The 122,487-nt window shown below is 39.6% G+C and overlaps 2 protein-coding genes and 1 non-coding gene across 5 annotated transcripts; all 3 read left to right on the top strand.

Moving 5' to 3' along the window:
* The first annotated feature begins 9,105 nt into the window (after positions 1 to 9,105).
* LOC138820836 (complement C5a anaphylatoxin-like) lies at positions 9,106 to 21,906 on the top strand. 3 transcript variants are annotated; one of them, XM_070012746.1, is made up of 5 exons: positions 9,106 to 9,229; positions 16,559 to 16,641; positions 18,046 to 18,108; positions 19,653 to 19,876; positions 21,334 to 21,906. In XM_070012746.1, the coding sequence occupies exons 1-4, from the start codon at positions 9,150 to 9,152 to the stop codon at positions 19,853 to 19,855; spliced, it is 429 nt and encodes a 142-aa protein (XP_069868847.1). In that variant the 5' UTR covers positions 9,106 to 9,149; the 3' UTR covers positions 19,856 to 19,876; positions 21,334 to 21,906. The 3 variants fall into 3 exon arrangements, 2 of the variants coding, with proteins under 2 accessions (XP_069868847.1, XP_069868839.1); XM_070012738.1 differs by having other exon boundaries at positions 9,107 to 9,229; positions 19,653 to 19,856; XR_011370001.1 differs by lacking the exon at positions 19,653 to 19,876 and having other exon boundaries at positions 9,110 to 9,229.
* A 6,654-nt stretch (positions 21,907 to 28,560) lies between these two features.
* On the top strand, positions 28,561 to 110,346 carry C5 (complement C5). Its single transcript, XM_070012725.1, has 41 exons — positions 28,561 to 28,660; positions 30,823 to 31,015; positions 33,681 to 33,843; positions 36,520 to 36,590; positions 37,329 to 37,420; positions 40,369 to 40,451; positions 40,778 to 40,868; positions 41,722 to 41,836; positions 44,791 to 44,917; positions 46,133 to 46,248; positions 46,643 to 46,828; positions 47,905 to 48,108; positions 50,302 to 50,511; positions 50,633 to 50,782; positions 53,230 to 53,359; positions 54,687 to 54,749; positions 56,237 to 56,434; positions 58,099 to 58,189; positions 60,250 to 60,323; positions 60,977 to 61,116; positions 62,565 to 62,792; positions 64,559 to 64,619; positions 66,145 to 66,234; positions 67,658 to 67,870; positions 68,386 to 68,461; positions 70,806 to 70,965; positions 73,349 to 73,444; positions 75,091 to 75,262; positions 78,426 to 78,631; positions 81,598 to 81,750; positions 84,417 to 84,479; positions 86,614 to 86,695; positions 88,730 to 88,787; positions 94,209 to 94,311; positions 95,142 to 95,216; positions 95,311 to 95,416; positions 97,252 to 97,335; positions 98,473 to 98,562; positions 107,322 to 107,405; positions 108,541 to 108,679; positions 109,454 to 110,346. Exons 1-41 carry the CDS (start codon positions 28,596 to 28,598, stop codon positions 109,587 to 109,589), a joined length of 5,037 nt encoding a protein of 1,678 aa, XP_069868826.1. The 5' UTR covers positions 28,561 to 28,595; the 3' UTR covers positions 109,590 to 110,346.
* Positions 35,214 to 35,317, top strand: LOC138822402 (U6 spliceosomal RNA). The gene has a single exon (XR_011370436.1). It is a non-coding gene; the product is annotated as a U6 spliceosomal RNA (small nuclear RNA).
* Positions 110,347 to 122,487: the final 12,141 nt, after the last annotated feature.

Here is a 122,487-nt window from a genome sequence, read left to right as displayed (position 1 = left end):
GGTTAGAGTTAGGATACTGAAGATAAAGACAAAAATAAAAGATGATTAGAATTTGGAATATTCAGTTGACAGAACTTAGTGGTGTACTGGATGTGATGTGTTTAAAAGATAGGGTGGTCACCTGTGCTAAATGGAGAGTTCAAGGAAGATGGGGCGTAGAAGTTTCTAAATTTAATGGACTTAGTTTGTTGGTGACATGGACATAAGTAGTTTCAGTAACAGTGGGAATAGAAATTCAGCTTGTGTAGATTTTAGAATGAAAGGAAGATGAATAAGTACAATTAATTTGTGTGAAAAGTTTTGCAGTGACAGAAAGTTAAGGAAATGATGGCATTTCTGGAAGGAAGATATGGAGTCCAGGGAAGGTTTTCTTTCCAGAAGAGACTGGAAGAGACTGACAATGAAGAAGAAAAATATTGCTAGGGGAGCCAAAGAAGAAAGGGAACAAGGAGAAGCTGTTCATTTTTAAAAACTGTATATAGAGCAGGATCCCAGTGACTTACACCTATAATCCTAGCTACTCAGGAGGCTGAGATCTGAGGATCGCAGTTCAAAGCCAGCCCAGGCAGAAAAATCTGAGACACTTAATTTCCTTAATTTCCAATTAACCACTCAAAAACTGGAAGTAGAGCTGTGGCTCAAAGTAGTAGCATGTTAGTCTTGAGCAAAACCAGCTCAAGGATAGCACTGTGGCCTGACAAACCTCAGGACACACATTCTCTCTCTCTCTCTCTCTCTCTCTCTCTCTCTCTCTCTCTCTCTCTCTCTCTCTCTCTCTCTCTCTCTCTCTCTCAGACACACATGCGCATATATAGAATAAAGGAAGGTATGGTGGGTAATATGTGTGACTAGAGCTGAGCAATGGAGGTACTCCTTTTGTAGCCTCTTTTATCAATGTGGAAGTCACAAAGGTAACCATCAGAGGGGAAAATGATTTAAGCTGATTGTGGGGAAAGGGAACCGAGAGAATGATCATCTTGCAAGTTGTTATGTAAACTGCTTTTCTCCCTGCCTCGGGAGAAACAGCAGCCACTACAATATTCTACTTCTTATCAACCTCTCCAGGAGAAAAAAAAAATCATCCTTAAGAATTCCAAGACTCAGCCCTCACCATCTCCCTTGTAAACTTGAAGTCATCCATTGCATTAGCCCACAGGTTCTTTAAGGCTCAACTTTGCTTTACCATATCCAGAATATGGTTGAGCCCTAGCCAGATTCTGGAGGTTAGACAATGAATGAATGATCTTGAACCTCTAGAAAGTATACTATTTCTGTTCTCCCTCACAACCTTTCCCTAGAACAATAAAGCAGATAAGCTTTCAAATATAACTAATTTAAGAATTCATAGCCGGATGCCAGTGGCTCACGCCTGTAATCCTAGCTACTCAGGAGGCTGAGATCTGAGGATCAAGGTTCAAAGCCAGCCCAGGCAGGAAAGTCTGTGAAACTCCTATCGCCAATAAACCACCAGAAAACCGGAAGTGGCACTGTGGCTCAAGTGGTAGAGCGCTAGCCTTGAGCTGAAGAGCTGAGGGACAGTGCTCAGGCCCAGAGTTCAAGCCCCACAACCGACAAAAAAAAAAAGAATTCATAACTGAGAAAAATTATTAGTGACTTAATTGTTCTAATCAGATTGATATTTTTCTCGTGGTTATCTCCTCTTTCTAACCTCTTACCTCATATGGAATTATTGCATGTTACTTAATATTATTCAATAACATTTAAGTGATAATATCTAATTAACATCCACTAATGATTAATAATTATAATTAAACTAATTACTATTAATAATGATCATTGATAATAATTTAAATAATATTTAAATGTTATCCAGTGATATTCAAAATTATATAAAAATTATTATACCCTACTAATTTGTCTCTTGGCATTATACTTGATTTTACCCATACTGAATGAAACTGCCAAGTTAATTATTTTTCTAATACTTTGATCATATGCTCCTTTTAAAATTCTTAAGTGATTCTCAATTGCTTGCTGTGTAGTTTGTTCTTATGGTTCGCATAGTCTTCTCTAATGTAGCCGTCCTTATTTCCAATCCTTACACTCATCTTACTACTCTTCTATCCTTATTTCTCACTATTTCTAAACACCAATATATTCCCAGATCACATTCATTAAAATAAGACTGACAATAGCCATTGAAAATAAGGCTTTATCCTTCCTGTTCTCCAATAATGTTTGGAAAGTCCTGCTCAGCCCGCCTTTGTTCTTCCCTCTCTACTGTTTTCTAGAGTTTACCAGGCCGCAAGCACCTTTCTTGGTTGAATGATTAAATTTACAATGCTGTATGTCCCTTTGGGCATGTGCTATCCCGTTCTCTGAATCATCTCACTTGTGTCTCTTTGATCTGACAGGAACATAGGCAGGTACTTTCCATCTTCGCCCTTTCAATTCTAAGCTGAGAACATCTTAAGCTAGTGGTTCTTCAACTAGGACTCACTTTACCCTGTCACCCCTGCCACAGATATTTCAGTGTCAAAGACATTTTGTTTTTATGACTCAGAAGGTTGTACTGACATCTAGTGGTGACAGCCAGTTTTGTTGCTTTAAAGCATCTTAACCATTATAAGGTAGCCAAAAACAAAAAAATCACCAAATTGTCAATAGAGCTGTGTTTCAGAAAAATTCATACAACCTTATCTGTGCTTCCCCCCTCCTATTTGTGATAAAGTGGGGGAAATAACTCTAAAAGTTTCCGTTTTTACTTACCTTTAAAACTGTCAACTATTTGTGGCCGAACTTAAACAAGTACTGATAATAGTATCAAATTAGACCTTAATGGTTTGTTTGGCTAATCTTTATCACTGTTGTGCACTTTTTTTTCATATGGTTTTATTTACTGAGAAAATACTTTTTTCTATGGTTTCAGTTACTGAGAAAATTGGCCATAAATTAAAATACACACAGTTATAATGATTTTTATTAGACATCATGAGGGTATTTCATCATGACAGTATTTCTATCATTGTTGGTCTGAAACTGTTGGTCTATATTTATGCCAGATTCATCTAATGTACCAGCTGATCCATAGTTGGTTTACTGTTTATTATTTTGATTGCATTATTGATTAGTAATTTTCCTATCGTGGTTCCAGCAATATCCTATTTGATTTGGGTCAGAACTCAAACAGTGATTTAAATATTAGCTGCTGGCCAGGGGTGAAGATGTGCATCAATGTCCCAAAAGTTATTACATCAGAAAGTTCATTTGCTACTCATAAAATTCTATTAGTCAGGCTTTGAAAATATGGGTCAAATCAAATATCAAAATCTAATACTATTCTAGTATCATTTTTTAAAGTGTTATTTGAAATTTACTCGACTATTCTTAGCTAGGCATTGGTCACTCACACCTGTAATCCTAGCTACTCAGGACACTGAGATCAGAGAATTTCAAGTTCAAAGCCAGTCTGGGCAGGCAAGTTCGTGAGACTCTTATCTCCAATTTATTATCGCCAGAAATGGAGCTGTGGCTCAAAGTGGTAGAGCACTAGCCTTGAGTACAAAAGCTCAGGGACAGTGCCCAGGCCCTGAGCTCCACAACTGGCAAAAAAAAAAAAAAAGAATGAAAAGATTTTTTATTCATTATTGCTTGCATTTACCTTGGAAAGCAATTCCAATAATACTTTGCATAGATGTCTCTCCATTTGGTAGATCAAAGATCATAAATAAGTCCTAAAGAGATGGTAGTGTTTTCATGATCTAAACAAGGTCAAATTATCTATCTCAGTTTCCCCTTACATACAGACCAAAATCCAGACTCCTTAGCATGGAATTCAAGGCTGTACAAATCAGCCCTCAGCCTACTTTGTATCTCCATTGGTCCACTTTATCATGCATTCATTAGGCAAAATTTTATTGTGGATCCAAGTATCTGTTAGTGTTGTGATAAGTTCTATGGTACACACATAAATATAGACTACATGTTCTCATGGAATCCATAACCTGGAGGGAAAAACAGACAAGAGAAGAGGTAATATTAAAACCCATCACTACCATCAGGCATACTATACCTAGAGACTTACACAATTGGCTCCATGCTAATTGTGAAGCTTTCTCCCTACTAGGAGCTCAAACACCATCATACTTTGAATGTACAGCTTCTTTTCTACATGTCCTCCCGCATTAGATAATGCTTCATTGATTGGATTCTCTGAACAAAACTTACTGCTTTAGTTCTTCCTCTTCTACTCTGTGATAACTGCAGACATTAGTATCTAAAGTCTTTTCTATTTTTCAGGGGTTAAAAAACACACATCATTGAGTTGATCCACATTTTACATGCATAAAATGAATTAAGGAACCTTTTGTGGAAAAAAATTGGTATAAAATTTTGAAAAAAGTTTTGTGAACATTTTGGAAGCAGTATCTTTCCAAATTTAATATAAAGTTAAAGTGGAACTTCCTAATTCATCTTCCATTATAAACTTGGCTTTTATGTTTTGAGCTTTTGTAAATTTTATTTTCAACTTCATGAAGCTTGCATTCAAGGCTTATTAGCAATATAATTATAGTTCACTGAAGTGGAGTTTAAACATAAGTTTTGCCATCTCTGGAACCTCAACACTCAACCTCTTTCATTTTGTTTGTTTGTTTGTTTATCCAGTCTTAAACTCAGGGCCTGAGCACTGTCCCTGAGCTTTTTTTGCTTATAACTAATCCTCTGCCACTTGAGCCACAGCTACACGTCCAGTGTTTTATGGTGATTACTTAGAGATAATAGAGTCTCCTTGATCCTCAAATCTCAGCCTCCTGAGTAACTAGCACTGCAGGCATGATCCACTGGTGCCTGGCCTATTTATTTATTTTGAAAAGTGTGGGGTTTTATGTTTTTTTCTTTTTGGCCAGTCATGGGGCTTGAACTCAGGGCCTGGGCACTGTCCCTGAGCTTCTTTTGCTCAAGGCTAGCACTCTACTACTTGAGCCACAACACCACTTCCAGCGTTTTCTGTATATACCTTCCCAGCCTGGGTTTTATGTTTTTTTTGTTTTTTTTTTTTGTTGGTCATGGGGCTTGAACTCTGGGCCTGGGCTCTGTCCCTCAGCTCTTCAGCTCAAAGTGAGTACTCTACAACTTGAGCCACAGTGCCACTTCTGGTTTCTGGTGGTTTATTGGAGATTAAGAGTCTCACAGACTTTCCTCCCCGGGCTGGCTTTGAACCACAATCCTCAGATCTCAGCCTCCTGAATAGCTAGGATTATAAGTGTGAGCCACCCTCACCCAGCTATTTTGAAAAGTCTTATTAGCCTAAATTAATGAAACAAAAAGATTTCATTGTGATATGTAGGTATATGCATGTAATACAGCATAATCAAATTCAAATTCTATTACTCTTTCCTTATTATTACTACTTCTCCTTTTGAACAGTTTTAGTGGGGTTTCATTATGCTTTTTTCATACATATGTATAATATATTTTGATCATATTTGCTCCTGTCATTTCTCCTTTCTCTCACCCTTCTGCAGCACCCCCCCCCAAGACCTGCCACCCCCTGAAAGGCTACCTAAGGTGCCAGTGGGGAGAATGGGTTAATAGCAGGTCTGTCTGTCCCAATGTTGCTGCTGGAGCTATTGCAGCAGCTCCACTCTAGGTCCCTACAAACTTGCCTATGAAACTACTTTCAGTGGATGTTTGTAAACAAAATATGTTTTTAAGCTCATAGAAATACATAAACTACACTGAAAACTACTGAGTAAGGAGATATACTTAATTCTAAATTCTAATTCTAAATTCTAAATTTCCCTAACTATCTTATCTCTAAGATTCCTTTTCATGCTGACAGCAAGGGGAAAGCACTTCAGAACTGGAGGCATGGCTCAGGTGGCTCAATGCCAGCCTTGAGCGAAATAAGACAAACAAGAGCACGAGGTCCTTAGTTCAAATCCCTCTACCTGCACAAAGGAAAAAAAAAAGAGGGGGAAGCAACTAAAAAGACTTTGAGTACACTGGCTTCTGCAGTGCTGGTAGCAGGAATCCATATTGCTCCTATTTATGAAAACATAAAGTAGCTATAGTGTAAGATGAATAAGAATATTGTCAAGACCTGAGACTAGAAGCTTGAGCCAAGAGGCAGGTCAAAGGACAGATGTTCTCTTATGCTCAGAATCATCCAGTGTTTATATACCCCTTATGAACCTAACTTGCATGACTCTCAGGCCTCAATTTTGAATGGTGTTTGAGGAAATGGCCTCCATACTCAGGTTCATGAAAATGACACACGGGGTGCTTTTGGGCCACTTTACTTCTCCTGCACTAGCTAGGTAGGAGGTTCCTAAAGTTAGCAATAGAAAATTCTACTATGAAATACTGAAAATGACAATACACAAAAGTGTTTTTGAGTTGTTTTCTAGATTTATAACCCATTAATATTGCCTCCCTACAAGTTGTTTGGTTTTGAAAATCATGCACAATATAATCTTTTTATCATGCATAAAAGAGGTCTATAGTTTGTGTGAATTGAAAATTTGTTTCTGCTCTTTTCACTTTTACTAAATAAATATGAAATAACTAATTATTTTAAAAATGACAGTTGGATAACACAATTTTTTTTTACCCCTCTGGGTGTAATTTCATATTGTGGGAACTTTCAGGATAGTCAGGTAATTCTGCTACTTGGCTGCAGTGAAGAATGAGAATGCTGAGGCTGCAGAACTAAACAGGTCCCAGACCAGAAGGACTCTCTGAACCAGGTTGAGTCATTTGGACTCCACTTTTGAGGGCAGAATCCAGTTAGTATTAACAGGACCATGAAAATTTCTACCAGATCTGAGATTTTTCTTTCTTAGAAATGCAGTATTTGTACAAAGAAAAAAAGAAAGATAAAAAAACAAAGCCTTGCCCAAACTTCACATTTCAAAAATATAAAGAGCAACCTATCCTTTTGGAAAGTCTATCCTTCCTGTTGGAAGATATATTGAACCAATTTTGGCTAAACACAACCAAGAATATATAGACTAAATAGAACTTCAATTCTACTGAGCAACGTTATTCTTTAAACATTTTCTACTAGAGAAATATGCCAATGATTTACAAGTACTAGTTTTGTCTTTAAAATACAAACACTAGCTATGTTGACTGGAGTGTTCTTTCTCTAAGTTTCCCGAAAATGATGGAAAGAGCACTTTGTTTGTTTTAACTTTATCCATCTTTCACAACCCAGCTTAATCATTGTTCAGATTTCCTGTTAAAACAAATGGACTAAGTGGTCAAAGTGGCAGATTTTTTTCCATTTTAGTGACACATGTAACAGACAACATTAGTTAAACTTATGTATAAAATTTTGCTTTGGGATCAAAGCAAAATTAGTAATTAAATTAGTAATTAGGGCCATACTAATTCAAAGCATGGGATGCCAATGTGATTATAAATACCTGTTTATAGAATATATGCTTAAGTCATTTATTTTAAATAGTGAACACATTATATACAAAAGCACATGATTAATAATTTTTAAAAAAAAGGGTTAAAGCCAGGTGCCAGTGGTTCATACCTGTAATCCTAGTTACTCAGGAAATTGAGATTTGAAGACTGCAGTTCAAAGTGAGGTCGGGAAGTCCATGAACTACTCAAAGCACAAAGAGGCTCAGGAAAGATGCCCAGTTCAAACCCCAGGATCAGCAAAGAAAAAGGGTTAAAGAATTTTTTTAATTTAAGTTTTATTGTAAGGGTGATATACATAATCACGGGGTGATATACGTAAGTCAGGTAATGAGTACATTTCTTTTTGAACAGTGTTACTCTCTCCCTCATTTTCTCTCACTTTTTCCCCTCCTGATCCCCCTTCCCTTAATTTTTCCTAATGAATAGAAAACATCATAAAAATAAACCATTGTAAAATATTATTTGTTAGTTTCAAGAGTCAGTTTTATAGGAAGTTTTGTTCATCTTAAGCTCATATTAAAATTATTAAAACCTTCATTGAAAGGTATGAATTCATCAAAAGAAAGCTATTCTATGTGTGAATGAATGCAAAGTTTTCAATGTGTGAGTGGCATACAAATGAATGTAGATATTGGAGGATAGGATTCTCTACTAAATATCGGTTTGATTATGAAGGTGATAATGGCAGCCTCCTTAAGCATGACATTGTCCTTGCCAGTCCCAATCTTTTCTCCAACTAATGTCCAGTTCCTTCTTTATAGTGGGCAGTCTAATGAACTATTCTCTTAATCTCTTTTTATAGATCTAGGTTATCCTTAGACCATTTACAATACCAAGGACATAACTACTTAGATCTTTTTAATAAAAGACCACCTAGAAAACCTAAACTAATGGAGATAAATTCTAAAAACATGTCAGTTTGAAACAAAATCCAGGTGGGCCTTTATCGGTATTATAAAGAAGAGAGATCTATCAGAGGCATTGGTTTGAATCTGAAATTTCCCATGATACTTTTATATTACTAAGGCTTAGTTACTAACTGATTAGCTATATGGAGGTGATTGGATCACAAGGACTTTCTTTTTTTTTTTAGTTGTTTATGCCAATGATGGAGTCATAATTGGGTGGTCTTGGCTGGAGGAAGTAGGTCCCTTGTGCTGGGGCTTTCATGTAAGCATACATTGACATTAGCCTCTGCTTGCCTGTCTCTCTCAGCTTGCTGTTTGCCATGTGATGGGCTACTTTGCTCTTCCAATGCTTTCCACTGTTACATTCTGCCTTACTAATCACAGCTCTAGAAACAACGGAGCCACTGAAAAAGAGCCTAAATAAATCTTTGCTCCTCAGATAATTTGTCACAGCAATGAAAAACTGAACAGCACAACCATGTTCAAAGTTAATCTAACCTCAGAGCAAAAACCATGTTTTCTTCTAGAGAAGAAAAGCTGAAGGCAATGTAACTTCCTGGTTTTGGGGATTGAGCCCCTGTTCATGGAGCCAAATTCTGATTGTACAGTCCTTTTATTTATCTTAATAGAAATAAGTACCTTAAGTATAAATTCTTATAAAATTACCTCCTTATTTATTCCTGGACATGAAAAGAGGTATTAATTCCTCATTTTAATTTTCTTACTTAGAAATTCTTTTATATGACATTAATAATTAACCAGAGAACAAATTTATTCAAAAATTTCAAGCTCAATTTATTTAAAAGGAAAGTAGTTCATGAAGCTTATATCCATAGTTTTATGAGCCCTTCAGCCATGAGTCCTTTGGGAATACTTTGTTTTTTAATCTTCCTGGAGAAAAGTAGAGGACAAGAACAAATGTAAGTGAGCCAAACTATCCTCATTTTACAATGGTCATGAGTGAAATAGTAAATTCAACAGCTTGTGTGAATTTGTAAATAGTTTTCTCCACTTGAAATTGCCAAATGGATAGTTAATTTCTGAAAAATGAAGTCATAGAAGCTTTTTAATTAGATGACTATCTAATAACATGACAGCCCTTATAGGATTGCTATTTATAAAAAAATTATGTGATTATTCAGATTTCTCTCCAGAAAAGGAAGGCAAAAAGAAAACTCAAGATAACAAATACTTTATTACTGACTTGTATTTGGTGATTTGTTTCCTTTGTAGTTTTTGTTGTTGCTGGGTTTGTGTGTGTGTGTGTGTGGACTCTACACAGTTAAACCAGACTTAATTGAGATCAGGTCTAATACTGTGATTTAAAAATTTGTTGTTGTTTTTATTTTTATTTTTATTTTATGTTATTCCATTTTTTGTGCCATATTATTAACACAGTTCTTTTTTATTGTGAAAATACTGTACAGAGGGGTTACAATTATATGGGCAAGATAATGAGTACATTTCTTATCAAGAATTGTAGCCTCTTCCTTTACTTTTATTTTTTAATTGTGAAAATACCGTGCAGAAGGGTTATAATTACATGGGCAAGGTAATGAGTACATTTCTTATCAAGAATTGTTGCCTCCTCCTTTGTTTCCCCTTCCCAACCCTTCTCATCTCCCCCACCCCACGACACCCCCCCCCCCAAAGTTGTAAAGTTCATTTTTCGACATAACGTCTTCTACATTTCATTGTTGCAGTGGGTCAATCTGTATCCCTATTTAAATGATTTGTTTTTTCCCTTCCCCTCCACAAATTATACCAACATCAAATACAGTGAAAACAGGGGTTATACTGTGGGAGAGGGACATACAAAGCAACAAAGAAATCATCTTATAAATATGTTAGAAACAATCGTAAGAAAGAAAAAACATTTGAATACATATCTTGGGGTTCATTTCGCCTAACATCAACTTATCTGACCATTTCTGCTTGTCTCAGACATATACTAGTTACTGCAAATAAGGGAAACCATGGGACCTATGTTTCTTTGGACCTGGCTTACTTCACTTAATATAATTTTTTCCATTTCCTAACAAATGGGGCAATGTCATTCTTTCTGATGGAGGCATAGAATTCCATTGTGTATACATACCACATTTTCTTGATCCATTCATCTATTGAGGAGCATCTGGGTTGGTTCCATATCTTAGCTATGGTAAATAATGCTGCAATAAACATAGTTGTGCTGGTAGCTTTAGTACGGTCTTGTTTGTGATCCTTTGGGTAAGTGCCCAAAATTGGGATTGCTGGGTCATAGGAGAGCTCTATGTGGAGTCTTTTGAGGAACCTCCATACTACTTTCCAAAGTGGTTGAACAACTTTACACTCCTAGCAACAATGCAGTAGGGTTCCTTTCTGTCCACATCCCCTCCAGCATCTGTTGTTAGTTCTTGATTATAGCCATTCTAACTGGGGTGAGGTAGTATCTCAGGTGGTATCTCAGCACCATATAAGCAGAGAAAAAGCTGGAAGTGGCGCTGTGGTTCAAGTGGCAGAGTGCTAGCCTTGAGTTGAAGGGCTGAAGGACAGCGCCCAGGCCCAGAGTTCAGGTCCCATGACAGAAAGAAAGAAAGAAAGAAAGAAAGAAAGAAAGAAAGAAAGAAAGAAAGAAAGAAAGAAAGAAAGAAAGAAAGAAAGAAAGAAAGAAAGAAAGAAAGAAAGAAAGAAAGAAAGAAAGAAAGAAAGGAAGGAAGGAAAGAAGGAAGGAAGGAAGAAAGAAAGAAAGGAAAGAAGGAAGGAAGGAAGGAAGGAAGGAAGGAAGGAAGGAAGGAAGGAAGGAAGGAAAGAAGGAAGGAAGGAAAGAAGGAAGGAAAGAAAGAAAGAAGGAAAGAAAGAAAGAAATTTAAAAAAAGAAAGAAGGAAATCCAGTGCATTTTGTATGATAGAGAATTGGAAGCTATATCACACAGAAAATTATTTCATGTCTATAACTATGATGTTTGCACTGAAAACTAACTTGAGATTATTGAATTGAACCCACTCATTTATACATGAGGTTATGTGCAAATAGGGAAAGTGACTGGCCAAGGATCACATTGACAGAAAGGGACAGAAGTATGATTTTATTCAGAGCTCCTGTTCACCACTTCAATTTTTCCATTTGTCATAACTTATAAATATACATAAATTAAAAATATGTACCAAGACGTTCACAAATTCCCTGCATTGTGAACTATATCGTATAGTGATCTTGTGTCTATAATAGATTTCTGTATCTAATTTGAAATTGTGTCTCATGGCCACAGTCTTTCCATTACTCTAGGTAATTTTTTACATGTTTTAAAAATTATATTTTTCAATTCAACAAATCAGTTTATTAAGTATAATGCATCTTGCTCAGTGTCACCCCTTCTATGGCTTACCTCATCATTCCCAACCCTACCCATACCCTCAAGGTACATGAGATAATTTTTATTTACTTCCCTTTGAAAGACAAGCAGCTGAAGCTCAGAGGGAAGGAGAATTTACTGGCTTTACATCAGTGACAGAGTCAAGGCTAGAGTCCAATTCTTGTCCAGGAATGTTCTGAGTTTTTTCTGTTATACCAAATGGCTCCTAATAAAACATACCTACTCACATAAATCCCTTGGGCGTTAATTTCTATCTAATACATTCGGTACTTATTTCTGGCTGTTTAAAAGGGTGTTTATCTTCCAATTTTAGTTTTCCTACTTGAAGAACTAATTTAAAAAGAACTAATTTAAAAAGAAAGTAGCTTCAGGAAAGTTTTATGTATGCTTGTATAAGCCCTTCAGCCATGTATATTTTGGGACTACTTTGCTTTTTAATTTTCCTGGAGTAAAGTGGGGGACAGGAACAAATGTAAATGAAGTGAGCTATCTTTGTTTTACAATGTGTGTTAGTTGTGATGAGTGAAATAGTAAATTAAACAGACTGCATAAATTTGAAAATATTTTTCTCCATCTGTGCATCCCAAATGGACAGTCTAATCTTTGAATAAGAAAGTCATGCAAGCAGTCTGATTTGATGATTTGCTAACAGCAGGACAGCTTTTAGAGATTATTTCTTACTAACAATTATGTACATTTTTATTCAAGTTCCTCTTCAAATTAACCCAAAGTAAACTCAGAAATAAACTTCATTGGCCTTTATTGTTCTTTTATGTCTGATCTTAATTTTCTTGGTGTTTTTTTATGGACTCTAGGCTATTAAGCTTGAACACTTGAGTCAATTCTAATATTTTGAATTTCAAATCTATTGTAATTACCTCTACATTTATGATTCATTATTTTTAATGTTATTGAAATCACTTGTATTTTAAACTATGCCTTGGAAATAGTGGTCTCCTATCTAGAAATGAGGGGGGGTTGTACTACTAGAGATTATCTAATTGGAAACACTTCATTTTATATTTGACATAAAATTTCCCAGATAGGAAATGTAATTGGCCTAAAGTCACACTGCTAGACAAAGTCAGAAGCCAGACTTTTTTAAGTTCCCCTGTTTTCCACTTCAGTTGTTTTCATTTTGCCATAGCATATACTGTAAACATGAAGTAAATGAACACTTAGGATGTTTATAAGATTGTAGCACTCTCTATCTGCAGTCTGAAATTGTTTTACCTAGCTATAATCCCTCTATAACCTTAGGCAATTTTTGTATTCCCCTTGAAAGACATGCAGATGAACCTCAGAAACTCGAATTAGCTTTATATTAGGGGCAAAACCAGGACTAGAATCTCAAGTCCCATGATTCTTGTCTAGGAATATTCTCAATTCTTTCTATTATATTATGTTGAACCCTAATAAAAAGCTTCTCTTCAATTTCTATGCTAGAGTGAGAGTGTTGGCCATTTAAATCATGACACTTTCTCAGACAGGTGCCGGTGGCTCACACCTGTAATCCTAGCTACTCAGGAGGCTGAGATCTGAGGATCACAGCAGAAAACTCTGGTAAACTGGGGCTGGGAAGGTGGCTCAGAGGTAGAAGGCTTGCCTTGCATGCATGAGGCCCTGGGTTTGATTGCTCAGCATCACAGAAGCAAAAAGAAAAAAGCCGGAAGTGGCGCTGTGGCTCAAGTGATAGAGCACTAGCCTTGAGCTGAAGAGCTGAGGGACAGCACCAAGGCCCAGAGTTCAGGCCCCACGACCAGACCCAAAATAATAATAACAATAATAAAACTCTGGTAAACTCTTGTCTCAAATTAAGCACCAAAAAGGCTGAAAGTGGCAGAGCACTAGCCTTGAGTGCAAGAGTTTAGGGACAGTGCCCAGGCTACGAGTTCAAGCCCCAGAACTGGTTCATGCACGTGCACACACACACACACACACACACACACACACACACACACACACCACACAAAATTATGTTACTTTTTCTCTGTTTGATTGATTTGATCTAAGAAATCATATAGATACATGTATCATATATATACACTGTATATATGATATATATATATATATATAATATTACTACATGGTAGGCATTAAGGATGTAGCAAGGATAGAAAAGATATTCCTAGAATTAGCATTTGTATGGTATGGAAGAAAAAAATAATGAAATATTGAACCAATGAACGAATGAATACACAAGGATGGATAGTCTTTAGTATAGTGAATTAAAAATTAAGGAGAGTAAAGACATAAAGAAATCATGGGTACCAGTAAAATGGGGACAGAAAAGGTTCTCTTAGGGAAGTAACAGTCAAACAGAGCTACAATGAATGAAGAAGGAAGCCATGAAAATATCAGGAAAAACATATTAGGTAAAGTTCAAAGGAACATTCTTGCCTCTCAGCAAGCTCAGGCGCCTGCTCCTCTGCAACTATTAAAATAACAGGACAGGAATGGGAAGGTGGCTCAGTGGTAGAGCGCTTGCCTCGCATGCGTGAGGCCCTGGGTTCGATTCCTCAACACCACATAAGCAGAAAAAGCCAGAAGTGGTACTGTGGCTCAAGTGGTAGAGTGCTAGGCTTGAGCTGAAGAGCTGAGGGACAGTGTCCAGGCCCAGAGTTCAGACCCCACAACAGACCAAAAAATAAAATAAAATTACATGACTATATGAATTCTTCATATCTGGATAGACTCTCCTGCTAAAGTTCATTTATATGTGGACACAGAGCCATATTCCAAAGAGTTCTAAACACTATTTTAAACACTATGTGTCACCACTACCACCATGACAACTCTACAAACCACTCCATAAGCAACACTTCAAAGAATCCTGATATTAAAAAAGGCTTTGATTCCTAAATTTTTCTGGGTGCAAGGTTCTTAATAAGTATGGTTTAGGATAGCTGCTGAAAGTGTCAATTCTGGATACAGGCTCTTCAAGACAGTCTTAGTTCTATAACTTAAAAGGTCTGTGACCTTGGGCAAATTAATTAGCAGTGTCCTCATAACAGGAGCAATAGTGATCTACTCCGCAAGGGTATTTATAGATTTTATTCAATTACTTATATTCAAGGATATAAGAACTTGCTTAATGGAATGTTATTCACGATAAAGGAGAATGGAATTGTCATGTTGTCGTCCATATTGGAATATAGACCTAGAAATACTAATATGACATTATTATAAAAGTGAGACTATTTCAGGGTAAGCAGCTGGTTTGTGAAGTGCAAAGGAGAAGGTAATGGAAGGTGAAAAAATGTAAGTACATTGTATGTATTTAGGAGATGAATTTAATGAACATTATATGCATTTATGTAAATACCACAATACAATTCCTTTGTACAATTAACTGATGCCAATTTAAAAAGAGAAAAAATAGAACAAGGGTTAACAGGACTTGATGTAATATTTAGTGAACATATTCCTTGTATATATATAAATGATAACAGAGTAAGAGATACAACACAGAATGGAGGAATCCGTAATCCTTGCTTTCAAGGAATGAAAAGCAGGATATATAAGACAAGGAGCACCTATAAATAGCAACAACATAAACACAATACTTTTATGATCATTTTTTCTTCAGCCTGGCATCTGTACTATACTGATAGTGTTCTGAGAGTATGGGTTGGAATGGGAGGTGGTTTAAAGTTGTGTGTTCTCTCGGAAAAACTTCATGTCTTATAGTATAGCATTGAACCTTTTATGTTGATAGCAACTTCATCCTATTCTATGGAACTCTCATGACCAGTGCCCTACCATCTCAGTCCCTCTGTACCTATATTCCTTCTGCTTAGAATGTGCTTCATGTCCTCATAGAGCCAGCAGATATGGTCTCTATTTGTACTTATTTGCTTTCCTTCACCAGAATAGATTGTAAACACACTGAGTGCAGGGTCCTAGACTGTGGTGGTCATTGTATCTTAGCATTTCTACATCAGAGAGAAATATTTGTTAAACTAATGATGATGGTAATAGTTATAATAAGCATAATATTGACATTATTGAATATGTGTCTAACTTGCAAGGTCAGTAGTACTTTTCACATTTCACAAATGACATGATGTAACTTGCCTAAGTCAAATCTGCTAGCAGATGAAAAAATGAGAGTTTGAACTGGAATAACTACCAGTTCAAATGAAATCCATGGCTCTTTTGCTTTATTTACCTTTTTCCTTAATACTTCAGTGATTGCTTAGGAAATATTTTGGAACAGAGGTTGTTGGACAGATTATTTTCCTCTTTAAGCAAACTAGACATTGTCTACAACTAGAATTTAATTCTATAAGTTGTGAATGTTATCATGTCAGAACATGTTTCTAAGGACATTATTACGGATTTTTATTCTATTATATTAGCATAATTAAGCTCCAGAATAAGTAAAATTTCAAGTTATCACCAGTTCTTCATTTTTTTTGGTCAGTCCTGGGGCTTGAACTCTGGGCTTGGGCACTGTCCCTGTGCTCTTCAGCTCAAGGTGAGCACTCTATTGCTTGAGCCACAGCACCACTTCCAGTTTTCTAGTGGTTTATTGGAGATAAGAGTCTCATGGACTTTCCTGCTCAGGCTGGCTTTGAATTGCAATCCTCAGATCTCAGCTTCCTGAGTAGATTACAGGTGTGAGCCACTGGTGCCCAGCTAGTTCTTCAAAGCTAAGATAAAGTACCTGGAAAAAGAACTCATTATATGAAAAGGAATGACTAAACTATGATCCTGCTCAATTACTTCTGTTTATTGCTTTACAATCTCTCCCAAATAAAAGTTGTTATCAGCACTATATGTATATCTAATTGTATTTTAACATCTTTTAAACATGAATGCTGCATTACCTCTTGCTGAATTAAAAACATTTTTAAAACACCTGTAATGTAAAATACTTTGTTTCTACAGATACGGTATACAGAAAATTCCAGATCAATATAAAGCGGATTTTCCAGCCATTAGAACCACACAATTTGAAATGAAAGGAACTGGTAATTTCAGACAATTGCAAGTTTATTTATGAAGAGTTTGAGCTTTTGTAGTAATTCATGTCAGTTCATGTACCTATCGTCAATCAATCCCTACTGGTATGGTTGGAAATACTGGCTGGGGCAGGGGTGAGGAGATGCTTTCATTTTCTATTTTGCCTGTATTCTAGTTCTAGTTATTAATATTGAGGAACTGGGCCCTTTTTTTCTGGTCTCATGTTCTTTTCATTTTTTTTTTTCAGGTAAGGGATAGGTTTATTCAGTAGACAAGCTGGGACCAGGCAAGGTTGGCACTCCACGTGGCTGGGAAAGGCCTGGAAATGAGAGAGAGCTGGGAAAGAGAGGAAAGAGAGAGGAAAGAGCTAGAGCAGAGAGAAAGCAGAGAGAGCTAGAAAAGAGCAGCAAGAGAGCAGAGAGAGCAGAAAGAATGGAGAGAGAGCAGAGAGCTAGAAATGAACAGAGAGAGAGCTACAATAGAACAGAGAGAGAGCAGAGCAGAGAGCTAGAAACGAACAGTGTTCTTTTCATTTTGTTTAAGAGTTCTAGTCTCCTGATATGCTTGACTTGCTCAGATCCTTTCTAGAATTCTGGTTTTAGGAGAAACAATCAAGATGAGTTGAGTAGAACCAGAAAGACAAATAAATGATTCACTCAAGCTCTTCTGATCAGTTAACAACATCTTAAAGATATGTTTCCTTCTCCCTCTTCTCCCAATGGGCTATTTCTCAGCAATAGGAAAGAAATTGTATGAACTACATCATTTCTAAGTAACAATAAAAGTGGGACATCACACATCCTTACATGTAGTTATATGTCTTGTCTGGCACTATGAACCCTTCATGAACAGAAATCACATTTATTTATTTTCTTATTTCCTTATCTATATTATGCTGATATTGGGGCCTGAACTTAGGAACTTACATTCTCACTTAGCTTTTTCACTACAGGCTGGCATTCTACCACTTGGGCCACACCTCCACTTCCTAGAGATCTTATCTTAATCACCTTTTCTGTGGTTATAAAATTCTTCATAGTTAGATCTCATTCTGCGGCATTTATAATTACATTTGACATAATATAGCTCAAAGAGCAAATAAGAAAAATAGGTGATCCAGCAAAACTGCTCATTTTAAATCATTAATTTGTTGTAACCAATAAACCGAAAACATTTAAAGTTACCAAACTAAACCTAGATAAACAAACCAAACTCAGCTGCACTATGAGGGGAGAAGTCTTCTTAAGAGATGTAATATATAATAGCTAATTGGAAGCCTAATTAATACTGAAGGGTTGAATGAATGATTTATGAACTTTTAAAATACTTAGTTTCATAGAATGTTTTTATTTTTAGACTTTATATTCCTTTCCTTTTCCCTTAGTCTTTTTCACTTTTTTCTTTTTTAATAGATGACTCTTCTAAACAAATTCTCAGGACAAGAAGAGATCTGCAACAGAGCATAAAACAGCAAGGTAACATAAAACCATCATATAATCTTAAAAACATTAGGAGTACGTCACTAAAAACCTCCAGAAGATGGGGCTGGGAATGTGGCTTAGTGGTAGATGCTTGCCTAGCATGTATGAAACCCTGGGTTCGATTCTCAGTACTACATAAACAGAAAAAGCTGGAAGTGGCGCTGTGGCTCAAGTGGTAGAGTGCTAGCCTTGAGCAAAAGAAGCTCAGGGACAGTGCCCAGACCCTGAATTCAAGCCCCAGAGTAGAGGTCTAGCTCCTCTAAGTGACAAAAATTAATCAAAAAAATCTGTTTTATTCATTTAGCCTAATCTGAGAAAACTGAACCTTCATTACTTCTGTCTCTAAAATATGACATAGTAATTTTATTTGTCCCAAATATATCCTCTCTACAAACATCATGTACAATTAACATCATATTCTTCCATTCTAAATGTATGATTTGATTAACTTTGGGGTATAAAAACCTATTTATATATTTCATACATTTATATTATGTTTACATTTATACTATTTCATACATTTAAAAATATATAGTATTTAAAACTATGATCTAAAATATAAATCTAATGGAAATTTCTAATTTACAGATAATTCACATTTTATAGTAGAAAGAACATCAAACCTAGGGGTGTGTGGCCTAAGTTCAGTCAATAACCATGCTTACAGAAATGTAGGAATTTCCAGTTGTATGAGTTACTGTAAGTTAACCTTCATTCTATGTTGTAATGATCTGAAAAAGGGGGCACTGATTAAGCTGAGCACTTACAGGGTCTGTGCAGTATGCCATATAAAGCGTTTTGAAAATAGGATATTTAGCTTCCAGAAGGAAATTCCTACAGCGCTATCTTCAATTATCGGAAGGTTTCTTGTATATTTAAATGTGTGTGTGTGTGTGTGTGTGTGTGTGTGTGTGTGTGTGTGTGTGTGTGTGTGTGTGTGTGTGAGAGAGAGAGAGAGAGAGAGAGAGAGAGAGAGAGAGAGAGTGTGTGTGTAAGTGCATGTGCACGTGTGCTCGAGCTTGAACTCAGGGTCTGGGCCCTGTCCCTAACTTTTTGTGCTCAAGGCCAGTGCTCGACCACTTAAGCCATTGCTTTACTTCCCAGCTTTTTTTTTTTTTTTTTGGTGTTTAACTAGAGATGAGAGTCTCAAGGATTTTTCTGCCCCTGCTGGCTTCCAATCATGAACCTCAAATCCCAGCCTCCTGAGTGGCTAGGATAGCAGTCTGAGCCAGTTTATTTAATCTATTTTTACTCAAAAAGTTCTGATCCCAAAGTGCTAGTTTGAAAGATTAGGATTTATCTTAGTTGAAGGAAAAGGGTATTAACCGCTAAATGCTAGTTTCAGGAGACCTTTCAAACCACATAGTGTGAACTGGAGTCCTCGGTCATGCTGGAGTAGTTGCAAGGAAAGGCAGGTCAGCTTATGGCTATTGTGGCTAAGAGCTCACTTGGCCATGGAAACCAAGAATGCCTTCAGATTCTTTCTCAGCCTGAGATGTTACGCCTGATCAAGGGTAACTGGTTTGTCACTATTTCAGCTGATAAATACAGACATGCAGTGCTAAAGAAATGCTGTTACGATGGCGCTCGTCGGAATGAGGATGAAACCTGTGCCCAGCGTGCCACCCGGATTACCATAGGGCCACACTGTACTAGAGCTTTCAGTGAATGCTGTACCATCGCAAAAGAGATCCGAGATAAGGATACTTTTAAAAAAAAACACCTCCATTTTGGACAGTAGTGTAAATATTACATTTTCAGGGTATGCAGATTAACTATTACATTTTCTACTAGAATTCTGCCCAATACCATTGATTTTTGTATAACTTAATACTTTTTTAAAAAGGGCATTTTCATGTTTTCATTAAAATTGAATATTGAAAAGTCGAAACTTAGACATGCCCGTAAGGAAAAACGTTATCCTTCTTGGAAATCCATGCAAAAGAGGTGCAGAAGAAAGCAGACTACAGAAACCCAGATTCAAGACCCAGTAAAAGGCTGCAGCCAAGTTACTGTGTAAACTTAAACAATTCTTTTTCTTTTTTCTTTTCTTTACTTTTTTTTTTTTTTAATGAGCTCTTTAGCTCAAGGCTAGCGCTCTACCACTTGAGCCATAGCACCACTTCCACTTTTCTGGTGGTTTATTGGAGATAAGAGTCTCATGGACTTTCCTGCCTGGGCTGGCTTTGAACTGCGATCCTCAGATCTCAGCCCCCCGAGTAGCTAGGATTACATGTGTGAGCTACCAGCGCTGGGCTGTACTTTTTAATCCTTTTGTCTCTTCTTTATATCATCTTTAAGATACAAACAAAGCAGGCACCTCCTGTTTTTACTGCAATTATTTTGTTTAAGTTTATATCTCTAATATTGTCCATCTCAGTGAATACATTACTACAAAAATATTTGCTATGTTAAGTTATCCAAATCATACTAACAGTTATTTTATTATAAAAAAGCTTTGTGTTTAGCTTCCTTTAACACATAACACCATGTTAATGACTAATAAGAAGTATGAAAATGTAACTGTAATGGGATATTGTTAGAGAAAAAGGAATGTTATTCCAGGCATTTGGTGATCTAGACTCTGGTAATAGCTGTGCCTAGGACAAAGAACTTAACCTCTCTGAAAAGCAACTAAAGCAAAACAGAGATGGGAGTGTGGCTAAAGCATGCTAAAGCATCAGGCCCTGAATTCAAATCCTAATACTGACAAGCAGAAAGAGAGAATACTATGAAGTTTAAATGAAATGGTAAAAATTGAAAATGCCAAGAGATCACCTCTGAGTTATTATGGATATACAAAATGAGAGCTGCTTACATTTACTCTAGAGAGCCCTAGATTACTAGATATTTTTGTTGTATTGGTCTATGGATAAAGTGCTTTAAAAAGTTACATTAGGCTGGGGAAGTGGTTTAGTGGTAGAGTGCTTGCCTACGGTTCTTGAAGCCCTGGGTTCAATTCCTCAGCACCACATAAAAAGAAGAGAACAGGAGTGGTGCTGTTGCTCAAGTGTTAGGGTGCTAGCCTTGAGCAAAAGAAACTCAGGGACAGTGCCCAGGACCTGAGTTCAAGCCTAGCAAAAAAAAAAAAAAAATCTCATCCAAAATGCAGGAAAATCTCATTCAAAATGCAGGACTGTAATTTTTTCAATCTCAGTAATTTGAAAGAAATTCTTATTATTTTGAAAAACTTAACAAGGATATCTTATTGTCTTTCAGAGTAAGGATTCACAAAGATGTCAACTTCTTTCCTCTCCTGGAATATACTCAATGTCATTATTAAATGCTTTAATTTTTAAGTAACGCACATATTTTCTATGCTGTTAATTTTACAAAGTATCAGACAACAAAATCAAACTTAAATATGATGGTTATACCTTTTCATTGTATTTTTGAAGCAAATAGACTTGGTTGCATGTGAAGTCATTTATCGCATTTTAAATTTATTACCCTTTTTCACAAATGAGAACAAAGTAGCTAACACTAAGTTCACCAGAACAGCTAAACCACCAATCCTTACTGTACCCAAGAAGCCTGCCCTTCACACTCTCAGAAGTCAAGACCCATCACACACTGACCACTGTGAAGATTCTGAGTGGAGAGTCAGGACCATGTTGGATAGTGCTCACTGCTCTGTGTATGGCCCTGCCCTAGAAATATCTGTAATTACTTACCATACTGGGTCACCACAAGGTGATGGTGCCAAGAAATGAAGGCCCCTAAAATGACATCATGTTATAAATATAATTGTTTCAATCAGAATGCTGGAGATAATAAAGTATTTTTCACTCATGTTGATAAATTCTCATTGATAATTTTTTTTTCTTCCAAATGGCTTGCAATTCAGTCTTTGATTTACTCATTTGGTCTGTTCTCTATACTGGGTAAAAATTACTAGAGTTCTCCCTTTTAATTTTTATTTTGATGAAATTATATTCATCACAATATAATTTTTATCAAGACTTTGTTTTTTTCCATTTAATTTTGTCTTATTAGAAGTGCAGCTGTTAGTTTTGATATTTTTGACTACCTATTATATGACAAGTTTAATTTGAAGGTTTTCTGTACAGATATTAAAATATTCAGGTTTAAGATATGGCAGAGGTGTGTAATTAAGTGGTAGACCACCTCCCGAGTCAGTGCCAGCTCTAGGTTCAAACCCTAGCATTAAAAAAAAAAACACTTAAAAAAGATTGAATACATCATTTTGACTTGAACACGTTTTCTATGTGTCTTTCACATGGTCCTTTTTACTATGTTTGTTTCTCATAGTAACATTTATTATGACTGGAAACAAGATTTGAAGTGTATTTCTTGAACAAAGGGCAAGATGAATACCAAGATGAATAAATATAACTAAATGGCTTGGAATGTCTTTGGCATCAAAATGTCATGGTTAAACTATTCAGCTTCAGTTCAACATTCTGTATGCAATAAGGCAGTGAACTACAGACAGTATCCGGGCAGCTTCCTGTCTAAAACAGAATTAAGAGATCATTTGGGATTCAAAGAACATTTTTATATCTTCAGTAATGTCACATATTATTTAGTAGATGAGTAATGCCAAAGCATGAAGAGAGTCGACACAGGTTAAGAAGGCCTCACTAAGGAAGAAGTACACTGAGATCTTTAAGACAAGAAGCCGGTTGTATGAACATCCAAGAGTGAGAATATTAGGCTAAAAAATTCCAGAAGTTTTACAGGAATAAGCTTGGTGGGTTTGCAAAATGAAGACTTTATTATCAACTTCTGTGTTTCCTACACATGAATTTCATCTTGAAATAACAGAAATAGATCCTGAACAGTAGAGGGAGACATAAATATTCAGAAAAATCATTTTGATGCTGTGTAACCAAAATTTTGATCTATACCCTTTTAAAAAAATGTTGATGACTTCTAATCACAATATGTTAATAATACCTTACAACATTAAATTTTAACAATAGTGCTAATGGTTTACATCTATATTGATTAAATGATTTATGCTCTTTATTTTAAAAAAAGTTTGTTCAAGATCTTACAACTTCATAAAGGTTCAAATCAGAATTTAAACAAAGGCAATTATACTCAAAAGCTATACTTTCAACTATGTGAAGTTTGTTTCTAGGTAATACTTTTAAGCTAGTGTTTAAAAATAAATAGTAGCCAGGTACCAGTGACTGAGGCTGGTAATCCTAGCTACTGAGATCTTGAGGCTTGTGGTTGGAGAATAGCCTAGCAGAAAAGTCCATGAGACTTTATCTCCAAATTAGCAAAAGGACAGTCTAGAAGTGTGGCTCAAGTGGCAGACGGCTAGCCAAACAACAAACCAAGGAAGCATGAGGCCCCAACTTCAAATCCCATTGTCAGCAAAATAAATAAAGATGATATTATTTAGTGGTTTTTAATATCAATTAGTATGGCCCCATGTATCATGCCTGTAATTCTGGTTACTATGGAGGTAGAAGTTGGAAAGATCAGTCATGATTGGGGCTAGTTAGTGAGAACACCCCCCTCCCCTCACTCGACCTCCTCAGCCATCCCAGATATATGTAAGGTAAAATGATCAGGGTTTGAGACCCTACCTGAAAAATAACCATTAGAGACAAGAACTGGATATGTGGCTGGAGTGGTAAAATGCCTTCCTAACAAGTGAGAGGCCCCGAGTTCAAGAAAACTTTAGAAGTACAGAAATTCTTTAAAAGTTCTACTTTTTAATGTTGATTCTAAATTTGCTTCTCTGTTCACAGAGCTGGGCACAACACACTTATAGAAGTAAAGGACTATCTTGATGAATAGCACATGCTATCTCATGGCTTTTCTGGATGCCACTGTGTAGGATTGTTAAAACCATGTTGCATTTTAGAAAAGGACCTGTGACAAGAAAAAGGTGTCACAATTTTTGAATTATTTTCTTGTTGTACAGAGAGGTTACAGTTACATAAGCAAGGTAATGAGTACATTTCTTGTTGAACATTGCTATCCCCTCTCTCATTTTTCTCCCACTTTCCTTCCCCTCCCCTCCCCAAGTTGTAAAGTTCATTTCCAACATGGTGAGTGTCTTATGAGTATCACTGTTGCATTGGTTCACCCTTTGTCCTTTGTCTCACCATTTTTTAAATTCCCCTTCCCTCCCCAAATCAGATAAATGTATATACAAGACACAGTGTCCTAAAATAGGTCAGAAAAGAAATTTACATCATTTTCATATATAGACTGTGGGCCAAATTTCTCCATAAATATATGGTCAACAGAAAATGAGGTGCTTTTTTTTCTTTAATTTGCTTTTATTCTAGGAATAAAAATGAGTGTTATTCTAGAATATCAATAGAATTAGAAATAACCACAGGCCAATGAACACTAAATATAGATAGTATAGTATAAACCTAATGCTGTGAGTATTTATTAATAAAAACTCATAATATATTCAGGTCACTAGAGTTTGGTAGGTGTGATCTTATGACCTAGAAAAAGTAAGAGGAAAAGTAAAAAGAGGTGGGGGTTCCATTATTCCCTTCAAGAATACATCCCCAAATACTTAAAGACCTCCTACAAGGACCAACCCCTGAAATTTCCACACCCTCCCCAGTGGACTATCACTCTGAGAAACAAGCTTTTAACACTTTGAAGAACATTCAAGAGCCAAACTATACCTGTTGGTTTCTATTTTAGCATGATCACTCAAAAAAAATATCCGCCTGGATTTGGGTAAATTGGTAGAGGCAAATAACTGGAATGAAACAAATAAGCCAAGAAACTTGAGAGGCATTGTTTGGTAGGCAATGTCAGTGGTTTGTCAACCATGTGTCCCGGGATCAAAGGGTACGCTTGCAGCCTTCTCAGGGGTTATATGGGAGTGGTGCACTTAGAAGAGAATGGATAAGTAGCAGGGATATCCCACTAAATAGCTAAATAAACTTTATTTTGAGGGGAGAAGGCAGCACAAAGAATTGAACTTGTAGCCTTGCACTTGCTAGGCAAGTGCTCTACTACTTGAGCCACAACCCAAGCCCATTTATTTAGTTTACTTTTCACATAGGGTCTCCTGCTAATTTTACCTGAATGGGACTGTATGGATCTGATGTACCGGGGATTGCAGGCATGAGTCCTCACACTCAGCCTGAAATGTAGTTTAAAATACACTAAAATTTTCTTTCCCTCCTTTTTCCTTTCCCTCTCCCTCTCCCCTGCTCTCTTCCTCTCTCCTTCTTCCACCCAAACCATCTATAAAAGGTATTTACGTTTAAGTTTTCCCAACGTGATATAGTTTGTGCTCCTAATCTTTTTCACACTGATGTTAAGAGAAGGCTCTTTCATGGGGGGGGGGGGTCCGGTCGTGGGGCCTGAACTCTGAGCCTGGGCACTGTCCCTCAGCTCTTCAGCTCAAGGCTAGTGCTCTACCACTTGAGCCACAGCGCCATTTCCGGCTTTTTTCTTTTTGCTTATGTGGTGCTGAGGAATCGAACCCAGGGCCTCATGCATGCAAGGCAAGCACTCTACCACGGAGCCACCTTCCCAGCCCCAAGAGAAGGCTCTTAAATAGACTTGGAGTGAGTGTGCTGGCCTCTGCAGTACTGGTAGTATTCCATGCATAACCCTTACTTTGGTGGATATAATGTACTGATGGTGGAAATAAAGTTCATAAGAATAATGTAAGGCCTGAGACTAGGGACTTGATCCCAAAAGCAGACTGAAGGAGAAATGTTGTGTGGTCCTCAGAATCACCCCAGGGGCTGCCTACCACTTATGGACAAAATAACTTCCATGATTTTTCAAGCTTCAATTTAGAATGATTTAATTCTAAGGAGAGGGCCCTTGTTTGTCTGGTAGCCTGTACACTACTTAGAAGAAGTTCATGAAAATTAAATGGAGCAATTAAGAGCCATATCTTTTCTATGCTGTTCATGCAGGAGGCATCTGAAGTTAAATATATGAAAACAAAAACTTACAAGATATTACTTTTTTGATTTCTAAATTTATGACCCATTACTATTGCTTGCCTCCAAGTTGTTTCCAAATAAAAGTCATATACTAGCTGGGTACCAGTGGCTCATGCTTGTAATCCTAACTACTCAGGAGACAGAGATCTGAGGATCATGATTTGAAGCCAGACTAGGCAGGAAAGTCCATGAGACTCATATCTCCAAGTAACCATCAGAAAACTGGAAGCAGTGCTGTGGCTCAGAGTGGTAGAGCAAAAACATTCAGGGACAGGGACCATGAAAATTTCTGTCAGACCTGAGTGTCTTCTCCTTTAGAAATGCAGCATTTGTATTTAAAAAAATTAAGGGGCTGGGAAGGTGGCTCAGTGGTAGAGCGCTTGCCTTGCATGCATGAGGCCCTGGGTTTGATTCCTCAGCACCACATAAGCAAAAAGAAAAAAGCTGGAAGTGGCACTGTGGCTCAAGTGGTAGAGCGCTAGCCTTGAGCTGAAGAGCTGAGGGACAGTGCGCAGGCCCAGAGTTCAGGCCCCACGACCAGACCCCCCCCCCAAAAAAATAAATAATATAAAAATATAAAAGTAAAAAAAAAATTAAAAGACTTTTCAAAGATGAAGAAAAACACACCTTTGAGTGACATTGGGAAAACAGAATTTTTAAGTTGAGAACCAATAAACTTCAGCTCTTTTGAGGACTTTTGAGATCAATAGTCCTTCAAACATTTCCCAGCAGATAAATAATGTTAATAGTTTGAAAATACCATTCATTAGTATTTACCCTACAAGACAACTGGGTTTTTTTTTTTTTGCTGGTTGTGGGGCCTGAACTCTGGGCCTGGGCACTGTCCCTCAGCTCTTCAGCTCAAGGCTAGTGCTCTAGCCACAGTGCCAGTTCCAGCCTTTTCTGCTTATGTGGTACGGAGGAGTTAAACCCAGAGCCTCATGCATGCAAGGCAAGTGCTCTACCACTGAGCCACCTTCCCAGCCCCTGACAACTGGGCTTTTTTGCACTTGAAATTCAAGTATTACTTAGGTTTCTTGCTCTCTCTAGTTTCTTTTCCCGAAAATGATGGCAAAAGAACTTTGTTTGTTTTAATTTCACCCATCTTTCACAACCCAGCTTAATCATTCTACAGATTTTGTTTTAGAATAAGTAGGCTAGATGGCCAGGCAACACAGTGGCAGACTTTTTCCACTTCAATGTTATATGTAAAAGATACATTTAGTGAAAGTAATATATATCCAATTTTGTTTTGTGTTCCTTACTTCCCTGTAATAAATTCAGGACCTGGTTAACTCAAAGCAAGAAATGCCAATGTGAGGGCTGGGAAGGTAGTTCAGTGGTAGAGTGCTTGCCTTGCATGCATGAGGCCCTGGATTCAATTCTTCAGCACCACATAAGCAGAAAAAGCCAGAAGTGGTGCTGTGGCTCAAGTGGTAAAGTGTTAGCCTTGAGCTGAAGAGCTGAGGGACAGTGCCCAGGCCCAGAGTTCAGGGCCCACAATAACAACAAAAAAAAAAAAAAAGAAAGAAAGAAAGAAATGCCAATGTGACCATAAACATCTGATTTGTACAAACATGGTTTATTAACATTTATTGACATCTAATTTATTACTTTAAAATAGAATATACGTTACATACTAAGGTAGAGAAGAGAACTCATAAAAGAAAGATATAAGGAAAAAGTTGGTGATGAAAGAATAAATTTAATTACAAATCTTTAAGATAAATTTTTATTATTTATAAATTATTATTTTTTATTTATAAATTATTAACAAGACTCCATCATCATGGGAAATTTTGTTCATCTAGTGCTCTTACATTAAAATGATCAAAAATCCTCTCTGAAATGAATGACTTTAAAAACATGCTCCATGTCTGAAACAATGCAAACTTTGAATGGTATTAAATTAATAGATATTGGAAAATATGTTTTTTTTCATGCTCAAAACCATGCTCAAAGAGAACACCTCAGAGCAAATGCCCTTGTCTGGAGAAGAAAGGTCAGAGGCAATTCAACTTTCTGGTTTCTAGGGTTGAGCCATTCTACAGGGAGAAAAACTCTTTAGAATACTTTTATTATTTGTATTAGTAAAATTAAATGTTTTTGAGGGATTAAGAAAATGTCTCAGCAGTATATTGCTGACAAAGTATGTACAGGCCATATGTCCAGGCCTCAGAATGAAGGAAAGAAATAGAGAGTGAAAGAAAAAAAAAGAAAGGAAGGAAGGAAGGGAAGAAAGGAATGAAAGAAGGAAAGGAAGGAGAAGGAGGGAGATGATAGGGGAGGGGAAGGGAAAGGAGAGGAGAGGGGAAAAGGAGAATGAAGAGGGAAAAGGAGAAATAAGTCTCTCAGATGTAAACGCCTATAAAATAATTCCTGTCTTTATTTATGGACACAAAAGTGTGTTTGAGTTCCGATTTTGGTTTTCTTGCTTAGATATCTTTCTGTCATTAATAATTAACCAGAGAACAAATTTATCCAAATTCTTCAAGCTTAAGTTTATTTAAAAGAAAAGTAGCTTCAAGGTTTTCTGCCCATGGTTTTATACCACCTTCCGCCATGGTCCTTTGGGAGATATTTTGTTTATTAATCTTCTTGGAGAAAAGTTGGGGACAGGAACAAACGTAAGTAAAAGCAACCCATCTACATTTTATGACGCATGTTAGTTATAATACGTGAAAAAGTAAACTCAACAGAAATAGCTTTGCCCAAATGAATAGATTCATCTCTAAATAAGAAAGCCATGGAAGCATTTTGATTTGGTGAATGGTGAAAAATGGGACAGCTTCTTTAAAAAATTATTTTATTGTAAAGATGCTGTACAGAGGGGTTACAATTACATGAGTAAGGTAATGAGTACATTTCTTCTTGAGCGCTGTTACCTCCTCCTTTGTTTTTCTCCTACTATCCCTTTCCTCCCCACAGCTTTTATGAAATTGTTATTTGCAAAACTTCACACATTTATTCCAGTTTCTATTCAATAAGTTACAAAGTATATTTAAACTTCGTTGGCATTGATAGCTTATTTGTATTTGCTGCTTCATTTTTCTTGGTGGCTTTCATGAATCTCACCACAGTTCAAATAGCTTTGAAAATCTATTGTCATTATTTCCAAATTTATAAGTTGATTCTTCACAGTTTTTGGTGTTATTGAAATCTTGTGCATTTTAAATTTTATCTTACAAATGATTTCTAAAAATGTTTTAATACTGAAAAGTAACTGGCTATTATCTAATCAAATATTTTCCTTTTTCCCTCCCTTCCCCCTCCCTTTCCCCTCCCTCTTTCCTCCCTTCCTCCTTTCCTTCCTCTCTTTTTTCTTTCTTTATTATTTCTTCCCTACTTCCCTCCTTTACTCCTTTCTTTTCTTTTCTTTCTTTCTTTCTTTCTTTCTTTCTTTCTTTCTTTCTTTCTTTCTTTCTTTCTTTCTTTCTTTCTTTTTTTTTGCCAGTCATGGGCCCTGAACTCTGGGCCTAGGCACTGTCCCTCAGCTCTTCAGCTCAAGGCTAGTGTTCTAGCCTTGAACCACAGCGCCACTTCTGGCTTTTTCTGTTTATGTGGTGCTGAGGAATCGAACCCAGGGCCTCATGCATGCAAGGCAAGCGCTCTACCACTGAGCCTTCCCAGCCCTCCTTTACTCCTTTCTTCCCTCTCTCCCTTCCTTTCTTCCTCCCTCCCTCCCTTCCTTCCTTCTTTCTTTCTTGCCTTCCTTCCTACCTTCCTTTCTTCGTTCTTTCCTTTCTTCTTCCTCTCCCCCTCCCTCCTTCTTCCTTCCTCTCTTCCATTTTAATATGTCTGATTTAGGACAGCTGTTGAAAGTGTTGTTCTACGATGTTTGATTTCACTTCTTTTGTGTTTGTTTCATATTTTAGTAGTTATAAAAAAGGCTTTTGATTCAACACCTCAGTTTATGAGCACAAAGCATCTTAATCAATTCACCCCTTTCATCATTCTCCTCCATCTCTCCCAGCAGATGTCAGACATGATATTGAATGTTACTTTTATTTTCATCACTGGAGAAAGAAAGGGGGAAGAAAAAGAAAGAAGAGGGGCTGGGAAGGTGGTGGCTCCATGGTATAGTGCTTGCCTTGTATGCATGAGGCCCTGGGTTCGATTCCTCAGCACCACATAAGCAGAAAAAAACAGAAGTGGTACTATGGCTCAAGTGGTAGAGTGCTAGCCTTGAGTTGAAGAGCTGAGGGACAGCGCCCAGACCCAGTGTTCAGTCCCCATAACTGACCAAAAAAAAAAAAAAAAAGAAAAAAGAAGAGGATAACAATTCCATTGATCTTTTCAAGTCAACACATTAGGTTATTCTTTGCAGCAGTAATATAAAGCAAATGCTATTCTTACCACTCTAAATGTAAACTCAAATCCAACTTGGCTTTTCAGATCTTAATTGTAAGCTACTTTTTCTTGGAAACAATGCTGAAATTATCAGAGATCACAAAATAAAATTTGTTGTCATATTTTTAGACTGAAGTATGTCTATTTTAAATCAAATCTCAAACTAGAGGAAAAATAGATACTTAAGAAGATAGGCAGGGGCTGGGAAGGTGGCTCAGTGGTAGAGCGCTTGCCTTGCATGCCTGAAGCCCTGGGTTTGATTCCTCAGCACCACATAAGCAAAAAGAAAAAAGCCGGAAGTGGCGCTGTGGCTCAAGTGGTAGAGCGCTAGCCTTGAGCTGAAGAGCTGAGGGACAATGCCCCTCGACCAGACCCCCCCCCAAAAAAAAGAAGATAGGCAATATTAAATTGATAAATATTTTGTTTTTCTATTCTACAGCTATGTCATATCTGTACCCAAAGTTCTGCGAGTTGGTGCATCTGAAAATGTCGTGATTCAAGTCTATGGGTACATGGAGGCATTTGAGGCAGTAATTTCTATAAAAAGTTATCCTGATAAAACATTTACTTATGCTTCAGGCTCTGTTACCTTATCCCCTGAAAATAAATTCCAAAACTCTGCCATCCTAACAGTATGTATTTACCTTTCATTTTCTTTACATTTGTAGGGTATGTCTGTAACTATTTTTGTAAATGTGTGCATATTTCTGTACATATGTACAGAGACTCTAGGGGTTCATTCAGACCTGTGTTTCTCCAAAGTGATTTCTTGATTTAAAAAATTATCAATTGAAATTTCATAGAGAATTTAAGATTAGAATAATTGTTTTTTGTATTCTTTTGAATTTGTTTTATGTCTATTTTTATTTTTAAAATATCTAAATAGCATAAGCATAAATTTATATCTAATTTTAGGTTTGCACATAGTTGAGACAAAGTATAATATATTATAAAAAGTTGTGAACCCTGAGAAATTTCTGTAATTTTTGAATTCTTTTAAGAGGGAGGTATAATGCTGGGTGCTAGTGATTTATGCCTGTAATCCTAGCTACTCAAGAAGCTGAGATTTGAAGATTTCGATAGGAAGTCAGCCCATGCAGGGAAGTGTGAGACTCTTATCTCCAATTAACCATTAAAACTGCTGGAAGTGGAGCTCTGGCTCAAGTGGTAGGTAGAGTGCTAGCTTTGAGCAAAAAAGCCCAGGGACAGCTCCCAGTCCCCAGAGTGAAAGCCTCAGGGTTGGTACCAAAAATAAATAAACAGATAATGAAGTGTATACATTACTTGTGTTTGAGAAACATTGATTTAAATAAATTCTAACCAAAATCCTTCTCTCAATAGGCTTTAAAAAAAATAGTACTGGGCTTTGAGCTCAGGACCACTCACTTGCCAACGGCTCCAGCACTTGAGCCACTCCACCAATACTTTTTCTGTTAGTTAATTTTAAGATTGGCTCTGACTTATGCCTGGGCCATCTTGTACTGTGAGTCTCCTATCTGTGCTTTCTCATATCATTGAGGTGACAGGCCCATGCCATTACGACTAGCCACTGTGTTTCCCCCACACTTCATATAACAAGTACATGCCACCCTATGTCTGAACATTGGTCAAGATGGAGGCCCACAAACCGATTTTTGCCCAGGCTGGCCATGAACTGCTATCTTTCAATCTTGGCCTCCCAAGTAGCTTTTGATAGTAAAAATGTTCTCATCTCTTAACAAATACACTCACCTGGGTTTATTAAATGTTAAAATTCATTTTCCCAAAGTGTTATTTGCAGTAAATAAATCTTACCTAGTTATGTGCAAGGTAATCATGAGTCCCCCTTGTGGACATTGACCTTTAAATTTAGATCAAACAAGCGAAACTGAAACTCAACATTGACTTCCTCATTCTCAGGTTAGCACCAAGTGCTCAGGTAACCAGGTGACCTGTGGCTGCCATATTGGACAGCACAGTCCTAGAACATTTCCATTGACACAGAAAGTTCCAGATGGTTAATTGAAAAAGCCAACAGAGTGGGAAGATCACAAATGTTGATACATGTCTTAAGCATTTAATTTCATTTTATTATAAAGTATTGTCTCAGTTGTTTGATGCTGAGCCACTGTGGTGTATGTATTACAGCTTTAACAACTTGTTGCTGGTCTGAACTTGGTCTTTTGGATACTTGCAAACCAACCTGAGTACAGAAAATCTAAAGATCTTTTCCAAATTTCTCTAATACTAATCACATACTTTGTGACTTGATGATAATGACTCTCACCTTGTGTTTCCTTGAGCTTAAATTTTCATAGTAACCCTTGTTTTGCTTTTATTGCCTATGCTAATGTATGAAATTCACTTGCTACAGAATGTAAATGGGGTTAAATTGCAATTTACATGCACAAGTTTGAGCGTACACCTCTACTCTGGGGGAGCAGAAGGGTGTGATTTAATACAAAATTTAACACCTCCGTCCAGAGGTTGCTTGAATATGGAGAATGGAGAAGGCAGATTAACTGGCTGCCTGAGTGAAGGCAAGGTTTCTTATGAGTTTTTGGCAGTGGTTTAATTAAGCAGATGAAAATATTAGGAAACAAAAAGATTTTCAATTGCTTAAAGCTGAAGTTTATGATTTTAGACACTGAAGGAATTTGGGTGGTCTCTGAACCACTCTTTATTTGTTTGGGTTGGTTGGTGTTCTTTTTAAAATTTTTTTTCTTTTTTCTTTCCTTATTATTATAAAGGTGATATATAGAGGGATTACAGTTACGTAAGCCAGGTATGAGTATATTTCTTTTTGGATAATGTCAGCCTTTCTGGTTTTTTTTCTCCTGTTTTTGATTTTGTTTTTGGTTTTTGAAACAGGATCTCACTGTGTAATTGGCACTATCCTAGAATTTGGAGTACTCTTGTCTCAGCTCCCAGAGTGACTTTTTAAATGCTTTCTCTCTCTCTCTCTCTCTCTCTCTCTCTCTCTCTCTCTCTCACTCACTCACACACACACACACACACACACACACACACACACACACACACACACACACACTTTTGTTCCAATGAGAGCCAGATCCTTCATTTCTTTCCTTACTGTGGGAGACAGATGTCTCATTAATGTTATTGTCAAGGGAGGGCAGAGGAGTCAAGAATTTGTTGGGCAGAGGAGAGAGTCCAGAATTTGTTGAAAACAAAAACAGGATTTGTTGAAAACTTTACCTAGCAGATACTCGCTACGTGTTGGTGTGGTTTTTAGGAAATCAACATGTTTTATAACGTCAGAATTATATTCCTTTTCCACCAACATTCTCTTTACAGATACAACCCAAACAACTGTCTAGAGAACAAATCTCAGATTCACATGTGTACCTGGAAGTGATATCGAAGCATTTTTCAAAATCAAAGAAAATTCCAGTAACCCATGACAATGGGTTTCTCTTCATTCAAACAGACAAACCCGTATACACTCCCCATCAGTCAGGTAGAGTATAAGGTATTTCTTTCTTTGTGGGAAAATCAACACTATATTTATTGTAGGACTTTTTAACAACTGAAATTGACTGTGAACAGATTTCCATCTTGCTTTTAAAACAGATGAAATTCTTTAATAACTTCTATGCTTTCAAATATGAGTTTGATTTCTAAATAAGCTACAAAATCAACTATTACTAATCTATCCTATTAGTTATTTCCAAGGGGAAAAAAAAGAGCTTTTTGAACATATAGTAGGACTTAAGCAAGAAGCAGATAGAATTAAGACTACAGCTTTGCATTTTCTACCCCTAGAATTCCACATAGACTGTTGCCCTCTAGTCCCTTAAAATCTACCCATGGCTGATTTTTTTCCCCACCCACATATATTTCACTGCCAAGAATACAGAAGGCAATCAACACTGTTTGAAAACCAAGTCATGTCTTGTTCTAAAACTTTTATTGATCTTGCTCTGACACATCAGTACTATGAAAACAAGATTAATGTTCTGACCTAATCACAAACTGGATTAGGAACAAGACACGTAGTAGTCATTGAAATAATAATTTTATTTTAGTTTTTGCTTATTTATTATATACTGGGCTATGCAAAGCTACTATCTTTTTTTTTTTTTTTTTTAATAGCTCACAGGGCTTGAACTCGGCGCCTGGGTGCTGTCGCTAGGCTCTTATGTTCAAGGCTAGCATTCTACCACTGTGAGACACAGCACCACTTCCAGTTTTCTGGTAGTTAATTGGAAATAAGAGTCTTACAGACTTTCCTGCCCTGGCTGGCTTTGAATCACAATCCTTAGATCTCAGCCTAGTGATTAGCTATGATTACAGGTATGAACCACCAGGCCCGGCTCTGCTATCTTCTCAGGAGAACACTAGAAGGAGAAAATGTTGTTTCTCATTCATGACTGAACTAAAGTTTAAGGGAATTACTTGTCTGGCTCAAGGTCACCATTGGATATAGAAGACCACAGTGAAACTAAGCTTTGGAACTCCAGGGTTTTACTTTTGCTGTATACAGTCTCTGAAATTATCCACCGGCTCTCAGGCCTGGACTGGGTGTATGTGTAGATAGATGGGAGGGAGGATTTGATTGAGGTGGGTGACAGACACAGGAGGGGAGGGGAAGAGCAGAATGTGGAGATTTACTGAGTGCGTTGTTGTGTTATCTTGTGCTTTCCTGGGGCATCTTGTAGAGCTTTGCATGATGCTGATCCTCTAAAAGGGATTGGGCTTTCTGTGTTCCTTGTTTTATTATTTGTTCTGGCCATGAAATCACTGAGCATCAACAAAACCCTAAAGGAACGACAAAGTCTTTGGAAGGAATTCAATCAATGGGCCATGAATTGAAAACTAAACAGAGTCTTGCTTCAGCAGCACGTGTACTAAAAATTGGAACCATACAGAGAAGATTAGCATGGCACCTGTGCAAGGATGAGAAACAGATTCGTGAAGCGTTCCATCTTGTATCTGCTTGGGGGAGGGCTAGGGCGAGTGAAGAAATAGAGGGACAAAGGCTGAACAAATGCAGTAGTGGTACTCACTAGACACTATGTGGAAAATGAACTATAGACCTTGTGGTAGGAATGGGAGGGAAAAACTGTGCGAGAGCTAGGGAAGGGGTGACACTGTCTAAAAAGAAATTTACTCTTTACCTGACTTGTGTAATTGTAACACTTCTGTACATCACCTTTATAAAAACAATAAACAAATAAGTAAATAAGTAAGTAAGTAAGTAAGTAAGTAAGTAAATAAATAAATAAATAAATAAATAAATAAATAAATAAGGCAACTAAACAGAGCCTTTTGCTGAATGAATAGAAGTCTATTGGCAGAGAGAAATGGAAGGAAATGAACCATTGGCTCCTGCCATAGTCCTTTTAATAATGGGAGAACAATTGTAACATGTGGCTCAATAACTAAAACTATACTATTTGAATTTGCCTTTTGCACTAAATTTAGGAGCCTTATTGGTTTACTTAAGTTTGAGTGTATGTATCATGGCTACATCAGGGTCCCAGTTTCATTACAATCTTCGGCCCTAATATACAACAGTATTCTTATGCTCTCCTAGAAACACCTGGTTCCCTTTTTTGCTACCACAGAAGTCTTGATAATTAAGGGACTAATTTTTAACTGATTTCATACTGTGGGCTGTTCCCAAAATGTTACATGTAATTTTATTTAGTAAAGTGAGCTTCACTTTACATTCACTCAAAAAAGCTGATCTTTAAAAAAAAAAAACTCTGAAGATTCTTTATAAAATGAAAGAATTTTATGTCTTAACTATCATTTTATTTTAAATATACTTTTTTGTGTATGTATTGCCTGTTGGTTTTTTTTTTTGGGGGGGGGGGGCGGGCGGGGTCTGGTCGTGGGGCCAGAACTCTGGGCCTGGGCACTGTCCCTCAGCTTTTTAGCTCAAGGCTAGCGCTCTACCACTTGTGCCACAGTGCCACTTCCAGCTTTTCTTTTTTTCTGCTTATGTGATGCTGAGGAATCCAACCCAGGGCCTCAAGCATGCAAGGCAAGCGCTCTACCACTGAGCCACCTTCGCAGCCCCCCTATCGGGTTTTTAAAATGAGATTTATCTATGTCATGATTGTTAAAAAGTTTATCAGAATACTACTGTTGAGCAGAGTTTTTAATTCTATCAAATTATTTTTTACAGTTAAGGTTAGAGTTTACTCACTGAATGATGATTTTAAGCCAGCCAAAAGAGAAACTGTTCTAACTTTCATCGTAAGTATTCTTTCATTTATTTAAATGATATTTTAACTCTTTTTTTTTTAAAGACAATAGTTCTCATTTCACAAGTCTGTCCTCACAGCTCACTTGAACCATTCCGTGACCCACAAATGAGTTATTAGCATCTACTCTGGGTATATTACAGATGCATATCTATATAATACACATATATAAATTGATCATGTAAAATTAAGCTCAACATGTTGAAGGATTTTGAACAAAATCATTTAAGTTCTTCCTTAGCTGTTTCTTTTGTTAAAGCAGTGCCATCAAGAATTAATGGAAAGGCTGGGAAAGTGGCTCAGTGGTAGAGTGCTTGCCTCGCATGCCTGAGGCCCTGGGTTTGATTCCTCAGCACCACATAAGCAGAAAAAGCCAGAAGTGGTGTTGTGGCTCAAGTGGTAGAGCTCTTCTTGAGCTGAAGAGCTGAGAGACAGCACCCAGGCCCAGAGTTTAGGCCCCACGACTCACCAAAAGAAAAAAAAAAAGAATTAATGGAACATAAGTAGAAGCTTTTTTATTAGAATATTTAAAAAAGGATGTAGTTCATAGTATTCTTTTTTGTTGGAATATATTAGATGTGTGAAAGAGTTTCAATTATGATATTGATGTCCATGAATATAATATACTTGGACCAAACTCATCCTCCATTATTCTTTCTTATTTCTTCATCTTCTTTTAAAATAATTTTAAGAAGTTTGTTATTCTAGGATGTTTGTGTTTTATTCAAAGGATCCTGAGGGATCAAAAGTTGATGTGGTTGAAGAAAATGATTATACTGGAATTATCTCTTTTCCTGACTTCAAGATTCCTCCCAATCCCAAGTATGTAAAAACACTTGTTAATATAAGTTGTCTGTAAACAGCCTATGTGGAACTTGAATGTTGAAGTAAAATATACAGTCCTGTGGCACCACCTAGCATTGACAAAATATACCACAAGCGTGATATGCCTTTGATTCCTTTAAAAATTTTTTCCTTCTTAAAAAAATTATCTTTAAGTAGTTCTACAAAGGAGTTGCCATTTAACAAAGAGTTTTGTTAATGCAATATGTCTTGATCAATGTCCCCCCTTTCAACATTCTCACCCATCCCTCCCCTACCCACCCCTTCTCTCACTCTTTTTAATTGTGTAGGATATACGTGGAATTCTTCACACATTCCTTCCACACACACCCCCTCCCCGCTTCCCTTCATTTGTTTACTGCTTTCCCCGTCTACTGAGAAATAAGATTCCCTTCACCATCGAACCCCCCTCACCCCCGCCCAGCAAACAACAACAACAAAAAACATCCAAGAGCCCAGCACCACTTGCCTGTACTCCCAGACTCTCAGGAGGCAGAAGCAAGAGGAGCTCAATAGTTCAGAGGCAGCTTGGGCAATATAGGAAGACCCCATATGCTTTGCTCATTATGTCTACAAATAGAAAAATTGGGAAGAGAAAAAATAGTCCTTGGACGTTTTTCTTCTTTTTCATCCAAATCGTCATCTCTTGTTTCTGAAAGGCTCAAATAGTCTAGCTATTTAATATTATTTAAAAAAAACACAGCCCTGGGCTGGGAAAGTGGCTCAGTGGTAGAGCGCTTGCTTTGCATGCCTGATGCCCTGGATTTGATTCCTTAGTACCATATAAGCAAAAAGAAAAAAAAAAAAGCTGGAAGTGGCGCTGTGGCTCAAGTTGTAGAGCGCTAGCCTTGAGCTGAAGAGCTAAGGGACAGAACCCAGGCCCAGAGTTCAGGCCCCATGACTGGACCCAAAACAAACAAACAAACAAAACAAAACAAAAAACAAAAAAAACACAGCCCTGTGGGTTTTGTCTGTATAGACTACCACAGAGGAAGGTATGTCTTATGATCATCTTTTCTGTCCCTAATACAGGATAGCTTGTAGTGAATCCATTGTATTAAAGTTTTCTGAGAATTTTCTATTGAAATTGTGAGTTAAGTCATTTGGATCATTTTTACATTGTATACTTTTGTGGAAATACTCTGTGCTTTATAGAGCAGAACTGAACTTGTTATTTTATTGCTATTATCATTTCTCTCTAGCCCTATTTTGTGCCCCTTGCCCCAGGATTGAGGATTACATATCAGCCATGCGAGTCATTCACGATCAGTGCTTTCCCACCTCAGCACCTTTGCACATGCTGTTTTCTCATAAAGCTAGCTTCTTCTCACCTTTAGGGAAAGGTTGACTTTGCAAAGACACTCACTGGATGCGCTCTCTCTCTCTCTCTCTCTCTCTCTCTCTCTCTCTCTCTCTCTCTCTGCCTTTCTCTCTGTCTCTGTCTCTTTCTCTCTCTTTATATTTTCTTTGTGACATTTATCTAATCTATAATTATTTGTTTGTTTTTATTCCCCTCTTGATTTTAAACTCCTTAAGGGCAAAATCCTTTTTTTCTTCTATTTCTTACTATGTTAGTACTTGAGTACAATACGTATTTGGTAAACATTAGCTGAATTGCTATGATAATGATAGCCATAATATTAATATTTATGGCTATATAACCAATCTACATAATTGTTTCTCAATTTGCAACTTATATTAATTTCCCCACCTTAAAACCTAGTAGAAAAGAGAAAAGTGAGGATTTGAACTCACATGGACAATTAACTCTATGAACACTATAACTCTTGTGTTATTTTCAAGTTGTGGGATGTGTGTGTGTGTATGAGCTTGAACTCAGGGCCTTGTACTTTCACTTGGCTTTTTTGCTCAAGGTTAGTTGTTGCTCTAACACTTGAGCCACAGCTCTACTTCCAGTATTTTCTGGTCAATGGAATAAGAATCTCACAGACTTCTGCCTGGTCTGGTTTCAAACTTTGATCCTCAGATCTCAGCCTCCTGAGTAGCTAGGATTTACAGGTATAAGCTACCATTGCCTGGCTTTGTTCAAGTTTTTTTTATATCTAATGATTACTCTTAGTAGTCAATAAATTTTTTTTTAAATTTTATTTTATTTTATTTGAGAACATACTGTACAGAGGGGCTACAATTACATGGGCAGGATAATGCATACAATCAATAAATATTTTTGAGTAGAAGTTGTTAAATAAACTGGTCTTTACTTCTTTAAATAAGTCGTCCATTGCCTCCAGCCATCTTTTCATTTATATGAGATATGAATGTTATCATTGGACAGGCTTGACTTGCATTGCATGTTTCTAGAGACCATCTTGTACATCTTTTATTATATTGCAGATTTCCATTGTATGTTAACATGGTAACATACAAGATGAAGTAAGATCCAAAGTTAACATCAATCAGTTCAAGTCAAAGCTAATGACTATGTTAAGATAAAATACCTAGAAAGTAACATAATATATGAAGAACATTTTCTTCTTTCCTAAAATGCTCGATTATTTCTATTTGCTTAAAAAATCTCACACAGCTGGGTGCCAGTGACTCACACCTGTAATCCTGGCTACTACGGAGGAGGCTAAGATCTGAGGATCAAGGATCTCAGTTAGAAAGCCAGACTGGGCAGGAAAAGTCCACGAGACTCTTATCTGCAATGAACCACCACAAAGCTGGAAGTGGCACTGTGGCTCAAGTGGTAGAGTGCTAGCTTTGAGCACAAAAATGCTCAAGAATCAGCCCTGAGTTCAAGCCCTAGGACTGGCACAAAACAGAACCCAAAACTCACTCACACAACAGTCACTTAAGCGACATATGTATTCTAACTTCTTTTAAATGGGAATTGATTAGATCTCCTCTAGGTAAACTAAAGATATTTGTTCAGATCTATAACTTTAAATATGTTGCTTCCCTAGATATGGTGTATGGACAATTAAAGCTAAATATAAAGAAGACTTTTCAACCACAGCAGCCACATCCTTTGAAATTAAAGAATATGGTAATTACTCTGACCATTAAAGGCTAACCTAGAATGAGTTAAGAGCTTTTGCAAATCCCTAATCTCTCTGTGATGGAGATGAGGCATCCTCCTGGTAAGGTTGGAAGTAGTGGTTGGAGCCTTGGGGAGGTGGTGGCGGTGGCTGCCTAAATGCCTAAACTCTGGTTCCAGCATGCCCGGGGACATTGGATGATGATGATGATAATGATAATGATGATGATGATGATGATGGTAGTGGTGGTGGTGGTGGTGGTGGTGGTGTGGGGTGGGTGGGGGTGTTGTTTTAAAGTTAATAGGTAATGTGGTCTCTTCCTTTCTATTCGTAGTCTTGCCACATTTTTCTGTTCTGATAGAACCAGAAAGTAATTTCATTGGCTACAAGAACTTTAAGAATTTTGAAATTACTATAAAAGCAGGGTAAGAAGGGTTGTTTTTATTTAACCAATTCCCTACATTGGTGAAGCCTACTCTAAGGATGACCTATGATTTATTAGCCAAGTTTGCTATAACTTTGGGATGCATTGATGGGAGATACCATGCAAATAGCTTATTTGTCATACCTGACTCAGGTATGGTATACACCATCTTGCTCCATCTTCCCCAAAGTCCATACTGTAAGCTGGGAGCTGGTGACTTATACTTGCAGTCCTACCTACTCAGGAATTGGAGAACTGAGAATCATGGTTCAAAGCCAGGCAGGAAAGTCTGTGAAACTCTTATCTCCAATTAGCCAGAAAAAAAAAAAAAAAAGCTAGAAATGAAGCTATAGCTCAACTGTTAGAGCACAAAGCTTGAGTAAAAAAAGCTAAAAGACAGTACCTCAGCCTCAGATCCAGAGTTCAAGTCCCAATGCCAGCACATAGACACAAGAAAATCCATACTCTAGATTCCTTTATAAGGATGAAATACAATAGTGGATGGAGGTATACTGAATGCTTTATGTAATTTCCAAGTGTTACATTTTATCTGCATCTTTTCTTTTTTGGTTGGTTGTGGAGCTTGAACTCTGGACCTGAGCTCTGTCCCTCAGCTCTTCAGCTCAAGGCTAGCACTCTTCCACTTGAGCCACAGCTCCACTTCCAGTTTTCTGAGTGGTTTATTGGAGATAGGAGTCTCATGGGCTTTCCTGCCCGGGCTGGTTTGAACCATGATCCTCAGATCTCAGCCTCCCGAGTAGCTAGGATTATAGGCCTGAGCCACCAGCACCCGGCTATCCAAATCTTATGACTACAATCATGTTATCAAAACAAGTTTTATAATCATTTGGCAGATACTTTTACAATAAAGTGGTCAATGAGGCGGAAGTGTATGTCTTTTTTGGATTAAGAGAAGACATAAATGATGACCAAAAAGAAATGATGCACAAGGCAATGCAGAGTACAATGGTAAGATACTCCGTGGTCATGCAGCTCTAGACAACATGAGCTTGTGACAGTGTTTCAAAACCCTCCAGTTAAGCTCACAGCCTCTATAGGTATGGTGAAGGCTTAAAATCCTCCTTCTGCTTCCCATTGGCCTTGGGACAAAGGTCATTGACCTTGGCATCGCCCTTCCTTGCCTGCTGACCTCATGCCATCCATTCTCTCCTTCCTAATGAACACCCCAGGTTCTCACAGTCACCCTAGTCTCTTGCCTCGGGATCTTTGCTTGTTCCCTCTGTCTCTTCTTTGCCCAGTGCTTTCTCACACTTTAAACACTGAAATCTTTTTTTTTAGGATAGCTCCCCTGCCTTCTTCGAACTGGGTTAGCTACCCTTGCTTGGCATTCTCTCAGGCCTGAGCCTTTCTTTTTTATCGTAATTTAAAACAAACTTTAGTATCTTTAAGTAGTTGTACAAAGGGATTTCATTCGACCTGTCCGATTATGAATACAATACATCTTGATCAGTGTCACCCCTTCCATCACTCCCCCCACCATCTACCCCAGCCCCCCCAACCCCCCAGCCCCTCAAGTTACCTTGTTCCATTTTCATACTGTCATAACTATATTATTAGAATGTGTTTCATATTTTCTTGAAGGCTTCCCAACCAGGGATCATTTTTTTAACCTCCAAATAAATGTTTGACAATATTCAGAGTCAATGGAAGCTCTTGCTGGCCTTTAGTGGGTAGACAGGGAGTTGCTGCCTAGCTCCATGAGCAGAGCAACACAACACACACACACACACACACACACACACACACACACACACTGATCCTGTCCAAAATGTCAGTGAGGCTAAGGGCAAAGATTTCTCTTTGTCATAATGGTTTATTTGCTTATCTATCATGCTTTATGTTCAGTTCCTTGTAGGTTTAAATCATTTCTCTTATATATCCCCAGGTGATGTATTTTTTTTCTTTCCAACAGAAGATATGTTGAAAATATGGGAAAGTTATTTGCTCCCAGTTAAGAGCTAATAGTGTTAGAGTTAGAGCCCTGGTCCCCATTTTTCTTCAATCATTTTCTTTGTATTATAATATAGATGACAGGATTTGGGGCCATTTTTGGCTCACCATTAGATATTGATGTATTTTGCATTGTATTTATTTAGTCTCTGCTTTTTAAAAGATGCCTTATTTAAAATATACTAGTTAAATGTCTTTTTAAACAAGGCACGGAGATTGGAGGCTAAATTGGGGCTTGAGGTAAAGCACAGTGGTTGATCCCATGCTAGTGTGCATGAGTCCCTGCTGGATTTGATCCCCAGGCTCCACAAAAAAACAAAACAAAAGATAGAAATTAAAAACAGATAAATCATTCAAGATGGCTGGTTTCAAGTCCAACAGTTTTAGATTAAAAAAAAAACAAGATTAGCGAGAAAAAGGGTGTATGTTTTTCTCTCACATGTGAGAATTAGATCTAATTAACAAATACATGTATAAACATCCACAGAGTCATACACAAATGTATTAACAAAAATATGGCATACACAGGGGAGAACTCAAATGGTGTAACTCCTCCAAACAGCTAACTTACAGTATAACAAAATGAATACCAGGAAGCTAGAACCTGAGGTGTCAGGAGAGGGGTGAGGTCAAGTGGGGAGAGAGAGACAAATGAAGAGAGGAAGATTGGGAGATTGGAGCCATAATATTTAATGTATGTATGTGAAAATAGAACCAGGTGACTCGAGGAGCTGGGAGAGATGGGGAGAGAATGAAAAAAGGGGTGAGACTGATCAAGAGGCATTGTGCTCATAAACTGGACATGTTGAATTGGAACCCCTTTGTTCACTACTTGAAGATAGTTGTTTTGTAACATTAAAAAATTATTATTATTATTTGTTGTTTATGTGGTATTGATGAATCAAACCCAGGGCCTTGTGTATGCTAGGTAAGCACTTTACCACCAAGCCACATGCCCAGCCCCTAGAGATTTTTTTCTTCATTTTTTAAATGTAAATATATTAAAAAAATAAAACACGTAAGAAATGTCATCTATACATATGAAAAAGTATTTATATACACAGCAAGTAGTGGCAATATTATCCATAAGCAGCAGTTAGTGTTTTTTCCCCTATATTTTGGGTAAACACAATAGTGGTGGTTCATTTATTTTAGGGAAATTATATAAGGTACATGTGTATACTATGAGTAACTTATAGAAGACTGTATAATTAGAAAATTAATTCCAAATAACAGTACCTAAAGATATATTTTTTAAAAAAGAACTGAATACCAAAAGGATTATATGTCCTACATCAAATGGAAAAAGTTCCAGTGAAACAAATGACAAAAACTAATTGAAGGGCTGGGAAGTTGGCTCAGTGGTAGAGCACTTGCCTTGCATGCCTGAAGCCCTGGGTTCAATTCCTCAGCATCACATAAGCAAAAAAAGAAAAAAGCCGGAAGTGGTGCTGTGGCTCAAGTGGTAGAGTGCTAGCCTTGAGCTGAAGAGCTGAGGGACAGTGCTCAGGCCCAGAGTTCAGGCCTCACGACTGGACCCCCCCCCAAAAAAAAAAAAAACTAATTGAAGAAGATACAGAGTATCCTAATTTATTCTAAGCAAAAAGAAAAGAAATCAAGTCATAGCTGAGTATGTTTTTAAATCAGTATTTAAATGTATAAAAGGATGAAGTATAAAATCCAACCCAATCTCAGTTAAGGCAGAAGTAACAAGAGAGCTCTGTAGTGATGGAGGTTGACCCTGAGGTTGAAAAAGGCATCTTTGTAGCTGAAACCAAAAAGACCATGTGGTGCCCCAGGCTCTTCATCTGTAATTCTGTATCAATGGTGATGGTAACCATTGCTCTGACATTTGCCTTCCATTTTAGAGGCTAGTAAAAAGCAGCTTTATTATTTTTTTCCTTATGTAATTCTTCTCTAAATTAATTCTTAAATGTTTCCCTTTTTCAAAGTTGATAAATGGGATTGCTCACGTCACATTCAATTCTGAAATGGCAATTAAAGAACTGTCATATGACGGTTTAGAAGATTTAAACAATAAGTACCTTTATATTGCTGTAACGGTCATAGAATCTACAGGTAAGAGGTGTGTGTGTGTGTGTGTGTGTGTGTGTGTGTGTGTGTGTGTGTGTGTGTGTGTGTGTGTGTGTGTGTGTGTGTGTGTGTGTGTGTGTGTCTGATATTTAGACTGTATTTTAGTGGTACAACTGATCCCTAAATTTCCTTCACCTCTTCTTTCATGGTTAATTTTTACTTTCTATAAGTAATGAAAGGCTGGAATTAGAGCTCTTGAGTCATTAGGCAAGCCATTGGGTCTCTATTATCTGATCTGCAAAACTGGGTTTGCCCATGGATGGGGAACCAGTAGATGCCCAAAGTGGCTCAGCAGGCTGGGTTGCTCGAACATCTAGCATCCAGGAATCATCTGGATACATCAAAATCAAAATGTGATTACACGTGTGAGAGCTTGATGAGATACTGTGCCAAGAAAGTTGTCTCTATTTCCCATGATTCTAATCTCCTTATCTGTGCCACGATAGAGATGAACTAAATGTTCCTAAGCCCCCTTTAGTGGCAACATTCAGAAATTCAATCTCAAATTAGAGGGGATAATGTGTTTCTAAAAAAGAGCCCAATAATAGTATTTCCTTACAAGATAACAGTGAAGGCCAAAGAATCAGTCTGTGCAAAACCCTTAAACTGCCAGTGGCATGTAATCAGTGCCATATGTTAGCCCTTCTTCTGCCCCACCCTCTACCCCTCCTTTCCTTCCTCTTCCTCCCTGCAAGATCCTCCTCCTCCTTCTTCCCCAGGGTCAGTCTACACCTCCCTTTTCATGCTCAATATCTTATCTAATACTTTCTACACCACTCCAGTGGTTTTTAATCCTTATTAATGACTACTCTGAGATGAGCTAGACTATCTAATTTTTTAGGATGTCTTGATTAGTCATTTCATTCATATGTTCAGACTCATACTAACCCCCTAATTTAGCTGGAAGTAATCATGTAACCATGCAAAGATCAATATTTTTCCTGCAAAATAAGTTAAGCCAGGTGATTCCTAAGGCCCTCACTCACCTTCAATTGTGTTCTTCTAAGGTAGCAGACCAGAAAGTTGAGGCAATTATCCAGTACTGAATACCATACATATGTGTGTGTATATATGTGTGTGTGTGTGTGTGTGTGTGTGTGTGTGTGTGTGTGTGAGTGTAAGAATAAGTGCACAGAGACACAGAGAAGATAGAGGCCTTCCACTGCAGGAGATGTCTAAAAATGTTAACCTTTTCCTTAGGTGGATTTTCTGAAGAGGCAGAAATTCCTGGCATCAAATATGTGCTGTCTCCCTACAAACTAAATTTGGTTGCTACACCTCTTTTCTTGAAGCCTGGGATTCCATATTCCATCAAGGTAGATGGGGCTTGAGGGACCTTGCTGAATATGGTGATGAGGAGCAAAAAAAATGTTTCAGAATTGTTATCCATTAAAAGACATGATACAGATGCCGGTGACAGTGGCTCACACCTGTAATCCTAGCTACTCAAGAGACCGACGTCTCAGGACCACAGTTCAAAGCCTGCCCAGGCAGAAAGTCCATGAGACTCTTATCTCCAATTCATCACCAAAAAGCTGGAAGTGGAGCTTTGGCTCCGGTGGTAGTATTAGCCTTGAAGGAAAATAAAGCTCAGAGACAGAACCCAGGCCCTGAGTTCAAGCCCCAGGACCAGCACCTATAAACAAAACTAAACAACAAACAAAAGGCATGATACATGATTGAATGAATTTAAATTGTTTTCACAAACAGGTTCAGGTGAAGGATTCATTGGACCAGCTGGTCGGAGGGGTGCCAGTAATTCTGAACGCACAAATAGTCCATGAAAACCAAGAGATGTCTGACTTGGAATCGAAGCAGAGCATGACAAGTCTCGGTGATGGAGTGGCTTCCTTTGTGCTTAACCTCCCGTCGGCAGTGATGGCGCTGGAGTTTTCTGTGAGTTGAACCTTCCTGCTGTATTTGTTAGGACACTGTGTACTTATGAATGTATGCTTTGGCTACTGTGCAAAGCAGATGTGGTGGATTCCATCCCTGCATCCAGTGGTTAGTTTCATCATTTTCACATCCAAAACAAATGGATACCAGAGACAATCTGTGAATCCATCAAATGGCTTTTGAGGAAAATAAATCTGTCCATTTTTTTTGTTTTTAAATGAACTGTTCTCGCTTACATCAGTAAGAACATATTAGAATGCATTCTGCACTTCAGAAAAAGGTATAGTAAGTAGAGAGTGGAGACAGGAATATCTCCTCCATCCTCCTCCTTTTTTCTCTCTTGTTAGAAACAAATGTGTGTGTGTGTGTGTGTGTGTGTGTGTGTGTGTGTGTGTGTGTGTGTGTGTGTGTGTGTGTGTGCTGGTTGTTAGACTTGAACTCTAGGCCTGGGTGCTGTCCCTCAGCTCTTCAGCTCAAGGCTAGTGCTCTACCACTTGAGGCACAGTGCCACTTCCAGTTTTCTGGTGGTTCATTGGAGATAAGAGTCTCATGGCTTTTCCTGCCCAGACTGGCTTTGAACCAAGCTCCTCAGATCTCAGATCTCAGCCTCCTGCGTAGCTAGGATTTCAGGCATGAGCCACTGGTGCCTGGCTATCAGTCTGGTTTTATAAGCAATCCTTTGTGTTGATTACTTCACAATGAAATGAAGCCAGCCTGCCTCTGTAATATTCATTCGTAACTTCTGTCCCTAGTCCTCAAGAATTAGGTCTACTTCCTTGCCACTTCTTTTCTCCTACCATCAATTCCTGTCATCTCAGAAAGGGAGCAAACATCTTCTCTCTTCACTTCATCAGACTCCTGCACATCACCCTGAACCTCTTCATCATTCTCCATAGTCTCTATAAAGGAACTTGATACCACAGCTGTACAAACACTGGAGCAATGGGGCTTTTAGCCTCCTTTTATATTTGGCATTGTGAATTTTAGAAATGTAGAAAGCCAAGAATTTAAAAAACACATTTTACAGAAAAGCATTTCTCCCAGTTCACATGTGTTTTTGAAATTCTCTTTTTCAGGTCAAAACTGATGCCCCAGACCTCCCCGAAGAAAACCAAGCTAGCAAAGATTACCGAGCAATTTCATATTCATCTCTCAGCCACAGTTATCTTTATATTGATTGGATTGAGAACTATAAACCTTCACTTGTTGGAGAATATCTGAATATCATTGTAACCCCCAAGAGTCCATACATTGACAAAATAACTCACTATAATTACTTGGTAAGTACAATAATTGTAAATATATGTCTACCCACCCCAAACCTGGAACAATTTCCAAGCTCATGACTGTAATCCTAGCTACTCAGGAGGCTGAGATCTGAGGACCATATTTGAATGCAGCCAGGACAAGAAAGTCCATGAGACTCTTATGCCCAGTTAACCACCTAGAAACTGGAAATAGTGCTGTGGCTCAAAGGGATAGAACACTAGCTTTGAGCAAAAATAGCTTAGGGACAGCACTCAGGCCCTAAGTTCGAGCCCCATGACTGACAAAAAATAAAAAGCATTTAGAGTGATTATGTGTGTATTTTAGAGTGGTCTCAAGAAATTATCTAATTTGAGTGTCAGCTTTTCAAAAACCTTTAAGATAGAACATGATTGGCACGACCATTTCACAGATGGGATAATCACGGGACAAAGAGTTTCCAACATCAATATGGTCACTCAGCTCAGAAGAAGATTTTGCTTTGAGCCAGGACCTCTGATTTCTGATGTGTTAACTCCTTCTACTAAATGGAGCCTAATTGGGCTAATTAGGGCCTGATTACATCACCTTAGCTCTTATTTCATGGCCAAGGATTACATGTCTACCCCTACTTCAAGTACATTGGTCTAAAACAGGGAGATGCAAGTCCTGCTGCTGGGAATTGAATCATATCACACCTGCTCCAGTTGCACAGCCAGCAACATTCCCCTTCTATCACTAAACATCACACAGGAGGTGATTCCTTTACGCCTGTTGGCAAAGCCTTGGAAAGAAGGTATAGAAAAGCATCAGAGGCTTCTTGAGAGAGAACCATGCCAAAGGCCATGTCAACAGGCGCTGATGAGATCTTTCCCCAGGCTTCTGAGGCAGGAATTCAAAAACAAATAAGGACCTGAGGCAAATGCGGACTAGTGGGGCCATAGAGAAACTGTTGGTGGACCGCAAGCCAAGTTATGTACACAGTCTGCTCGTTAAGAACAATTTCAGGGACTTTGGAAGGTATTTCATTTTATGCTTTAAACATTTAACTTGGGATTCAATCCATGGTTTTAAAACTTAATCCCAAAATAATATGCACCATACACACACATACATACACACATAATTTTTTAGTTAACAAAACAAAGGAGGTTTTAGGGCCAGTATATGACTTTTTTAAAAATCTAGGCTCAAATTTTAGTTCACTAATTTCCTAGTGATTTGATTTGAACTAAATACAGAATGCTATTTAGTGACTGGATCTGTTTCTTCAATGGGCGTAAATATTCTAATCACATTGGTGTATTTCGAGAATTAAAGGAATTAAAAATATTAAAGTTCACAGCACACAGTGGGAACATATAGACATGTCAAATTTCTGTCTCTCTGTCTCTGTCTGTCTGTCTGTCTGTCTGTCTGTCTGTCTGTCTGTCTGTCTGTCTGTCTCTCTCTCTCTCTCTCTCTCTCTCTCTCTCTCTCTCGGGCTTGAACTCAGGGCCTGGGCATTGTCTCATAGCTCTTTCACTCAAGGCCAGTGCTCTACTACTTAAGCCACACCCCCACTTCTGGCTTTTTGCTGGTTAACTGGAAATAAGGTTCTCTTGGGTTTGCTGGTGGGGTTGGCTTCAAACAGCAATCCTCAGATCTCAGCCTCCTAAGGAAGGTTACAAGTATGAGGCACCAGCACTAGCTATTTTTATTTTCTTTCTTTCTTTCTTTCTTTTATTTCTTTCTTTCTTTCTTTCTTTCTTTCTTTCTTTCTTTCTTTCTTTCTTTCTTTCTTTCTTTCTTTCTTTTTCTTTCTCTTTCTCTTTCTTTCTCCTTCCTTCCTTCCTTCCTTCCTTCCTTCCTTCCTACCTTCCTTCCTCCCTTCTTTCCTTCCTTCCTTCCTTTTCTTTTTAGTTGGTTGTGGGGCTTGAACATGGCCTGGATGCTGTCCCTCAACCTTTTTGTGCTCAAGGCTACTGGTCAACCACTTGAGCTACAGTGCCACTTCTGGTTTTTGAGTGGTTAATTGGAGATAAGAGTTCTCATGAGGACTTTTCTGCTTGAGATGGCTTTGGACTACAATCACTAGATCTTGGCCTCCTGAGTAGGTAAGATTACAGGTGTGAGCCACCAGCGCCTGGCTCTTTTTCTTTAATGTACTTTTTGTTCCACTTCTAAGTCCATCCTCAAGCCCAGGTCTTAGTTTTGTACTTATTGTGGTTTCTGCTGCTTCTTTTCAGATTTTATCCAAGGGCAAAATTGTACATTTTGGCACCAGGGAGAAACTTCCAGATTCTTCTTATCAAAGTATAAACATCCCAGTAACACAGAACATGGTTCCTTCAGCCCGACTCCTGGTCTATTACATCGTTACTGGAGAGCAGAAAGCAGAACTGGTATCTGATTCAGTCTGGTTAAACATCGAAGAAAAGTGTGGCAACCAGCTGCAGGTGAATCTAATACATCACTGCAAAGATGTCATCTACAAGACAAAGGCAGGCAAAGCAGCTGTTTCTACACAGCTGTGTCCCCTACAAATGTCCTCTTCCTTTGTTTCAAATGACCTTTCAGGTTCATCTGTCTCCAGATGCTGATGCTTATTCTCCAGGCCAACATGTGAATCTTAAAATGGAGACAGAGTCAGACTCGTGGGTGGCGTTAACTGCAGTGGACAGTGCTGTGTATAGAGTCCAAGAAAGAGCCAAAAGGCCCATGCAAAGAGTTAAGTAGTATGCTTCTATGCTTGCTCTGGAACAGAGAGAGTGTCAATGCGGTACCTCCGTAAAGGACAGGTTGGTTGTTGGGGAAGAGTTAAGGCAACACTTGGCCTGATTCTCTATGATGTATTCATTGATAAGTATATATAGTTGTATATTCATAATCTTCCCCAAGACGATTCCTTCCTAAAGCACAAGTCAATCCTTGTTTTCTAAATTTAAAACATATGACCAATTCCATCCATTTTTTTGCAAATGATGTAATTTTGTTTTTCTTTATGGCTATGTTATATTCCATTATTTATCTATCTATCATCTATTTATTTATATAACACATAGTTTATCTATCCTTTGGCTGCATTGGTGGTTGAAAACTTCAGTTGATCACACAGTTTGGCTGTTGTGAACAGAGCTGCACTAAAGATGGATTATGCAGATATTTTTATTTTGGATGTAGGCCCAAGAATGGTATAGTGGGATCAAAAAGTCATAGGTCTATTTTCAGTTTTTTGAGGACCCTTCATGCTGATTTTCATAGTGGTTGTACTCATTTACATTCCTACCAACAGTGAAGGAGAGTTATTTTTTCCCTGAAAAGGTTCCAGATTTGTTCTTTCTTTTTTTTCTTCATGGATGTCATTCTGACTGGGGCAAGATAAAATCTTAGTGTAGTTGTTTTTTTTTTTTTTTTGTATTTTGGGATTTTTTATTTTGTTTTGTCATGGGGCTTGAACTCAGGGTCTGCGTGTTGTCCCTGAGCTTCTTCACTAAAGGCTTTGAGCCACAGTGCCACTTTCAGTTTTCTGGTAGTTAATTGGAATTAAGAATCTCAAGGACTTTCTTGCCCTGGATGGCTTTGAACTAAAATTTCAGCTTCCTGAGTAGCTAGGATTACAGACATGAGCTACCAGTGCCCAGCTTAGTGTGGTTTTGATTTGCATTTCCTTTAGGGCTAAGATGTTGAGCATTTTTTCATGTATTTATTAATCTTTTATATTCCTTCTTCTAAGAACTCTGCTCATGTATTAATTTGTTTCTTAATTTTTTGGGCTCTTTGTATATTATGGATATTAATCCTTTATGTGTTGAATAACAGGTCGGCTCTGTGGGGGGTTCCCTAGATTCTATGGGTTGGCTCTTTTGGTTCTAATGATTATTTCTTTCACTGTGCAGAAACTTCTAAGCTTGATGCAGTTCTATTTGTTCATTCTTGCTATAATTTCCTGGGCAATTGAAGTCCTATTTAAGAAATTGGGACCTATGTGTATCTCTTCAGAGTTTTCCCTACATTTTCCTGGAGTGTTTTTTCAGTATCAGGACTTACATTAAGATCTTCAATCCACTTGGAGTTTATTTTTGTGCAGGGAGAAAAATGAAGTCTAATTTCAGTGTCTTGCATATAGATCACCAGTTTTCACAGTGTCATTTGTTGTAGAGTTTGTCATTTCTCCAGTGTATGTTTTTGGCTCCTTTGTCAAAAATTAGATGGCTAAAGTTGTATGGTTTAATTTCTGGGTCTTCTGTTCTGTTCTATTGGTCTCCATGTCTGTTTTGGTGTATGATCTTTTTTAAAAAAAACTTTAGTCACTTCAAAATTAGTTTTACTTTTTTCTTTTGGTCATTTGTGGGGCTTGCACTCAGAGCTTAAGCACTGTCCCTGAGCTTTTTTGCTCAAGGCTAGCACTCTACCACTTTTAGCCACCATGTCACTTCTGGTTTTCTGGTAGTTAATTGTAGATAAGTAAGAGTCTCACAGACTTTGCTGCGTAGGCTGGCTTTGAACTGATATTCTCAAATCTTAGCCTTCTGTGTAGCTAGGATTACAGGCATGAGCCACCAGCATTGGAAAAATTTTTTGTTAATTCTTTTCTTCATGCTTTCACCCATTTATTTCTTTATATATTTAAATTGTAAGCATCGTATTGACTACAGCATGTACTGCGTGTACAAAATACCAACCATGGCCTGATCTCTAAGAATCTCTTCCTGAAATGAAAGCTATTTGATTCTTGGTTGAATTTTGAATAAGTGAGTATATAAATACAAAGGGACAACCTAAAGAAATGAAGTTGAAGCTGGGCACTGGTGGCTCACACCCGTAATCCTAGCTACTCAGGGGACTGAGATCTGAGGATCACAGTTCAAAGCCACCCTGGGAAGGAAACTCCATGAAACTTCCAGAAAACTGGAAGTGGCGCTGTGGCTCAAGTGGTAGAGCGCTAGCCTTGAGCTGAAGAGCTGAGGGACAGAGCTCAGGCCCAGAGTTCCAGCCCCACAATCAACAACAACAACAACAAATGAAGTTGAGCAATCTGGCCTCTGTGCATTTGACAGAGGAGCGAGTGTGCTATATATTTCTCAGATTTCGTGATAGTCATGTCATGGTGCTTTGGTTCCTCAGAGAAATGTTTTAATTCCTGGATAGGATCCACATGTTCCTTTTCTGGACAGGTATTTCAAGCTTTGGAGAAGAGTGACCTAGGCTGTGGGGCAGGCGGTGGCCGTGACAATGCGGATGTATTCTACTTAGCTGGGCTCACCTTTCTCACCAATGCCAACACGGACAGCTCCCAAGAACACGGTAAAACATGCTGTGTTTCTATGATTGGCATTTAAGCCACTTGCCTTCCAGCCTTCATGCTTGTTGTTCTTCCAGAATATTCTCTATGTTGACCTCAGAATACCATGGTAATGTGTTTCTTTTGGAGAAAGCACAGATTCGTGCAGAACCCGAGTCCTCCGTGGTCTCCTGAGAATTTTCAAATCAGTCCTCACTCTGGCCTTCCTAACTTTATGTTTCATTGATACAGACTCAAGGTTGGCTCCCAAGGATGGGACGATGCTATTTTATGGCTTTTGGCCTTAACTCTTAGGGGCTGCTTTTCCTTTTACAAACTTAGAATAATTACAAACCAAAATAATTACCTCATTTTCAGGAGCATCAATTTACACCTGTAATCCCAGTGACTCTGGAGCCTGAAGCAAGAGGATTGTTAGTCTCAAACTAGTAGTAACTCATTCGTTCAAATGACTGACTCAATGAATGAATCACATGCTCTATGAGGTGTCTTCACCATTGAGAGATGATTATTTCTTCTTCCTTTAATAGGGAGTATATCTTACGGGGACTAGATCTACTCATAAGTAATACAATTACAGTACATTCTTTTTTTGTATGTTTTTTATTCTAAAAATGCTGTACAGTGGGGTTACAGTTGCATGAGCAAGGTAATGAGTACATTTCCTATTGAGCATTGTTGCCTCCTCCTTTGTTTTCCCCCTACCATCCCTTCCCACCTCCACAGCTACCTCTCCCCCCCCCACTGAAGTTGTAAAGTGTTCATTTTCAACATAGTGTTTTGTACATCTCATTGTTAAAATGGGTCAACCTGTATCCTTATTTAAGCATTTTGTTTTTTCCCTTCCCCTCTCCTAATTAGAGTACATTCTTAAGGTTAGTTAAGCTCACTCTGGACAATTGTGAACTCTTCAAGGGCAGAGAATACATCTTAATCATCTTCATCCTTCGATTTAAATATTATTCATCATTATGCTTGAGATGGGGGTATTTGTATTGTACTTGTTAACAACATAGTTTAAATAGCAACCAAAAAGAGTAGTTTACTACTTGCTCACTCTAAATGCTTAAAATTAAGATCACTGGGTCACTAAGGTGAAAGGTTCAAAGCTAACCTCAGATAAAATGATCAAGCTATGGGCTATGAGATCGCATGTTCCATTTGAAAAAAGAAATCATACTAAGAGGCATTGTACACAATGTCTACAGATTTGTTGAATGAATGACTTGAAAATATTTTAAACATTTAGTTTTATGGAATTTTTTTAAAGGTTTCATTTCCTTTTCCCCTCTTTTCTTCTTCTCTATCCTTTAAAAAAATAAATAACAGATGAAACTTGTAAAGAAATTCTCAGGCCAAGAAGAGAACTGCAACAGAAAATAGAAGAACAAGGTAATAACTCTAAGTTGCATACAATTATAAAATACCATGATCATTGCCTTCAAAAGCTGTAGAAAATGAAGCATTACACAATTTCCCTTAACTTAAGATAGACATTAAAGATATAAAGCCTGAACAATGACTCACGCCTGTAAACTTGGCCACTCAGGTGAAGAGATCAGGAGCAATGAGATACCAGGCCAGCCTGAGCAAAAAGTTTTCAACACCCTCATTTCAATCAATAAGCCAGATGTGATATATATACCTAAGATCTCAGCTACACAGGGAGCCATGTGTAGAAGGATTATGTTCTAAGGCCAGTCACAGGCAAACAAGTGAAGACCTATAAAAATAATAATAAACCAAAGAGGACTGGAAGTTTGTCTCAAGTGGTAGGGCAACTCTCTAGCAAATGAGAGGCAAAACAAGAAGGAAGGAAGGAAGGGAGGGAGGAGGGAGGGAGGGAAGGAGGAAGGTCTTGAGATGGGGAAGGGAGGAAGGAAATTAATTTCTTCTATTTCATATACTTAACAGTTAATAGAATTTAGATTATTCTTTGGAAAACAAGACATGGGAATTCTTTTTTTTTTTTTTTTCTTTTTTCTGGGGTCCAGTCGTGAGGCCTGAACTCTGGGCTTGGGTGCTGTCCCTCAGCTCTTCAGCTCAAGGCTAGTGCTCTACCACTTGAGCCACAGCACCACTTCCGGCTTTTTTCTTTTTGCTTATGTGGTGCTGAGGAATTGAACCCAGGGCCTCATGCATGCAAGGCAAGCGCTCTACCACTGAGCCACCTTCCCAGCCCAACATGGGAATTCTTTCTATGGTAACATGATCATTGTCCATCTTACAGTAGAAAGAATATTGATGTGGGAGTTAATGGCCTGAGTTCAGCTAATAGCCATGCTTATAGCATTGTAATAATTTCTTACGTTTACATATGAATTATTGTAGTTCTTCATGACATGTCACAAGGATAATCAAGACACAGCTATATCTGAGACACAGATAAATCTGAGCATATAAAAAAGCATGATACTGCCAGTAAGGTTTACCCCACATGTCACAGAAGACATGTTTGAACAAGTAGAATATATTACTTTGGGAAGGACATTACAGTGTAGTATTAGAAAACCACTTGGCTATTTAACCTATGTTCCTCAGACACTGCTAAACCCTGAGCATCAGTTTCAAAAGTGAGGACATCCTTAAACCACTTAGTGTGAATTAGGTGCCCTGGTGAGGCCATGAAATTGCCCTCCTGGGGTAGTTCCAAAGAGAGGGCAGTGTCTTGTCGACTAGCTACGGCTGTTGTTCAGAAAAGGAATCATTTGGAAGTGGGAGATACTCCCCTCCCCTTGGCAGTAAGGGGGAATTTGAACTCAGGACCAGGTGCTCTACCACGTGAGCCACACCTCCCAGCCCTGTGCTGAGACTCCTTTTGGACCTGAGATGTTACGCTCAGGCCTGATCCGGGGTTCTTGTAACTGCCATCGTTTCAGCTGCCAAATACAGGCATCCAGTGCCGCGGAAGTGTTGTTACGATGGCGCCCGTCGCAACGACTACGAGACCTGCGCGCAGCGCGTGGCGCGCGTGACGGTGGGGCCGCACTGCATCCGGGCATTCAACGAGTGCTGCACCATCGCCAACCAGATCCGCGCTGGGAGCTCCCACAAGGGCTTGCAGCTGGGCCGACTGCGTAAGCCGGGTGCTTCCAGGGGGCGGGGCTGCTCGGCACGTGCGATCATTGTGCGTGCGTGCGTGCACGCACGTGGGGGTGTGTGTGCGTGTGCATGTGTGAGAGAGAGCGTGCACGCACGTGGGGGGGTGTGCGTGTGCATGTGTGAGAGAGAGCGCTGGAGAGAGAGAAATGGACGCAGGTAAATGGATGGGCCGGGAGGGGCTGGGGGGAAATGTCCTCACACACTGGCAGGCTGCATTGAAACCCCTTTCATACACCTGCCTGTGTCTCACACACACACACACACACACACACACACACACACACACACACACACGGGATCAAGGTGCATTGTACTCACAAGCTGCTTGGTGAAGTCGCCAACACACATTCAATACCTAACCTACCAAATTAGGGAAAAAAGAAAAAGTGAGGTTTGCGGTGGGCCTGCGGCCTGTAACCCTAACTGTTGAGGAGGCTGAGATCTGAGGATGGTGGTTTGAAGCCATCCCTGGCGGGAAAGTCTGTGAGAGTCTGATCTCCAATAAATGACTTAGGAAAAACAAAAATAAAAACAAAGTCAGTATGATTCAAATGATAGAACACTAGTCTTCAGCAAAAGAAATTCATGGACAGAGGCCAGGCTCAGGGTTCAAGCCCCAGGACCAGCAAAAGAAGGAGGAGGAGGAGGAGGAGGAGGAGGGGGAAGGGGAGGGGGAGGGGGAGGGGGAAGGAGAGGAGGAGGGGGAGAAGGGGAAGGGGAGGGGAGGAGAAACAGGAAATAGGAGGAGAAGGGGGAGGGGAGGAGGAGAAACAGGAAGGAGAAAGGGAGGGGGAAGAGAAGGGGAGGAGAGGAAGAGGAAGAGGGGAAGGGAGGAGGAGGAACAGGAAAGAGGAGGAGAGGAAGGGGAAGGGGAGGAGGGAAAGGGAGAGGAGAAGGGGAAGAAGAAGAGGAAGATGGAGGAGGTAAAGGAGGAGGAAAAGGAAGGAAGAGGAGGAAGGAGGAGGAGGAAGGGAAGGAAGAGGAGGGGGAAGGGGAGGGGGAGGGGAGGAGAAAAGAAAAGTGAGGGTGGGTGAGAATGTTGAAAGGAGTGACATTGATCAAGATGCACTGTATTCATAAACTGCTTTGTTGAGTGGCAACTCCTTTGTACAACTACTTGAGATAATAAAAATAGTTTTTTTTTGTGTGTGTGTGTGTGTGTGTGTATGTGTGTGTGTGTGTGTGTGTGTGTGTGTGTCAGTCATAGGGCTTGAACATGGGACCTGGTCGCTGTTCCTGAGTTCTGTTTGCTGAAGGCTAGTGCTCTACCACTTTGAGCCACAGCATCACTTTGAGTTTTCTATGGTTCATTGGAAATAAGATTCTCATGGACTTTCCTGCTTGAGCTAGCTTTGAACCACAATCCTCAGAGCTCAACTTCCTGAGTAGCTAGTATTACAGGCTAACTTAAAAAAAAAAAAAAAAAAGGAAAATCATTATAGGTTTTTCATGTCTTTTTTTCAGTGCTATTATATTATAGAGAGAAATCATAAGGCCTTCGTAGTTCTATTTTGAAACCACTTAACAATGCTTTAGTGGCCTTTTAGAAAGTACTTTAGTTATAAATGAACACTCATTTTAAAATTTATCTATAAGCAGATTTCTCTTTTTCCACAATTGCACATAATTTTTTTCTCAGACATACAGACCCTGTTACCAGTAACGAAGCCAGAAATTCGGAGCTATTTTCCAGAAAGCTGGTTATGGGAAGTTCATCGTGTTCCCCAGAGGTATCATGTTTCTTTGATGCTCTTTTGGAAAGAAAATATGGAAAATGTAAATATCATGGCCAAAAGTCTGGACACTACTCATTTCTTCATAGTTAAGATGATCCTACTATTTAGTTAAATTTTGTTCTGTTTTGCTTCATATTTTTAATAGCCTTTTCTCTGGTTATTGGTATCAGGGTAACATGAATTGTTGGTAAAGATAAAAGATAAAGATAAAATCATTTCACTTCCTTTTACTGCATACAGCCAGATGCTTGCTTTTTTTTTTTTTTTTTTTTGCAGATGTATGGCTTGAACTTGGGGCCTAGGCACTGTCCCTGAGCATTTTTGCTCAAGACTAGTGCTCTACCATTTTGAGCCACAGATGCACTTCTGGTTTTTGAGTGGTTAATTGGAAATAAAAGTCTCCAGGGACGTTGCCTCCTCCCTCCCCCACCACCTGGCTTGAACCAGGATCCTCAGATCTCAACCTCCTGTGTAGCTAGGATTACAGGTGTGAGCCACCAATGCCTGGCTAATTGCATTTTTGTTTGACATTGTTCATTCTCTAGCACTTTTGGTAAAATTTTTCAGTACTGTCAATACCAGTGATTGAACTAATTACCCCTCCCAATTAACTATATTATAAGAATCTCATAGAATGATAATAGCAATATTTGTTTGCTTTTCTCATTAAAATGCCTTGAAGTAAAAAACCAAATTCATCATACTGTTAGTTTATTGGGCTATGATATTGCTCGCAGAGGCATGAAAATAAATGTATCAAATGCATGCATACTGGGTTGAACTGTTCCCCCTTCCCTCCCCCCATCTCTCACTCTCTCACACTCTGTGTCTCTCTCTGTCTCTGTCTGTGGCTCAGTCTGTCTCTGTATCTCTGTCTCTCTATGTCTCTGTCTCTGTCCCTCTCTCTGCCCTCCCCCCTCACCTGTCCTAGGGCTTGAATTCAGAGCCTGGGTACACTTGAGTCACAGCTCTACTTCAGCTTTCTTGGTGGTCAATTGGAAGATAAGAATCTCACGGACTCTGGTTGGCTTTGCACTGAGATTCTCAGATCTCAGCCTCCTGGGTAGCTAGGATTACAGGTGTGAATCACTGGTGCCCAACCTCTGAGGTCTTTTGATTCCTTGTTGATACACTTACTGGAGTAATGTACACTTTATTTGCCTGTCTCCCACTAGCCTGTTCAGGAATTGAAGTCTGTATGTGATACAAAGTTGGTGGCCATAGAGGAAAAGAAATATAGAAGCTTAGTCATAATTAGACATCTTTAGTTGTATCAAATTTTTATGAACAGTATTAGGATGCATTACATTAGTTCAGTATGATGGTGGGTGCCTACAAGCTCAGCAATTTAGGAGGTGGAGGTGTGCAGATCATAAGTTTGAGGTGGCCCAAGGAAAGTTAGCACAAGATGGTATCTCCAAAGCAAAGCAAAAACAGGACTAAGGGCATAGCGCAAATAGTAGAGTGCTTGTTTATAAAGTGTAAGGCCCTGGGTTTAATCCTCAGTATTACAAAAGTAATTATTAGTTTTTCTTTCCTGTTTAGAACATAATCACAATAAACACACTTTTTGTTTTTTGTTTTGTTTTGTTTTTTTGGGGGGTCCAGTCGTGGGGCCTGAACTCTGGGCCTGGGCACTGTCCCTCAGCTCTTCAGCTCAAGGGTAGCCCTCTACCACTTGAGCCACAGCGCCACTTCCGGCTTTTTTCTTTTTGCTTATGTGGTGCTGAGGAATCGAACCCAGGGCCTCATGCATGCAAGGCAAGCGCTCTACCACTGAGCCACCTTCCCAGCCCCTAAACACACTTTTTGTTTTATATGTTTTGACTTTGCAAAGTTACAAAGGTATCCTGTACACTTGAATGCTCCCCTTATATGTGTAATATTTAAAAGTAAGAGTTTAATGTATTTTTCTTAATGAATGTTCCCTTGCTATCTGATAGGACTGTATATTGTCATTTTCTTTTCTTCTAAAATAATATAAAGCAAAAAATTCTGTCAAGTTGGGTTAATGTTTCAAGGTAGTTGAATCATCTCAACATTTTAAATTCCAGAAACCAGTTGCAATTTGTGCTGCCTGATTCTCTCACTACTTGGGAAATTCAAGGTGTTGGCATTTCAGACAGTGGTAAGGAAGCATGTTACATTTCTTTATTTAAGGAGTGATTTCATTAGTAAGATGTAATTCTTTGTTCATGTGCATTTAATTTACCCTAGATAATAAGTGATAAATTATTGTTTAGTATTTATGTATTAGCAGAAGACATAGCTATACTCATACCTTTGAACCTATCGATTTCTCCTTTTTCTCTTAACTATCTAGCTGTAGAAAAGAACTCCCAACTCTCTATTTTTTTCTACTTTCTCAGTGACTGAGGGCCTAAGCAGATTTAAAAACAAATATATCCCTCTTGGGCTTATTTTCCTTTGTGGCAATAGTATTTGTTATTCTGTTTTTTTTTCATGGAATCTTATTTTCCATGATCAAAACTTTATGCTCATGAAATAGAACCAATTGTGACTATTTATTTTGTACGTTTGCTAATAAGTATTTCATGCCTCAAATAGAATTAAATAGTTGTGGGACAAACAAACTCTGCTAATACCAATAACTATTTTTAAATCAATAGGCAGAAAATTCAAAGGATGGGATGACAGTCCAGAGGGAAATGTGATCTGATTTTCTTTTATCTTAAAAGCCAGTGTGACATACTTCCATACCAAAACAGCACAATAGAAATTCCCTAAAATGTTCCTAACTTGCTTTTCCTTTGGACTAAGGTATCTGTGTAGCTGACACCCTCAAGGCCAAGGTGTTCAAAGATGTCTTCCTAGAAATGAATATACCCTATTCAGTTGTACGAGGGGAACAGATTCAATTGAGAGGAACTGTTTATAACTACAGGACTTCAGGGATGGTGGTAAGCAGGCATTCATGCTATGTTTAAACAAATGAGGGAAAAGGGGAGACATTCTCTGGCTTTCTAAGGGTGTCAGTGGGGTTACTATCACATGCAAAACAATAAAAATTCAATTCAGTTCAGCAGTAAAAAACAAATGGTCATGATGAATGTAGTACAGGCAATGCAGTCTGACACAGCAGGAAGAAAGGAAGAGTTAGGACACGTGTTCACGTGACCTGCAATGTGAAGAATTATGGGAGGTTCAGAGAGGCTAAATTCACACTGACTGCATTTGAGTTCCTGCCCCTCTCTGTGATAACAAGCCATTCTTCCATTTTAGCTGCTTATATTATCTTCACTTAATGAGTCTTGCCATCCTCTCTGAAACCTTGATTTCACAGTTCTTACCAACCAACCAGACTCTCCTTCCTGTCCTTCTAACCCAGTCCCCTTCTTATTCCCACAGCTACAGCTCTGTGTTACCATTAAAGTAGCCCATCCATGGACCCAGTCACATTCCTTCTCCCCATTTACCCTCTGCTGTTGTTGCTGTTGTTATTCCTGTACATTTGCTCTGTAATCCTAGCCACTCATGAGGCTGATATCTGATGATTGAGGTTTAAAGCCAGCCCAGGCAGAAAAGACTTACTTATTGCCAATGAACCACCCCAAAGCTGAAAGTGGAGGTATAGATCAAATGGTAGATCTCCAGCCTTGAGTAAAAAAAGCTAAGAGAAGCACTCAGGATCTGAGTTCAAGCCCCAGTACCAACATACATATGTGTACATATATACATACACAATAGGATTAGGTCTTTGATTGGTATCATTCTCAAATTGTAAATGAATATTAGAGAAACTGACTTCTCTACAATATGAAATCTTTTACAACTTGTGCTTTTAAATCTTGTGCTTTATGTACAGGATCCAAGTCAGCAGTTTTGGGCCCCTAGGCCAAATGTGACTGTCATGTCGTATGTGTGTGTGTGTGTGTGTGTGTGTGTGTGTGTGTGTGTGTGTGTGTAGGGGGGTGTGGGTGGGTGTGGGTGGGTATGTTGTGGGTGTGTCTTAAAAGCTAAGGATAATTTTTACATTTTTAAGTGGTTGAGAAGGGATCAAAAAGCCCAGGAAGATTTTATGACACATGAAAATTACATGAAATTCAAGTTCCTGTGTCCATTACTAAGCTTGACAGTCACAGGCGTTTGGAGAGGTGCTGTCCACAGCTGAACTTAGAAGATGTGAAATGGACTGCGTATGGTGCCTTCTCTGCTGGAGCTGCAGGCTTCTGCCAGGCCTTCGAACCTAAGGGGTTACTACACTACACTCTGTTAAAGTCCCAGGGGAGGGTCTGTGTTCAGGGAGGCATAATTCGGAGTAAACTTTCTTAAAATACTTTTTTTTCATAAACTGCCTGATTCCCATGATATCATGTTTTGATATGATTTTTCGCTGGGGACATTTCAGTTCTGTGTCCGGATGTCTGCTGCAGAGAGCATCTGTACATCAGGAAGCCCAGATGTGGACCCTCAGGGGACCAAACCCTCTAAATGTGTGCGCCAGAGGGTAGAGGGCTCCTCCACTCATCTGGTCACCTTTAGCCTGCTTCCTCTAGAAATCGGCCTCCACCACCTCAACTTTTCACTGGAGACTTCATTTGGAAGAGAAACTTTAGTAAAAACATTACGAGTGGTGGTAAGAAAAATTTGGTGTCCTTTTTTGGGGAAGTGGGGTGAGAACAATACTAGGGAGTTCAGGGACAATACTAGGGATTGAACTCAAGGACTTGAGCACTCTCTTAGCTTTTTCACACAAGGCTGGTGCTCTACTTCTTTAGTCACACCTTTGTTTCCAGCTTTTTGGTGGTTAATTGGGGTCTTATCATTCTTTTGGGTTATATAGTGAGTTCCAAGCTAGCATGGACTATGTGATGAGACTATTTCATTAAACTGAAACAAATAAAAAAAATTTAAATAGAGAAATAACACTTGTTTATTATAAAAAATATGAAGAGTGAAAAAAAAACCACAGAAGGAAAAAAATTTCACCGATAATCTCCACACCCTGAGATTTTCACAAAATTTGAAAATAGGACCATCTCTCCACCCACCCCAGGCAAATTCAGACAATGTATCTTGAAATACATGGCCAAATTCTAGGCCAATGACTGAGTCAGAGCAATGCACAAGTTACAATGCTTACATTTAAACAATTTACACCCTAGAAAACCTTCCATTTTATATATGAGTAAACAGGCAAAAATGAAAAAGAGAAGACAATGATAATTCATTCAATATCATTGGGTCCGTGTCTTTAGAGTATTTTCATGTTATCAAGAAGAAGATCTTCTTTTTTTGTTTTTGTTTTTGAGACAAGGATGTTCTATGTATACCATGCTACTCCTAAACTCCTGATCCTCCTGCTTCAACTGTTTAAGTGCTGAGATTACAGGTATATACCTGCTCATTCTGATACAATTATGCTTTGTCCATTTAAAATAATACTGACTTTAGGGCTGGGAAGTTGGCTCAGTGGTAGAGTGCTTGCCTCACATGCATGAGGCACTACATAAGCAGAAAAAAAGCCAGAATGGCGCTGTGGCTCAAGTGGTAGGACGCTAGTCTTGAGCTGAAGAGCTGAGGGACAGCACCCAGGCCCAGAGTTCAGGCTGCACAACCAACAAAATAGATAGATAGATAGATAGATAGATAGATAGATAGATAGATAGATAGATAGATAGATAGATAGATAGATAGATAGATAGATAAAATAATACTTTAAAAAGATGTTTTTGACAAAGGCCACATGACTGGTTGATGACAGATTGGATCTTCCTAAGCATTCATTATCTGAGTTCTCTTTGGAAATCACTGCAGCTAAACATGTATTGAATTAAATACAGCCTGTAATGCCTGTAATCCCAGTTATTCAGGAGGCTAAGAGGCAGAAGGGTTATAAGTTTGAGGCCAGCCTGGGCAAGATTCTATAAAAACAAAACAATGCAACACCAAGAACAGCATGTATTGATTTATTTGGTGCAAGGCACATTCCTGAGCCATAGGTCCTAGAGAGACTGGAACAAGCTGGTTGGCTTTAAAACCTGGCTTCGTGCTGCCTATGGATGTGACACTAGATGTGTTACCTGACCTCTACATGTGTGCACATCTGTAACTGTCAAATGGAAGTAATGATAGTTTCTACTCATGGAATATTTAGAGGTTAAATAAGCTAATATATACAGAGTCCTTGGAGGAATAACCTGACTATTACTTTTACTGCCTTCTCTGATCAGTAGTCACATAGAAAAATCTTATTGCTATAGATATGCATGCATGGAAGCATTTGTAATCATTTATCTTTTCAAAAACAAAGGGATTTTTTTTCATTGAGAAAAATCAATCCAAGGAAGCTAGGTCATAGAGATATAATTATATTCTTAACTAAGTACTTTTTGTCTTTAGCCAGAAGGAATCAAAAAAGAAAGTTATGCTGGTGTTACTCTGGATCCAAAGGGAATTTATGGTAGGAAAATAATTTTATTAATATGTCGTGGGTTTTGCTCTTGAAATTAAAACATGATGTAAGACTAAAACATATATGTAATCTATTTTTCAAGATGTTCAATTGTAGATTAAAAATTGTCTATTCCCTACCTCATTACCTTTCTCAGTAGCACTCACAGTGCCATTATCTGGATGGTTGACACCAAACAAAGATAATTACTCCATTTAAAGATATTCATTCTAAATTCAGGACTTTGAAATAGTAACAATTGATTGCCTTCCTGATATATTAGTGATTTTTTCTATACATCGCAGTGATTTGTAGTATTTTATTTTAGAATGATCAATCCAAAGAACATCTAAGAAAAAGGTATTATTACATAATTATTTAACTTGCATCATTTGAAAATACAACAAGGTTGATCAGTCACTTTGCAAACCTATTCTCCTCGGGCTGGGAAGGTGGCTCAGTGGTAGAGCACTTGTCTTGCATGCATGAGGCCCTGGATTTGATTCCCCAGCACCACATAAGCAGAAAAAAAAAACAGGAAGTGGCATTGTGGCTCAAGTGGTAGAGCGCTAGCCTTGAGCTGAAGAGCTGAGGGACAGCGCCCAGGCCCAGAGTTCAGGCCCACGACTGGACCCCCCCCCCAAAAAAAGAACCTATTCTCCTCATGCCTATTGCTTCCCTATCTCCCTGCTTTTGCTCAGCTATAGTACAGTTCTAGACAAAGTTAGAACTTTGCAAAGATTCTCTCCATGTCTCTGTGTCTCTCTGTCTTTCCTAGTTCAAAGCCAGCCCATGCAGAAAAATCCCAGAGACTCTTATGTCCAATTAACCAGCAAAAAGCCAGAAATGGAGATGTGGCTCAAGTAATAGAGCTGTAGCCCTGAAAAAAAAAATGCCAAGTAAGAGTGCAAGGCTCTGAGTTCAAGCCCAGTACCTACATACATAAACACACACACACACACACACACACACGTTTACTAGAACAAATGGTACGCTATTAATGCCAAGTATCATTTTTATGATATACACCAGTGACTGATTATAATGAAAAATTATCTGACCCAGTATCCAGTATTCTAAAACTTGGCTATTGTGTGCATAATAGAAAAAGTGTGTCTAAGACTAGGAGCAGAAAGTGGAAAGAATTTCAGTTCATGCTTCCCAATGGAGCTGGTGTGCAAATTACCTTGTCTAAGAAATTACATGTTAGTTATTTTTAGATTTTGATTCCAGGAACAATTTTCTCTGTTTGGAAAAATGGCATATTACCTCTTCCTGATGGATAAAATTGATATAACCTATTTACTACAGGGAGCTTACCGCTAAATTTAATCTGTTATTTTAAAGAGCTCATACATGCCAAGGGCTTGATAAATGTACTTGATGGTTTTTCTTCCTTTTAAAATCTTAGTAGTTTTATTATACCAACGTCTTTAAAAATTTTGGGTGTCATGTACAATATACGATACATAATGATATGTAGTCATTTTCCCCTAAGAAATCTGTATAAACATGATTTTTTAAAAAATTACAGGTGTCATTAGCAGAAGAAAGGAGTTCCCATACAAGATCCCAGTAGATATGGTCCCCAAAACAAATGTCAAAAGGATTTTGAGTGTAAAAGGTAAAGCAACAGATCCTGTTTTTCTTTCTTATTTCACTTTGTCCTTCAGACTAAAGCCAAATCTTCTCAAGAGTGTTGTGTTTCTATTTTTCTATTTCCTTGCATATGTAAACTCTGCCCTTGAGAGTACATTCTCTCTGTGCCCTAGCTTCAAAACACGTGATCACTTTTCCAATTATCTTCTTTCGTGGACCCCACCTAAATAAAGATCAGTTCTCCCATAATGGAGAGTGGAGTTGCCAACGGCCCCAAAGACTCCTCTAAAATGAGGCACAATTACTTCAAGACATAAAGAACTTTCTAAGGGACTCACGGCCAGTCCAATTCCACAGAAGGCTTTATGACCTACAGACATCTCTGAGACAACACTGCCCTGTTGAGCTGTCAGTCCACTTATGCTCCTGTGATAAAATACCTGAGGGCGGATCAGTTATAAAGATCAAAAATATATTTCTCATGGTATTAGAGGTTGGGAAATCCAAAGGCTCCAAACGTCTGGCAAGGATTTCTCCCTGCTTCCCAAGTGTTTTCTTGCTGCATCCTCAACACAACAAAAGGCAAAATGTCAAAAAGAGTCAACAGCTCCCTCCTACCTCTTTTATGACATTTGTTATTGCATTCGTGAGGCTAAAACCTTAATAATCACCACAAGCTATCATTAGCTTGATGACTAGGTTTCAGCATATGGATTTTGGAAGGGATACACATGGTCAAAACCATACCAGAGGGCTGGGAAGGTGGCTCAGTGGTAGAGCGCTTGCCTTGCATGCATGAGGCCCTGGGTTCGATTCCTCAGCACCACATAAGCAAAAAGAAAAAAGCCGGAAGTGGGGCTGTAGCTCAAAGTGGTAGAGCGCTAGCCTTGAGCTGAAGAGCTGAGGGACAGTGCCCAGGCCCAGAGTTCGGGCCCCGTGAATGGACCCAAAACAAACAAACAAACAAACAAAAAAACCATCCCAGAAATTCTCTCACCTCCAGTGGCTTGCCCAAGATTCCCAAAGGATTGTCTGATATGATTCATAATGTCCTAACCCATCAGGTTCAATAGCAGCTCATTTGCCATATTCTTTATGTGCTAATCTGTCTACCATATTATCATGATGTTAAATTTTTTTATTGTATAGATGAGGTACAGCTGAGTTACAGTTACGTAAGTCAGATAATGAGTACATTTCTTTTTGAACAATGTCACTACCTCCCTCATTTTCTCCCATTTCCCCCCCCCCATCATGATATTTTAAAAGTCTTTTTCTTTGTTACTTTTAAATTCCTACTTCTAACCAGATCCCCTTTTCTTCACTCCATTTCTAAGAAGCAGGTAAACTGCTGAGATAAAATGGGGTGAAACCAGTTGCTCTTCCCTCTTCATCGTGTTTGAAGTCGATAGGAAGTGGTTGTGTCTGCTCTGATTTCTCTTTCTCAGGGCTCCTTATAGGGGAAGTTATGTCTACAGTTTTGAGTAAAGATGGCATCGATATCCTAACCCACCTTCCCCGGGGCAGTGCTGAGGCAGAGCTAATGAGCATCGTCCCAACGTTCTATGTGTTTCACTACCTGGAAGCAGGAAACCACTGGAACATTTTTCATCCTAACTCAGTGACTAAAAAACAGATCCTGAAGAAAAAAATGAAAGAAGGTAAAACAACAACAACAAATACCACCACCACTAATAATAATAATATAAATTATCTGATTTTTTTCATATCATCTGATTTTTTAAACAAATATTTCTGACTGAGTTCATTTTCAAGGTGTTACAAGCTATGTACAAGTTTAATTGTAAAAAGCATCTCAGTCCCCCCACACAAAAAAACATGAGATGGTCTCTGTTGTATACCTGAATACTGTTTTTGTGGCATTTAGGCTGAATGTTACCAAAATGCCTGGGTGAAAGGCAAGATGCCTGCAATGGAAACCCTCAGAGCACTTTGAATCAGATCAGAACATTCTGATTGATGAAACTGATTCTCAGTTCAAGAACTTCATGTCCTTTATTTTGAGAAGTTCAGTGTTTGTTACACGATGACTTACTGCTGGACATGACAGGAAGTTTACTGTTCCCCAGGGATGGGGGGGAGGGGATATGACAAGCTGAACAGAAACCGAAGTCAAATGAAACACTATCTTTTTTTTTTTTCTGGTGTATCTTAGGGTTGGTGAGCATCATGTCCTACAGAAATGCTGACCATTCTTACAGCATGTGGAAGGGTGGGGATGCTAGCACTTGGTAAGTAGGAGATTTTGCCTTGTATTTTTCATACAGAGTTTGATTTACTCATTAAGAATAAAAGACAGTATGGAAATTCCATTCCTCCAGATGTTCATACTGAAATCCTAGTCCTTCTTCAGTCCTGTCTTTCTTCTTCAGCCACATCTGAGCTTGGCTGTATCTTCAAACACATCCTGGATTTGACTACTTGTCAGCAATGACATTTATACCATTCTGGTCTAAACCAACTTCCTGTCTGGAATATTGTACTCACTCCTTTTAGTCTTCTGACTAAATGCAACACTGCATGAGGGTGAAAAGGAATGAACTAGATCTACTGGGACAGCTTAAAAAACAACAACAACAACTGAACATTGAAGGAGGGCAAAAATCAAGTTTCAGAATGATCATAATAATTCGGTAATGATCTCTTAAAAACCCAACAAGAACTCTATTTGAATTCACGTATTTGTATATTAAAGATCCTCTTGGATCAATACTTACTCAACATGACACTGGAGTGACCAGTTAATATATGTTAGGTAATGTCACTCTAAAATGTTCAGGAGCTTCTCATATCTGGGGTTAAAATAAACACACAAAAATGATATTGTATTGTTCATAAGGAAATGGAAAGACTTGGGAAAAATTATATTAAATGAAGTAAGCCAGACCCAGAGAAACAAAGCTTACATGGCTTCCTTCATTTGTGGTAGATAGAATGTACCTATAAATCAGTAAGTAAACAGGATGGGTGGTATGCAAATGGTTAAAAATGAATTAATTGAAGTATAATAGACTCTATGGAGAGCTCAAATAGTATAATCTTTTTGAAAGACTAGGTCAAAGCCCCACAAAATCAGCAGTTGGGAATGGGAACATGAAAGAGGCAGTGAGGCTAAGGGAAGAGGAGTGAAGAAATGTAGGGGGGAAGAGGGAGACAATGCATCAATAATTCATTGCATATAACACAAAATTAAGAAAAGTAAGGAAAGGGGAGGGCCAAAGGCGGGGTGAGGATGTTGAAGGGGGTGACACTAACCAAGATGCATTGTGCTCATAAACTGCTTTGTTAGATGGCACCGCCTTTGTACAACTACTTAAAGATAATTTTAATTTTAAAAAACACAATATTTTTATGATGGCTTCAAGAGGTCTTTAAGATCTGGCTCTTCCTTACCTCTCTCCTTGGTCTCCTATATTCAACTGTAGCTCCATGGCCTTCCTGTTTCTCAAACACACCAGGCGGACTTCCACTTCAGATCCAGCACTAATATTTCTTTTGGTTTTTAATGCTCCTCCCCATTCATTGACTGAATGATTTGGAGAGTTTTTTCCCATATATTTTCCTTTGTCATTTCATAAAATGGACACATGCTATCAAATCATATGCTTTCAATTTTTCTTTTTAAACAGTTATTATTAAGCAGCTGTTTTAAAAAGTTACAATTTGAGCCGGGCACAGGTGGCTCCCGCCTGTAATCTCAGCTACTCAGGAGGCTGAGATCTGAGGCTCATGGTTGAAGCAGCCCGGCCAGGAAAGTCTGTGAGAGTCTTATCTCCAAGAAACCACTAGAAAACCGGAAGTGGTGCTGTAGCTCAAGCAGTAGAGTGCTTGCCCTGAGCTGAAGAGCACAGTGACAGCACCCAAGCCCAGAGTTCAAGCTCCACAACCAACAAAAAATAAATAAATAAAAAAGGTTACAATTTTATAAGTCAGGTTATGACAATGCATCTTGATCTATTGTTCTTCCTGTTATTTCCCCTCCCATCCTTAAGTTATATAGTCCAATGTTTACATAATGTACATAGAATATAATAACTGCATTTCTCACCCTTCCCCCACATATTTTTATTATTACCTTAAAATGGATGTACAAGGGGAGGGGTGTCAATTTATCATGTCCATATATGTATGCAGTGGTTTTGATTAGAGATCGCCATCTTCTCCCCTCTTCCCATCTATCCCTTCCCTACCAGTCTCATCATCAAAATTTTTTCTTTTAAAGAATAAACTAGGTGACTCTGGTGGTTCACACCTGTAATCCTAGCTACTCAGGAGGCTGAGATCTGAAGATCACAGTTCAAAGCCAGCCTGGGCAAAAAAGTCCACAAGACTTATCTCCAATTAACCACCAGAAAACCAAAAATAGTACTGTGGCTCAAAATGGTAGAGCATGAGCCTTGAGCAAAAAAGCTCAGGAACAGCTTCCCAGGCCATGAGTTCAAGTCTCATGACCAAAAAAAGCCCACAAAAAACAATAATCACACAAGAATAATAAACTGCGTGAAATAGACATGCTGTTAGTGGAATCCAGCAAGGACTTGGTATTCTAAAGGTGCACTCAATTTTGTCTTAAAGGTTAACAGCATTTGCTTTAAGAATACTTGGACAAGTACATGAATATATAGAACAGAATCAAAATTCAATTTGCAATTCTATATTGTGGCTGATTGAGAATTGCCAATTGGAAAATGGGTCTTTCAAGGAAAAATCCCAATATCATCCAGTAAAATTGCAGGTAAGGAAATCAGATGTACAAAATAACAATCAAATTTTTACAAGTTTGAGTTTCAGTCTCATTCTGTTATGGGAAGACAAAAAAGAAGAGAGGACAAATTAAAATATGGTTGTTTGTTTTTTGTTTTGTCAGTCATGGGCCTGAATTCTGGGCCTGGGTACTGTCCCTGAGCTTTTCAGCTCAAGGCTAGCGCACTACCACTTGAACCACAGCACCACTTCTGGCTTTTTCTGTTTATGTGGTGCTGAGGAATCGAACCCAGGGCCTCATGCATGCAAGGCAAGCACTCTACCACTGAGCCACCTTCCCAGCGACAAATTAAAATATGTAACCCAGAAAGAAACTTACTTTGTAAATAGGACAATAATACACTGGGATTTCCTTGTGTTCTAGCATGGAAAGACCTTCAGATGGTTCCCATTAGTCAAATAAATAATATCTTATTCTTATCACTTATTTGAAACACCAAGCATCTGTAGCTCTTGCGAGTTAATTCCAGCGATTTCAGAATAAGTAAAATGTACCTATTTGATTCCTTACTTCTGGTATTGGAGCTGTATCTAAAGTTCAGAGCCTGCTTATGAGTTAAGGTTATATGGTATAAACGATCCAACCCTATTTGCATCCTATTACTAAGAGAGGTTAGAAACAATTAATGAAAAAAGTGCCACCAACTACTTTCTGAGATGAGAACCTGCTTCCAAATTTGGATTATAATTACAGTATCACTATACTCTGGACTGTCTTCTATTCTTAAAATGTTTTTATTGATGATCCAGCAGAAATATTTTCTACATGCCCAAATCCAATGCCTCTCTTATCAGACAAGAATGGCCTCCATGGCTGACAATGGGTCTCATGATGGTCCTTTGTTACACCACCAGCAGACTACAGTTCCCAGAAGAAGTAGGAGAAACTGATCATATAGATGCCATTTGAAGAGCAAAACATTTTCCCCTCAGATAACCAGCTATCCATCCTTCAACATTCCCTCAACAACCATTGGCTGAGCACCTACTACATGCAAAGGAGTAGTGGGAAAGGAGAGTCAGGAAGAATATGTTCCAGATTAGATCTCTGTCACAAAGGACCTAGGCCACTGGTAGAGAAAGGGATGGATATGGAAATTCAAGTATTAATACCAGTAACTCTAATAATCTGTGTGAATAAATATCTAACAAATATGTAGTAAGGGCTAGGTGGCAGAGACCCAACAGTGAACAGTATAGTTACTGGGGATAAAGAGCTTTAGATCTAGCTGACAAGTCAGGCAGTAATTAATTTTAAATGTCTGGTAACATATAAAGGAAAGGGAAATACAGTTTTATTGAAAATAGAGAATCCAATCTAGATTGGAAAAGCAAAAAAAAAAAAAAGAGTTGCCTCACACTGCTAGGCAGGTACTCTACCACTGAGCCATACCTCTAGTCCTATTTTTGTTGGTTGTTTTTAGGATAGAGTATGGCTTCTTGCTCAGGGGTACTCCCGGATCACAATCTGTTTCCCTCATTGCTGAGAGGACAGGACCGGCACATCCAACTTCCCTGCCTTGAGGAGGAATTGTGAAGATTGTTCTGCCTATGCTAGTGCAGTCCTCCCAGTCTCAGCCTCCTTCGTAGTTTAGGGTGAAAGGCACACACCATCATGCTCAGATATAGGTTTGAGAAGGGATCTATCTCATGAACTTTTCTGCCTAGGCTGGACTCAAACCACAATTCTCCCATTCTCAGCCATTCAAGTACAGAGGATTACAGGTGCAAGCCTGTAACCTGGTCTATATTGGTTTCTAAAGTAGCTGCACTAATTTACATTCCAACTAGCAGTGTACAATGGTTCCCTTTCCTCTCATCCTTGCCAGCACTTCCCCTTTTGGATCATGGCTTTCCTCACAGATGATATCTCACTGTGCTTTTAATTTGCATTCCCTGATGATTAGTGATGTTGAACATCTTTTATATGCCCGGTGAGCCTACCAATTTGAATTCCAGAAAGAGAGAGAGGGTGTTCTATTCAAAGAACAGGGGCCAATAAAGCTGGAGAGGTAAACCAACTTCACTGAAAAGTCTTATAAGCATTATACTGGGTTATCATTACTCTAAGAACAGAGCTCATGTTGCAGTACTCTGCAGACAAGTTAGCATTTGAACAGGACCTTGGAGAGAAAGGAGAGTTTAAATGTAGTGAAGTATGAAGTGGGGATTGGGGGGTTGGGCAGGGTAAGTGAAAAGGGCTGTGGGAAAATCCGAGTGCTTAGGAAGAAGATGTAAGCCATCCAGCTAGACTCCACAAAGGGGAAGAGTGGGAGAAGGCTCAAAACAGAGATTAAAAACAGATAATTTCTCCAAAAACTCCACTTTGTCCTCCTTTTTAAATATTATTATAGGGTACCTTGCCTGTTGAAGCTCAAGAAAACACCTTGTATATGACAGCCTTTTCTGTGATTGGAATTAGAAAGTCCTTTGACATTTGTCCCCTGACGGTAAGTATGAGTTCTCTTTTTTTCCCTAGCTGATCTCTTGCTGTGTCTTCTTCTGACGGGGCTATACCCATCTGATGACACGTATTTTCAAATACTTCTTTTTCTACTTCTCACATTCCTTGAAAATGACTAACTCAAAGGGTTACCAAACTGTGACAGATATTTGAGTCACTTTGTCTCACCTCCTCATGGAAAGCTAAGGAAGCTGACCCCTGGAAGGTAAGGTGAATTTGTTACTAAACTGTAGAGCTGGGACAATAACTGGAACTATCTTGGGAAAAATGACCCAGCATCCCCAGCTTCCTTGACCTATCTTTGTGAGACATCACTGTCATTTGAGTACTGAAGACACAGAGAGAGGCTCTAACTCAGGGAAACACCATAGGAGCTTCCAGAGATGATCAGAGGTGACCCAAGCTAGGTCCCTGGGCTGAGGTTAAATACTCCTGCCTGCAAAGCAGAAGTGAGTTACACACATCCTTTGAACCTGAGATGGGCAAACCCAAAGGGATTTGCAGAACATAAACTGCAGAACCAAACTACTTTTTAGTTTGTTTCACAGATGTTTGTACTTACTCTCAAGATAGAAAGAATCAAAGGAGGACAGTTCCCAGGAACCTAACTGATCAGTTGGCACTGAAGTTTACATGAGTGAGAGGCACAGGTGGAGCTGGGAGAGAAAGAGCAACCACAGCTACTCTGCTAGTACTCTCAGCCTGGAGTGATAAGGACTTTGTTACCAGGAATTTTTAGGAGAAAGGAGAAAGCACATCTCCCTTCCCAGCAAGACTTCTTTCATTATTATTATTATCATTTTACTTTATTTATTGTTTTGTCAGTTGTGAGGCTTGAACTCAGGCACTGTCCCTGAGCCTCTTTGTACTCAAGGCCAGAGCTCTATCACTTGAGCCACAGTGCCTCTTCAGGTTTTTGAGTGGTTAATTGGACATAAGAGTCTCATGAGGACTTTTCTGCCTGTACTGGCTTCAAACTGCATTCCTTAGATCTCAGCCTTCTATGAAGCTAGAATTACAGGCGGGAGCCAACCGTGCAGGTTGAGCTGATAGGAACATGCATGTATGCATCATATAATGCTTGGATTAGAGTAAATATAGTATTTCTCCATAAACAACATTTACTTATAATAAAAACTTTCACAATCCTTTAACTATTTCCTTTGAAAAATAAACATTTAACTCTTTGGCTCAAAAAAAGAAAGAAAGAAAGTACTTTGTCAGTTTTACTCTTTTTCTGCTGCTTGTGTGTGCTTTTACAGTTCCTTTTGAATGTGTGAGACGGAAGATGAAAGTTGTCATGTTTATCTTTTGTGCTTTTTCTGGGGGGTTATGCTGGATGATGCAAATCAGAAGAAACTCAGGGACAAAATTTAAAAAAAAACTACTCCAAAGGGAAAGTGGGAATTCCTAGGCAAATACTTCACTTAATTATGGACATCCACTTTTTTTTTCTCCAGAAAGTACACTCTGCCCCTTCTCTCCAAGGATTGTTAGTCTGAGACACCATCCCCTTCCATTCTGGGTCTTGGCTCTATCCCTCATCTTTCTGCTCCTGGCTAAGGGGTGGTACCATCAGTCTATAGACTGACGCTTGGCAAAGTAATACGTTTTCTCTGGTCTTATTTCCAGAAAATCAGCACAGCTCTAACAAGAGCTGACAGCTTCCTGTTGGGAAATACCCTCATGTCCCAGAACATCTTCACCCTGGCCATTGTGGCCTATGCTCTCTCCCTGGGAGATAAAACACACCCCCGGTTTCGTTCAATTGTTTCAGCTCTGAAAAAGGAAGCCTTGGTGAAAGGTAGGACTCATCCACATGGGCACCCAGCAAGTGTGCACTCAGTGCACAGTCCTCTAATTCTGGGAAGAGGGTGGCATACAATGTCAACTAAGACATGGCTGGCCTTTAAGAGCAAACCATCCCACTGCAATGGAGTACGTGAGGTATTCATTTGCCCATACATTCAGCAAATGTGTTTCATCCCCTCAGTCAACTAATACATATTGAGTATCCTGTGGACACCTCCAGTATGATACATGCTGTTTTATGCTCTGGAGATTAAGCAAAAAACAAAATAGACTAAAAAAGTCCTACAGTTCCAAATCGTTGTGACATTTCCATTGTAGTTAGGGGGAGATTCACGTGATACATGATAAAATGTTGTGACTAGGTTGGTGAGGGATGATAAAAAGGAAAATAAAGCAGGGAAAGGAGATAAGAGAAAGGAATGGGTTGTGATTTGAGCCAGGGCAACCAGGCCTAAGCCTGGCACAGCCTTGTGTTACTTAATGGTGGCAGTGCATTCCAAGACATACCTCATTAGGCAATTTTTCCATTGGATGAACATCATGGGGTGTATGACCCTAATTACTGTAGCCCACTGTATTTTGCTAGACCGTACAGTAAAACGCATTCTGTATATGTGGTCTGTTGTTGACTGAAATGTCACTGTACAGCCAGGACTGTACTTGAGTGGAGACCTGAAAGGTGGTTTAAGGAAGCAAGACCTGTGGATATCTAAATGGGTGTAGAGCATGCACAAATGGCCTGGGGCTTGAGCATTCCTGATGCTCCAAGAATGGCAAAGAAAGCCATATCACTAAAGAGGGCTGACAGGAGGAGTAGGAAGTGAGGGCATGGGCCAAAAGCGTGAAGGAGTGAGGGCAGGTTGTGTAGGAAGCTAGCAGCCATGACAGGAACTCTTCCGAGCATCTGTGTATAGTTGTGCAACAGCCAGGATGTCAATTGCAGATTGTTTCAGCCCAGCTCTCACCCAATACTTGAGATTGGGTAATTTATGAAGGAAAGAGTTTTATTTTGGCTACAGTACTGGAGGTCCAAGAATATAGCACCATTTTCTGAGGGGCTCCTGGTGAAATTTTGTGATGGAAAGGAGAAGGCAGGTGGGTGCGGGACAGAGAAAAGGGGACTGGGCTCCTGGTATAATGAACCATTGCCTTTCATGAAGGTTCCACCCCCACTACCCAATCACCTGCCTTCAGAGCCCCCTTCAGTGCTGTGGCACTGGGGACCAAGCCCCACCCTGAATTTTGGTGAGGACACTTCATAATTATGAGTGAGCCCAGGCTCACTCAGCTGCCAGTGCTGGTTTATGTCTCCTCCACCCAGAACAAGAACCGCAACTGTCCACTCCACATTAAAGTGCTCTCAGGGCCAGAGGGAGACTAGAACTCCCATTTTGAGGGCCACAGCAGGGCTTTGAGCAAAGTGGTATGGGACCTTGACCAGGAGCAGGACGATGCCCTTTCCTTTTTTCTTTTTTTAATTAAGTTTTTTATTGTGAAAATACTGTACAGAGGGGTTACAGTTACATGAGCAAGGTAATGAGTACATTTCTTATCCAGCATTTTTGCCTCCTCCTCCTTTGTTTTTCCCCTACACCTCCTCAGCTACACGCCACCCCCACCTCCCCAACCCCGCCTAAATCGTAAAGTTCATTTTTCAACATGGCGTCTTGTACATCTCATTGTTGCAATGGGTCAATCTGTACCCCTATTTAAACAATTTGTTTTATCCTTTCTGCCCCCCAAATTACACCAACATCAAATACAGTGAAAACAGGGGTTATACCGTGGGAGAGGGACATACAAAGCAACAAAAAAAATCACATGGTACCTTATAATTAGAAACAATAGCAAGGAAGAAATGAAAACACTGTGTCCCTATCTTTGGGTTCATTTCGCTTAACATCGTCTTATCTGACCTTTTCTGCTTGTCCCAGAAAACTAGTTATTGCAAATAAGGGAAACTATGGGACCTAAGTTTCTTTGGGCCTGGCTTACTTCACTTAATATAATTTTTTCCAAGCCTTTCCATTTCCTAACAAATGGGGCAATGTCATTCTTTCTGATGGAGGCATAGAATTCCATTGTGTATATATACCACATTTTCTTGATCCATTCATCTACTGAGGGGCATCTGGGTTGGTTCAATATCTTAGCTATAGTAAATAATGCTGCAATAAACATAGCTGTGCTGGTAGCTTTAGTATGGTTTGTTTGTGATCCTTTAGGTAAATGCCCAAAATTGGGATTGCTGGGTCATAGGGGAGCTTATGTGGAGTCTTTAGGGATTTAGTAACAACTACAAATTTTCACTCTGTTGCCCTTTAAAAAAACAACTAAACTTTTACCATATACATGAATACATATACATATCAGACAGAACCAATGTACAGTACTTCAAAAACAACATAACAATGTCTTTGGTGCTGCAAAAACATTCATAGAATCATAGAATTTGAGAGCTAGGAAATAGCTTACTCATTTAAATAATATTTCATTTCTGATTGGGATAGATAAAGCTTGCATTTTCTTTGTCAGTCTTGGGGCTTGAACTCTAGGCCTGGGTACGTCTGTCAGTTCTTCAGCTCAAGGCTAGCGCTCTACCACTTGAGCCACAGTGCCACTTCTGGCTTTTTCTGCTTATGTGGCGCTAAGGAATCGAACCCAGAGCCTCATGCATGCAAGGCAAACACTCTACCACTGAGCCACCTTCCCAGCCCTAAAGGTTACATGAGAGGGAAAGAAAAGTATCTTGTCCACAATCATGCCAATTATGTAATTAGGAATTGATCAAAATTGTCTAGCCAAAAAGGCTTTATTGGTTTGTTTTTTTTAATCACTTGTTCCAAGAAGGATTTGAGGCAGCCATTTTGAATTATAAGAGTATTAATAAATATAAGTTAGAATCCAAATTATGAAATATGATGTGTACCTGACAAAGCCAGTGGCTTAAATTGAGAGGTAATAATAGTAAAAGACCTAACTTAAGGATTTGGGTGCTATCTCATAACTCCCAAATATGATTTTTTTTTTCCTTCATGGGAGAAGGGTTCTCCAGTTTGTCTTATAGTGTTCTGATAAAGTCAGTAGCTTTGGGAAACCAGAAGGCCTTTAATACCTGTTAGAATGACTTCAAATTTACATTTTTATTCCATCAGGTCATCCACCCATTTACCGGTTTTGGAAAGACAATCTCCAACGTACAGATAGCTCAGTACCTAACACCAGTACAGCAGGAATGGTGGAAACTACTGCCTATGCTCTACTCACCAGCCTGAGCTTGAAAGAGATGAATTATGTCAACCCAATCATCAGATGGCTGTCTGAAGAGCAGAGATATGGAGGCGGCTTTTATTCCACCCAGGTAATGTCTCCTTGGCTGGTTTCACCCTCTTGTAGACAGTTCCATTGTTTCTCACAGCACACATTCCATTCTCATCCTTGGCCTCCATGTCCTTGTCTCCACCAAATAAGCTGCCATGTATGACTAAATGCACTAAGGTCTTTAGTAGATGAAGGAGGAAATGAGCCTAGAGAGGTTCATTGAAGGAGCCAGTGGCAGAGCCAAGGTCACAATCCATGTATCTTCACTCTAATCCCAGGCTTCCTTCATGATGCTTAATGACTATTGAAGGCTGGTAAGGTTATCAGAAATTATGTCATACCTTATGTGCTCCCTCTTCTGCAAAAATAAAAATAAAATAAAATTTAAAAAGCAATAGAAACACTGGCTGTTCCGTTAACCTACCGATCAGTCATTGAGCATGTATATTTTGTATTGTAACTAACTTGTATAATAGTTGTATAATAGGCACTTGCTATGTACTACTGTTTTGGTCAATGATAGACTGCTTACACAATGGTGTTGTCATAGGATTATAGCAGAACTGGCTGGAGGCCTGGCTCACATGGTGGACTGCCTGATTAGCAATATGAAAGAAACCCTGAGTTCACACACCAGAACTGCTAAAGCAACGATGATGGATCTGAAAAGTTCCTATTGTCTCGTGATGTTTTTAGCTATCAGAATATTGCAGCATAATGTATTATACATGTGTTTGTAGTAATGCTGGTATGAACAAACCTACTACTCTAGCAGCTGTATAAAAGTAGGGCATGTGCAAATATGTACAATACATAATACTTGATGATGATAAGAAACAGTTGTCACTAGTTGACTCATTTATACCATTGACTGTAGTACACTTTTGGAAGGATGCTGGGGCCTAAACCCAGGACCATGGCCATGCTACACACACTACACTAAACTATGGCTCCCTACCCTGTACTTTTTAGTGTTTAATTCTTAGATAGTACTCATTCTGCTTACACAAAGAAACTTTACTGTAAAACAGTATGCTGTGAATCACCAACCTCATAAGTATGTTGAGTGACGGATCTGTACCTTCCATGTTTCTGTGAGTCTACCCTATAGATGTTTGCATAAAGACAGAATTGCCTAACAATTTTTTTGTCAGTCATGGGGCTTGTACTCTGGGCCTGAGCGTTGTCTGTCTCCAGCTCAAGGCTAGCACTCTACCAGTTGAGCTACAGAGCCACTTCCAGTTTTCTGGTGGCTTATTGGAGATAAGAGTTTCACGGACTTTCCTGCCCAGGCTGGCTTTGAACCATGATCCTCAGATCTCAGCCTCTTGAGTAGCTAGGGTAACAGGCGTGAGCCACTGGTGCCCAGCTTTCTTTTTTTTAATAACATTTTTATATCTGCATCATTAAGCATTACATGGTTATAAATCTTTGTTCAAAGTCTAGCTCAAATGTTAACATCTCTGCTCCCTGGATATTTGGGTAATAATGGAATATATATTATTTATTTTATATTATACATTATATATTCATACATTATGTATTATATAGTATGTTACGTAGTTCATCATTTTCTTTCTTTATATACTTATATTTATACACATACATATTACAGATACAAGGGTTCTCTGAGACAACTTCAGGCTTAACTAGAAAAATACATCCCATGGATTAGATGGACATAGCATATGGATCTGCCATGGACATAGATGGAGTAGCCATGTAGTTAAGGTTTAACATCTAATCAGTTTCCTCATCTTGTAGAAGAGGAAGGTTGAGATTCAGAATGATAAGTTTATTTATTCCATAAATGCTTTTTGCATGGTGACTATATGTTCCAACTAAATACAACTGACAGTCTTGGTCCATTTTTGCTGCTTTCACAAAATACCACAGGCCACCTAATTTATAATAAATCTATTAGTTCATGGTTCTAGAGGAATGGAAGTCTATGATTTAGAGCCCAGAATCTGGCAAGAGTAATTGAGAGAAAGAGAGAGAAAAGAGAGAGACAGAGATAGAGATAGAGAACATAACCCAGCAGGCAAGTTCATTGTTTTATAAGGAAATCTAGTACAATAATAACATTTATGCAAAAAATAACATTTATGCATTTCTAAGAGTGAAACCCCAATGATCCAAATATCTTCAATTAGATTCCACTTCTTAACATTGATATGTTGAGGATTAAATTCTAACTCATGAACAGGAGAAAGGGGACAGTCAATCCATGGTAGACACCAAGAAAGGTATACTTCCTGTCCCCACTACAGGGGAAGAGGCCAGCAATAAATAGCTATAAGTAAAAATATATATTAAGATGGATGTTTAAAAGGGCAGAAAGGAAATACTAGAACAGAGAATGACTACAAGGGAGAGTCTATGGTCTTGCTGTGAAGATATTTAAACTGAGACTGAAGAAGGACAAAGAGATTATCATGCAGAGCCAAGAGCATTTCCCAGGGTGACTTGTCTGAGGTAACATGTACAAAATGTATCGGAGACACAATATCTGAAGTCATTTTCTTCCTGTCCCTGCTGACAGGTACATCCGTGTGTGTGTGTGTGTGTATGTGTGTGTGTGTGTGTGTGTGTGTGTGTGTGTGTGTGTGTGTGTGCGCGCGCGCGCACATGAACTCAGAGCCTCGGCATTGTTCCTAAGATTTTTGCTTACTCTATTACTGGGTCCATGGCTCCACTTTGGCTTTTCTAGTAGTTAATTGGCGATGTGTTTCATGGACTCCTGCTAGGGCTGGCTTCCAGTTGTGATCCTCTTAGCCTCTTGAGTAGCTAGGAATACAAGCGTGAGCCACCAGGTGCCCAGCTAGGAACATCCTTATGAAGAAGGCGAAAACCTTTCACCTCCACAATAGGGCCCTTAAGTAGCTTCATTCGCTCAGCTGGAGTTTTATCTGAAGACAGCGCTGCTTATCCTTCTCATGTAAGAGGACATTTGTAAGCCTATATAAGCTTAATGTATTTTTATGTCTTCCTGATGGCTGATAGGACACCATTAATGCCATTGAGGGCCTGACAGAATATTCACTCCTGATTAAAAAACTTCAGCTGAATATGGATATCAATGTCTCTTATAAGCACAAAGGGGACTTCTATCAGTATAAGATGACAGATGAGCAATTTCTTGGGAAACCAATAGAGGTAAGTGAAATTTTTTTCCTACTATTTTACAATTGAGTGAAACCATATTGAAATCATCTGTTCCTCCCTTATTTTACAAATGAGTTCATTCACTATTTAAATGTATGTTGGCCCTCTGCTATTTCCTAAGGAGAGAGGCATATCTATTATATCTTGGACACAGAGTATTCAAAAGCAAAATACAAAGAACATGTGTATTGGGGAGAGACATCATTGAAACAGATGATGAAAAATAAGAACATGGATAGGTACAAGAGAAGAGGGCAGACCTCCTGATCCTGGCTGACAGATTTGGAGACAGAGTACTCAGATACGTGGGTTAAGTCTGGAAGAATAAAAATGGAGCTGGGCACTGGTAGCTCACACCTATAATCTTAGTTATCCCAGGTGGCTGACATCTCAGGATCATGGTTCAAAACCAGCCTGAGCAGGAAAATCTGTGAGACTCTCATCTCGAATTAACCACCAGAAAACTGGAAGTGGCACTGTGGCTCAAAGTGGTAGAGCTAGCCCTGAGTAAAGAAGCACAGGAATAGCATCCAGGCTCTGAGTTTAAGCCCACAACCACCACCAACCAAAAAAGGGCTATCTATGTGAGGGAAAGGGAAGACCATTTGGGATAGAGGTAACATCACTCACTAAGGTGGTAGTGTTGTGTAGGAAAGAAGACATAGTTAGAATTTGCTGCTAGTTCTTTCTGGTATCTTGTACATTGTCACCAGCCTGGAATTGGCCTTTAGGTCCTAAACTCCTTTCCCTGTGTCCTATATTGCTAAATTGTTAAAGATGAAAACTTTGAAAATTTCCCAAAGAAAAGGACACAGTGGAGGAAGTAGCTTCTGTGTTATTATTAGCCGCCAGCATCTAGCTACAAATACATGTTTTCTAATTACCAGATTTGTATTATTCCCTATATGAAAATATATAAATAATTAAGAGAAGTCCTCAGCATCTCCACATCTCCCTGCCTGTGAAAAGTGAATGGGCATGAGGAAGAAAATTCAATGCAAAAATTACAAACCAAGGGCTCATCGTAAAAAAAAAAAAAAAAAAAAAAAAAAGATATGGATGTAGACATAGACATAAGTCTATGGCAATATGTATACATCCAGAGTTTTCACACACCAATCTAATTCCCAATTTCTCAAAAAAATAGAACAAAACAAGACCAACAAAACAAAACAACTAAAAAGCTGGAAATGTGTAGTTCTGGGTTTTGGCATGCTTCGTCCCTGGGCCATTGTAGCCTTTGTGGCTCCATTATTTTTGCTGTGGCCCCTCAGCTCAGGATGTGTGTTCCATCCCTGGAGTACTTAGAACTCACCAGAGTCATGTTCTGACTCTAATGAGTAGCTCTTGGTCTGAGGAGTGTGGTTAGGCCTAAATGAGGTTGATGGACTTAACATTTTTCTCTATAGAAGTAAAGCTATCAGAATCTTCTTGTCATCTTAAAGTAACTTAAAATTCAGCCCAGGGTGTTGCTTCTACAAGAAACCTCCTGGATGGTTAGTATCTAGTTTGGAATTCTCTATACCAGCACTTCTGGAAATGTGGTATAGCGAAGCAATGTTAGGTGGTTGAGTAAGCAGGGGAAATGCCAGTTTAAATGAATTTGAACAACTTCTTTAATACAGGAATGTCCTTTTTTTTAAAAAAAAAAAAAAAGTATGTCTGTGCCTAAGAAGTGATGAGGATTGTGAGGGAGAAGCAAGACAGAGGTGGGACTCAGTACATGCCATTTCTAACACCTGTCTATTCATAGAAACTTTCCTTATGCATCATCTCAAGACACATGGTCCCCAGCAGATGCTGCAGTATTCTGCCAGGGAGAATAGGAGATGTGGCCTCTTTTCCTAGGCCTGATAAAAATTTTAAGGATATATTGGCAAACAGGAATGCACGCTGTGTCCCTTTTGCAATCATGAGCCTAAGCAAAGAGAAGGGGAAGCTGCAGACCTGACATCAAAGGAGAGCTTCAAACTGCCACAAGTTGAGGAGCACTTGGATGAGAGGATTTCTCTGGCGAGGATAATTGCTTAGCTCAGTATGTCTTTATTTTTCTCCTAGCAGGATGGAAAGGAAAGCAAGCACTGATGGATTGCTTAGCAGGCTTGAGGGTGGTACTGACAGTTTTGACAAAGGCCAGAAACAAATAGGAAAGGTGAATTATCAGGAGGTAGAAGTAAGTTACAAAGAGGATAGTAGTAGAGCACCAAAGACATCTCATACCCACACTGGAATCATGTGTCTCAACGCTAATGAAAACAACCTTCCCTGGTACATAGAAGTCTCAGCTGGAGACTGAAAGAAATTTATCCAACTGGTAAAGAAAATGAAGAACTAGTTTTAGTCTAACCATCTATATGGTTATAAGGTATACAGTTAGTTAACTCTAGATACAGCAATACGACCAAAAGTGACCTCTGATGTGTTTCTTTTATTTGCTCATCCAAGAGATCTTAGGCATCTAATTAACATTCAAAAAGGAAACAGAAAATTCCAACACCTTCTTGTGCCTACTATAAGCCTAGGATTTTCTTATCCACTTAATTTTAAGCTCTGCAAGGGAAGACTGGCGGTTGAAAGCCCATTGTCTTCACTACTCTGTTTCTCTTCCTAAGTTAGGGAATGTTGAATACAAACATGGTTTTTCTCTCTGTTTCCAGGTGCCTCTCAATGATGACCTCATCATCAGTACAGGATTTAGCAATGGCCTGGCTACAGTACATGTGAGTATTTAGTGGAGATCTAATGAGTCTGTTTCACCAAATAGCACAGAAGTTAAGGACTTTGCAAGAAAGTCATAGAAATCTGAGCTTTGATTCAGGGACAGTGCCTGGGCCACGTTCCAGCCCCAAGACAGGCACAAATACAAACAAACAAAAAAACCCTAAATACATGGCTACATTTATAAAGTGTAAATAAGAGGAATCAAATCAAAACTGGAAGTTGAATCTGATCATCTTGAAGAGTTTAATAGTCTCATTAATAATATATCCATAAACTGTATTCATTCATTAAGCAGAATAAATAAACATATTCCATGGGGAGGAAAAAGAAATCTCAGTTTTAATAACTGACTCAAATAGGATTTGTCTAATGGTTTTTCTTTCTTTTTTTGGGGGGGGGGGTCTGGTTTTGGGGCCTGAACTCTGGGCCTGGGTGCTGTCCCTCAGCTCTTCAGCTCAAGGCTAGCTCTCTACCACTGAGCCACAGCGTCACTTCCGGATTTTTTTTTTCTGCTTATGTGGTGCTGAGGAATCGAACCCAGGGCCTCAGGCATGCAAGGCAAGCGCTCTACCACTGAGCCACCTTCCCAGCCCATACTGGTTTTTCTTATATCCAGTCATGTGCTGCAGATGTCATTTCTAGCCAGGCTGGGCTGGTCTACAGGAGACTATCACCTGGTGATGTCATAGCTGCCATAGGTTATGTAAGTGCACTCCATGATGCTCCCCTAGTAACAAGATTACCTAATGACTTATTTCTTAGGACATGCTCCCATCTTCATGTGGTAGATAACCACATATAGGCGTATGATTTTTAGAGTTCTATGTGTATCTGTGCATATATAGGTATGTGGTATATATGTTTTCTGTAGTCCCTCACATTCACATCTCATTGATCCACCATCTTTAGAGACTAACATATTATAGGCAAGAGTTTAAGTTATCATCTAGGCAGCCCAGCATTGACAGAAATGTCACTCTGAATCACGTGACTGTATGTAATTATATGCATTAGCCACTTGAATAGTTACAAACTCTTCTAAGCTCTTGGGTTCTGTCCATGTGGTCTCAAAATGAATGTTCTGAAACAAACATTTTATTTATGAATTTAATTATGGGCTTATCTTTAGGACATTTATTCCTTCAAGAACTCTCCATAAGATTGCATGGGGAGGAGCCGGGCGCTGGTGGCTCACGCCTGTAATCCTAGCTACTCAGGAGGCTGAGATCTGAGGATCGCGGTTCAAAGCCAGCCCGGGCAGGAAATACCCCGAGACTCCCATCTCCAATAAACCACCAGAAAACCGGAAGTGGCGCTGTAGCTCAAGTGGTAGAGCGCTCGCCTTGAGCTGAAGAGCTGAGGGACAGCGCCCAGGCCCAGAGTTCAAGCCCCACGACCGACAAAAAAAAAAAAAAAAGATTGCATGGGGGGAGGCGGGGGCTGGGCGCCGGTGGCTCACGCCTGTAATCCTAGCTACTCAGGAGGCTGAGATCTGAGGATCATAGTTCAAAGCCAGCCCAGGCAGGAAAGTCCGTGAGACTCTTACCTCCAATAAACCACTAGAAAACTGGAAGTGGTGCTTTGGCTTAAGTGATAGAGCACTTGCCTTGAGCTGAAGAGTGGTGCCCAGGCCCAGAGTTCAAGCCCCACTACCGACAAAAAAAAAAAAAGACTGCATGGGGGAAGGTGGATTGTCTATTTTTTTTCATTATTCCTGGTTGCTCTCAATATACTTATTTCTGACAACACCCTTCCCGCCTCCCCCCACCCCGCTCCAAGCACACGTGTAGTGCGTTGTTTGGATTGAGGTGTGAGGAGCTATGCTTCCTGACTTGTTATACACTGGATAAAGCACATGGCACTATGGGACTTTCTTATAGAGTAAGATGCTTGGTTTTGATTTCTTGGGGTATAGACCAAGAACTAACCAGAAGTCTTTATTGGGGGAGAGGCTTACTCTGGGCCTCTCAGCTATCTCTCAAGTTGTGGACTGTGCTGGAAGTCTGGCTGCTGGCGAAAGGGATCCTTGGCACTGGATCTTGGCTGTGAAACTATCAGCATCCCATTCACACCACAGTACTTTCATAATACCTTTTACATTCTAAATCTTCTTGTTTCCATGTCCCAATGAAGGTCAAAACTGTAGTTCACAAAACCAGTATCTCTGAGGAAGTTTGCAACTTTTATTTGAAAATCGACACGCAAGACTTTGAAGGTAAAACAGCAGGGCTTACAATTTTAGCTAGACATAAAGAATGTCAAAGAGAGAATATCATTGATTAGGAAACACATGCTTGTTCAAGAAACAAGATTTCTGAATACATTATTTTGCCTGTTAACATCCACGTGAACATTATTTTCTTTTATTATAATAGATGTACCTCTTTAATAATAGTTGGAAACTAATATTGAATAATTTAACAACGAAGTACATTTTACTATTGGTAGAGTTATTTTTTATATTACTTTTAAAGAATATAACTATTCAGCTGGGCACTGGTGGTGCATGCCCGTAATGCTAGCTACTCAGGAGGCTGAGATCTGAGAATTGTAGTTTGAAGCCAGCCTAGGCAGGATATTTCATGAGATTCTTATCTCTAATTAACCTCCAAAAAACCAAATCGCTTAAGTAGGGATCCAGGTGGACCCATTGCAACAATGAGATGTACAAGTCCTTACGTTGAAAATGAACTTTACAACTTTTGTGCGGGGGGAGGGGAGGTGGAAGATTGGGGGGGCGGGGGAGGATGGGAAGGGATGGGAAGGGGAAACAAAGGAGGAGGCTACAATGCTTGATAAGAAATGTACTCATTATCTTGCCCATGTAATTGTAACTCCTCTGTACAGTATTTTCACAATTAAAAACAAACAAAACAACAACAACAAAAAAAGCCTGAAGTGGAGCTGTGACTCAAGTGGTAGAACACTAGCCTTGAGCAAAGGGATAGTGTCCAGGCCCCAAGTTCAAGTCCCAGTACCAACACACACACACACACAAGTTCAAGTCCCAGTACCAACACACACACACACACACACACACACACACACACACACACACACACACACACACACACACACACACACACACACACACACACACACACACACACACACACACACACACACACATTGTTTTAAGAATGTAACTATTAGGCTGGGCTCCAGTGGCTCACGCCTGTAATCCTAGCTACTCCAGAGGCTGAGATCTAAGGATCATAGTTCAAAGCCAGCCTGGGCAGGAAAGTTTGGGAGACTCTTATCTCCAATTAACCATGAGAAAACAGGAAATGGAGCTCTGGCTCAAAGTGGTAGAGTGCTAACCTTGAGCATAAAAGTTCAGGGACAACACCCAGGCTTTGAATTCATCCTCATGACTGACAAAAAAACAATAAGAACAAAAAGTAACTATTGGAAAGCTACAGAAATAACTAATTATTTTGAATTTCTATGTGTCAGAATGCTATTTGAGGACCCTAATACTCTTATAACTCTATTCGTTTTCTATCCCTAGCCTTTCTGTTTTCTGTATTCCAGCAAGCACTCACATTTCTCTGCCTCCATGTTTATTTACTTCTGTCTCACCAGGGCTTATGGTCTCTTTTTTAAAATGCCTCTTTCCCTTTAAAGCTGTGGCCTCCTATGCCTTCATTGGTTGGTTTTCACTTTCTGGTAGACTTGCTCCCTCCCATCCTCCTCCTCTGCCCTCTGCCCTAGTGTGTGTAGGCTTAACATCATCCAGGTGTAGTTCAGAGTCCTATTCCTATAGTAACACTCCAACTACCACCATAGCCTGTCATCTCTTCCTCCCTCCATAAGCTGTCTTCCTCTCTCCATAGGCTGCCAGCTCCTCTTCCTCCTTCCAAAGCCCTGCACATGTTACTAATACATACTTATCTTCATTAAGTCCTTCCTTAATTTGTAAGTTCTTTGAGAGCAGAAAAGTCCTCTAGTTGTTTAAAGACTTCCAGACTGGTGGTATGGATCTGTGTTAGAAGTAAAAGGCTCTGAGTTCAATCCCCAGTACTGCCAAAAACAAAAATAAAAAACAACAACAACAACAAAAACCCACCATTATTTACAAATGCCTGTGTACTTTCAGTTGCCATATATTTCCATTAAAATCAATAAAAGTGCCACCAGGTCACAAATCATTTTTAAGTGTGTTCCAAGACTTGTTCGTTAATGATTCTCTTCTGACAGGTCCCAAAACAACTAAAACTATGTCGCTTTATATTTGCTTCTGTGCTAGCATCCCGCCACAGTGAATATGGTAACTCAGGATACAAGCGCCTAATAGCATGTGCCAGGTGAGTCCTTTTCCACAAAGTGAAATGGAGATCTCAAGGTCTTACTCTGTTGTTGTCACTAGAGACATGTTTCATATATAGTCTAGATTGGCCTTGAAGTCACCATCCAGACTTCAGTATCCCTAATGCTGGAATTATAGGAGTATGCTATTGTGCCTGTCTATGGTCTTATTTGGGTCATTTTAGTAGGTGCAGAAGACATTAAAAATTATTATTTTTATATGCAGATATAAGAGGTATTCTGTGTGTGTGTGTGTGTGTGTGTGTGTGTGAGTGTGAGTGTGAGTGTGTGTGCTACTCATGGGACTTGAACTAAGGGCCTAGACGCTGTCTCTGTACTTACTTCCTCAAGGCTAACACTACCATTTGAACCACAGCTCTACTTCTGGATTTTTTTGGTGCTTAAATTGTAGATAAAATTCTCACAGACTTTCCTGCCTAGGCTGGCTTCAAACCATGATCCTCAGCTTTCAGCCTCCTGAGTAGCTAGGATTACAGGCATGAGCTGCCAGTACCCAGCATGAGGTATTATTATGTACCCATTTATTTTTTTAAAAGATTTTACTTTGCTCATATATATGTATATGTACATATTTCTCTCCCATATCTTATCTTCTGATTCCTTATTCAAACAGTATAATAAGCTCAGTCTTTTAGAAGGGTGGCTATGGGATATAATTATTAGCAAAACAAAATGTGAAAGATCTCTCACAGTGGTTCTTCTTCTTTAAAAAAAAAAAAATCACGTTCACCCAGCAAACTCTCTGGCTGTCATCAGCCACTAGTTCTCACCCTGTCTGCACATGGAAATCAGAGCTTTCAAAAATGTCCAAAGCACAGACACCATTCATGCGAACCCATCTGCTGACTGAACACAGAGACCCAAGTTGGCCAAATATTAGTTCTCTATTGCTGCTAGGTACATTTTACAATATGTGGGGGAGTTACAAACCCTAAAATCAAGGACTTCTTCTGGAGAGTCTAGAAAAGAATTCATTTCCTGGTCTTTTCCTCATTCTGGAGGCTACCAGCTGCCCATGTTCCTTGGCTTATAGCCTCTTCCTCTGTCTTCAGTGCCAACTCTGCACTGTTTTCATCTTTGATTCTGACTCCTGCTTCCATTATCACAGTCTTCTCTGACTCCCCTCTCCTCCTCCTCTCATGTAAAGACCTTTCTTGAGTCCTTAGCATCCACCCAGATAATCCATAGTCATCCCTCTGTCTCAGTCCCTTTAACCACAGCTACCACGTTCCTTTTGCCATATAAACTAACAGATTCTCGGACTCATGGAATTAAAACATGGACATCCTTGAAGGCCATTCATTTGCTAGCCATAGCCACTACCTGCTTTGAGAAAGCTTTGTGCATTGGGGTTTAGGGATGACACAGAGTGTACCATTAATGACAGAGCCAGGACTAGAAAACAGCCTTCTTCTCTTTCTTCCTTCCATCACCCCTTAATCCTTTCTATTGTGTTCTGTTCTCCTGGACTCTTTATATTATCAATAGTAGTGGTATCTATGGATAGGATGTTCCTGTTTCTATTTATAATTTTATATGATGCCAAAGTGTTCAGTAAGAAGAACCTGGAAATTCCCTGGGCTTATCTAATCGATTAGAGTGGAGGACTTTGGTGATGACATAGAAATCTAGAAGTCCCTTAATTTCAGAAATAAGCTAAGATCAAACAAGACGGAGTAACCTACCAAGTTCCCACGGAGTTAGAGACAGATCCAGGCCTCAAACCCTGACCCCTTGATTCCTAACCCAATATTTAAACTACTTCCTTCAATTTGGAAAATTTGAGGCTATTGATCCCAAGAAACAGTGAATTGTCCTGCCTTTCAAATCCCAGCTCTTCCCTAGCAATCTTTTTGACCTGTGCCCAATGCCCTCTCTTCTCGGAATTTCTTCCCAACCTACCCTACTTCCTGCCTTGGCAACATTCCTTCCTCCCAGCATTCTCCACATCCTCTCTAGGCTAGTTCCTGCTCTCTGATTCCTTTCCAACATCTTTCCCCATTTTCTCACTTTTCCATCGAGGTCACCTTTCCTCAGGCATTATTATCATTACCACACTTGGAACCTATTAGCTGGGGTGGGAAGGGAGGATGATCACAGTTGTGTTTGAAGCCATATAGTGGTCACATGAAAGGTACGAGCAACTTCTGAGAATCCATGCATGGGACCCAACAGAGTGGTACCTAGAGTTGGCCTGAAGAAGGGCTCTCTTGTGATAGATTGATACTATGTAAGTAGCCTCTGTCAGTGAGCACTTAACAGGATCATCGGAAAGTTAGCTTACTTCTCCAGATGTTTTCTACAGGGCATAGATACTGGACTACCTTATCTCTATGACTCTTATCAGTTCTAATTGTCCACAACTCTGCTACAGATAAAAAGGCTCATCAAAACTCATTTGTGTGAAAATGGAATCAGATAACTTGAGGTGTTGGGTAAGACTGGGACCGTTGGTAGAGAACAGTGGAAGGGGTGACGCTAATCAAGATGCATTGTACTCATAAATTGGAATGTTAAGTTGAAACCCCTTTGTGCAACTACTGAAAGATAATTTTTTAAAAAAACATTCATTTGACTTATTGTCAGGAACCCTAATTCTAGATTTTGTACTGTGCAAAAGAAAACAAGAAGCTGGGCACTGGTAACTCATGCCTGTAATCCTAGCTACTCAGGAGGCTGAGTAAGCAGTTCAAAGCCAACCTGGGGTGGAAAGTCCATGAGACTTTTTTTTTTTAGCTCTTCAGCTCAAGGCTAGTGCTCTACCACTTGAGCCACAGCACCACTTCCAGCTTTTTCTGCTTATATGGTGCTGAGGAATGGAACCCAGGGCCTCATGCATGCAAGGCAAGCCCTCACTCTACCACTGAGCCACCTTTCCAGTCCCCATGAGACTCTTATCTTCAGTTAACCATCAGAAAACTGGAAATTGCACTGTGGCTCAAAGTGGTAGAGTGCTAGCCTTGAGCAAAATTGCTCAGGGACAGTGTCCAAGCCCCAAGTTCAAGCCCCATGAAGGACCAAAAAAGGAAAGGGGGCGGGGGGGAGGAGGGAAGGAAGGAAGGAAAGAAAGAAAGAAAATGCAATATTGAATATTCTATCCTTTGGTTTTTACAAATTGGGGACAGAATGTTTAAAAAAAAAAAAGTTAGTGGAATATGCCTTTGGCTCCGTGACACTGAAGTTAGGTTGGGTAAATTCCAAAAGTAACTTGCAGTCCTCATTCCCGAAAGAAATTCTTTGCCTTCAAATATTCTTTCCTGATTTAAAAAAAAAAAAAATGCCAGCACAGTGTCTGGGCTCAGAGGGTCTCCTTCATGTATTTAGCTTTCACAACCTCTCTGTTGTATTCCTAAGAAAGATAGGAATGGGGGGAAGAAGGATTTCATTTCTCTACAACAAAATGCCTTTGGGGAAAATTGCTGGTTTTGGCAGCAGGCAAAAGGCTTCTTGAAAGGAGGATTTCTGTTCCGTGATTGAAATAGTCTCCATGGCAACGAGTCATCGAGGCTCCAATAACCTTTTCATAGGCCTTCTCCACCCGGGGGGCCCTTTCCATCCTGTCTTTGGAGTATTTGCATCTGCGAGCAAGAATTCTCTGCTTCTCCCCATCCAATTAGGGGGATGTTCACACGTCACAGCACAGTTCATAAAACCTTTTATGTTCTGCTCTAAACGGACCAGTTGGTGGAGAGTAGTGTTAGGATTGTTGAGCCAGAGATTTTTCTAACTTACATTGGGGTGGTAAATATTGTATCTAAAATTTCAATAGGGACTGTTTTAGATTATAAGGTGAGATAAAATATTATAAGGTTGGGGGGGTGGGGGCGGAGGGGGGTATAGCTGAGGAGGTGGGAGGGAAGGGATAGTAAGGGAAAAACAAAGGAGGAGGCAACAATGCTGGATAAGAAATGCACTCATTACCTTGCTCATGTAATTGTAACCCCTCTGGAGAGTATTTTCACAATAAAAAACTTAATTAAAAAATATGATAAGGCCCCGCCACCTCACTCATTCATATAGTGTTTTCTGTCTCACTAATACTCATTCTCTGGGGTGCCATCTATCCATTTCACCCTTATGAAATGGTCCTTCCAGTTTCTTACATTCATCCTGACTGTGCTCCCCAGCTCCAACCTCAAATGCACAGCTGTCTCTCAAGCTCTTGAGGTGAATCTGGAATCCAGATCAACATAACGGAGACACTTACTCTCTGCCCTCGCCCCTGCTGCCCCTCCAGCCCCTCCAGCCCCTCCCTCCTATCCCTCCTCTCCATCCTCTGGCTCTGCTAATGATTCCATCAAGGCTCTGCTGCCCCAAACCAAAACCTTAGAATCCTCAGGATCATTCAAAACATGGGACATAGTTAATTTTTCAAATAAGAAAATGAGCTTAGAAAATAGAAATGATTTATGGAAAATTCTCAAAAGCCAGCCTGTTTCCTGCTATCTCCTTTCTCACCAAAATAAAACAAAAACAAAATTCCCATTTTACCCGCTTCAACTTTTTTCTTACTTATAGCCTTTGGATTATTATTTTTTTAATAAAATGTCTATCGTGGAAAATTTAGAAACCAGAGAAAAGCAGGGGAGAAAAGACATGGGATCGAGTAGAATCTTAGCGTCATCATATAGTTCCCCGAACATTCTAGTGTATTTTTCTTCCTGTCTGTTCCTGAGTATGTTTGTGGAATATCTTTTCAATGTACAAAACATGTTTTAATGCTGAATATAGGCCATAAAGTAACTAGAGTAAAAATGAGATCTTGATTCATACGTAACTCTGAATGACCTAACTGTATAACCCTGAACTGATTTTCTTCTCTTTGCTTGGAATGGATAACTTCTATGTTCCAGAATAATGTCCCTATGTCAAAATGAAATCCTTTATACAATAATTTTAAAAATTAATTTAAAACTGTAGCCAGGCACTGGTGGTTCATACCTGTAATCCTAGCTACTCAGGAGGCTGAGATTTGAAGATCACAGTTGGAAGCTAGCCTAGGCAGGAAAATCTGTGAGACTCTTATCACCAAATAACTACTAAAAAAAAAAGCCAGAAGTAGGTCTGTGGCTCAAGTGCTAGAGCACTGGTCTTAAGAGAAAAAAAAAAGCTCAGGGACAGCACCCAGGCCCTGAATTCAAACCCCAAGACCAGCACAAAATAAAAACAAAACCTTGGAATAATGAGCCACTAAGTTTATTGGGCAAGTCAAGGAAAGACAGACTATGTGACTCAAAAATCTTACAACTCTAAAATGCAGAGGTTCTGAATATATACATTATCCAGGAACAAAAAAAATGGAGATGCTAATTCATAAATGAAAGCTTGCTAAAGAATTGGGATCTTCATTACAGAGTCTTATCCATTTCTTTCATGGCCTAATCTCTCGTTTTTTTTAGCTACAAGCCCAGCAGGGAGGAGTCTTCATCTGGGTCTTCCCATGCTGTGATGGACATCTCTCTGCCCACTGGAATCAGCGCAAACCAAGAAGACTTAGAAGCAGTAAGTGTTTTCAATCTTGTTGTGAATGCTTTTGTGCATTCTTCTTTTGTGTGTGGGTTCTGGGGCTTGAACTCGGGGCCTGGGGCTCTGTCCCTGACCTTTTCTTTTCTTTTATTAAGACTAGTACTCTACCACTTGAGCCACAGCTCCACTTCCAGCTTTTTTGGTAGTTTAGTGGCTTTAAGAGTCTGACAGATTTTCCTGCTGGTGCTGACTTCAAACCACAATCCACAGATCTCAGGCCCCTGAGTAGCTAGGATTACAGACATGAGCCATTGGCTCTTTCTGCATTCTTTGTTTGTTTGTTTGTTTGTTTGTTTGTTTGTTTGTTTGTTTTTTGGGGCCTGAACTCTGGGCCTGGGCGCTGTCCCTTGGCTCTTCAGCTCAAGGCTAGCGCTCTACCACTTGAGCCACAGCACCACTTCCGGCTTTTTTCTTTTTGCTTATGTGGTGCTGAGGAATCAAACCCACGGCCTCATGCATGCAAGGCAAGTGCTCTACCACTGAGCCATCTTCCCAGCCCCTGCATTCTTTTATAGACAAATTTACATCTTTTCATCTTTTCATTTTAATACATCATTTTTACACAATCTCCCAAAATAGTCTTTACTAAATAACCCTCTATCTATATTTTGATCTATATATGTAAACCAAAAACATATACTTGCGTGGTCCAAAATAATTGGTTTGTGCTCAAGAGCTTAGATTTTGTTTTTCTTCATCTTGAGTAGTACATCACACAACTGTGGTTTCATACCCATCCACAGGGGAATGCAATTAAACATAAAGATAATGAAACTGGATCCAAACATTTTTCTCTCTCTCCTTAGCTTGTGGAAGGAGTGGATCAACTATTAACTGATTACCAAATCAAAGACGGGCACATCATCCTGCAGCTGAACTCTGTAAGCTGCCCCTCCTCCCGTTTCTCCTCCCATCAACTCTCCAAAACCATCTTCTCTCCTATAATTTTCTTAAATGCCTGAATTTGTCCAACAGATTCCTTCCAGCGATTTCCTTTGTGTCCGATTCCGGATATTTGAACTTTTCCAAGTTGGGTTTCTGAGCCCAGCCACTTTCACAGTGTATGAATATCACAGACCAGGTAATCAAAACTCTACCTCACCTTTAAGATCTTCAAATGACTACTTAAGTAGTCTTCACACAACCTTTAGAAATCCACTTAACCTATAAATGTTATATATTGTCTTAAAACCCACTTCATAAAAATCCCAACTTAAACTTTCCAGCCGTGGCCTTACAAGTTTTTAAAATATTGAATACAACTATTTCATGACATTAAGCAAACAATTTCATGTCTTGCTTCTCAGTTCCTTCATTTAAAAAATAACAGGACTGTATGGACCTCCACTTCAGTTTCCTTTGCCTCACACTTTTCTGTAGTGTTTGCTGTCGATATTTATTGTGTCTCTGATGAAAAATGACTTAAACTAAAAACATTCGTCTTTCCCCCCCGACAGCTGTATGTTAGAACTGTCCTGGCTGAATCTTCTCCCCTTTCCTCCCCACTCCCCAAACACAGCCAGTGGCTGTAAAAGAGAGAACCTGTGAACTGAGGGCCATACCGTTTGGTGACCAGATGCTATAAAAGCCCCTTTCCTGCTGAGTGCTGGTGGCTCACACTTGTAATCCTAGTTACTCAGGAGGCTGAGATCTGAGGATCGCAGTTCAAAGCCAACCTGGGCAGGAAAGTCCATGAGACTCTTATCTCCAATAAAACACCAGAAATCTGGGAGTGGTGTGAATCAAAAGTAGTAGAGCACTAGCCTTAAACTGAAGAGGTCAGGGACAGAGCCCAGGCCCAGAGTTCATGCCCCATGACCAACCAAAAAAAAAACAAAAACCCTTTCCTGAAACTGAAGATAAAATTCCATCTCTGCACAAAGAGAACACCTTCCTCTGTTCCCATCCTCCCCACCCACCCCTCTTTGTCAGTCATGAGACTTGAATTTCGGGCTTGAGCACTGTCCCTGAACATTTTTGCTAAAGGTGAGCACTCTACCACTTTGAACCATTGTGCCACTTCCAATTTTCTGGTGGTTAGTTGGAAGTAAGAGTCTCACAGATTTCCTGACTGGGCTGGCTTTGAATCACAATCCTCAGATCTCAGCCTCCTGAGATCTGGATTACAGGTATGAGCCACCAGTGTCTGGCCCACCCCTCACTTTGAGAAGGTGACTTAACCTTGAATTCTCCCATCCTCCCAGGACAACTTTCATAGTATCTGTATCATACTTCTCACATAGATCTATCGCAGTGGTTTCTGCATGACACTGAAATTGCTCATCAACACCAAAGTGTTTTCATCCACTCATGCTTAGGTGCCTAATATAGTGTTAGATACATGCTATGTTTACAGTAAATGTGTGTTGACAGAATGATCTCACATTTGACTAATCGGCCACTGCTGAAATGTTAAATGATTGGAGAGTTGATTGGCTTACAAGACAGGTGACTCTGCCTTGGGTAGTTCTGTTTGTTAGAGTTCATTATATTGTTATCTTCTGAGCCATTATAAACCATATGTAGACGCTCTTCTCATTGATATACACATTGTACATGCATACTTAAACACATTATATATGTTCTTGTCCAGCCTAAATACTTTTAATAGGTTTGTTTCAATAGGTTCACATGTAATACGATTTATTTTCTTCTTACGCATGGGAGCACCGAATACTTTCTAAGATATGAGTTTTGAACAGTAAGATATCAAGCACAGCACTAAGCTAACAAGAGGAGATCGTCTGGGGGACAGGGAGGCCCATCCAGTACTGCCAATTCATAATATAACCTGGACTTTAGCCATAAATAGAAGGGTCTGGAATAGACAGTCTCTGAGGCCCTTTGTAAGAGACTCAGCAAATGTGTTAGACATCAGTCAAGCCACTCCTTGTGACCATGCTTTTATTGCCACAGATAAACAGTGCACCATGTTCTATAGCACTTCTGATACCAAACTTCAGAAAGTCTGCGAAGGAGCCATGTGCAAATGTGTGGAAGGTGAGCTTCCCTTGACATGTTCAGGCTGCATACTTGTTTCAAACGGCACTCATAAAAGATCACCTTGGGGAACCTGCCCAGCCAGCTTTTGTTTCTCAGAAGTGAAATAATAATGTAATCCTGATTGATTGAGAAGAATCCTAAAGCTACTTCCTCTCAGGTCAACAACCTGGGAGAATACTGTGGGGGGAACAGAAAAATGTCATCCAGATGCTTAGGGGATGTGTTACTTTCACCTCGTCTTTTTAACATGCAACTGTAACCCAAGAGAACAGAGCCAGGGTTAGGCCCTCCTTCATTTCCCTTATCCTTCCAGGAAATGGAATTCTCTGTCAATTGTCTAGTTCCATTCATTCTCTTTTGGCCAAGGAAAAGACCTAGAATACACCGGTAACTGTTTTTTTTCCACCGGTTATTTTCCCTCCTACTTCCTAAGTGAGTCCTGATTATAACATCTCTTTTTTGCAGGTGGGGTTGATGGTAGGGGTTTACATTCAAAGCTTCCCCTTGCTAAACAGGCACTCCACCACGTGAGCCACACCTGTAGCCCCTCTGGCTTTTGTTATTGTTTTGAATAAGGTCTCATTCTTCCCCACCCCCAGGACCACAGTTCCCTTATAAATCCCAAGACACCTCCCCACACATGCACCAAAAAAAAGCCATCCTAAGACATAGTTCAAGGGCTGGGAAGGTGGCTCAGTGGTAGAGCACTTGCCTTGCATGCATGAGGCCCTGGGTTTGATTCCTCAGCACCACATAAGCAAAAAGAAAAAAGCCGGAAGTGGCGCTGTGGCTCAAGTGGTAGAGTGCTAGCCTTGAGCTGAAGAGCTGAGGGACAGCGCCCAGGCTCAAAGTTCAGGCTCCACAACTGGACCCCCCCCCCAAAAAAAAATAAGACGTAGTTCAAGTCTCAGGTTCAAGACTTTTTTTTTAGTTGACTGGTTGATTTTTTGGGGTTTTGCTCTAATAATGCTTCACTTTATGGAAGAGGAGAAAATGGGCAGGTCTTAGGAATTTAGTACTTGTGAGATTATGTTGAATTGTCTCGGGGCTCATAAGAAATCATTTTTACTCCCCAGAAAAGAGGCCTTGCCTTTTCACATTAATATAACTTTTACCACTTTTCATACCATCCAGCTGACTGTGGGCAAAAGCAGAAAGAATTGGATTTGACAATCTCTGCAGATACCAGGAAAGAAACAGCGTGTAAGCCAGAGATTGCATATGGTGAGTTCAAAAGTTTAATGGAGTTCTTTTAAACATGAATTTTTAGGAATACATGATCATTTAGAAAGATCAGAAAACATTACATCGTGATTCAACATTTCATTTGTTCCCTTGAAGGAAAAATGCCACCAATTTTCAACATTAATGTGCAGATTATTTATTCCTCAGCAAAGAAATGTGATTTTCATTAAAAATAATGGAAGTGACATGCATAGCCAGCCAAGAGACTTTACCCTAATAGATCCTTTTGCATTACAGGCAGTAAAACATATTCAAAGGGAACTTTTGAGAAGCCACAGAGGTATTACATTTCAGGGTTTTGTTTTTTTTTTAATTCATCCAGTTGACAAGAGCAGAGAGTGCTTTGGAAAGGTTGATTTAGAAAATATCTTTTGAAAACAAAGACAGAACTAAATAATTTTTAATAAGTGTTGAGCTTCAGTCCACACTTGAGGTCTCTCTACTTCAAAAGGAGCGTTTTAGACTGAGTGGCTCAAATCGTAGAGTGCTTGTTTAGCAAGCACAAAGCCCTGAGTTCAAATCCCAGTATCCTCAAAAGGATGCTGGTTGTCCAGAGCTCGGAGCTAAAACATCTCAGAACTAAATGTCCACAAGTGTATTTGTATAGAATTTAACACTATTGTTTCCTTTGATTTCCCATTTTTATTTTTATTTCTGAAGCTTTCTTTTGAGGAGTGGGGGACATCTGATTGTATACTAGCTCAAATCATTTTTTTTAATTGGAAAGGCATTTCTAAGCTAAAATAAAAATAAGTACAATTGTATTGGTACTTTGTATTTACCAGTGGTTTTCATATGTGTGTTCTCATATATGAAGGGTTTTATAAAAACCCTTGTGTGTTACCAGTATTTTGCCAGGGAAGAAATTGAAGCTTGAGGACATTAAATAATTTGAGGAAGGTCATTCAGGAAGCAGTAGGACAGAATGTTCCTTGGACGCAACTAGATCATTTCCGTCACAGTCAGCTGAATCCTTCTCATGCAAATATGGCCATAAGAATACATTTTGTAATGGTTTCCAGTATTTCTTTCCTTTGAAATACTTGATTTAAAAACAATGTCAAGAAACTGCCCGACTCAGCCAAGACCTACTCAGTTTATAACATGCATCAGAACTTAAAAGAGAATACTTTTCAGCAAACAAAAAATAATGCAGTTATTTCTTCCTTCCATTTTAAAAGTATATTAACTCTTACATATCAAAAATGTATTCTATGTTCAACAAGAAATGTACTCATCACCTTACTGCTATAATTGTAACCTCTCTGTACAGCATCTTTATAAGAAAATACAATTTTAAAAAATGAGAACAGGCTTTTCAATCACGGGGAAAAATTTATTCTAATACAGAGAATACATGTAACACAAATTTATTGTATTACCTTAAAAAAGCAGGGGTGGGCAGGCACTTTTGGCTCACTCCTATAATCCTGGCTACTCAGGAGGCTGAGATCTGAGGATCACAGTTCAGCCCAGGCAGGAAAGTCCATGAGACTCTTATCTCCAATAAACTACACAGAAAAGGCTGAAAGTGGAGCTGTAGCTCAAATGGTAGAGCGCTAGCCTTGAGCAAAAGAAGATCAGAGACAGTGCTCAGGTCCTGAGTTCAAGCCCCAGGACCAGTCTTTATTTTTTTTTTTATTTATTTTTTTTTTTTTGCTTTATATTTTATTCTTAAATAGTTGTACAAAGGGGTTACAATTCCATAAGTCAGGTTATGAGTACAATGTTAGTATTACCCCTTCCTTAGTTCTCCATTTTCTCCCTCCTATCCCTACCCTGAAGTTACATAGTTTAATTTTTTTTTTTTTTTTTTTTTTTTTTTTTTGGTGGTGGAACTGGGCTTGAATTCAGTGCCTCACTCACCTTTCTTTTTTTTTTTTTTTTTTTTTTTTTTATTGTAAAGATTCTATACAGAGGGTTACAGTTACATGAGTGGGGTAATGAGTACACTTCCTCTTGAACATTGTTACCCCTCCATTGTTTTCTCCCTACCATCCCCTCCCTCCCTCCCTTCCCCAAGGTTCTTTTTTTTTTTTTTTTTTTGATTGTGATTAAGTGATTACTTAATTTCCGGAAATTCACAGTATTGTGGAATAATGATGCTCATTTAAAGTCACACGTTCATTCTAACTTTCCTGGAGCAAATTGTCTATCACAGTCTGTAATATATAACGGTGTTCATATGTTATATACCATACACGTGATCAGCAGCATGGGGATATTTAGTAGTGGTTCAACCAGATGAGTGGGAGTTCTTTGTTTCTTAAGTCCTGTTAGTTTTGTCATATCACCTAACATTTTGGATTTATCATCCGCTTATCAGGGAGACCATGTACTGTTTGTCTCTTTGTTCTTGGCTTACCTCGCTCAACATGATTCCTTCTAGCTCCATCCATTTCCCTGCAAATGCCATTATTTTGTCATTTCTAATGGCTGCATAATATTCCATTGTGTATAGATACCACAATTTTTGGATCCATTCATCTGTGGTGGGGCATCTAGGTTGTTTCCATATCCTAGCTATTGTGAACAGTGCTGCAATAAACATGGAGGTGCACGTGTCCTTGTATATTGGTTCCTGTTGTTCAGGGTAGATGCCTAGAAGTGGTATGACTGGGTCGTAAGGGAGGTCAATCTTTAGCTTTCTAAGGACCCTCCAGACTGCTTTCCAAAGTGGTTGTATGAGTGTACATTCCCACCAGCAGTGTAATAGCGTTCCTCGTTCTCCACATCCCCTCCAGCATTTGTCGTTGGCTGATTTGTGGATGTGGGACATTCTGACTGGGGTAAGGTGGTATCTCAGGGTTGTCTTTATTTGCATTTCCTTCACCACCAGGGATGATGAACATTTCCTCATGTGTTTCTTTGCCATTTTTATTTCTTCATTTGAGAAGTCCCTCTTTAGTTCCCTTGCCCATTTAGTAATTGGTTTGTTAGGTTTGGGAGGGATTAGTTTCTTGAGTTCCCTGTATATACAGGATGTTAACCCCTTGTCTGATATATTGCTGGTAAATATTTTTTCCCAATTAGTTGGTTGTCTTTCTAGCTTGGTTGCGATAGCTTTATCTGTGCAGAAGCTTTTTATTTTAAGGTAGTCCCATTTGTCGAGTCTCTCTCCAATTTGTTGTGACCCTGGGACTCTGTTCAGGAAGTTCCTTCCTGTGCCTATTAGTTCAAGTGTCTCTCCTACTCTGTCCTGCAGTAGTTTCAGAGATTCAGGTTTAATGTTAAGGTCTTTAATCCATTTTGAGTTGATGTTGGTGCATGGTGATAGGCTGGGGTCCACTTTTAGTTTTCTGCATGTGGCTGCCCAGTTTTCCCAGCACCAGCGGTTGAAGAGGCTGTGTTTCTTCCATTGTATGTCTTTGGCTCCTTTGTCGAATATCAGCTAGCTGTAGGCCTGTGGATTTATTTCTGGATCTTCTATTCTGTTCCATTGGTCTTCGGGTCTGTTTTTGTGCCAGTACCATGCTGTCTTTGTTATTATAGCTCTGTAGTAGAGTTTGAAGTTCGGCATGGATAGCCCTCCCATATTGTCTTTATCCCCTAGAATTGTTTTGGCTATTCTAGGTCTTTTGTTGTTCCATATGAATTTTTGGACTGTTTTCTGTATTTCAGAGATGTACGTCATTGGGATTTTAATAGGAATTGCGTTGAATTTGTATATTAGTTTTGGAAGTATTACCATCTTTACTATATTAAGTCGGCCTATCCAGGAGCATGGGAGGTCTTTCCATTTCCTAGTGTCTTCTGCAATTTCTTTCTTTAACTTTTTATAGTTCTCATTAAATAGTTCTTTTACATCTTTGGTTAGGTTAATTCCTAAATATTTTATTTTTCGGGAGGTTATTGTGAATGGGGTTGCTCCCTTTATTTCCCTCTCTTCCTGTACATTATCAGTGTATAGGAAGGCAACTGATTTTTGTGGGTTTATTTTGTATCCTGCTATTTTGCCAAAGTGATTTATGATTTCTAAGAGTTTGGGGATGGAGTTTTTGGGATCTTGGAGGTATAGTATCATGTCGTCTGCAAAAAGGGATAGTTTAACTTCTTCTTTTCCTATGCGGATCCCTTTAATGTCTTTTTCTTGCCTTATTGCCCTGGCTAAGGGTTCTAGGACTATATTGAAGAGGAGTGGAGACAGTGGGCATCCTTGCCTTGTTCCTGATTTTAGGAGAATTGGTTGTAGCTTTTCCCCATTAAGTATAATATTGGCTATTGGTCTGTCATAAATGGCTTTTATTGTTTTTAGAAATGTTCCTTCTATTCCTATTTTCTCCAGAGCTTTTAGCATGAATGAATGTTGAATTTTGTCAAAGGCCTTTTCTGCATCTGTAGCGATAATCATGTGATTCTTGACCTTGGCTCTGTTGATATGTTGGATTACATTTATTGACTTACGTATGTTAAACCATCCCTGTGTCTCTGGGATGAAGCCTACCTGGTCATAGTGAATTATTTTTTTTATGTGTTTCTGGATTCTGTTAGCTAGAATCTTGTTAAGGATCTTTGCATCTGTGTTCATCAAGGAGATTGGCCTGTAATTCTCCTTTTTGGTTGGGTCTTTGCCTGGTTTGGGGATGAGTGTGATATTGGCTTCGTAGAATGAGTTTGGGATAGCTCCTTCCTTCTCTGTTTCTCTGAAGAGCTTGAGGAGTATGGGTATTAGTTCTTGTTTGAAGGTCTTATAGAATTCTGCTGTGAATCCATCTGGTCCTGGGCTTTTTTTTGTTGGAAGACTTTTGATAGCTTCCTGTATCTCATTATAGGATATTGGCTTATTTAATTGGTTAACTTCTTCTTTGCTCAGTTTGGGCAACTTGTATTTCTCTAAAAATGCATCCATTTCTGCCCGATTTTCTTCCTTTAGAGAGTATAGCTTTTGAAAGTAGTCTGTTAAAATTGTTTGGATATCTTGGGTACGTGTGGTGATGTTTCCCGTGGCATCCCTAATCCTATTAATATGGGTTTCCTCTCTTCTTTTTTTAATTAATCTAGCCAATGGGCCATCAATTTTGTTTATTTTTTCAAAGAACCAGCTTTTTGTTTGGTTTATTTTGGTTATGGTTTTCTGATTTTCTAATTGGTTAATCTCTGCTTTTAATTTGGTTATCTGGCTTCTTCTAGTAGCTTTAGGTCCCATTTTTTCCTGTTTTTCTAGCTGTTTTAATTGCAACATGAGATTATTTACTTGGTCTGTCTCCATTCTCTTGATGTGGGCACTGAGGGCAATAAATTTGCCCCTCAGGACTGCTTTTGCTGTGTCCCACAAGTTTCTTTGTGAGGTGTTTTCATTTTCATTGAGTTGTAGGAAATGCTTTATTTCTTCTCTGATCTCTTCTGTTATCCAGGCATTGTTAAGGAGTGTGCTGTTCAATTTCCATGTATTGGAGAAATTTCTGCGGTATGCTTTGTTATTGAGAGCTAGCTTGATTCCACTGTGGTCAGATAGGATACAGGGGATTATGTCGATCCCTTTGTATTTGCTTAAGTTCCTTGCATGAACTATGATATGGTCTATTTTGGAGAAAGTTCCGTGAGCTGCTGAGAAGAATGTGTACTGTGTTGTTTTAGGGTGAAATACTCGGTAGATGTCAGTTAATTCCGCTTGCAGTATGGCCTCTCTTAATTCGGTAGCTTCTTTGCCAATCCTCTGGTTGGTAGACCTGTCCTTTGGTGAGAGTGGTGTGTTAAAGTCTCCTAGTATTATCGTATTGGGATCTATTTTATTCTGTAAGTTTGAGAGCATTTGTTTGACATATCTGGGTGCACCAATATTTGGGGCATATAAGTTGATGATGGTTATATCCTCCTCTTGGATTGTTCCCTTTATTAATATGTAGTGTCCGTCCTTGTCTTTCTGTACTGATTTTAATGAAAAGTTTATTTTGTCAGATATCAGGATAGCTACACCTGCTTTCTTACTGGGGGCGTTTGATTGGTAGATCCTTTTCCACCCCTTCACTCTGAGTTTGTTTGTATGTTTGGCTGAGAGGTGGGTCTCCTGAAGGCAACAGATGGATGGGTCTTGTTTTCTTATCCAGTCCTCAGTTCGTTTTCTTTTAATTGGCGAATTCAGCCCATTTATATTAAGAGAAAGTATAGAGAGATGCATTGTTGTCCCTGCCATTCCGTTTTCCTAAGTTTTTCTTTTTTCCTTTCCTCCTGTGCTTGCTCAGTTAGACTTTGAGTAACGCCTGTTTGGGGCAGGCCCCAGTTCCTGGCTGCTTTCTTCAGGTTGTGTCCCCCCTCTTAGAATTCTTTGTAATGCTGGCTTAATGTTTATGTATTCATTTAGTTTTTCTTTGCTATTAAAAGTTTTCAGTTCTCCATCAAATGTGAATGCTAGCTTTGCCGGGTAGATCAGTCTGGGTTGGCAGTTATTGGCTCTCAGGGCTCGTATGGTGCTTTCCCAGGCTTTTCTTGCATTCATTGTTTGTGTGGAGAGATCTGCAGTAATTCTTATTTTTTTCCCATTGTAGTATAGCTCCTTCTTCATTTTTGCTGCATGCAGGATTGTTTCCTTATTATTCAGATCTATCATTTTTACTATAATGTGTCTAGAAGTGTTTCTCCTGGGGTCTTGCTTGTTGGGTGTTCGATAAGCTTTTGTGATGTAGTTAAGATGGTCGTTTTTGAGGTGGGGAAAATTTTCATTGATTATCTTGTTAAATAGGTGTTGCATTCCCTTGCTCTGGAATTCCTCACCTTCGTCCACTCCAATTATGCGAAGGTTAAATTTTTTAGCATTATCTGCTTGCTCTTGAATATCCCTTTGGTTTAATTTGAGTAATTTTTCCATATCTGTCACTTTTTGGTCCAGTTGGTGTATTCTGTCTTCTGTATCTGACACTCGACCTTCCATTTCATTCACTCTGTTGACAGTGGCTTCTATTGTGGTTTGCATGGAGGAAATGGATCCCTTTATGGATTCAATGTTGGTTCTCAGAGTACTGATCTCACCTCTCAATGAGGTATGCATTACCTCTAATTTGGCGTTTATCTCACTTCTTACTGAGGTTTGTGCAGCTTCTATTTTTGCATGCATCTCTTGTTTGATACCCTGTATCTCTTTGGATAGTTCATCCTTGTGCTCTTTCAATTTCTGATCAATTTCTCGCTTTATTTCTTGAGTCATTGCCTCCAGCAACCCTTGGAAGTAGCCTTTGTCTTCCATTCCTGCTTTGCTCCCACTGGGGCTCTCCCCTGTGTGGCTGCTGGCTTTTGAGGTGAGCTTGCTGTCCTGGGTGGTAGTAAACCTTGTGATTTTTCTCTGTGATTTTCGCATGGAGGTTCAGGAGACTGCTCTTCAATTTTGTTTTGGTGTGTCTGTCTTTGCTTGGTTGCTGATTCTGTATTGGTAGAGAGAGTCTGTGCCTGATCTGGGTTCTGTTGGGAGCCTATTTCCAGCTGCTATTCTGACTTACTTAGGATTCTCAGCTCTCTGCTGTAGATTGCTGGCAGTTCCCGCCTTTGGAAGGGTTGAGCAGCCTAGACTGCTTGTGTTTGCTCCTACGGGTGCTCTTGTGAAGAACAGATGCACTGGATGCACTCTCCCAAATGCTGGAGTCTGCTATGGGCTCCAGGACCAGTCTTTAAAAAAAAAAAAAAAAAAAAAAAACTTTTCTTCCGGAGAAAATAGGTTATTACTAGGATAACATAAAAAAATAAAATAATTTACCCCCTCTCTCTGTCTTTCTCTCTCTATCCCTCTTTCTCTCTCTCCCACCCCATCCTTACTCTACCATTTGAACCAGCTTCATAGTGGTTAATTGAAGATAAGAGTCTCATAGACTTTTTCTGCAATCTCGACCTCCTGAGTAGCTAGGATTACAGGTGTGAGCCACTGGCGGCTGGCTATAATTCTCTCTCTTGACCTTCTACTATTATTATACCATTGCCTGTATTCACCACAAAGACTTGTCAATCAGAAATTGAGGATATTTTCATTCATGTTGTAACTAATTTCCATAATAGTCAATCCTGCCACAGTGAGTTCCCCTATCTGTGTATCAAACAATGTAGATATTTATATTAGGGACAGATTGAGATCAGAAGGATCTCCAAAATAGACAAACCTTTTAGGTTGTCTACTCCATCAGAAGCAAAAATGAAAGAGGTCTTTTCTGAGGTCAGAAGAAGGGTCATCCCCTTCAAGCTGATCACTGCAGAGCTGAGGTCAAACACACAATAATTCCTAAAGCTGTGAAAACAGCAGTTGAAAGGGGGAGCTCTTGTCAGAGAATTGCCAATCCAAGCAAAGATGGATAAGGAAATAGAATCCTACCAAAACCTAAATATCAAAACCAGTAGAGCTGGGCAAGGAAGCAAGGCCAGGAAACAGTGCAGCTCCCACAGCAATGCTGACAGACAGGGAGGCCCCTCCACCGCCAGGGAAGGAAGTGTCTGCCAACATGATTCTGCTTCTCTGAAACCACTCCCCTCTGAACTGTACATCTGATTGAAGTTTATTCTGTTTGTTTGTGTGCTTATGTTATTTAACGTAGGTCTTCATCCTTATCAGCCAGCTCTAACACAGTGGCCAGGACCAATGATTCTGATAGTGAACTTGGGAAAGTTCCCTAGAAGAAATAAGATCCACTTCAGGGTGTCTACAATAGTTTGTCAAGCTTCCTTTCTTCTCTGACAAAACGTGGCTTTTTATTAGGCATGACATCAATGGTATTCAGCCTAAACTGATTTTGATTTGGGTCTTTTTTTTTTTTTTTTACCAGCTTATAAAGTTAGCATCAAGTCTATGACAGAAGAAAATGTTTTTGTCAAGTATACAGCAACACTTTTGGATATCTACAAAACAGGTGAGAATTCCTTCAGCCCTCCTTGCCCCCCTCTCTTCCTTTTCCTCCCCCTCTTTCTCTCCCTCCTTCCCTTTTGACAAATATGTAGTACTTACTGTGTTCCAAACATTATACTAGATACAGAAGATAGAACTTACATAACATTCCTGCCTTCCAAAAGTTTATGTTCTACTTGGAGAGATACATTTTTAAAGGTATTCACATAAATATTCCTCATTCACACTTTTTATGTCAAATCTCTACTGTTCAGATCTCTATTGTTCCTTCCAGGACTTTGAGACTGACAAAAGCCAAAAACTATCTTCAGTCTTCAACATTTCATTTTAAGCTACTTAAAGCACTTTTTTGTGTGTGCAGGTCTTGGGGCTTGAACTCAAGTCTTATATCCCTGAGCTATTGTTTACCCAAAGCGAGCGCTCTACAACTTGAAACATCTCTACTTTCAGCTTTTTGCTGGTTAATTGGATATGACAGTCTGTTGGATTTGTCTGCCTGGGCTGGCTTGGAACTGGGATTCTCAGAGCTCAGTCTTCTGAGTAACAAGGTTTACAGATATGAGCCACCAACACTCAGCCATAAGGCACTTTTTAAATGAAAGAGCTGCTGTATATATAATTATGAATGAATTTTATTTTATTAGCTTATTTTTATCTTCCAGAAAAGTTATCTTCTCACTTCAGTGGATATAAATTCTATAATAAGTAAGGCAAAAAAAAACTCTAAATTTCAATAACATGCTGGCATTGTTTTTGTCCTCTTTTTGAAATTCTGTCAAGTATTTCAAGACTTGATGCTTGATTATTTCTAACCCTATTCCTAGGGTTAAAAATACTTTCCAACTTTTTTTTATGTATGTGCACTGTTACTGGGGCTTGAACTCAGGACCCAATTAGCTTTTTGTTGTTGTTATTGTTGGTAGCGGGGCTTGAACTCAGGACGTGGTCACTGTCCCTGATCAGTGGCTAGATCCACACAGCCATAAAAAAGCTGTGGTTTAAGCCAGATAGTCTGGCTCCAAAGTCTAACCATGTGGATATTGCCATTTTCTAGTAGCCACTCTCAGCAATTATAAGAAACTTGACAGCCTGAGAAAGTTTATTGTCGCCACATTAAAACATAAATGTGTATTTCTCAGGGGAAGCTGCTGCTGAGAAAGACTCCGAAATCACCTTCATTAAAAAGATGGCCTGTGCTAACGCTGACCTGGTGAAAGGAAGGCAGTATTTAATTATGGGTAAAGAAGCTCTGCAGATAAAGCACAACTTCAGTTTCAAGTAAGTCACCAATATTTTAGAATTACTGATTTGATTTGCATGCTAAATCACAGAGTCATTTTCTGCCTACGCTATATAATTCTTACATGCCTTGAGGCTAACCATCAAACCATTATGAACATAAATAAAGCTAGGCACTGGTAGGTCATGCCTGTAATCCTAGCTACTCAAGAGACCTGAGGGTGCAGGTTCAATTCTAGCCCAGGCAGAAAAGACCATGAGACTCATCTCCAATTAATTACCAAAAAGTAGATAGTGATTTGTGGCTCAAGTGGTAGAGCTGTCCCTTGAGCACAAAAGCTCAGGGACAGCACTCAAGCCCTGCATTCAGTCTCAGGACCAGTAAACCCTTCCACCCTAAAAAAGGAAAGAAAGTGTCTCAACTGGCAAAGTACCAGCTTTGAAAGAAAAATTTAAGAGATAAAGTTGAGACCCTAAGCTCAAGCCCCAGTACTGGTGAAGGATGAAAAGGAAGGGGAAGGAGGGAGAGAGGGAGAGAGATAGAGAGAAGGAAAGAAGGAAGAAAGTGAAAGAGGGAAGGAAGGAAAAAAGGAAGGAAGGAGGAAGGAAGGGAGGAAGAAAGAGAGGAAGGAAGGGAGGGAGGGACGGAGGGAGGGAGGGAGAGAAGGAGGATTCTGTGTGGCTGACAGTCTAACCCCTGGGGATCTACCCACACTTGGGCTTTTCAAAAAAAAAACAAAGAAAGAAAGAAAAGATACAGGTTTTCTCCATCATGCCATCATCACAAACACTTGGTATCATTTGTTCTTGCAGGTATATCTACCCTTTAGATTCCTCTACGTGGATTGAATATTGGCCTACAGACACAACATGTCCTTCATGCCAAGCATTTCTAGCTAATTTAGACGCATTTGCGGAAGACATCTTCTTAAATGGCTGCGAAGCCTGAACTATGTGTAATTTTCACTTACAAATTCCTGTTGTTGAAGTTGCTCTTTTCTCCTTTCTTTTTTGTAAACATTCACAATTGGTCTTACTTAGGAAGCTTCCTAGTAGCACTTGCTTTTATTAGAGAAGAGCTTGAAGAGCTGTCACTCTCTGGAATAACATGGCCTTGAAGAACAGATGCTCCAAGGATAGTGGACATCAGGAGCAATCCAATGCACCACATTCTAAAATTGACCACGTGGGAATGTCTGCTGGAACCAAAAGAAGAACCCCACGGACATGCAGTATCTTAAGAAAACGTGGTCTTCACCTGAAAGAAAGCACCAAGAAACAGACGTGATCATTAAAATTTGACTTCTCTTTCAAAATGTACTAAAAAGCATGTTATTTTATAGTAGGTTGGTGACTACTATATAAAGACAGGCACACAGAGTGAGTGATGGAGAGCCTTGACAGGGACAAAGCCGACATTCAGAGCGCGTCAGCCCGCTGAGAAGGTAGGAGAGGTTATCACGCCCTCCCCTTCTACTGCTCTCTTCATCCCCTGACCAAAGAAACTGGGAGTCAGAAGACCTTTGTTACATCCCTATCCAACTCCTTCTTTGAGCTTTATTTTAAACCCCCCAGCCCAAGTCCCAGTGGCTCACACCTGTAATCCTAGCTACTCAGGAGGCTGAGATCTGAGGATCCTGATTTGAAGCCAGCCTGGGCAGGAAAGTCTGTGAGACGCTTATCTCCAATAAACTACTCAGAAAAAGGATGAGTGGGGCTGTGTCTCAAGTGTTAGAGTGCTAGCCTGAACAAAAGAAGCTTAGAGATAGTACTCAGGCCCAGAGTTCAAGCCCCAGGACAGTATGGGGGGGAAGGCAGAAGTGGGGGGAGGAGATTGTCTCATACAAGCAGGCAAATAGTTACATGACATTTCATAGCCCTTTTACCTCTTAAAAAAACAGAATTCCCATTGGATGTGGCAAAAATCCCACAAATTATAGGAATCATTATTATCCCCATTTACAGATGCAGAAATCGAGGCTCAGAAACACAAAGCAGTTTTTCCAACCCAATGACAGGCAGAACTAGACAGATGTCAATCTCTAGGGCTTTCCTAATCTGAGCAAGGCTATTGTGTTCCACCTACTGACACATCATGTGGTTTGTGAGGTTTAATTTTCTAAGATCAAGGCAGCATGAAATTGCAGTGAGTGAAGCATCAGAGGACCCAAGTTCTAGTCTTGACTTTGCCCCTTGGTGGTGATTTGGAACAAGACCCTTCATCACTTTGCTAACCTGGGATGCAAACACTCTGATGACTTTCCTTTATATAGCTCTAAGATCATTTTCCAGTTTTACAATGGGAAACAGAAACAAAGCCAAATGGCATGGAAACATCCAAACATCATGAGTTGCTGTCTCTTAAGTGTGAAAGACGCCCAGAGAAGGAAACAAGAGGAACTTCTGATTGAGGGGGAAAACACCCATGGATACCTGGGTATGGTGGTCATTTTTGTGACTTAGACAATGTCCTTTTTTTTAATTCTTGCTCAGATATCATTACCAAGTAGGCTTTTGTCCCTGGTGTTGGTGTTGTATGACATCAAACATTGACTGCCGCAGCCTAGCTCCTGAGGGCCAGGCCAGCTCCTATAAACAGTGAGATCTACTTCCAATGTCAAGGTCTTTGCCCTTTCACAGACCCTCCCTGTTTTTCCAGAAAAATTCACATTCATAAAACATGCATACTGCTTCAGGGGCCCCCATGAAAGGGCACACAGGGATCTCCTAATTGAAAGCCCCCATCCCCATCCCAAGCGCCAAATTTGTGGCTTCTTAGAGACACAAACAACTGCAAGTTTTCCTTTATTCCTGAAAAGAGATTGGTTCTGTGTGGTGAGAAAGAGGTGTCCCCCTTTATCTCTGATTAAGAGATTAAAATATTCTTTTATATAGCTTTCATAGTGGAAGGAAGGGAAGAAGGGAGGTGGGAAGGGAAGGAGGAAATGAAGGAGGGGGGAGGAGGAGGGAGGAGAGAAGGGAGGGAAGGAAGGAAATCAGGAAGACAGGGAGAGAGAGTGGAAGGAGAGAGGAGAGGAGAGGAAAAAGGGGGAGAGAAAGGAGGGATTTGGTTTTAAGGCAAAATGAGAACTCCATTTCTAAGAACCTTCTGGATTCTTCTCAGCTGGCAGGGTCCCCACTCTTGCAGACATGTTGGCAGAGACAGATCTGTTCCTTGGAACACAATGTTCACTCCTTCACTGTTTCCATCATTACAATCAGATACAGGCATGTGACCTATACAGTCATAAATTATATAGTCTTAAGATGTCCAAACCAGAAAGGTTCATCTCATCCAAACCTCCATTTCCACCTGGGGAAACAGGACTAAAGTAGTTCTCACCTGTGGTTATGGTTCTGCTGGCTGGAAGGCTTGGGACACAAGCCCAAGGCCCAGTGTTCTTTCCAGCATGCCGGTTAGCAGAAGTTACAGGGAAATCAGTTTTGGTATCCTGCAAAGAAGCATGTTCTTGTAGTCAAAACCATTCTGGAGTTTTCTAGGGGAGACTAAGAGCCTCTATCCTGGGGAAAGTCAATAAGAGGTCAGGTGCCACCTTCCAGAAATGCTGCAGGGCAATTTAAGTTGGTGGGGGTGGGGGCCTGGTCCCAAGAATGATTCAATGTCCTTTTCAGGAAAACATAGGTTTTCCTTCTTAAAACCTCAGATTTTCACATCTGAAAAATGGACAAGCTAGTAATTGCTAAGTCATAGGATTTCTTAAAGAGTTCAATGAGACAGTATATGGAATGAATATAAAATGATTAGAACAATGCCTGGCACAATGAAAATCACTTGAAGGCTGACTCATAATACCTCCCTGGACACACTATAGGTGACAACTTCAGTCATTGTTTTCCCTGTGAACATTTACTGAGAAGCATAAACTGATGGCTTTAAATATCCCCTGGAAGACATCTAAGCAACCCTTCCTCACTCCACAAATGAGGGAACAGGCCCAGGGGAAGGAAGGCCTTAGTAAAGGCACCATAGCAGTGTCAGACCAAAAGTACCCCCCCTTCCTCTCCCCCTGCCCTTCCCTCTCCTCTTTCCTCCTTTCCCCTTTCCTCCCTTCCCCTCCTTTTCCCTCTTCTAGTAGCATCCTAGCGTCTTCTCCTACTAACTGAACCTAACAGGAAACCACACCTGATCAGAGATCAGAGCCTGAGAGTGGATGAGGTCCAAGCTAACATTTTCAACAGACGCGATGAAAGAAATCAGAATTGTCTGATGAAAAAAATAAAAATAAAAGCTGGGCACTGGTAGCTCACACCTGTATTCCTAGCTACTCAGGAGGCTGAGATCTGAGGATCGTAGGAGTTTTAGGTGTGTGTATATGTGGGGGGAGGGGTGAATGGAGATTGAAAACTGAAAGAGACCACCAGGCTGTCTGTTGTGGCGAGAGCTGCCCAGCGTCTGACCTGGCCAGGTTCTGGCAGAGGACTCCATGAGGACTTGTATGGTGGTCCACTGAACCCCTGTCCCCAGTCCAGGATCCTGGCCATGCTGCCATGCCAGTGAAATTGCCTGCCTTTCTTCCTGATACCCCCGTCTACTTCTTTTTTTTTTTTTTTGCTCTCCTTTAAAACCATTTGCTCTTTTACCTTTCTGTAATTTTCCTTTAGCTTTTGCCTTTTGCTTTTGCACTGTTACAGTAATTCACCCTTTTCTCCTAATTGCTATGTGTTATATATACAGTTCTTCCTTCTGATTTATTCTGTTCTTTGGGGATGTTTTTCATTTTGCTTTTTCAATAATACTTCTATCAAACATTCTCCACCTTTTTTTTTTTTTTTTTTGTCGGTCGTTAGGCCTGAACTCTGGATCTGGGCACTGTCCCTCAGCTCTTCAGCTCAAGGCTAGACTCTACCATTTGAGCCACAGTGCTACTTCCAGCTTTTTCTGCTTATGTGGTGCTGAAGAACCAAACCCAGGGCTTCATGCATGCAAGGCAAGCGCTCTACCACTGAGCCACCTTCTCAGCTGCTCCATCTTTTTTTGTTGCCTGCTTTTTAATTAAAAAATTTGGTGTTCACAATTTCCTCTTTCTTTTTTAATTTTTAATTGATACATACAATTGTATGTATTTATGAGGTACCGAGTAATCCTTCACTATGTATGTACTATGTGATGCTCAAATCTTGGTCATTAGATAGGTTGGGTATTATGAATAACACTGCAAGAAACATAAGCATGTAGGTATCTCTCTTGGATGCTGACTTACATTCCTTAGCATGTGTGGATAGAATTTGCAGGGACATATGATGATTAAATGTTAAGCCTTTTGAGAAAGCTCCTTACTGATTTACATAGAGACTGCACTAATTTCCCCCGAGTGTATAAAGGTTCATATTTCTTTTATCCTGGCCAACATTTGTTGTTCATTGTCTTGATTATTGGAATTCTCAATAGAGTGACGAGTTGAATCTTAATGTAGTTTTGACATACATTTCCTTTGTGATTAAAGATGGTGACCCTTAAACAAAAATCTTGGTCTTTAGCATGTCCATATCCACAAACATGTATTATTCCTCTTTGTTGGGAAATCTCAGTGGTTCTCTAAGAAATATATAATAAGTTGTTGTCAGCTGTGCCGTAGAACTCATTCTTTTCTAAGTATCTTGGTACATGTTAACCAGAGTTCCTCTGTCCCACTGTCAACATCGCTTGTTAGACTCTAGCAACCTCTCATGACTACCCTCCTACCTCTACTCCTATGAGATACCAGTTTCCATATGTGAATGAGAACCTGAAGTTCCTGTCTTTGCACAAACACAACTGGCTCAGGGAGTGCCAGTTCCGGGCGCTGCTAAGAACTATGTTAAACAGGCCTCTCTTCCTACAGGTTTATGCATAGGGGCTCAGATCACTAAGCAAAATATCTTCAATCTAAACATAGAGCTTACCAAGCATGGGGGCTCAGGCTTATAAACCTGATTACTTGGAGGGCAGAGATCAGGGGTTTGAGGCCAGCCTAAGTAATTAGATGGTCTCTAGACTCCATCTCAAACAATGGCTGGGTGCCGTGGCATACACCTGTCATCCCCAGTGACACAAGAAAGCACAAGTAGAATGACTGGAGTCAAGGCAAGCCCAGGCATACGTGGACATCCTGCCTCAAAAATAATACTAGCTGAGCGCCAGTGCTCACGCCTGTAATCCTAGCTACTCAGGAGACTGAGATCTGAGGATCGCGGTTCAAAGCTAGCACAGGCAGGAAAGTCTGTGAGACTCTTATATTCAATTAATCACCAAAAAAGCAGGCCATAGAGCTGTGGCTCCCGTGGTAGAGCACTAACACAAGGCCTAGACAGCATCCAGATCCTGAATTCAAGTCCCAGAACATGCACCAAAAAAAAAATAATAATAATTTTTTTTTAATATCCAACACTTAAAGAGACTGGAGGTATGACTAGAATTGTAGAGCACCTGCATAGCAAGTATGAGATCCGGAGTACAATTCCAAGTACCACAAACATATACATTGATTTTAAAAGGGGCCTTAACATCAGATCCAAACTCCTACATGGGCCTTTGATCTAGCTGTCCCCTCTCCTGACAGCCCTGATGAATTGATTGGTTGCTGCTATAGGTAGCAACCTTGACCTGTCACCCCCATTTCTGGCCCATGCTCCCCTCTATCCTCATGTCCCAGAAACCATCACCTCAGCATTTAGACTTCAAAAGGTTGCTTAACAAATGAAAACCAATCCTACCCCTTTGAAAAGTCATTTGACAATACATTTCTAGAACCAAAATGGTTTATATCTCTTGTTCTGGTAATCCTCCTTCTGTTGAATTATTTATATAGATCAATTCCCCAAAGCAAAACAAAAAGAGTTCATATACAAAGGTCTTAATTATTCATTCATTAAATAATCATTGGCTATTTATATAGAACCAGATGCAATTCTAAATAGTGTGAGCAATTCTAAATAGTGTGAGCAAGATAAACAAGGTCTCTGGTCTCTTGGAGATTATAACTATAGAAAAGAATGATAAAATAAATTAAGAAAATAATCCATTTAGTAAATTCCTTGCAGAGAACTAAAATCAAGGTTCGTGAGAAAGATATTTACCAGAACACTAGAATTAGGATTTGATTGTCATACAAGAACTCAAAACAAATGTACTTGATCCTGAACCCCTCAACCAGCGGATATAAGAATCCCCCTCAGAAATGATAAATTATACAGGACCCCAGGTATTCCCACACTATTCCCAAAAGCAATGCTCAATCTCAAACGTGATTTAAAATGCCAGCTTCTCCCTTGCCCCCACCAGGGCTTCCTGCCGTTAGGAACCACAGACAGCTATGTTTCTCCCCCACCCACCCCGCCACTAATCAGTTTCCTGACTGGATTCTTTTTTTTTTAAGTATGCCAATAACTTTAAAATGTCCAACATAAAATTTACCATCTTCACCACCTTTTTATGGTACTGGGGTTTCAACCCAGACTGCCTTCAAACTATGGTCCTTCCAATCTCCATCTTCCAAGTAGTTGGGTTAACAGGTGTGAGCCACCAGTACCTGGTTTATCTTAACCATGTCTAATCGTATCAGTAATATATTCATACCGTTGTGCGAGCTGTGATTTCTGCTCTTTCAGGAACTGAAGGGGCAGGGTAGTGAAAAAAGGGAGACGGAGACAGGAGCCGGTGGCTCAGGCCTGTAATCCTAGCTGCTCAGGAGACTGAGATCTGAGGATCTCGGGTTCAAAGCCAGCCTGGAAAGGAAAGTCCATGAGACTCCCATCTCTAATAAACCACCAGAAAACCAGAAGTGGTGCTGTGGCTCAAGTGGTAGAGTGCTAGCCTTGAGCTGAAGAGCGCAGGGACAGTGCCCAAGCCCAGAGTTCAAGCCCCGTGACTGACAAAAAAAAAGGAAAAAAGGTGGGGAAGGAGAGGAAAGGGGAGTCAGAGTTCTTGCTTAACCAAAACATTGTCCAATGGTTTCAAAGGCATTCAAACAGACTTTTATGGAGACCTCCAAGGACTCTCATTCTACATGAACATTGTCCCACCAGGAGAGCACCATTCATTTCTGCAGCCCTAGAAAAATAAGAGGCTCTCTCTCTCTCTCTCTCTCTCTCTCCCTCTCTCTCTCTCTCTCTCTCTCTCTCTCTCTCTCTCTCTCTCTCTCTCTCTCTCTATATATATATATATATATATATATATATATATATATATACACTGAGGATTGAACCCGTGACCTGGCACTTGCTAGAAAAGTCCTCAGCCTTTCAGATTTTATTTTTATTTTTTCAGGAAGGATCCACTGGTAACTTTCCCCTGGCTGGCCACAAACTGAAATCCTCCTGCCTCTGCCTCCAGAGTAGTTAGAATTGGAGGCACATACCTCCACATTTTACATCTTCTTTGTTTGTGTATGTATGGCCCACTCCCAATCCCCAGGAATAGGAGCCCAATCAACTTTGGAAGTTGAGGATCCAAATAGAGCTACCTCTCCTTTGCCTTGTTTGGCTTTAGATTTCTCAGGACACTATTAGATGTCACCATTGTCTCCATGGATGTATGTTATGCTCTCTACGTAAACTCTATGAAGTCCCTTTCTCTTGACTGAAGAAGGAATAGAGAGGTCTACTTTGTCATCTGTTCTCTCAAAAAAATCCTCATTCAACCTTGGATTTCCTCATGACATAGTGGAGGGTCTCAGGACTCTTACAATAGCATTATTATACAGCTAAGCGGTACAGAGCATGCATGCTGTACACACACATGTGCATGTATACTCACACATGCACGCTCACACACGCATGCACACATGCACTTACACACAAGCAAAGATGAATGCAGCAGTTGCTCAAGAGCTTCCATCTACTAGAAGATCCAGGACAGGCAGGCAAGACAGTTCCTGCTGGGAGTTAGGGAGAAGGCTCTGGGATACTGACCTGTGGGCTGAGTCTTAAAGAATGACCTGGATCTAGATACACAAAAGTGAAGTCATTTCAGGGAGAGGAATAATGAGAGCAAAGTCCAGCTGCAGGAATCAAGGGAGATATGAACAGAGCCCTTAGGGTATCTGTGTAAATGCAACACATGGGAAAGAGAGCCATGCAGGATCAAAACTGAACCGGGTAAGAGACTTGGAGTCTTTCTTGCAGGAAGAGAGAGGTTCAAAGGTTTCTGAATAGAGCACAGAAGAACGGAGGCCGGATGCAGGAGGGCAGCACTAGGCCTTGGTGCAATGTGTTCTTCATTTCCTTGAGGCATTAGCCAGGATCCCATTAAGAAGAAAAACAAAACAAAAACCTTCCAGGACCCTCTTTCTTTTCCAGGAAAACTTCTGCCCTGTAGGGCCCCTCTTGGGTTCAGTTTATAAGACATCCAAGCTAATTTGTTCCTTAGGGGCCTTGGCTCTGCTGCTAATCCTGGGGCCCTACTCCCATCTCTGAGTTCCCTGGCTCTAAAAGTTGGAAGAGGCTAGATAGGTTTTTTTATCAGCACCCTCCAGAGCCCCAAATCGGTACTCTAAGGTCTGGGAAGAGGGACCTCTCTTTTTGAGCAAGAAGACCAAGGAACCCTCGCCTACCATGTGTACTGCCACAAACTCTGTTCTGGGCCTCATTGAATTCAGACCTGGAGCCAAATGGGAAAAAACCCAAGAAGCTGTGGAGCCAAGAAAACAGCAAGTTAGATTCAAATCCCAGGCCTTTCCCTTCTCTTTCGGATCCTGAGACCTCACTGAGCCTCTTTGTCTTAATCTGCAAAATGAGAAATAAAATCACCCACCTCACAAGGTTGCTTGTGAAGATTAAATGATAGAGATTTGCAAGTTCAACTACCATCGAGCAGATTCTCCATAAATACTCCCCCAATCTATCTCTGTGTCTCAGCTTCATCTGTTTAATGTGATGGAGATTCAAGAATAAAATTATGTCCGGTGACATTCCCAAACCTCTGTCATGGCCTCTGGGAAGGCCATGGGCCTGACCTCTGGGAACTATTTCTTAGTTTATTATTTCCAACAATAAAAAAATCACAGAAGGCCACTTCCTAGTAACATACACTTGGAATGAGCCCACATCCTCTAGCTTCTCCCCACTTCCCAACTACCCTTGACTCAGTTTCCTCCTCTGTAAAGCAGTCTGAAGATGGTCCCCTTCTCCTCAACTGCCCATTTGATTGAGAGGATGGGGGCCCAGAAGAGGGCGCTCTAAGTGTAACCTCTTGGCCAAGGCCCTGAGGAAAGGCAGTGGGCCAAGGAAAATTCTAGTGGAAAAAATGAAGAAAGGATTCCAGGTTTATGAATCCCAGACTTTGAAAAACAAAACTGCTGAGTTGTCTCCTGAGTTAAGGAAAAAGAACACCACAGCTGCCTTAAGATTTCCAGGAAATGACTTATGAAGAAGGCTCCTGGGCCTGGCTGGCAGTGGACTAGTAGGGAAAACTTGGGGTGGCCCAGTTTAGGTTCCAAAGCCCTGGGAGGCAGGATGTAGTGGTAGCAATCCATGGGTGGGCATATCCAGATTATGCCTGTGAGTCTGCACACATCATGTCTGTATATGTGTTTGTGTGTTCACCTTCATGAAGATAAGCCCACAAATGTTTATGGGCCCATTTCTATGCTCTTCCAGGCATAGTGAAAGGTGAGGAGGGGAAGACACAGCAAATAAGACCAAACTCCCAGAGCTTAGCCTAGTGAGGAATGCAAAAATAGCAGGCAATCTCAATTCACAGGACAAGCGCCTGGGAAGGGTCTAGATACTGATTCATAACACTGGCTTTAGGGGTCAGGCAGCCTGGGATTCTAGACCAGCCACCCATTAGTTAGGTGACCTTGAAGATCCCTTTGTTATTCATCCTCCTTAGCAATGCAAATATTAAAGCCATACCTTAGGAGAGAGTATGCTGTGTGCGTCCATTTCCAAGGGCAGTCCCTAGCAGAGATGAACGCATGGAGGATGTAAGCAGTTAGGATGAGTGGCCTGCCATCCCGTATCTATACATCCACACAGGATGTGCTTACGGAGAGTCAGGCTCTACCACAGGTGCACAGAGCGTGGCCCGTGGACATGCTTTGGGAGAACATCTCACATGGTTTGGATTTGCTTTGGAGGTCATGGTATGTTCTTAAAAAAAAAAATCAAGATATTTCATGTCGAAATCCAGATTTTCAGTTTCTCTTGAAACACTGGAAGAGTCAACCATCCTGCCAACTTATGCATGTGCGTGCCTGCATGCCACCATCTCTGCTTCCTGACAGATCTGTCCTTCCCAGGGGCACCCCTGGCCACGCTCCAGGGCTGTCCTTGGAGGGCTGCCAAGAGCTCAGGAGAGCTTGTGTGCAGACATGTTCTCCGTGAGAGAAGAAGGACAGGGCAGGAGCTGGTGCCAAGACCCTGGGGCTCCCCCCGGCAGCTCTGGTTTCAGCAGTCAGAGGGCCAGAGACAACCATAGGCTTTGCCCAAGTTTTGCTAGCTGTGAAGCTGGACACTGGTTACAGACAATAGCAATTAAGACTAGCAATATAGACAGAACAGCTTTTATCTATTTGATGTTGGCATCAAGCAATGTTGCAAAATAGATCTGAAAGTTTTGCTAGATGTATGTGCTCATTCTCCTTTAAAGATAAGCAAAAAGCGGGGTGCCAGTGGCTCCTGCTTGTAATCCTAGATACTCAGGAAGCTGAGCTCTGAGCATCAAAGCAAGCCTGGGTAAGAAAATCCATGAGACTCTTTTCTCTAATTAACCATCAAAAGGCTGGAAGTAGAGGTGTGACTCAAGTGATAGAGTAGCAGCCTTAAGCAGAAAAAGCTAAGGGACAGTGGTCAGGCCCTAAGTTCAAGCACCTGTACCAGCACAAGAGAGAGATGAGAGACAGATAGACAGACAGAGAAGACCAATCTCTTCCAGTATTACTGGGTCCTCTTAATAAAGAGTAACTGGACTTAATAAAGAATAATCCTACTGTATGTGAGAGGTAGACTGGGCACAAGGGAGGCTATAGATATGTATACCCTGCTCCTTGGTCCTTAGGGAAGCCAGAGGTGTAGACAAATCGAGGAGAAATGAATGCAGTAACAAAAGCACAAGGTGTTTCTAAGACTTCTGGCCCTAAAGAGCAACAAAACACAAGGAAAAAAATGTCTGACCTTAAGCTGGTTTTCCTCTCTGGATCTTGCCTTCCCTTTTGCAAGACATCGTGGATGTCAGAAGGGAGAAGCAAAGGCCACACTTTGACAACCCTCCTGGGCCCTAGCTGGGATTGCTTTGACGAATAGGATGGTAGCCCTGGTTCTCAGCCTTTTACACCCACCCCGCATTCCTGCTCCCAAGTCTTGTCTTGCTGTGAGAATTCAGATGGCGTAAGCCCTAAAAGAAATCCTTCACAGAAGGTTTTTCCACAAAGCTTCCCTTTAAAAAAGAAAATTCAATGATTAAAGAGTTCATGATAAATTTTTTTTTCTCTGAGGTCATTCTTCTACTTTGCAGGTGAGAAAATAAGACCTGAAAATAGGTGGACCTTTCCCCACATTCCTACAAGTAAGGAAAAACAGATCGGATTTCTCAGAAATACCTTTCCTTCCTTCTTGATTGTTGTCTCTCAGGCTGGGTCCTCAGGATACCGTAAGGGAGGAGCACCGGGCTGAATCCCTCCTCAACCAGATGTTGACCTGTTGATTTAGAGCGCATGTCATTCTCCTGCACTAGCCAACTGCCAGGATAATGCATAGGTAAGTATAATAGGAGAGTGGTTATTCTGAGACTCAGCAAAAGGCCCAGACGGGTATATTCACTCTGAAGTTAATCTTTGTTTTCAGAGACCATGAACGAATGGATTGATCCATGACAAAACCTCTCCTAGAGCAAGACTTGTGGGTGGCCAGAGAAGGCAAAGAGAACAGTTGATAGGCTAGGATCAAAGTATCCTAGAGCTAGGCCGGGCGGTGGTGGCTCACACCTGTAATCCTAGCTACTCAGGAGGCTGAGATCTGAGGATTGTGACTCAAAGCCAAGCAGGAAAGTCCATGAGACTCTTATCTCCAATAAACCACTCAATAAGCTGCAAGTGGCATTGTAGCTCAAGTAGTAAAGTGCTAGCCTTGAGCTGAAGAGCTGAGGGACAGTGCCCAGGCCCAAAGTTCAAGCCCCACGACCAAAAAAAAAAAAAAAAAAAAAAAAAAAGTATCCTAGAGCTTATGGGTATCTTAAAGCTTGTCCTTATCTTCCCCTGGACCATATCATTTACACATAATGGTTCTCCTATCAGAAGATGAAATCTCCCTTGTCTTCAAAAAGCCAGTCCCATACATTATTGGGGGAAAAAAAACCCAGGGACAGCTTGGGACCTATTCCAAGAACTTCAGAAATGTTTCTTTTGGGTTTTCTTTTTTTCCTTAAAGTCTGGAAATACCTTGAAATAGGGGGAAAAAATAATCAGATATAGAGACTCCCTTCACCAAACAATCCAGGCTTCTTTTTATTTTTTTTTCCTTTTTATAAAATTTAATTGATAAAATAGCATTAAAATGTCAAACAACTATAACAACCAAAACTTTGACACCTAGTATATTTGTGTATAAGTCCATGCAGAATACTAACTAGAAAGAAAAAAAATGGTATTATTTTTATACTGGTTTCTTTAGTTATTTGAGTAAATGTCCTTTAAAATTTTGCCCATATCAGAATTTCAGAAAGTGGATACTTAAATAAAATAGGTCTTATGTTTTAAATCAATCTTATTCTTTCTAATTTGAGACAAAAAGTCAAACACAAATCTAAAGGTGTTTACAATAAGCAACCTATGAATAATGCATTAGACAATTTAAATTTCCCTTTTTAGAAAATTATTAAATGAACACATCAAAGTAACCACCTAACTATA

Source organism: Dipodomys merriami, unplaced genomic scaffold (assembly GCF_024711535.1).
Source record: "Dipodomys merriami isolate MVZ:Mamm:240054 unplaced genomic scaffold, mDipMer1.0.p SCAF_11, whole genome shotgun sequence".
Lineage (NCBI taxonomy): Eukaryota > Metazoa > Chordata > Mammalia > Rodentia > Heteromyidae > Dipodomys > Dipodomys merriami.
Note: the sequence above shows the minus strand (reverse complement) of the source record. Positions and strands in the feature narration are given on the sequence as shown.

Coding starts and splice junctions, on each gene's coding strand:
- LOC138820836 (XM_070012746.1), top strand. CDS start 9,150: ATGAGCCCTTCAGCCATGAGTCCTTTGGGAATACTTTGTTTTTTAATC. Junction 16,642..18,045: donor ATTTGAAATGAAAGGAACTG/GTAATTTCAGAC, acceptor CTTTTTTAATAG/ATGACTCTTCTAAACAAATT. Junction 18,109..19,652: donor ACAGAGCATAAAACAGCAAG/GTAACATAAAAC, acceptor TCACTATTTCAG/CTGATAAATACAGACATGCA.
- C5 (XM_070012725.1), top strand. CDS start 28,596: ATGGTCCTTTGGGAGATATTTTGTTTATTAATCTTCTTGGAGAAAAGT. Junction 58,190..60,249: donor GTTCATCGTGTTCCCCAGAG/GTATCATGTTTC, acceptor TTTAAATTCCAG/AAACCAGTTGCAATTTGTGC. Junction 97,336..98,472: donor CATGTGCAAATGTGTGGAAG/GTGAGCTTCCCT, acceptor CATACCATCCAG/CTGACTGTGGGCAAAAGCAG.